At 44.8% G+C, this 121,978-nt stretch overlaps 6 protein-coding genes and 1 long non-coding RNA gene across 13 annotated transcripts; all 7 read left to right on the top strand.

The window, feature by feature from the left end:
• Positions 1 to 472: 472 nt before the first annotated feature.
• Positions 473 to 1,902, top strand: LOC121405489. Its single transcript, XM_041596212.1, has 2 exons — positions 473 to 857; positions 972 to 1,902. The coding sequence occupies exon 2, from the start codon at positions 1,023 to 1,025 to the stop codon at positions 1,839 to 1,841; it is 819 nt and encodes a 272-aa protein (XP_041452146.1). The 5' UTR covers positions 473 to 857; positions 972 to 1,022; the 3' UTR covers positions 1,842 to 1,902.
• Positions 1,903 to 12,617: 10,715 nt separating this feature from the next.
• On the top strand, positions 12,618 to 19,488 carry LOC121405491. Of its 2 annotated transcripts, none has more exons than XM_041596214.1 (2): positions 12,618 to 12,660; positions 18,544 to 19,488. In XM_041596214.1, the coding sequence occupies exon 2, from the start codon at positions 18,613 to 18,615 to the stop codon at positions 19,165 to 19,167; it is 555 nt and encodes a 184-aa protein (XP_041452148.1). In that variant the 5' UTR covers positions 12,618 to 12,660; positions 18,544 to 18,612; the 3' UTR covers positions 19,168 to 19,488. The 2 variants fall into 2 exon arrangements, with proteins under 2 accessions (XP_041452148.1, XP_041452149.1); XM_041596215.1 differs by lacking the exon at positions 12,618 to 12,660 and adding an exon at positions 18,409 to 18,436.
• Positions 12,659 to 25,512, top strand: LOC121405490. The gene is made up of 2 exons (XM_041596213.1): positions 12,659 to 12,718; positions 24,624 to 25,512. The coding sequence occupies exon 2, from the start codon at positions 24,635 to 24,637 to the stop codon at positions 25,193 to 25,195; it is 561 nt and encodes a 186-aa protein (XP_041452147.1). The 5' UTR covers positions 12,659 to 12,718; positions 24,624 to 24,634; the 3' UTR covers positions 25,196 to 25,512.
• Positions 25,513 to 36,715: 11,203 nt separating this feature from the next.
• On the top strand, positions 36,716 to 69,988 carry LOC111071616. Of its 5 annotated transcripts, XM_041596204.1 has the most exons (4): positions 36,716 to 37,193; positions 45,796 to 45,970; positions 51,713 to 51,829; positions 69,101 to 69,988. In XM_041596204.1, exons 1-4 carry the CDS (start codon positions 36,900 to 36,902, stop codon positions 69,925 to 69,927), a joined length of 1,413 nt encoding a protein of 470 aa, XP_041452138.1. In that variant the 5' UTR covers positions 36,716 to 36,899; the 3' UTR covers positions 69,928 to 69,988. The 5 variants fall into 5 exon arrangements, with proteins under 5 accessions (XP_041452138.1, XP_041452139.1, XP_041452142.1 ...); XM_041596205.1 differs by lacking the exon at positions 51,713 to 51,829; XM_041596206.1 differs by lacking the exon at positions 51,713 to 51,829 and having other exon boundaries at positions 36,717 to 37,193; positions 45,796 to 45,853.
• Positions 69,989 to 80,447: 10,459 nt separating this feature from the next.
• On the top strand, positions 80,448 to 81,834 carry LOC121405488. Its single transcript, XM_041596211.1, has 2 exons — positions 80,448 to 80,882; positions 80,968 to 81,834. The coding sequence occupies exons 1-2, from the start codon at positions 80,631 to 80,633 to the stop codon at positions 81,772 to 81,774; spliced, it is 1,059 nt and encodes a 352-aa protein (XP_041452145.1). The 5' UTR covers positions 80,448 to 80,630; the 3' UTR covers positions 81,775 to 81,834.
• Positions 81,835 to 92,407: 10,573 nt separating this feature from the next.
• On the top strand, positions 92,408 to 110,940 carry LOC121405487. 2 transcript variants are annotated; one of them, XM_041596210.1, is made up of 3 exons: positions 92,408 to 92,768; positions 92,886 to 93,494; positions 110,606 to 110,940. In XM_041596210.1, exons 1-3 carry the CDS (start codon positions 92,592 to 92,594, stop codon positions 110,894 to 110,896), a joined length of 1,077 nt encoding a protein of 358 aa, XP_041452144.1. In that variant the 5' UTR covers positions 92,408 to 92,591; the 3' UTR covers positions 110,897 to 110,940. The 2 variants fall into 2 exon arrangements, with proteins under 2 accessions (XP_041452144.1, XP_041452143.1); XM_041596209.1 differs by having other exon boundaries at positions 92,408 to 93,494.
• LOC121405492 lies at positions 97,689 to 104,060 on the top strand. The gene is made up of 2 exons (XR_005968600.1): positions 97,689 to 97,917; positions 103,581 to 104,060. It is a non-coding gene; the product is annotated as an uncharacterized LOC121405492 (long non-coding RNA).
• Positions 110,941 to 121,978: the final 11,038 nt, after the last annotated feature.

The following is a 121,978-nucleotide window of genomic DNA, read 5'->3' as shown; positions in this document are numbered from 1 at the left end:
CCGCCAAGAAGTCGCCAAGAAATGAAATGCAATCCAATAAACCAAAAAAATAAAATAAAAGCCTCCACTGGAACAAGCAAAAAGCAGTTTAATTTTCAGAGGTTTTCCTCCGCTCATCAGATCAGAGCAGAGCAGAGCGGGGAGTGTTCTGAATATATGTATTAAAGGTATTATAGGTAGATAATTGTACACTCTCTATGAGCTGTTTTAGAGCTTTTCTGTGCTGCTTTCTGAGGCATATGCGTGAAATACAGTGAATGGATTACCTTCAGGCGTATCTATTAGAAGTTGCTGAGACTTCGAAGTCAGAAGTGTGGCGTTCTGCTGCATTCAATTTGAAAGAAAATACAAAAAATTCTACCAAAACATAAACCGACAAAAATCAATAGAGTTCGCATGTGTTTTACTTGCTTGGAAAAGTATTTCATCTAGTTAGCATTTACTTTTCTGTTCGTATCGTTTGATTTGAGGCTGGGCAATATTTCATTCTAGCACTGACTTTGGAGCTGTACGCTTGTTTTTATATTTTTGTATTTTTAGTATTAGCGTAAAACAAAATTTCTATCGTTTTACAAATTTTAAGTATCTAAAAGTATCTAATTGTTTCAACAAAATTTCCATCCACGTTCGGACGAAGTCACGCAACTGGGGACAGCTCCGACCATGGCAGCAGCCAGATCTGCTGCGGCTGCGCCCTATCCGGCACCTGCTTCACATCCACCCGCTGGCCAGCCAAAGAGGAATATTCTTCCTCGCGTCGCAGGACTCAGCCGTGGTCAGGCCCCCCTCAAAAAGTGCAGAAATTGACGCCACTGGCTTGGCCAGTACCCAACAAGAAGGCGTCGCCTCATCCTCAGGAATCGCCGAATCCGGCGGACTACACTGATGGCCATGATGGTGATGATGAAATGATGGTGGACTCCAGCGATAACTGGAGCAGAAGAAGCAGAAGAGGCGTCGCCTCATCCTAGGAATCGCCGAATCCGGCGGACTACACTGATGGACATGATGGTGATGATGAAATGATGGTGGACTCCAGCGTTAACTGGAGCAGCTGGACGACTTCATGCGATAGCTTCACCTCTATGCAGCCCTACAGCGATAACTGGAGCAGCTGCAGCTGGAGCAGTACCTCTATGCAGCCCTCTATCGGCCGCTTCTCGAACGCCAACGGGCTGCCAACGATGTTGTCCAGCTTGAGCTCCGATGCTAGCGCAACGCCGTCGATGGGGTCCTGCTTGAGCCTCAATCGCACCGCAACGCCGTCGATGAAGTCCTGCCTGAGTCCCCCTAGCCTCTCGGCCCAGTCGACGCACTCGATGGTGACATGCCTGACCTCCGATGGCCACCCAACAGAAACGAAAATGCCCGAAAACGGAATTCCCGACAATGGATGGACTTCGCCGATGGTGGTGACAGCCATATCCTCGCTGCCCATTCCCCCACAGGTGTCATGCGGCACGCAGACAGAGGAACCGCCATCGACAAGTGCCCGAGGGCCTCGGTTCAAGGCCAAGAAGTGGACGACACGTTTGGCCGGGGGACGGGCAAAGTCTTCCAGAAAGGTCAGAGCGGCACTGAATGAATGGACGCCGATGGTGGAAAAGCTTCTGTTGACAGCCATATCCTCGCTGCCCATTCCCCCACAGGTGCCATGCGGCACCCAGGAAGAGGAACCGCCACCGAAGGTCAGAGCGGCACCGCGAGTGGACGAATCAGAGTGGGGCATGCTCAAGAAAATCCTGGTGGCAACAGTGCAGGTATTCCTGTTCGTCGGGATGAGCATTGCCCTGTGCATTCCGGATGCGGATTGCCCCTCGTTACGTGGCCAAGATCTATAAATTTTATGTGTTGTGAAGGTTGCAGACCAAAAATACAAAATTTAGAATGTCTGGACAAAAATTGTATTAAGAATTTTTTTTGGGAACAGTCTTCTTATTTTATCGCAAAAATATTGAACCTTCCCCACTGTACATGCATTCCATAGAGAGCCCAAATGCAAGATCAGAAGCTTTTATCTTGAAAAGCTCTCTCTTCGAAATTGCACGTGCGAGCGCCGTTCACATGTGAGCTTTTCTCTCCGCAAGCATAGCTTACGGCTAGCCCTTCGAGAACCTTCTTAGCTCTCTCATACCCAGCTTTTGGAGGGGTAAAATAGTTAGGCTAAGTGCATGCTGCACAGAACAAAAGTGCATTCAAAGTTGGAAGACTTAATTAATGTGCGTACAGAACATATAAAAAGAAAAACGTGGTGAAAATTCTGCAAAACCATAAAAGGGAACATAAACCCAATAAAAACCATTTGAAAAGTGTTGTGGCTGCAAAGAACAAAAACTACAAACCAAACCCTGGATAAGGTACGCAAAGAAAATGAAAAAGTGACCTTATTACATAATTTCACGTTCCTGGACAAGGAACTACCGAAGAAAACCGCCGAGAAAACCATCGTCATATGGGATAATCGACCCACCAAGCAGACACCAACTACAAAGCACCCAGAACAGCAGAAAGGCCATGATCACAGCAGCAGTAGAAAATATAACGTTACCGACGCCACGCTAAAGTGACGAGATTAACACCGACGAATCCAAAGACTCGGCAAAAGCCCAAGGACAGGATAACCCGGTAAAAAGGCGATCCTCAGCACCCGCCAAGCGACGCCACTAATCTCTCCATCACCCACCCGCAGAAGGGGGGTGTAACGAACCATGGTTCTAGCCATGGCTCGTCACAAACGGCGAAGGGTCAGCGCATCCACGCTGGCGGGAGACAATAACCAAACTGATATACACCGAGCTAGCGAACCATGGCTCTAGCCACGGTTCTCCACAAATAGCGGTGTGTCAGCACCTCGGAAATAAAATGGTCTTAAGCACACAATTAATTAAGAACTCTCGATCAACAACACCCCACCTCTTGAGACAATTGTGAAATCAGCAGCCTACAATAAGCCAAGCCGACACAATTTCGCAATGAGAGATATCATTGGCGTTATTTCACAATAGGTCAAGCTAGCATAAAATTATCGACCTACCGACCCAAATTCAGATATCACCTTACCCAACTGCAGCCCGCACCTTCCGGGATGCAGCCTCAGCAAAACCACCCTGACCCACTAACAATTGTCAACGAAGCACAAAGCTTCGACCCACTTACCGCGCTCCACAATTATTGTTATCCAATAACCTTAAGTCAGCAAGAATTAATTATTTCCGGGTCTCAGGTGCGATCGCCAGCTGCATAAAAGGGCCAAGATCGGCTGAAAGAGTAGGCAGTCCATCAGCCCAAATACAAGACACTGTGCTACGCAGTCCCCTCAGTCACACACCCAAGACACTGTACTACACAGTCCCTCAGTCACACACCCAAGACACTGCACAAGGCAGTCCCTCAGTCACACACCCAAGACACTGTACTACGCAGTCCATCAGCCCAAACACAAGACACTGCACAAGGCAGTCCCTCAGTCACACACCCAAGACACTGTACTACGCAGTCCCTCAGTCACACACCCAAGACACTGCACCTAGGCAGTCCCTCAGCCAAAACACAAGACACTGCACCCCCAGTCCAACGGCTCCAAGGCAAAGTAACAAGATCCGCAAGTAATCCATCGTACACAAACCCACAAAGAATTAAGTAATAAAAATAATAAACACCAGCAAAACCAAAAACCACGATCTTCTTGAAGTATTTTTGTCAGCAACAAAACGCTCCTCCTGTGTCCTACCTCTCTTTCGGTCAGACAAGGCCGCTCCCAAACCTGAAAGTCACCTGCGATCTACAAATTGTCTTGTAGAGGACCCTGGACAGGCTGATGCTTACCTCAGCCTGAAATAGGACCTCACAATCTTATTATTATTTATTATTTACACAATTATTCATTTTATTTATTTTTGAAATATTCAAAATATTGTTTCGCTCTCACACGGCCCTCTTCCTTCTTGTTGATTCGTTTTTTTAACGGAATTAATGGTGTTCCATGTGCTACATGGATTACATTGTAAATTTTATTTATATTGATTGTAAATTATAACTAATGAACACAAAATTTAATTTGGAGATAAGTCAGCCCCGGTGACTGTGTCGGTTTGGGTTTCACCATCGCAGTTCTCCTGCTCAGCCTCGGGGAGCGAGGCTTACACGATTAGGGGTCCTTCAGTTTGTCCGTTACTGGTTCCGCCAGTTTGTCCGTTACTGGTTCCTTCAATTGGTCCGTCAATGGTGCGTGGGGCTGAACGAGTGCGCACCTTTCCCGTCCCTAGCTTTTTTCCCGAGCGGAGTGGCATGCCCGGGATGAGGGGCTCATCGACGCTGCTGCGAAGATCAGTATATTCGACCTGTACGGCGCGAGGCGGCTGCTCGCTTGAAGGGCTGCTTATGGGCAGCTTGGTGACAAGGCCGTCAATGGTGCGTGCCTCATCATTGTAAGCAAATTAGTGGGCTAGGGAATCGGAAATGGACTACACCCTCTGCCTACTGTAACAAATGCATTCCAACTCATTATTCTCAGGCGCGGTGTTGGGCATGGGAGAGAGAGGAGAACGCTGTATATTCCGGCTCAGGCTCGTCGGCTAGGAGGGTGGTGGTCTTGCTCCACTCCCATGATTGGCCTTTCTTCACTATAATATTCTAAATAAGTTGCCTGCTAGGAACAAGCGAAAACCGGAATAGAGAATCCCACTTACTTCCGACCAACAAACATACTAAAGGGAATGGAACTATTCCGCTGCACCTGCTGGTTCTCCCTACTACGACCTCAGGTGTTGATGAGGCGTAACATGCCCACCCTACCGTTGGCCATTCTGCCCCCTGGCCCACATCCGAATGGCCCCTTCTTAGGGCAATTCTTCTAGGGCATGGGATTAGCCGATGTCAAATACAAATTACTATTATAAAATTAAAATTATAAAATTTATTTACGAACTAAAACATTAATAATACCCAACTACATATTTGAAAATAAAAGAATATAAATATAGGTAAATATAAATAAACGTAAATAAAACAATTGAGATAAAAGTGCAAATAAATATAAATAAAACGAGAAGGAACGTGTGAGTCGCTTCTGGGGACGCGACTCTACTTATACCCGTACTCAGTCAGTATATACATTATTGAGCTTATGATTTTAAAGAATTTTAGAAAAAAAAAAATTTTACATTTTACATTTTTTTGCTACATATGATATCTACATCTACATATACAATGTATATTCTACATCTAACATGTAGATTGTACATGTTCCATTCATATTCTATATTCTATTCTATTCTCCTCCGTTAGGGTTGCTCGCGCACTGAACGCGGCAGAGTGTGCGAGCGAGAAGGAAAATGAGTTGTGTTGTCATGATCGGGAGGGGGAGGGGAAGCAACTGAAAATTTCTTCATTCTGGCTATAATTATGATCCGATCTGATTCAGATTCGGCAATCTAGTAGAGTATGGGCATTCTCTACGATACTGCGTTTTTAGTTTTATCGTATCTTTAAAACTGTGCCTGCCACAGATTTTCGTCCTTTGTGTGGGCGGAAGGGGGCGGGGCGAAATTTTGAAATACACTTGTAGCAGTGTGATATCACAAGAGTTTCCAGACTACCAAATTTGGTTGCCCTAGCTTTTATAGTCTCTGAGATCTAGGCGCTCATCAAGACGGACAGACAGACAGACAGACGGACAGACAGACATGGCTCTATCGACTCGGCTATTGATGCTGATCAGGAATATATATACTTTATGGGGTCGGAAACGTTTCCTTCTCTGCGTTACACACATCCACTTTTACCACGAATCTAATATACCCCTTAACTCTTTTTTAAGTACGGGTATAAAAAAAGCAAAATAGCACAAGAAGAAAATACCAGAAGACCGCCAAGAAGTCGCCAAGAAATGAAATGCAATCCAATAAACCAAAAAAATAAAATAAAAGCCTCCACTGGAACAAGCAAAAAGCAGTTTAATTTTCAGAGGTTTTCCTCCGCTCATCAGATCAGAGCAGAGCAGAGCGGGGAGTGTTCTGAATATATGTATTAAAGGTATTATAGGTAGATAATTGTACACTCTCTATGAGCTGTTTTAGAGCTTTTCTGTGCTGCTTTCTGAGGCATATGCGTGAAATACAGTGAATGGATTACCTTCAGGCGTATCTATTAGAAGTTGCTGAGACTTCGAAGTCAGAAGTGTGGCGTTCTGCTGCATTCAATTTGAAAGAAAATACAAAAAATTCTACCAAAACATAAACCGACAAAAATCAATAGAGTTCGCATGTGTTTTACTTGCTTGGAAAAGTATTTCATCTAGTTAGCATTTACTTTTCTGTTCGTATCGTTTGATTTGAGGCTGGGCAATATTTCATTCTAGCACTGACTTTGGAGCTGTACGCTTGTTTTTATATTTTTGTATTTTTAGTATTAGCGTAAAACAAAATTTCTATCGTTTTACAAATTTTAAGTATCTAAAAGTATCTAATTGTTTCAACAAAATTTCCATCCACGTTCGGACGAAGTCACGCAACTGGGGACAGCTCCGACCATGGCAGCAGCCAGATCTGCTGCGGCTGCGCCCTATCCGGCACCTGCTTCACATCCACCCGCTGGCCAGCCAAAGAGGAATATTCTTCCTCGCGTCGCAGGACTCAGCCGTGGTCAGGCCCCCCTCAAAAAGTGCAGAAATTGACGCCACTGGCTTGGCCAACCCAACAAGAAGGAAGGCGTCGCCTCATCCTTAGGAATCGCCGAATCCGGCGGACTACACTGATGGACATGATGGTGATGATGAAATGATGGTGGACTCCAGCGATAACTGGAGCAGCTGGACGACTTCATGCGATAGCTTCACCTCTATGCAGCCCTACAGCGATAACTGGAGCAGCTGCAGCTGGAGCAGTACCTCTATGCAGCCCTCTATCGGCCGCTACTCGAACGCCAACGAGCTGTCAACGATGTTGTCCTGCTTGAGCTCCGATGCTACCGCAACGCCGTCGATGGGGTCCTGCTTGAGCCTCAATCGCACCGCAACGCCGTCGATGAAGTCCTGCCTGAGTCCCCCTAGCCTCTCGGCCCAGTCGACGCACTCGATGGTGACATGCCTGACCTCCGATGGCCACCCAACAGAAACGAAAATGCCCGAAAACGGAATTCCCGACAATGGATGGACTTCGCCGATGGTTGCAGCCATATCCTCGCTGCCCATTCCCCCACAGGTGTCATGCGGCACGCAGACAGAGGAACCGCCATCGACAAGTGCCCGTGGGCGTCGGTTCAAGGACAAGAAGTGGACGACACGTTTGGCCGGGGACGGGCAAAGTCTTCCAGAAAGGTCAGAGCGGCACTGAATGAATGGACGCCGATGGTGGAAAAGCTACTGTTGGCAGCCATATCCTCGCTGCCCATTCCCCACAGGTGCCATGCGGCACCCAGGAAGAGGAAACGCCACCGAAGGTCAGAGCGGCACCGCGAGTGGACGAATCAGAGTCGGGCATGCTCAAGAAAATCCTGGTGGCAACAGTGCAGGTATTCCTGTTCGTCGGGATGAGCATTGCCCTGTGCATTCCGGATGCGGATTGCCCCTCGTTACGTGGCCAAGATCTATAAATTTTATGTGTTGTGAAGGTTGCAGACCAAAAATACAAAATTTAGAATGTCTGGACAAAAATTGTATTAAGAATTTTTTTTGGGAACAGTCTTCTTATTTTATCGCAAAAATATTGAACCTTCCCCACTGTACATGCATTCCATAGAGAGCCCAAATGCAAGATCAGAAGCTTTTATCTTGAAAAGCTCTCTTTTCGAAATTGCACGTGCGAGCGCCGTTCACATGTGAGCTTTTCTCTCCGCAAGCATAGCTTACGGCTAGCCCTTCGAGAACCTTCTTAGCTCTCTCATACCCAGCTTTTGGAGGGGTAAAATAGTTAGGCTAAGTGCATGCTGCACAGAACAAAAGTGCATTCAAAGTTGGAAGACTTAATTAATGTGCGTACAGAACATATAAAAAGAAAACGTGGTGAAAATTCTGCAAAACCATAAAAGGGAACATAAACCCAATAAAAACCATTTGAAAAGTGTTGTGGCTGCAAAGAACAAAAACTACAAACCAAACCCTGGATAAGGTACGCAAAGAAAATGAAAAAGTGACCTTATTACATAATTTCACGTATGTACTGTACATAGGTTATGATCCACGTGTGGCAGAAAATTGCTGACCTGGCCTGACCACCCCTCAAGGAGGGGGGGTCCGCTTCATGACGATCATCAGTCCTTCTTCTTGGTGCCACCGGACCTTGCCTGCAGGCATAGAAACGGATGGACTTGGCGATCGGAACCGAGCCGTTTATACTCACGCGCAATTAAGCCGCTCAACAACAACGACAATATAAAACCATCTAAAATATTATATCACCGCGCCTTGTGTAAAGAAAATGTTGGTGCTTGCACATGTAGGGTGTGGAAAAATTAGCTCAGCGGTCATTGCCCTTGCGGCTGACCATACACCTATGCGCATTTAACTAGACCCACCTGACCGTATGTCACCTATTCTCCTTCTCTCAGGTTATTAAAATTGTTCGATGCCGACATTCTAAAAGCCACTTAAGGGAAGAAAAATAAATCACAAAATCTAGAAAAGAAAATTTAATGAAAAGTTATGGATCGAAGAAAAAAATAGAAAAGAAAATTGTTTAATAATATTAGATATTCCTAGACGTTAACTTAGAAATAGAAAAAAAAAATGAAATTTATGCCTAGTTAGGAATAGATTTTAAAAGGTGCATCATCGGTCTCATTGTGTCCATGGAAGGGTATTGGTAAAATACCTCTTCATAACGCTTCTTGTTATTTTGCATATTCCTACATTTCTTTAACAGTTTTTATTGCAAACGTGAAATTGGGCCCAACGACACCAGCAGCTGTTTAAAAGTCTGTAAGTAGACACACATATATACACATACACTTCGGGTAGGGAGGCAAGGGAGGCAACCATATATAAAATGAATTATTATTAACTACAATCACTACAATTATGCCATTTAATTCCTTTAATTAATTCATTCTTACTTTATATTTTGATTATATTATTTTTATTCATATTTGATCATTCTCTTGAATTCCTATGTCTTAAATTAGTCCCACATATATATACCCATGCAGTAAAAATAGTTTTAAGGGTTAGGGTAGAAATAATGGGGGTTACAAACAACATGAAGTCATACAAGTCAAAGTAAAATTATAACGATTAACATGAATTTCTAATCTGATTTTTGGGAGGGGTTCCTAAGGCACATAGCGCAGCAGCAGAAGGTTTTGGGGTAGAACCATAATGGCATATTCTTATGTTATTCTACATGGAGGGTGGGTCAAGAGGGGAAGAGCACAACCACCTTGCTCTTCACAGTAGGAGTGGACCTTAAGTTCCGTCCGGGTTTGTAATTCCGATCCCAGTTCCCGTAAATCTGTCTACGATTTTGTTAGGTGACGGAGTTCGTTTTTGCAGCACAACACCCACCCCATTTTCCCTGAGCCTAGCCGGCCAACCTTTAGTAGACAGAGAGTGCTGACGAGACGACACTTCCCGTGTCCGTTACAGTGTATTGATGGCGGTGATGGCCGACACAAAATATATCTATATAAATTGTAATATTATATATTTAAATGTATTAAGTTTATTCAAGCATTTATTTATGTACAGCAAGTGTGTCTATGAGCATATGTACGTGTGTGTGTGTGTTCGAAACCATAACCGTTTATTTTTTATTTCAATAACCATTTGCTTAATATTTAAGAGGACTCGCATTTACCTTTACCCGTTCGTAGTGTGAAGAACACAACTTTTGTATCGGGTAAGCTGTGTAAGCTACGGATAGCGGATAGCGGGTATATGCGGGTAAGCTGTGTATCGGGAAGCATTTAGCGTGTGGTAAGCGGTTCAGCGTGGGCTCGTTTGCGCGCATGCCGCGTGGCATTGCTTAAAACCAAAGCAAGAGTTAGAATTGTACTCTCAAATCATCGAACAACGAAACGGCTAAGAACACCCCCGGTTAACACCCCTGCCCCCGGAATCGCCGGCCGAGACAAAGGCGAAGGGGAGTCCGCACAGGAACACAACGAGTGGGGCGTACCGCATGATGAACTGATAAAAAGGAACTCTGTGTCGGATTGCTGCTGGAAGCCCGACTCCACCGAAACTGATGCTCTATTCCGGCCCAGAACAGCGCTTATATAGCAATTTACTATGGCCCAAAATCCAACCGAGTCAAGCTGCTGCACCCGGAACCTGGTTCAGCATAAGCATCTGAAGCTTCTGGCTCAGCACAAAGCCATAGATGGTGCAGCTGCACCTGCAATCACTGCCAAGGTGCAGCACACGGGGGCAAACCTGGCCATTTGTAAACTGTTGAGCCACTGCCTCTTCATTAATTATGTGCCACAAACGCCCTCGGCCTGGAACTTGTAGCTCTCCGTAGCTCTGTCACTTATCACATAATATTTGCATAGCTCTTGATACCCTCTAGAAGGGGGTAATGGTGGTGTGGAGGTGCGAATGTACTTACTACAAACTACATTATTCTAGTTTTAAATGATTTAAATCCGCAATGCTAGCATTCGCTTTTCTTTCTTCCCGCGTACATTTGGTCAGCAGTCAGTGCTGTGAACTTTTTAGAGGAAAGGAAGTTGTTCTGTGGTCCAACATGGAAAAAAAGCTTTTAAAATTGGAGCTTTAAGTCGAACTTTAAAACTAGCTAGAACTAGCTATAAAATAGCTGTGTTTGATCGATGAGCGTTTTCCTCAATATAGTTGTTCAAGGATGGGGGCTTTCAATCCGAATGGCCCCTTCTTAGGGCAATTCTTCTAGGGCATGGGATTAGCCGATGTCAAATACAAATTACTATTATAAAATTAAAATTATAAAATTTATTTACGAACTAAAACATTAATAATACCCAACTACATATTTGAAAATAAAAGAATATAAATATAGGTAAATATAAATAAACGTAAATAAAACAATTGAGATAAAAGTGCAAATAAATATAAATAAAACGAGAAGGAAGTGTGAGTCGCTTCTGGGGACGCGACTCTACTTATACCCGTACTCAGTCAGATATACATTATTGAGTTATGATTTTAAAGAATTTTAGAAAAAAAAAAAATTTTACATTTTACATTTTTTTTGCTACATATGATATCTACATCTACATATACAATGTATATTCTACATCTAACATATTCTATTCTATTCTCCTCCGTTAGGGTTGCTCGCGCACTGAACGCGGCAGAGTGTGCGAGCGAGAAGGAAATGAGTTGTGTTGTCATGATCGGGAGGGGGAGGGGAAGCAACTGAAAATTTCTTCATTCTGGCTATAATTATGATCCGATCTGATTCAGATTCGGCAATCTAGTAGATATGGGCATTCTCTACGATACTGCGTTTTTAGTTTTATCGTATCTTTAAAACTGTGCCTGCCACAGATTTTCGTCCTTTGTGTGGGCGGAAGGGGGCGGGGCGAAATTTTGAAATACACTTGTAGCAGTGTGATATCACAAGAGTTTCCAGACTACCAAATTTGGTTGCCCTAGCTTTTATAGTCTCTGAGATCTAGGCGCTCATCAAGACGGACAGACAGACAGACAGACGGACAGACAGACATGGCTCTATCGACTCGGCTATTGATGCTGATCAGGAATATATATACTTTATGGGGTCGGAAACGTTTCCTTCTCTGCGTTACACACATCCACTTTTACCACGAATCTAATATACCCCTTAACTCTTTTTTAAGTACGGGTATAAAAAAAGCAAAATAGCACAAGAAGAAAATACCAGAAGACCGCCAAGAAGTCGCCAAGAAATGAAATGCAATCCAATAAACCAAAAAAATAAAATAAAAGCCTCCACTGGAACAAGCAAAAAGCAGTTTAATTTTCAGAGGTTTTCCTCCGCTCATCAGATCAGAGCAGAGCAGAGCGGGGAGTGTTCTGAATATATGTATTAAAGGTATTATAGGTAGATAATTGTACACTCTCTATGAGCTGTTTTAGAGCTTTTCTGTGCTGCTTTCTGAGGCATATGCGTGAAATACAGTGAATGGATTACCTTCAGGCGTATCTATTAGAAGTTGCTGAGACTTCGAAGTCAGAAGTGTGGCGTTCTGCTGCATTCAATTTGAAAGAAAATACAAAAAATTCTACCAAAACATAAACCGACAAAATTCAATAGAGTTCGCATGTGTTTTACTTGCTTGGAAAAGTATTTCATCTAGTTAGCATTTACTTTTCTGTTCGTATCGTTTGATTTGAGGCTGGGCAATATTTCATTCTAGCACTGACTTTGGAGCTGTACGTTGTTTTTATATTTTTGTATTTTTAGTATTAGCGTAAAACAAAATTTCTATCGTTTTACAAATTTTAAGTATCTAAAAGTATCTAATTGTTTCAACAAAATTTCCATCCACGTTCGGACGAAGTCACGCAACTGGGGACAGCTCCGACCATGGCAGCAGCCAGATCTGCTGCGGCTGCGCCCTATCCGGCACCTGCTTCACATCCACCCGCTGGCCAGCCAAAGAGGAATATTCTTCCCTCGCGTCGCAGGACTCAGCCGTGGTCAGGCCCCCCCTCAAAAAGTGCAGAAATTGACGCCACTGGCTTGGCCAGTACCCAACAAGAAGGCGTCGCCTCATCCTCAGGAATCGCCGAATCCGGCGGACTACACTGATGGACATGATGGTGATGATGAAATGATGGTGGACTCCAGCGATAACTGGAGCAGCTGGACGACTTCATGCGATAGCTTCACCTCTATGCAGCCCTACAGCGATAACTGGAGCAGCTGCAGCTGGAGCAGTACCCTACTGCAGCCCTCTATCGGCCGCTACTCGAACGCCAACGAGCTGTCAACGATGTTGTCCTGCTTGAGTTCCTATGTACCGCAACGCCGTCGATGGGGTCCTGCTTGAGCCTCAATCGCACCGCAACGCCGTCGATGAAGTCCTGCCTAGTCCCCCTAGCCTCTCGGCCCAGTCGACGCACTCGATGGTGACATGCCTGACCTCCGATGGCCACCCAACAGAAACGAAAATGCCCGAAAACGGAATTCCCGACAATGGATGGACTTCGCCGATGGTTGCAGCCATATCCTCGCTGCCCATTCCCCCACAGGTGTCATGCGGCACGCAGACAGAGGAACCGCCATCGACAAGTGCCCGTGGGCCTCGGTTCAAGGTAAGAAGTGGACGACACGTTTGGCCGGGGGACGGGCAAAGTCTTCCAGAAAGGTCAGAGCGGCACTGAATGAATGGACGCCGATGGTGGAAAAGCTACTGTTGGCAGCCATATCCTCGCTGCCCATTCCCCACAGGTGCCATGCGGCACCCAGGAAGAGGAACCGCCACCGAAGGTCAGAGCGGCACCGCGAGTGGACGAATCAGAGTGGGGCATGCTCAAGAAAATCCTGGTGGCAACAGTGCAGGTATTCCTGTTCGTCGGGATGAGCATTGCCCTGTGCATTCCGGATGCGGATTGCCCCTCGTTACGTGGCCAAGATCTATAAATTTTATGTGTTGTGAAGGTTGCAGACCAAAAATACAAAATTTAGAATGTCTGGACAAAAATTGTATTAAGAATTTTTTTTGGGAACAGTCTTCTAATTTTATCGCAAAAATATTGAACCTTCCCCACTGTACATGCATTCCATAGAGAGCCCAAATGCAAGATTAGGAAGCTTTTATCTTGAAAAGCTTCTTTCGAAATTGCACGTGCGAGCGCCGTTCACATGTGAGCTTTTCTCTCGCAAGCATAGCTTACGGCTAGCCCTTCGAGAACCTTCTTAGCTCTCTCATACCCAGCTTTTGGAGGGGTAAAATAGTTAGGCTAAGTGCATGCTGCACAGAACAAAAGTGCATTCAAAGTTGGAAGACTTAATTAATGTGCGTACAGAACATATAAAAGAGAAAATGTGGTGAAAATTCTGCAAAACCATAAAAGGGAACATAAACCCAATAAAAACCATTTGAAAAGTGTTGTGGCTGCAAAGAACAAAAACTACAAACCAAACCCTGGATAAGGTACGCAAAGAAAATGAAAAAAGCGACCTTATTACATAATTTCACGTTCCTGGACAAGGAACTACCGAAGAAAACCGCCGAGAAAACCATCGTCATATGGGATAATCGACCCACCAAGCAGACACCAACTAAAAAGCACCAAGACAAGCAGAAAGGCCATGATCACAGCAGCACAGTAGAAAATATAACGTTACCGACGCCACGCTAAAGTGACGAGATTAACACCGACGAATCCAAAGACTCGGCAAAAGCATAAGGACAGGATAACCCGGTAAAAAGGCGATCCTCAGCACCCGCCAAGCGACGCCACTAATCTCTCCATCACCCACCCGGCAGAAAAGGGGGGTAACGAACCATGGTTCTAGCCATGGCTCGTCACAAACGGCGAAGGGTCAGCGCATCCACGCTGGCGGGAGATAATAACCAAACTGATATACACCGAGCTAGCGAACCATGGCTCTAGCCACGGTTCTCCACAAATAGCGGTGTGTCAGCACCTCGGAAATAAAATGGTCTTAAGCACACAATTAATTAAGAACTCTCGATCAACAACACCCCACCTCTTGAGACAATTGTGAAATCAGCAGCCTACAATAAGCCAAGCCGACACAATTTCGCAATGAGAGATATCACTGGCGTTATTTCACAATAGGTCAAGCTAGCATAAAATTATCGACCTACCGACCCAAATTCAGATATCACCTTACCCAACTGCAGCCCGCACCTTCCGGGATGCAGCTCAGCAAAACCACCCTGACCCACTAACAATTGTCAATGAAGCACAAAGCTTCGACCCACTTACCGCGCTCCACAATTATTGTTATCCAATAACCTTAAGTCAGCAAGAATTAATTATTTCCGGGTCTCAGGTGCTATCGCCAGCTGCATAAAAGTGCCAAGATCGGCTGAAAGAGGTAGGCAGTCCATCAGCCCAATAGCAAGACACTGTGCCACGAAGTCCCTCAGTCACACACCCAAGACACTGTACTACACAGTCCTCAGTCACACACCCAAGACACTGCACAAGGCAAGTCCCCTCAGTCACACACCCAAGACACTGTACTACGCAGTCCATCAGCCCAAACACAAGACACTGCACAAGGCAGTCCCTCAGTCACACACCCAAGGCACTGTACTACGCAGTCCCTCAGTCCACACCCCAAGACACTGCACTAGGCATCAGCCCAAAACACAAGACACTGTACCCCCAGTCCAATGGCTCCAAGGGCAAAGGAACAAGACCCCAAGTAATCCATCGTATACAAACCCACAAAGAATTAAGTAATAAAAATAATAAACACCAGCAAAACCAAAAACCACGATCTTCTTGAAGATATTTTTGTCAGCAACAAAACGCTCCTCCTGTGTCCTACCTCTCTTTCGGTCAGACAAGGCCGCTCCGAACCTGAAAGTCACCTGCGATCTACAAATTGTCTTGTAGAGGACCCTAACAGGCTGATGCTTACCTCAGCCTGAAATAGGACCTCACAATCTTATTATTATTTATTATTTACACAATTATTCATTTTATTTATTTTTGAAATATTCAAAATATTGTTTCGCTCTCACACGGCCCTCTTCCTTCTTGTTGATTCGTTTTTCAACGGAATTAATGGTGTTCCATGTGCTACATGGATTACATTGTAAATTTTATTTATATTGATTGTAAATTATAACTAATGAACACAAAATTTAATTTGGAGATAAGTCAGCCCCGGTGACTGTGTTGGTTTGGGTTTCACCATCGCAGTTCTCCTGCTCAGCCTGGGAGCGAGGCTTACACGATTAGGGGTCCTTCAGTTTGTCCGTTACTGGTTCCGCCAGTTTGTCCGTTACTGGTTCCTTCAATTGGTCCGTCAATGGTGCGTGGGCTGAACGAGTGCGCACCTTTCCCGTCCCTAGCTTTTTTCCCGAGCGGAGTGGCATGCCCGGGATGAGGGGCTCATCGACGCTGCTGCGAAGATCAGTATATTCGACCTGTACGGCGCGAGGCGGCTGCTCGCTTGAAGGGCTGCTTATGGGCAGCTTGGTGACAAGGCCGTCAATGGTGCGTGCCTCATCATTGTAAGCAAATTAGTGGGCTAGGGAATCGGAAATGGACTACACCTCTGCCTACTGTAACAAATGCATTCCAACTCACTATTCTCAGGCGCGGTGTTGGGCATGGGAGAGGGAGAACGCTGTATATTCCGGCTCAGGCTCGTCGGCTAGGAGGGTGGTGGTCCTGTCCCACTCCCATGATTGGCCTTTCTTCACTATAATATTCTAAAATAAGTTGCCTGCTAGGAACAAGCGAAAACCGGAATAGAGATCCCACTTACTTCCGACCAACAAACATACTAAAGGGAATGGAACTATTCCGCTGCACCTGCTGGTTCTCCTACTCAACCTCAGGTGTTGATGAGGCGTAACATGCCCACCCTACCGTTGGCCATTCTGCCCCCTGGCCCACATCCGAATGGCCCCTTCTTAGGGCAATTCTTCTAGGGCATGGGATTAGCCAATGTCAAATACAAATTACTATTATAAAATTAAAATTATAAAATTTATTTACGAACTAAAACATTAATAATACCCAACTACATATTTGAAAATAAAAGAATATAAATATAGGTAAATATAAATAAACGTAAATAAAACAATTGAGATAAAAGTGCAAATAAATATAAATAAAACAAGAAGGAACATGTGAGTCGCTTCTGGGGACGCGACTCTACTTATACCCGTACTCAGTCAGTATATACATTATTGAGCTTATGATTTTAAAGAATTTTAGAAAAAAAAAATTTTACATTTTACATTTTTTTGCTACATATGATATCTACATCTACATATACATATGTATATTAAACCTAGACAAGGAAATTGTAAAAGTTCCATTCATATTCTATATTCTATTCTATTCTCCTCTGGAGTTGCTCGCGCACCCTGAACGCGGCAGAGTGTGCGAGCGAGAAGGAAAATGAGTTGTGTTGTCATGATCGGGAGGGGGAGGGGAAGCAACTGAAAATTTCTTCATTCTGGCTATATTATGATCCGATCTGATTCAGATTAGCAATCTAGTAATATGGGCATTCTCTACGATACTGCTTTTAGTAAAAAACTGTGCCTGCCACAGATTTTCGTCTTTTGTGTGGGCGGAAGGGGGCGGGGCAAAATTTTAAAATACACTTGTAGCAGTGTGATATCACATGAGTCTGGAAACCAAATTTGGTTGCCCTAGCTCTTATAGTCTCTGAGATCTAGGCGCTCAACAAGACGGACAGACGGACAGACAGACAGACAGACAGACGGACAGACAGACATGGCTATATCGACTCGGCTATTAATGCTGATCAAGAATATATATACTTTATGGGGTCGGAAACGTTTCCTTCTCTGCGTTAGACACATCCACTTTTACCACAAATCTAATATACCCCTTAACTCTTTTTTGAGTACGGGTATAAAAAAAACAAAATAGCACAAGAAGAAAATACCAGAAGACCGCCAAGAAGTCGCCAAGAAATGAAATGCAATCCAATAAACCAAAAAAATAAAATAAAAGCCTCCACTGGAACAAGCAAAAAGCAGTTTAATTTTCAGAGGTTTTCCTCCGCTCATCAGATCAGAGCAGAGCAGAGCGGGGAGTGTTCTGAATATATGTATTAAAGGTATTATAGGTAGATAATTGTACACTCTCTATGAGCTGTTTTAGAGCTTTTCTGTGCTGCTTTCTGAGGCATATGCGTGAAATACAGTGAATGGATTACCTTCAGGCGTATCTATTAGAAGTTGCTGAGACTTCGAAGTCAGAAGTGTGGCGTTCTGCTGCATTCAATTTGAAAGAAAATACAAAAAATTCTACCAAAACATAAACCGACAAAAATCAATAGAGTTCGCATGTGTTTTACTTGCTTGGAAAAGTATTTCATCTAGTTAGCATTTACTTTTCTGTTCGTATCGTTTGATTTGAGGCTGGGCAATATTTCATTCTAGCACTGACTTTGGAGCTGTACGCTTGTTTTTATATTTTTGTATTTTTAGTATTAGCGTAAAACAAAATTTCTATCGTTTTACAAATTTTAAGTATCTAAAAGTATCTAATTGTTTCAACAAAATTTCCATCCACGTTCGGACGAAGTCACGCAACTGGGGACAGCTCCGACCATGGCAGCAGCCAGATCTGCTGCGGCTGCGCCCTATCCGGCACCTGCTTCACATCCACCCGCTGGCCAGCCAAAGAGGAATATTCTTCCTCGCGTCGCAGGACTCAGCAGTGGTCAGGCCCCCCCTCAAAAAGTGCAGAAATTGACGCCACTGGCTTGGCCAGTACCCAAGAAGGCCCTCTCAGAAAAGGTGGCATTGGACCCAACTGGCTCGACCAGTGCCCAAGAAGAAGGCGTCGCCTCATCCTCAGGAATCGCCGAAGACTAGGCTGATGGACATGATGGTGATGAAATGATGGTGGACTCCAGCGATAACTGTAGCAGAAGAAGCAAGAAGAAGGCGTCGCCTCATCCTCAGGAATCGCCGAATCCGGCGGACTACACTGATGGACATGATGGTGATGATGAAATGATGGTGGACTCCAGCGATAACTGGAGCAGCTGGACGACTTCATGCGATAGCTTCACCTCTATGCAGCCCTACAGCGATAACTGGAGCAGCTGCAGCTGGAGCAGTACCTCTATGCAGCCCTCTATCGGCCGCTACTCGAACGCCAACGAGCTGTCAACGATGTTGTCCTGCTTGAGCTCCGATGCTACCGCAACGCCGTCGATGGGGTCATGCTTGAGCCTCAATCGCACCGCAACGCCGTCGATGAAGTCCTGCCTGAGTCCCCCTAGCCTCTCGGCCCAGTCGACGCACTCGATGGTGACATGCCTGACCTCCGATGGCCACCCAACAGAAACGAAAATGCCCGAAAACGGAATTCCCGACAATGGATGGACTTCGCCGATGGTTGCAGCCATATCCTCGCTGCCCATTCCCCACAGGTGTCATGCGGCACGCAGACAGAGGAACCGCCATCGACAAGTGCCCGTGGGCGTCGGTTCAAGGCCAAGAAGTGGACGACACGTTTGGCCGGGGGACGGGCAAAGTCTTCCAGAAAGGTCAGAGCGGCACTGAATGAATGGACGCCGATGGTGGAAAAGCTACTGTTGGCAGCCATATCCTCGCTGCCCATTCCCCCACAGGTGCCATGCGGCACCCAGGAAGAGGAAACGCCACCGAAGGTCAGAGCGGCACCGCGAGTGGACGAATCAGAGTCGGGCATGCTCAAGAAAATCCTGGTGGCAACAGTGCAGGTATTCCTGTTCGTCGGGATGAGCATTGCCCTGTGCATTCCGGATGCGGATTGCCCCTCGTTACGTGGCCAAGATCTATAAATTTTATGTGTTGTGAAGGTTGCAGACCAAAAATACAAAATTTAGAATGTCTGGACAAAAATTGTATTAAGAATTTTTTTTGGGAACAGTCTTCTTATTTTATCGCAAAAATATTGAACCTTCCCCACTGTACATGCATTCCATAGAGAGCCCAAATGCAAGATCAGAAGCTTTTATCTTGAAAAGCTCTCTCTTTCGAAATTGCACGTGCGAGCGCCGTTCACATGTGAGCTTTTCTCTCCGCAAGCATAGCTTACGGCTAGCCCTTCGAGAACCTTCTTAGCTCTCTCATACCCAGCTTTTGGAGGGGTAAAATAGTTAGGCTAAGTGCATGCTGCACAGAACAAAAGTGCATTCAAAGTTGGAAGACTTAATTAATGTGCGTACAGAACATATAAAAAGAAAAACGTGGTGAAAATTCTGCAAAACCATAAAAGGGAACATAAACCCAATAAAAACCATTTGAAAAGTGTTGTGGCTGCAAAGAACAAAAACTACAAACCAAACCCTGGATAAGGTACGCAAAGAAAATGAAAAAGTGACCTTATTACATAATTTCACGTATGTACTGTACATAGGTTATGATCCACGTGTGGCAGAAAATTGCTGACCTGGCCTGACCACCCCTCAAGGAGGGGGGGTCCGCTTCATGACGATCATCAGTCCTTCTTCTTGGTGCCACCGGACCTTGCCTGCAGGCATAGAAACGGATGGACTTGGCGATCGGAACCGAGCCGTTTATACTCACGCGCAATTAAGCCGCTCAACAACAACGACAATATAAAACCATCTAAAATATTATATCACCGCGCCTTGTGTAAAGAAAATGTTGGTGCTTGCACATGTAGGGTGTGGAAAAATTAGCTCAGCGGTCATTGCCCTTGCGGCTGACCATACACCTATGCGCATTTAACTAGACCCACCTGACCGTATGTCACCTATTCTCTCCTTCTCTCAGGTTATTAAAATTGTTCGATGCCGACATTCTAAAAGCCACTTAAGGGAAGAAAAATAAATCACAAAATCTAGAAAAGAAAATTTAATGAAAAGTTATGGATCGAAGAAAAAAATAGAAAAGAAAATTGTTTAATAATATTAGATATTCCTAGACGTTAACTTAGAAATAGAAGAAAAAAAAATGAAATTTATGCCTAGTTAGGAATAGATTTTAAAAGGTGCATCATCGGTCTCATTGTGTCCATGGAAGGGTATTGGTAAAATACCTCTTCATAACGCTTCTTGTTATTTTGCATATTCCTACATTTCTTTAACAGTTTTTATTGCAAACGTGAAATTGGGCCCAACGACACCAGCAGCTGTTTAAAAGTCTGTAAGTAGACACACATATATACACATACACTCCGGGTCAGGAGAATAGCGTCTACACAGTGAGACATGCATGCTTAACCATATATAAAATGAATTATTATTAACTACAATCACTACAATTATGCCATTTAATTCCTTTAATTAATTCATTCTTACTTTATATTTTGATTATATTATTTTTATTCATATTTGATCATTCTCTTGAATTCCTATGTCTTAAATTAGTCCCACATATATATACCCATGCAGTAAAAATAGTTTTAAGGGTTAGGGTAGAAATAATGGGGGTTACAAACAACATGAAGTCATACAAGTCAAAGTAAAATTATAACGATTAACATGAATTTCTAATCTGATTTTTGGGAGGGGTTCCTAAGGCACATAGCGCAGCAGCAGAAGGTTTTGGGTAGAACCATAATGGCATATTCTTATGTTATTCTACATGGAGGGTGGGTCAAGAGGGAAGAGCACAACCACCTTGCTCTTCACAGTAGGTAGTGGACCTTAAGTTCCGTCCGGGTTTGTAATTCCGATCCCAGTTCCCGTAAATCTGTCTACGATTTTGTTAGGTGACGGAGTTCGTTTTCGCAGCACAACACCCACCCCATTTTCCTGAGCCTAGCCGGCCAACCTTTAGTGGACAGAGAGTGCTGACGAGACGACACTTCCCGTGTCCGTTACAGTGTATTGAATCGGCGGTGATGGCCGACACAAAATATATCTATATAAATTGTAATATTATATATTTGTATGTATTAAGTTTATTCAAGCATTTATTTATGTACAGCAAGTGTGTCTATGAGCATATGTAATATGTACGTGTGTGTGTGTGTGTTCGAAACCATAACCGTTTATTTTTTATTTGAATAACCATTTGCTTAATATTTAAGAGGACTCGCATTTACCTTTACCCGTTCGTAGTGTGAAGAACACAACTTTTGTATCGGGTAAGCTGTGTAAGCTACGGATAGCGGATAGCGGGTATATGCGGGTAAGCTGTGTATCGGGTAGCATTTAGCGTGTGGTAAGCGGTTCAGCGTGGGCTCGTTTGCGCGCATGCCGCGTGGCATTGCTTAAAACCAAAGCAAGAGTTAGAATTGTACTCTCAAATCATCGAACAACGAAACGGTTAAGAACACCCCCGGTTAACACCCCTGCCTCCGGAATCGCCGGCCGAGACAAAGGCGAAGGGGAGTCCGCACAGGAACACAACGAGTAGGGCGTACCGCATGATGAACTGATAAAAAGGAACTCTGTGTCGGATTGCTGCTGGAAGCTTGACTCCACCGAAACTGATGCTCTATTCCGGCCCAGAACAGCGCTTATATAGCATTTACTATGGCCCAAAATCCAACCGAGTCAAGCTGCTGCACCCGGAACCTGGTTCAGCATAAGCATCTGAAGCTCTCGGCTCAGCACAAAGCCATAGATCTTGAGAAGGCAGCTGCACCTGCAATCACTGCCAAGGTGCAGCACACGGGGGCAACACTGGCCATTTGTAAACTGTTGAGCCACTGCCTCTTCATTAATTATGTGCCACAAACGCCCTCGGCCTGGCACTTGTAGCTCTCCGTAGCTCTGTCACTTATCACATAATATTTGCATAGCTCTTGATACCCTCTAGAAGGGGGTAATGGTGGTGTGGAGTAGTGCGAATGTACTTACTACAAACTACATTATTCTAGTTTTAAATGATTTAAATCCGCAATGCTAGCATTCGCTTTTCTTTCTTCCCGCGTACATTTGGTCAGCAGTCAGTGCTGTGAACTTTTTAGAGGAAAGGAAGTTGTTCTGTGGTCCAACATGAAAAAAAAGCTTTTAAAATTGGAGCTTTAAGTCGAACTTTAAAACTAGCCAGAACTAGCTATAAAATAGCTGTGTTTGATCGATGAGCGTTTTCCTCAATATAGTTGTTCAAGGATGGGGGTGTGTCAATCCGAATGGCCCCTTCTTAGGGCAATTCTTCTAGGGCATGGGATTAGCCGATGTCAAATACAAATTACTCTTATAAAATTAAAATTATAAAATTTATTTACGAACTAAAACATTAATAATACCCAACTACATATTTGAAAATAAAAGAATATAAATATAGGTAAATATAAATAAACGTAAATAAAACAATTGAGATAAAAGTGCAAATAAATATAAATAAAACGAGAAGGAACGTATGAGTCGCTTCTGGGGACGCGACTCTATACCCGTACTCAGTCAGTATATACATTATTGAGCTTATGATTTTAAAGAATTTTAGAAAAAAAAAATTTTACATTTTACATTTTTTTGCTACATATGATATCTACATCTACATATACAATGTATATTCTACATCTAACATGTAGATTGTACATGTTCCATTCATATTCTATATTCTATTCTATTCTCCTCCGTAAGGGGTTGCTCGCGCACTGAACGCGGCAGAGTGTGCGAGCGAGAAGGAAAATGAGTTGTGTTGTCATGATCGGGAGGGGGAGGGGAAGCAACTGAAAATTTCTTCATTCTGGCTATAATTATGATCCGATCTGATTCAGATTCGGCAATCTAGTAGATATGGGCATTCTCTACGATACTGCGTTTTTAGTTTTTATCGTATCTTTAAAACTGTGCCTGCCACAGATTTTCGTCCTTTGTGTGGGCGGAAGGGGGCGGGGCGAAATTTTGAAATACACTTGTAGCAGTGTGATATCACAAGAGTTTCCAGACTACCAAATTTGGTTGCCCTAGCTTTTATAGTCTCTGAGATCTAGGCGCTCATCAAGACGGACAGACAGACAGACAGACGGACAGACAGACATGGCTCTATCGACTCGGCTATTGATGCTGATCAGGAATATATATACTTTATGGGGTCGGAAACGTTTCCTTCTCTGCGTTACACACATCCACTTTTACCACGAATCTAATATACCCCTTAACTCTTTTTTAAGTACGGGTATAAAAAAAGCAAAATAGCACAAGAAGAAAATACCAGAAGACCGCCAAGAAGTCGCCAAGAAATGAAATGCAATCCAATAAACCAAAAAAATAAAATAAAAGCCTCCACTGGAACAAGCAAAAAGCAGTTTAATTTTCAGAGGTTTTCCTCCGCTCATCAGATCAGAGCAGAGCAGAGCGGGGAGTGTTCTGAATATATGTATTAAAGGTATTATAGGTAGATAATTGTACACTCTCTATGAGCTGTTTTAGAGCTTTTCTGTGCTGCTTTCTGAGGCATATGCGTGAAATACAGTGAATGGATTACCTTCAGGCGTATCTATTAGAAGTTGCTGAGACTTCGAAGTCAGAAGTGTGGCGTTCTGCTGCATTCAATTTGAAAGAAAATACAAAAAATTCTACCAAAACATAAACCGACAAAAATCAATAGAGTTCGCATGTGTTTTACTTGCTTGGAAAAGTATTTCATCTAGTTAGCATTTACTTTTCTGTTCGTATCGTTTGATTTGAGGCTGGGCAATATTTCATTCTAGCACTGACTTTGGAGCTGTACGCTTGTTTTTATATTTTTGTATTTTTAGTATTAGCGTAAAACAAAATTTCTATCGTTTTACAAATTTTAAGTATCTAAAAGTATCTAATTGTTTCAACAAAATTTCCATCCACGTTCGGACGAAGTCACGCAACTGGGGACAGCTCCGACCATGGCAGCAGCCAGATCTGCTGCGGCTGCGCCCTATCCGGCACCTGCTTCACATCCACCCGCTGGCCAGCCAAAGAGGAATATTCTTCCTCGCGTCGCAGGACTCAGCCGTGGTCAGGCCCCCCCTCAAAAAGTGCAGAAATTGACGCCACTGGCTTGGCCAGTACCCAACAAGAAGGCGTCGCCCTCACAATCGCCGAATCCGGCGGACTACACTGATGGACATGATGGTGATGATGAAATGATGGTGGACTCCAGCGATAACTGGAGCAGCTGGACGACTTCATGCGATAGCTTCACCTCTATGCAGCCCTACAGCGATAACTGGAGCAGCTGCAGCTGGAGCAGTACCTCTATGCAGCCCTCTATCGGCCGCTACTCGAACGCCAACGAGCTGTCAACGATGTTGTCCTGCTTGAGCTCCGATGCTACCGCAACGCCGTCGATGGGGTCCTGCTTGAGCCTCAATCGCACCGCAACGCCGTCGATGAAGTCCTGCCCGAGTCCCCCTAGCCTCTCGGCCCAGTCGACGCACTCGATGGTGACATGCCTGACCTCCGATGGCCACCTAACAGAAACGAAAATGCCCGAAAACGGAATTCCCGACAATGGATGGACTTCGCCGATGGTTGCAGCCATATCCTCGCTGCCCATTCCCCCCACAGGTGTCATGCGGCACGCAGACAGAGGAACCGCCATCGACAAGTGCCCGTGGGCGTCGGTTCAAGGCCAAGAAGTGGACGACACGTTTGGCCGGGGGACGGGCAAAGTCTTCCAGAAAGGTCAGAGCGGCACTGAATGAATGGACGCCGATGGTGGAAAAGCTACTGTTGGCAGCCATATCCTCGCTGCCCATTCCCCCACAGGTGCCATGCGGCACCCAGGAAGAGGAAACGCCACCGAAGGTCAGAGCGGCACCGCGAGTGGACGAATCAGAGTCGGGCATGCTCAAGAAAATCCTGGTGGCAACAGTGCAGGTATTCCTGTTCGTCGGGATGAGCATTGCCCTGTGCATTCCGGATGCGGATTGCCCCTCGTTACGTGGCCAAGATCTATAAATTTTATGTGTTGTGAAGGTTGCAGACCAAAAATACAAAATTTAGAATGTCTGGACAAAAATTGTATTAAGAATTTTTTTTGGGAACAGTCTTCTTATTTTATCGCAAAAATATTGAACCTTCCCCACTGTACATGCATTCCATAGAGAGCCCAAATGCAAGATCAGAAGCTTTTATCTTGAAAAGCTCTCTCTTCGAAATTGCACGTGCGAGCGCCGTTCACATGTGAGCTTTTCTCTCCCGCAAGCATAGCTACGGCTAGCCCTTCGAGAACCTTCTTAGCTCTCTCATACCCAGCTTTTGGAGGGGTAAAATAGTTAGGCTAAGTGCATGCTGCACAGAACAAAAGTGCATTCAAAGTTGGAAGACTTAATTAATGTGCGTACAGAACATATAAAAAGAAAAACGTGGTGAAAATTCTGCAAAACCATAAAAGGGAACATAAACCCAATAAAAACCATTTGAAAAGTGTTGTGGCTGCAAAGAACAAAAACTACAAACCAAACCCTGGATAAGGTACGCAAAGAAAATGAAAAAGTGACCTTATTACATAATTTCACGTTCCTGGACAAGGAACTACCGAAGAAAACCGCCGAGAAAACCATCGTCATATGGGATAATCGACCCACCAAGCAGACACCAACTACAAAGCACCCAGAACAGCAGAAAGGCCATGATCACAGCAGCAGTAGAAAATATAACGTTACCGACGCCACGCTAAAGTGACGAGATTAACACCGACGAATCCAAAGACTCGGCAAAAGCCCAAGGACAGGATAACCCGGTAAAAAGGCGATCCTCAGCACCCGCCAAGCGACGCCACTAATCTCTCCATCACCCACCCGGCAGAAAGGGGGGGGGGGTGTAACGAACCATGGTTCTAGCCATGGCTCGTCACAAACGGCGAAGGGTCAGCGCATCCACGCTGGCGGGAGACAATAACCAAACTGATATACACCGAGCTAGCGAACCATGGCTCTAGCCACGGTTCTCCACAAATAGCGGTGTGTCAGCACCTTGGAAATAAAATGGTCTTAAGCACACAATTAATTAAGAACTCTCGATCAACAACACCCCACCTCTTGAGACAATTGTGAAATCAGCAGCCTACAATAAGCCAAGCCGACACAATTTCGCAATGAGAGATATCATTGGCGTTATTTCACAATAGGTCAAGCTAGCATAAAATTATCGACCTACCGACCCAAATTCAGATATCACCTTACCCAACTGCAGCCCGCACCTTCCGGGATGCAGCCTCAGCAAAACCACCCTGACCCACTAACAATTGTCAACGAAGCACAAAGCTTCGACCCACTTACCGCGCTCCACAATTATTGTTATCCAATAACCTTAAGTCAGCAAGAATTAATTATTTCCGGGTCTCAGGTGCTATCGCCAGCTGCATAAAAGTGCCAAGATCGGCTGAAAGAGTAGGCAGTCCATCAGCCCGAATACAAGACACTGTGCTACGCAGTCCCTCAGTCACACACCCAAGACACTGTACTACACAGTCCCTCAGTCACACACCCAAGACACTGCACAAGGCAGTCCCTCAGTCACACACCCAAGACACTGTACTACGCAGTCCATCAGCCCAAACACAAGACACTGCACAAGGCAGTCCCTCAGTCACACACCCAAGACACTGTACTACGCAGTCCCTCAGTCACACACCCAAGACACTGCACTAGGCAGTCCCTCAGCCAAAACACAAGACACTGCACCCCCAGTCCAACGGCTCCAAGGCAAAGTAACAAGATCCGCAAGTAATCCATCGTACACAAACCCACAAAGAATTAAGTAATAAAAATAATAAACACCAGCAAAACCAAAAACCACGATCTTCTTGAAGTATTTTTGTCAGCAACAAAACGCTCCTCCTGTGTCCTACCTCTCTTTCGGTCAGACAAGGCCGCTCCGAACCTGAAAGTCACCTGCGATCTACAAATTGTCTTGTAGAGGACCCTGGACAGGCTGATGCTTACCTCAGCCTGAAATAGGACCTCACAATCTTATTATTATTTATTATTTACACAATTATTCATTTTATTTATTTTTGAAATATTCAAAATATTGTTTCGCTCTCACACGGCCCTCTTCCTTCTTGTTGATTCGTTTTTTTAACGGAATTAATGGTGTTCCATGTGCTACATGGATTACATTGTAAATTTTATTTATATTGATTGTAAATTATAACTAATGAACACAAAATTTAATTTGGAGATAAGTCAGCCCCGGTGACTGTGTCGGTTTGGGTTTCACCATCGCAGTTCTCCTGCTCAGCCTCGGGGAGCGAGGCTTACACGATTAGGGGTCCTTCAGTTTGTCCGTTACTGGTTCCGCCAGTTTGTCCGTTACTGGTTCCTTCAATTGGTCCGTCAATGGTGCGTGGGGCTGAACGAGTGCGCACCTTTCCCGTCCCTAGCTTTTTTCCCGAGCGGAGTGGCATGCCCGGGATGAGGGGCTCATCGACGCTGCTGCGAAGATCAGTATATTTCGACCTGTACGGCGCGAGGCGGCTGCTCGCTTGAAGGGCTGCTTATGGGCAGCTTGGTGACAAGGCCGTCAATGGTGCGTGCCTCATCATTGTAAGCAAATTAGTGGGCTAGGGAATCGGAAATGGACTACACCCTCTGCCTACTGTAACAAATGCATTCCAACTCATTATTCTCAGGCGCGGTGTTGGGCATGGGAGAGAGAGGAGAACGCTGTATATTCCGGCTCAGGCTCGTCGGCTAGGAGGGTGGTGGTCTTGCTCCACTCCCATGATTGGCCTTTCTTCACTTTAATATTCTAAATAAGTTGCCTGCTAGGAACAAGCGAAAACCGGAATAGAGAATCCCACTTACTTCCGACCAACAAACATACTAAAGGGAATGGAACTATTCCGCTGCACCTGCTGGTTCTCCTACTACGACCTCAGGTGTTGATGAGGCGTAACATGCCCACCCTACCGTTGGCCATTCTGCCCCCTGGCCCACATCCGAATGGCCCCTTTGTTGAGCTACTGAGCTTCTTCAGTAGCGTTGTATTGCGATATTATTAAAAAGGCGATGATTGTTCAATATATATATTCACAGTTATTGTGGTGAAGTAAATAAGCGATACAGAGTCGAAGGATAGTTAGCTGGATTCAAGACGGGGTCAGATTGAAGACGCGGGGGTCGGTTAGACGGTGTCGGATTGAATAGCTCGATTCCAAGACGATGCGCAGTGATTGCAAGATCAGGATTCAAAGGGCAGGCGGGCGAACTGCCCACGCTGGAGGGAGAGAAAGGAGGGAGAGAGAGGGAAGGAAAAAAGAAGTGTGGGATGAAGAGGCGAAAGAAACGGCTCAGGCTGCGTGCCGTGAGGGAGCAGGGTGAATGCGTGCTGGGTTTGTAGGTAAATGACAATTTAGTACAGTGGGCAGTGCAAACAACGAACAATAATAAGGACCTCTGCTGCTCTGGCCCACATTTGGCCACTATTTGGCCACCCTTCTTAGGGCAATTCTTCTAGGGCATGGGATTAGCCGATGTCAAATACAAATTACTATTATAAAATTAAAATTATAAAATTTATTTACGAACTAAAACATTAATAATACCCAACTACATATTTGAAAATAAAAGAATATAAATATAGGTAAATATAAATAAACGTAAATAAAACAATTGAGATAAAAGTGCAAATAAATATAAATAAAACAAGAAGGAACGTGTGAGTCGCTTCTGGGGACGCGACTCTACTTTATACCCGTACTCAGTCAGTATATACATTATTGAGCTTATGATTTTAAAGAATTTTAGAAAAAAAAAAAATTTTACATTTTACATTTTTTTGCTACATATGATATCTACATCTACATATACAATGTATATTCTACATCTAACATGTAGATTGTACATGTTCCATTCATATTCTATATTCTATTCTATCTCCTCCGCTAGGGGTTGCTCGCGCACTGAACGCGGCAGAGTGTGCGAGCGAGAAGGAAAATGAGTTGTGTTGTCATGATCGGGAGGGGGGAGGGGAAGCAACTGAAAATTTCTTCATTCTGGCTATAATTATGATCCGATCTGATTCAGATTCGGCAATCTAGCAGATGGGGGCTTTTTACCACACTGCGCTTTTAGTTTTATCGTATCTTTAAAACTGTGCCTGCCACAGATTTTCGTCCTTTGTGTGGGCGGAAGGGGGCGGGGCGAAATTTTGAAATACACTTGTAGCAGTGTGATATCACAAGAGTTTCCAGACTACCAAATTTGGTTGCCCTAGCTTTTATAGTCTCTGAGATCTAGGCGCTCAACAAGACAGACAGACGGACAGACAGACATGGCTCTATCGACTCGGCTATTTATGCTGATCAGGAATATATATACTTTATGGGGTCGGAAACGTTTCCTTCTCTGCGTTACACATCCACTTTTACCACGAATCTAATATACCCCTTAACTCTTTTTTAAGTACGGGTATAAAAAAAACAAAATAGCACAAGAAGAAAATACCAGAAGACCGCCAAGAAGTCCCAAGAAATGAAATGCAATCCAATAAACCAAAAAAATAAAATAAAAGCCTCCACTGGAACAAGCAAAAAGCAGTTTAATTTTCAGAGGTTTTCCTCCGCTCATCAGATCAGAGCAGAGCAGAGCGGGGAGTGTTCTGAATATATGTATTAAAGGTATTATAGGTAGATAATTGTACACTCTCTATGAGCTGTTTTAGAGCTTTTCTGTGCTGCTTTCTGAGGCATATGCGTGAAATACAGTGAATGGATTACCTTCAGGCGTATCTATTAGAAGTTGCTGAGACTTCGAAGTCAGAAGTGTGGCGTTCTGCTGCATTCAATTTGAAAGAAAATACAAAAAATTCTACCAAAACATAAACCGACAAAAATCAATAGAGTTCGCATGTGTTTTACTTGCTTGGAAAAGTATTTCATCTAGTTAGCATTTACTTTTCTGTTCGTATCGTTTGATTTGAGGCTGGGCAATATTTCATTCTAGCACTGACTTTGGAGCTGTACGCTTGTTTTTATATTTTTGTATTTTTAGTATTAGCGTAAAACAAAATTTCTATCGTTTTACAAATTTTAAGTATCTAAAAGTATCTAATTGTTTCAACAAAATTTCCATCCACGTTCGGACGAAGTCACGCAACTGGGGACAGCTCCGACCATGGCAGCAGCCAGATCTGCTGCGGCTGCGCCCTATCCGGCACCTGCTTCACATCCACCCGCTGGCCAGCCAAAGAGGAATATTCTTCCTCGCGTCGCAGGACTCAGCAGTGGTCAGGCCCCCCCTCAAAAAGTGCAGAAATTGACGCCACTGGCTTGGCCAGTACCCAACAAGAAGGCGTTGCCTCATCTTCAGGAATCAAAGGTGAAGCAATTGAAGACCCAACTGGCTCGACCAGTGCCCAAGAAGAAGGCGTCGCCTCATCCTCAGGAATCGCCGAATCCGGCGGACTACACTGATGGACATGATGGTGATGATGAAATGATGGTGGACTCCAGCGATAACTGGAGCAGCTGGACGACTTCATGCGATAGCTTCACCTCTATGCAGCCCTACAGCGATAACTGGAGCAGCTGCAGCTGGAGCAGTACCTCTATGCAGCCCTCTATCGGCCGCTACTCGAACGCCAACGAGCTGTCAACGATGTTGTCCTGCTTGAGCTCCGATGCTACCGCAACGCCGTCGATGGGGTCATGCTTGAGCCTCAATCGCACCGCAACGCCGTCGATGAAGTCCTGCCTGAGTCCCCCTAGCCTCTCGGCCCAGTCGACGCACTCGATGGTGACATGCCTGACCTCCGATGGCCACCCAACAGAAACGAAAATGCCCGAAAACGGAATTCCCGAAAACGGAATTCCCGACAATGGATGGACTTCGCCGATGGTTGCAGCCATATCCTCGCTGCCCATTCCCCCACAGGTGTCATGCGGCACGCAGACAGAGGAACCGCCATCGACAAGTGCCCGTGGGCGTCGGTTCAAGGCCAAGAAGTGGACGACACGTTTGGCCGGGGGACGGGCAAAGTCTTCCAAAAAGGTCAGAGCGGCACTGAATGAATGGACGCCGATGGTGGAAAAGCTACTGTTGGCAGCCATATCCTCGCTGCCCATTCCCCCACAGGTGCCATGCGGCACCCAGGAAGAGGAAACGCCACCGAAGGTCAGAGCGGCACCGCGAGTGGACGAATCAGAGTCGGGCATGCTCAAGAAAATCCTGGTGGCAACAGTGCAGGTATTCCTGTTCGTCGGGATGAGCATTGCCCTGTGCATTCCGGATGCGGATTGCCCCTCGTTACGTGGCCAAGATCTATAAATTTTATGTGTTGTGAAGGTTGCAGACCAAAAATACAAAATTTAGAATGTCTGGACAAAAATTGTATTAAGAATTTTTTTTGGGAACAGTCTTCTTATTTTATCGCAAAAATATTGAACCTTCCCCACTGTACATGCATTCCATAGAGAGCCCAAATGCAAGATCAGAAGCTTTTATCTTGAAAAGCTCTCTCTTCGAAATTGCACGTGCGAGCGCCGTTCACATGTGAGCTTTTCTCTCCGCAAGCATAGCTTACGGCTAGCCCTTCGAGAACCTTCTTAGCTCTCTCATACCCAGCTTTTGGAGGGGTAAAATAGTTAGGCTAAGTGCATGCTGCACAGAACAAAAGTGCATTCAAAGTTGGAAGACTTAATTAATGTGCGTACAGAACATATAAAAAGAAAAACGTGGTGAAAATTCTGCAAAACCATAAAAGGGAACATAAACCCAATAAAAACCATTTGAAAAGTGTTGTGGCTGCAAAGAACAAAAACTACAAACCAAACCCTGGATAAGGTACGCAAAGAAAATGAAAAAGTGACCTTATTACATAATTTCACGTATGTACTGTACATAGGTTATGATCCACGTGTGGCAGAAAATTGCTGACCTGGCCTGACCACCCCTCAAGGAGGGGGGGTCCGCTTCATGACGATCATCAGTCCTTCTTCTTGGTGCCACCGGACCTTGCCTGCAGGCATAGAAACGGATGGACTTGGCGATCGGAACCGAGCCGTTTATACTCACGCGCAATTAAGCCGCTCAACAACAACGACAATATAAAACCATCTAAAATATTATATCACCGCGCCTTGTGTAAAGAAAATGTTGGTGCTTGCACATGTAGGGTGTGGAAAAATTAGCTCAGCGGTCATTGCCCTTGCGGCTGACCATACACCTATGCGCATTTAACTAGACCCACCTGACCGTATGTCACCTATTCTCTCCTTCTCTCAGGTTATTAAAATTGTTCGATGCCGACATTCTAAAAGCCACTTAAGGGAAGAAAAATAAATCACAAAATCTAGAAAAGAAAATTTAATGAAAAGTTATGGATCGAAGAAAAAAATAGAAAAGAAAATTGTTTAATAATATTAGATATTCCTAGACGTTAACTTAGAAATAGAAGAAAAAAAAAATGAAATTTATGCCTAGTTAGGAATAGATTTTAAAAGGTGCATCATCGGTCTCATTGTGTCCATGGAAGGGTATTGGTAAAATACCTCTTCATAACGCTTCTTGTTATTTTGCATATTCCTACATTTCTTTAACAGTTTTTATTGCAAACGTGAAATTGGGCCCAACGACACCAGCAGCTGTTTAAAAGTCTGTAAGTAGACACACATATATACACATACACTCCGGGTCAGGAGAATAGCGTCTACACAGTGAGACATGCATGCTTAACCATATATAAAATGAATTATTATTAACTACAATCACTACAATTATGCCATTTAATTCCTTTAATTAATTCATTCTTACTTTATATTTTGATTATATTATTTTTATTCATATTTGATCATTCTCTTGAATTCCTATGTCTTAAATTAGTCCCACATATATATACCCATGCAGTAAAAATAGTTTTAAGGGTTAGGGTAGAAATAATGGGGGTTACAAACAACATGAAGTCATACAAGTCAAAGTAAAATTATAACGATTAACATGAATTTCTAATCTGATTTTTGGGAGGGGTTCCTAAGGCACATAGCGCAGCAGCAGAAGGTTTTGGGTAGAACCATAATGGCATATTCTTATGTTATTCTACATGGAGGGTGGGTCAAGAGGGAAGAGCACAACCACCTTGCTCTTCACAGTAGGTAGTGGACCTTAAGTTCCGTCCGGGTTTGTAATTCCGATCCCAGTTCCCGTAAATCTGTCTACGATTTTGTTAGGTGACGGAGTTCGTTTTCGCAGCACAACACCCACCCCATTTTCCCTGAGCCTAGCCGGCCAACCTTTAGTAGACAGAGAGTGCTGACGAGACGACACTTCCCGTGTCCGTTACAGTGTATTGAATCGGCGGTGATGGCCGACACAAAATATATCTATATAAATTGTAATATTATATATTTGTATGTATTAAGTTTATTCAAGCATTTATTTATGTACAGCAAGTGTGTCTATGAGCATATGTAATATGTACGTGTGTGTGTGTGTTCGAAACCATAACCGTTTATTTTTTATTTGAATAACCATTTGCTTAATATTTAAGAGGACTCGCATTTACCTTTACCCGTTCGTAGTGTGAAGAACACAACTTTTGTATCGGGTAAGCTGTGTAAGCTACGGATAGCGGATAGCGGGTATATGCGGGTAAGCTGTGTATCGGGTAGCATTTAGCGTGTGGTAAGCGGTTCAGCGTGGGCTCGTTTGCGCGCATGCCGCGTGGCATTGCTTAAAACCAAAGCAAGAGTTAGAATTGTACTCTCAAATCATCGAACAACGAAACGGTTAAGAACACCCCCGGTTAACACCCCTGCCTCCGGAATCGCCGGCCGAGACAAAGGCGAAGGGGAGTCCGCACAGGAACACAACGAGTAGGGCGTACCGCATGATGAACTGATAAAAAGGAACTCTGTGTCGGATTGCTGCTGGAAGCTTGACTCCACCGAAACTGATGCTCTATTCCGGCCCAGAACAGCGCTTATATAGCATTTACTATGGCCCAAAATCCAACCGAGTCAAGCTGCTGCACCCGGAACCTGGTTCAGCATAAGCATCTGAAGCTCTCGGCTCAGCACAAAGCCATAGATCTTGAGAAGGCAGCTGCACCTGCAATCACTGCCAAGGTGCAGCACACGGGGGCAACACTGGCCATTTGTAAACTGTTGAGCCACTGCCTCTTCATTAATTATGTGCCACAAACGCCCTCGGCCTGGCACTTGTAGCTCTCCGTAGCTCTGTCACTTATCACATAATATTTGCATAGCTCTTGATACCCTCTAGAAGGGGGTAATGGTGGTGTGGAGTAGTGCGAATGTACTTACTACAAACTACATTATTCTAGTTTTAAATGATTTAAATCCGCAATGCTAGCATTCGCTTTTCTTTCTTCCCGCGTACATTTGGTCAGCAGTCAGTGCTGTGAACTTTTTAGAGGAAAGGAAGTTGTTCTGTGGTCCAACATGAAAAAAAGCTTTTAAAATTTGAGCTTTAAGTCGAACTTTAAAACTAGCCAGAACTAGCTATAAAATAGCTGTGTTTGATCGATGAGCGTTTTCCTCAATATAGTTGTTCAAGGATGGGGGTGTGTCAATCTCCAGTGAGCTAATTATACTCGAGCGTAGAAATTTGCTGTAAAAGAGGAGGGGGGGGGGGGGGGGAAATTGGGTTAAGGGGCCGAAGCGGACCCAATTTAAAAAAAAGGGGGGGGTGTTTGGAGGGAGAGCAAAAATTTTTAGTGGGGTTCGAAATGCATGAGCCCTGAACATAAGCGGGCTTCTATTCTAGCTTCTAGGCATCGGATTACGATGTCAAATACAAATTACTATTATAAAATTAAAATTATAAAATTTATTTACGAACTAAAACATTAATAATACCCAACTACATATTTGAAAATAAAAGAATATAAATATAGGTAAATATAAATAAACGTAAATAAAACAATTGAGATAAAAGTGCAAATAAATATAAATAAAACGAGAAGGAACGTGTGAGTCGCTTCTGGGGACGCGACTCTACTTTATACCCGTACTCAGTCAGTATATACATTATTGAGCTTATGATTTTAAAGAATTTTAGAAAAAAAAAAATTTTACATTTTACATTTTTTTGCTACATATGATATCTACATCTACATATACAATGTATATTCTACATCTAACATGTAGATTGTACATGTTCCATTCATATTCTATATTCTATTCTATTCTCCTCCGTTAGGGGTTGCTCGCGCACTGAACGCGGCAGAGTGTGCGAGCGAGAAGGAAAATGAGTTGTGTTGTCATGATCGGGAGGGGGAGGGGAAGCAACTGAAAATTTCTTCATTCTGGCTATAATTATGATCCGATCTGATTCAGATTCGGCAATCTAGTAGATATGGGCATTCTCTACGATACTGCGTTTTTAGTTTTATCGTATCTTTAAAACTGTGCCTGCCACAGATTTTCGTCCTTTGTGTGGGCGGAAGGGGGCGGGGCGAAATTTTGAAATACACTTGTAGCAGTGTGATATCACAAGAGTTTCCAGACTACCAAATTTGGTTGCCCTAGCTTTTATAGTCTCTGAGATCTAGGCGCTCATCAAGACGGACAGACAGACAGACAGACGGACAGACAGACATGGCTCTATCGACTCGGCTATTGATGCTGATCAGGAATATATATACTTTATGGGGTCGGAAACGTTTCCTTCTCTGCGTTACACACATCCACTTTTACCACGAATCTAATATACCCCTTAACTCTTTTTTAAGTACGGGTATAAAAAAAGCAAAATAGCACAAGAAGAAAATACCAGAAGACCGCCAAGAAGTCGCCAAGAAATGAAATGCAATCCAATAAACCAAAAAAATAAAATAAAAGCCTCCACTGGAACAAGCAAAAAGCAGTTTAATTTTCAGAGGTTTTCCTCCGCTCATCAGATCAGAGCAGAGCAGAGCGGGGAGTGTTCTGAATATATGTATTAAATGTATTATAGGTAGATAATTGTACACTCTCTATGAGCTGTTTTAGAGCTTTTCTGTGCTGCTTTCTGAGGCATATGCGTGAAATACAGTGAATGGATTACCTTCAGGCGTATCTATTAGAAGTTGCTGAGACTTCGAAGTCAGAAGTGTGGCGTTCTGCTGCATTCAATTTGAAAGAAAATAAAAAAAATTCTACCAAAACATAAACCGACAAAAATCAATAGAGTTCGCATGTGTTTTACTTGCTTGGAAAAGTATTTCATCTAGTTAGCATTTACTTTTCTGTTCGTATCGTTTGATTTGAGGCTGGGCAATATTTCATTCTAGCACTGACTTTGGAGCTGTACGCTTGTTTTTATATTTTTGTATTTTTAGTATTAGCGTAAAACAAAATTTCTATCGTTTTACAAATTTTAAGTATCTAAAAGTATCTAATTGTTTCAACAAAATTTCCATCCACGTTCGGACGAAGTCACGCAACTGGGGACAGCTCCGACCATGGCAGCAGCCAGATCTGCTGCGGCTGCGCCCTATCCGGCACCTGCTTCACATCCACCCGCTGGCCAGCCAAAGAGGAATATTCTTCCTCGCGTCGCAGGACTCAGCCGTGGTCAGGCCCCCCCTCAAAAAGTGCAGAAATTGACGCCACTGGCTTGGCCAGTACCCAACAAGAAGGCGTCGCCTCATCCTCAGGAATCGCCGAATCCGGCGGACTACACTGATGGACATGATGGTGATGATGAAATGATGGTGGACTCCAGCGATAACTGGAGCAGAAGAAGCAAGAAGAAGGCGTCGCCTCATCCTCAGGAATCGCCGAATCCGGCGGACTACACTGATGGACATGATGGTGATGATGAAATGATGGTGGACTCCAGCGATAACTGGAGCAGCTGGACGACTTCATGCGATAGCTTCACCTCTATGCAGCCCTACAGCGATAACTGGAGCAGCTGCAGCTGGAGCAGTACCTCTATGCAGCCCTCTATCGGCCGCTACTCGAACGCCAACGAGCTGTCAACGATGTTGTCCTGCTTGAGCTCCGATGCTACCGCAACGCCGTCGATGGGGTCCTGCTTGAGCCTCAATCGCACCGCAACGCCGTCGATGAAGTCCTGCCTGAGTCCCCCTAGCCTCTCGGCCCAGTCGACGCACTCGATGGTGACATGCCTGACCTCCGATGGCCACCCAACAGAAACGAAAATGCCCGAAAACGGAATTCCCGACAATGGATGGACTTCGCCGATGGTTGCAGCCATATCCTCGCTGCCCATTCCCCACAGGTGTCATGCGGCACGCAGACAGAGGAACCGCCATCGACAAGTGCCCGTGGGCGTCGGTTCAAGGACAAGAAGTGGACGACACGTTTGGCCGGGGACGGGCAAAGTCTTCCAGAAAGGTCAGAGCGGCACTGAATGAATGGACGCCGATGGTGGAAAAGCTACTGTTGGCAGCCATATCCTCGCTGCCCATTCCCCCACAGGTGCCATGCGGCACCCAGGAAGAGGAAACGCCACCGAAGGTCAGAGCGGCACCGCGAGTGGACGAATCAGAGTCGGGCATGCTCAAGAAAATCCTGGTGGCAACAGTGCAGGTATTCCTGTTCGTCGGGATGAGCATTGCCCTGTGCATTCCGGATGCGGATTGCCCCTCGTTACGTGGCCAAGATCTATAAATTTTATGTGTTGTGAAGGTTGCAGACCAAAAATACAAAATTTAGAATGTCTGGACAAAAATTGTATTAAGAATTTTTTTTGGGAACAGTCTTCTTATTTTATCGCAAAAATATTGAACCTTCCCCTTTGTACATGCATTCCATAGAGAGCCCAAATGCAAGATCAGAAGCTTTTATCTTGAAAAGCTCTCTCTTTCGAAATTGCACGTGCGAGCGCCGTTCACATGTGAGCTTTTCTCTCCGCAAGCATAGCTTACGGCTAGCCCTTCGAGAACCTTCTTAGCTCTCTCATACCCAGCTTTTGGAGGGGTAAAATAGTTAGGCTAAGTGCATGCTGCACAGAACAAAAGTGCATTCAAAGTTGGAAGACTTAATTAATGTGCGTACAGAACATATAAAAAGAAAACGTGGTGAAAATTCTGCAAAACCATAAAAGGGAACATAAACCCAATAAAAACCATTTGAAAAGTGTTGTGGCTGCAAAGAACAAAAACTACAAACCAAACCCTGGATAAGGTACGCAAAGAAAATGAAAAAGTGACCTTATTACATAATTTCACGTTCCTGGACAAGGAACTACCGAAGAAAACCGCCGAGAAAACCATCGTCATATGGGATAATCGACCCACCAAGCAGACACCAACTACAAAGCACCCAGAACAGCAGAAAGGCCATGATCACAGCAGCAGTAGAAAATATAACGTTACCGACGCCACGCTAAAGTGACGAGATTAACACCGACGAATCCAAAGACTCGGCAAAAGCCCAAGGACAGGATAACCCGGTAAAAAGGCGATCCTCAGCACCCGCCAAGCGACGCCACTAATCTCTCCATCACCCACCCGGCAGAAAGGGGGGGTGTAACGAACCATGGTTCTAGCCATGGCTCGTCACAAACGGCGAAGGGTCAGCGCATCCACGCTGGCGGGAGACAATAACCAAACTGATATACACCGAGCTAGCGAACCATGGCTCTAGCCACGGTTCTCCACAAATAGCGGTGTGTCAGCACCTCGGAAATAAAATGGTCTTAAGCACACAATTAATTAAGAACTCTCGATCAACAACACCCCACCTCTTGAGACAATTGTGAAATCAGCAGCCTACAATAAGCCAAGCCGACACAATTTCGCAATGAGAGATATCATTGGCGTTATTTCACAATAGGTCAAGCTAGCATAAAATTATCGACCTACCGACCCAAATTCAGATATCACCTTACCCAACTGCAGCCCGCACCTTCCGGGATGCAGCCTCAGCAAAACCACCCTGACCCACTAACAATTGTCAACGAAGCACAAAGCTTCGAACCCACTTACCGCGCTCCACAATTATTGTTATCCAATAACCTTAAGTCAGCAAGAATTAATTATTTCCGGGTCTCAGGTGCTATCGCCAGCTGCATAAAAGGGCCAAGATCGGCTGAAAGAGTAGGCAGTCCATCAGCCCGAATACAAGACACTGTGCTACGCAGTCCCTCAGTCACACACCCAAGACACTGTACTACACAGTCCCTCAGTCACACACCCAAGACACTATAGCTATATATAGCTATAGCTGTTACGCACCCCCAAGCTGGAGCCTGCACGAGTTCCAGAGTATGGTGGTGGAGATAGCCTCGGACGCTCAGAATCGGTCGCCAACGGTCATAGCAGGAGATTTTAATGCGTGGGCCGTTGAATGGGGCAGCCGCGAGACAAATGCGAGAGGATACTGCCTCCTAGAGGCATTCGGCCCTCTCAACGTAGGTATAGCTAACGATGGCAGGAAGCAGACATTTAGAAAGGCGGGTCGGGGATCGTTTATCGACATCACCCTCCTAAGCGTGTCCCTACTTCGCGAAGCTACATGGACAGTCAGTGAAGAATTCACTTTCAGCGACCACCAGGCGATACTCTTCGACCTCAACAACCGGAAAAACAAGGTCAGGCCGAAAACAACCGGTCCAAAATGGAAGGCGGAAGGTTTGGATGTGGAAGCATTCACGGAAACTTTCAACCAACCATACTGGATGCAGGGATCGGCGGAGGAGAGGACAACCGAGCTACAACGGAGGATTGCAGCGGCGTGTGACGCATCTATGCCACGAAGGAGAGCAAGCAATCGGGTCGCCCCATGTTACTGGTGGAATGACCAGATAAGCGAGCTTAGGAAAGCGTGTCTTCATGCTAGAAGACGTTCCCAAAGAACAAGGGGGCGCCCAGTTTTTCAAGCAAGGCTCGACGAGTTCCGGATGGCCAAGAAGGAACTGAAGATGGGGATCAAGCGCAGTAAAGCCAGCAGCTTCAGCCAAATATGCGAGGAGGCAGATGTCAATCCTCGGGGCACCGCCTATAGAGTGGTCACCAAGAGACTGCGTAGCCAGTTCACGCCAAGGATAACGTGTCCCACGACATTAATCAGGATCATCGAGGCACTGTTCCCGCGGTACCCTACGGATCGGAGGACATACTCGGCAACAACGGGAAACGTACCGCCTGTTACCCTGGTTGAAGTCCAAACAGCGTGCAGAGGAATGGGAGACACAAAGACGCCAGGGCCCGATGGCGTGCCCAATAGAGCCCTCAAACTGGCGATCAACGTCGCTCCCACCCCTTTCATGGAGTTATTTACTCAATGCCTCGTGGAAGGAATCTTTCCAAAGCCTTGGAAGCAGCAGAAGCTCATTCTACTGCCGAAGGGAGACAAGCCGGCAGACGACCCCTCCTGCATATCGACCAATCTGCCTTCTAGATGCAGTGGGCAAAATATTCGAGAAGGTCATATACAATCGCCTATTGGTGTCATCGGAGGAAAGGGGAGCACTCTCGGACGCGCAGTATGGCTTCCGTAATCCCGTTCGACTGTTGACGCAGTGACGCTGGTCACGAGCATAGCAGCGAAGGCAATTGAGGGAAAACGATGGAGATGGGGAGAAAAAGAGTATTGTGCCGTGGTAACTCTGGACGTGAGAAACGCGTTTAACACTGCGCGCTGGAGCACAATCCTGACATCCCTGGAAAAGGCCGATCTCCCGAGCTATCTTGTGCGGATAGTAGCAAGCTACCTATCAGATAGAGTACTCCTGTACGACACGGACGACGGAACGAGGCGGTACCCAGTCACAGCAGGTGTCCCACAGGGGTCAGTACTTGGCCCGCTATTATGGAACCTGATGTACGACGAAGTCCTCCGGATCAGGCTTCCTCCAGGGTGCACGCTTGTAGGCTTCGCTGATGACCTAGCGCTAGTCGTCGTGGCTAAGCACGTACGTGAAGCTGAGGTGGCAGCAAATAGCGCTATCCAGACAATAGGAGAGTGGCTCGAGAGCGCAGGACTGGATCTGGCAGGACATAAAACTGAAGCTGTCCTTATATCCAGCAGGAAGACCATGGAGTTTATGACACTACAGGTAGGAAACGAGTGCATTGTATCAGCTCCATGCCTCAAATACCTTCGAAGTCATCCTTGATAACCGGTTGAGCTTTAGGAGCCACATAGAGCACGCTAGCAGGAAGGCGGCACGATTGCAGATGGCCCTAGCGCGTATGATGCCCAACATTGGCGGACCCAGGGCTGGAAGTCGGCTACTCCTTTCCAGGGTAGTTACCTCTGTCCTTATGTATGCGGCGCCAGTCTGGAGTGCTGCGTTGAGAAATGTGCAGCTCCGGCGCAAGATGGCTTCGGTCTATCGACTTAGCGCACTGCGAGTCATATCAGGATTCCGAAGCAGTCTCAGACGACGCTGCGCTGGTACTGGCAGGTATGATTCCGGTGGATATACTGGCCAAAGAGTTGGAGGCGGCATACATCCGAAGGAAAGCAGGAGAGAGCGGGACTACTGCAGGAGTCAGATCCGAAAGAACGCGATCGATTCAGACATGGCAGGAGAGATGGGACGCCTCGACGAAAGGTAGATGGACCCACAGGCTTATACCTAGCTGGAGTTATGGATAGGACGGAAGAATGGACACACAAACTACTACGTTACGCAATTCCTAACAGGACATGGATGCTCTAGGGTTACCCTTACAGGTTCAAGCACGAACCATCACCTATATGCCCGGAGTGCGACGAGCAACGAGAAAGCTCGGAGCATGCAGTGTACCAATGCCGTAGATACCTGGAAATGTGCAGGACGATTCCGCCTCCCGATGAAGTTATCGGTCATATGCTGGAAAGCGAGGAGGCCTGGAAGCGGACGTGTACACAGATAACAGAGGTAATGATTGACCTGAGAAAATGCGAGAGGTTAAGGAAGGAACAGGAGAGTGCCCTAATGTAGGCAACCCGCCCCCGCGAAGCAATACCTAACGGTGATACCGCGGGGTGCAGTGGTGTAGCTGCGTGTGTGTGGTGAGTTTAGCTGGGAAGCCCCGGAGGGGTAGTCCAGTTCGTTGTTTGGCACGGGCCAGACGCGTCTTACCAAAAGATTCTCACCCACCATGGCGTATCCATGGAAAAAAAAAAAAAACACCCAAGACACTGCACAAGGCAGTCCCTCAGTCACACACCCAAGACACTGTACTACGCAGTCCCTCAGTCACACACCCAAGACACTGCACTAGGCAGTCCCTCAGCCAAAACACAAGACACTGCACCCCCAGTCCAACGGCTCCAAGGCAAAGTAACAAGATCCGCAAGTAATCCATCGTACACAAACCCACAAAGAATTAAGTAATAAAAATAATAAACACCAGCAAAACCAAAAACCACGATCTTCTTGAAGTATTTTTGTCAGCAACAAAACGCTCCTCCTGTGTCCTCCTCCTCTTTCGGTCAGACAAGGCCGCTCCGAACCTGAAAGTCACCTGCGATCTACAAATTGTCTTGTAGAGGACCCTGGACAGGCTGATGCTTACCTCAGCCTGAAATAGGACCTCACAATCTTATTATTCTTTATTATTTACACAATTATTCATTTTATTTATTTTTGAAATATTCAAAATATTGTTTCGCTCTCACCCGGCCCTCTTCCTTCTTGTTGATTCGTTTTTTTAACGGAATTAATGGTGTTCCATGTGCTACATGGATTACATTGTAAATTTTATTTATATTGATTGTAAATTATAACTAATGAACACAAAATTTAATTTGGAGATAAGTCAGCCCCGGTGACTGTGTCGGTTTGGGTTTCACCATCGCAGTTCTCCTGCTCAGCCTCGGGGAGCGAGGCTTACACGATTAGGGGTCCTTCAGTTTGTCCGTTACTGGTTCCGCCAGTTTGTCCGTTACTGGTTCCTTCAATTGGTCCGTCAATGGTGCGTGGGGCTGAACGAGTGCGCACCTTTCCCGTCCCTAGCTTTTTTCCCGAGCGGAGTGGCATGCCCGGGATGAGGGGCTCATCGACGCTGCTGCGAAGATCAGTATATTCGACCTGTACGGCGCGAGGCGGCTGCTCGCTTGAAGGGCTGCTTATGGGCAGCTTGGTGACAAGGCCGTCAATGGTGCGTGCCTCATCATTGTAAGCAAATTAGTGGGCTAGGGAATCGGAAATGGACTACACCCTCTGCCTACTGTAACAAATGCATTCCAACTCATTATTCTCAGGCGCGGTGTTGGGCATGGGAGAGAGAGGAGAACGCTGTATATTCCGGCTCAGGCTCGTCGGCTAGGAGGGTGGTGGTCTTGCTCCACTCCCATGATTGGCCTTTCTTCACTATAATATTCTAAATAAGTTGCCTGCTAGGAACAAGCGAAAACCGGAATAGAGAATCCCACTTACTTCCCAACCAACAAACATACTAAAGGGAATGGAACTATTCCGCTGCACCTGCTGGTTCTCCTACTCGACCTCAGGTGTTGATGAGGCGTAACATGCCCACCCTACCGTTGGCCATTCTGCCCCCTGGCCCACATCCGAATGGCCCCTTCTTAGGGCAATTCTTCTAGGGCATGGGATTAGCCGATGTCAAATACAAATTACTATTATAAAATTAAAATTATAAAATTTATTTACGAACTAAAACATTAATAATACCCAACTACATATTTGAAAATAAAAGAATATAAATATAGGTAAATATAAATAAACGTAAATAAAACAATTGAGATAAAAGTGCAAATAAATATAAATAAAACGAGAAGGAACGTGTAGTCGCTTCTGGGGACGCGACTCTACTTATACCCGTACTCAGTCAGTATATACATTATTGAGCTTATGATTTTAAAGAATTTTAGAAAAAAAAAAATTTTACATTTTACATTTTTATGCTACATATGATATCTACATCTACATATACAATGTATATTCTACATCTAACATGTAGATTGTACATGTTCCATTCATATTCTATATTCTATTCTATTCTCCTCCGTTAGGGGTTGCTCGCGCACTGAACGCGGCAGAGTGTGCGAGCGAGAAGGAAAATGAGTTGTGTTGTCATGATCGGGAGGGGGAGGGGAAGCAACTGAAAATTTCTTCATTCTGGCTATAATTATGATCCGATCTGATTCAGATTCGGCAATCTAGTAGTATGGGCATTCTCTACGATACTGCGTTTTTAGTTTTATCGTATCTTTAATACTGTGCCTGCCACAGATTTTCGTCCTTTGTGTGGGCGGAAGGGGGCGGGGCGAAATTTTGAAATACACTTGTAGCAGTGTGATATCACAAGAGTTTCCAGACTACCAAATTTGGTTGCCCTAGCTTTTATAGTCTCTGAGATCTAGGCGCTCATCAAGACGGACAGACAGACAGACAGACGGACAGACAGACATGGCTCTATCGACTCGGCTATTGATGCTGATCAGGAATATATATACTTTATGGGGTCGGAAACGTTTCCTTCTCTGCGTTACACACATCCACTTTTACCACGAATCTAATATACCCCTTAACTCTTTTTTAAGTACGGGTATAAAAAAAGCAAAATAGCACAAGAAGAAAATACCAGAAGACCGCCAAGAAGTCGCCAAGAAATGAAATGCAATCCAATAAACCAAAAAAATAAAATAAAAGCCTCCACTGGAACAAGCAAAAAGCAGTTTAATTTTCAGAGGTTTTCCTCCGCTCATCAGATCAGAGCAGAGCAGAGCGGGGAGTGTTCTGAATATATGTATTAAAGGTATTATAGGTAGATAATTGTACACTCTCTATGAGCTGTTTTAGAGCTTTTCTGTGCTGCTTTCTGAGGCATATGCGTGAAATACAGTGAATGGATTACCTTCAGGCGTATCTATTAGAAGTTGCTGAGACTTCGAAGTCAGAAGTGTGGCGTTCTGCTGCATTCAATTTGAAAGAAAATACAAAAAATTCTACCAAAACATAAACCGACAAAAATCAATAGAGTTCGCATGTGTTTTACTTGCTTGGAAAAGTATTTCATCTAGTTAGCATTTACTTTTCTGTTCGTATCGTTTGATTTGAGGCTGGGCAATATTTCATTCTAGCACTGACTTTGGAGCTGTACGCTTGTTTTTATATTTTTGTATTTTTAGTATTAGCGTAAAACAAAATTTCTATCGTTTTACAAATTTTAAGTATCTAAAAGTATCTAATTGTTTCAACAAAATTTCCATCCACGTTCGGACGAAGTCACGCAACTGGGGACAGCTCCGACCATGGCAGCAGCCAGATCTGCTGCGGCTGCGCCCTATCCGGCACCTGCTTCACATCCACCCGCTGGCCAGCCAAAGAGGAATATTCTTCCTCGCGTCGCAGGACTCAGCCGTGGTCAGGCCCCCCCTCAAAAAGTGCAGAAATTGACGCCACTGGCTTGGCCAGTACCCAACAAGAAGGCGTCGCCTCATCCTCAGGAATCGCCGAATCCGGCGGACTACACTGATGGACATGATGGTGATGATGAAATGATGGTGGACTCCAGCGATAACTGGAGCAGAAGAAGCAAGAAGAAGGCGTCGCCTCATCCTCAGGAATCGCCGAATCCGGCGGACTACACTGATGGACATGATGGTGATGATGAAATGATGGTGGACTCCAGCGATAACTGGAGCAGCTGGACGACTTCATGCGATAGCTTCACCTCTATGCAGCCCTACAGCGATAACTGGAGCAGCTGCAGCTGGAGCAGTACCTCTATGCAGCCCTCTATCGGCCGCTACTCGAACGCCAACGAGCTGTCAACGATGTTGTCCTGCTTGAGCTCCGATGCTACCGCAACGCCGTCGATGGGGTCCTGCTTGAGCCTCAATCGCACCGCAACGCCGTCGATGAAGTCCTGCCTGAGTCCCCCTAGCCTCTCGGCCCAGTCGACGCACTCGATGGTGACATGCCTGACCTCCGATGGCCACCCAACAGAAACGAAAATGCCCGAAAACGGAATTCCCGACAATGGATGGACTTCGCCGATGGTTGCAGCCATATCCTCGCTGCCCATTCCCCCACAGGTGTCATGCGGCACGCAGACAGAGGAACCGCCATCGACAAGTGCCCGTGGGCGTCGGTTCAAGGCCAAGAAGTGGACGACACGTTTGGCCGGGGGACGGGCAAAGTCTTCCAGAAAGGTCAGAGCGGCACTGAATGAATGGACGCCGATGGTGGAAAAGCTACTGTTGGCAGCCATATCCTCGCTGCCCATTCCCCACAGGTGCCATGCGGCACCCAGGAAGAGGAAACGCCACCGAAGGTCAGAGCGGCACCGCGAGTGGACGAATCAGAGTCGGGCATGCTCAAGAAAATCCTGGTGGCAACAGTGCAGGTATTCCTGTTCGTCGGGATGAGCATTGCCCTGTGCATTCCGGATGCGGATTGCCCCTCGTTACGTGGCCAAGATCTATAAATTTTATGTGTTGTGAAGGTTGCAGACCAAAAATACAAAATTTAGAATGTCTGGACAAAAATTGTATTAAGAATTTTTTTTGGGAACAGTCTTCTTATTTTATCGCAAAAATATTGAACCTTCCCCACTGTACATGCATTCCATAGAGAGCCCAAATGCAAGATCAGAAGCTTTTATCTTGAAAAGCTCTCTCTTTCGAAATTGCACGTGCGAGCGCCGTTCACATGTGAGCTTTTCTCTCCGCAAGCATAGCTTACGGCTAGCCCTTCGAGAACCTTCTTAGCTCTCTCATACCCAGCTTTTGGAGGGGTAAAATAGTTAGGCTAAGTGCATGCTGCACAGAACAAAAGTGCATTCAAAGTTGGAAGACTTAATTAATGTGCGTACAGAACATATAAAAAGAAAAACGTGGTGAAAATTCTGCAAAACCATAAAAGGGAACATAAACCCAATAAAAACCATTTGAAAAGTGTTGTGGCTGCAAAGAACAAAAACTACAAACCAAACCCTGGATAAGGTACGCAAAGAAAATGAAAAAGTGACCTTATTACATAATTTCACGTTCCTGGACAAGGAACTACCGAAGAAAACCGCCGAGAAAACCATCGTCATATGGGATAATCGACCCACCAAGCAGACACCAACTACAAAGCACCCAGAACAGCAGAAAGGCCATGATCACAGCAGCAGTAGAAAATATAACGTTACCGACGCCACGCTAAAGTGACGAGATTAACACCGACGAATCCAAAGACTCGGCAAAAGCCCAAGGACAGGATAACCCGGTAAAAAGGCGATCCTCAGCACCCGCCAAGCGACGCCACTAATCTCTCCATCACCCACCCGGCAGAAAGGGGGGGGGTGTAACGAACCATGGTTCTAGCCATGGCTCGTCACAAACGGCGAAGGGTCAGCGCATCCACGCTGGCGGGAGACAATAACCAAACTGATATACACCGAGCTAGCGAACCATGGCTCTAGCCACGGTTCTCCACAAATAGCGGTGTGTCAGCACCTCGGAAATAAAATGGTCTTAAGCACACAATTAATTAAGAACTCTCGATCAACAACACCCCACCTCTTGAGACAATTGTGAAATCAGCAGCCTACAATAAGCCAAGCCGACACAATTTCGCAATGAGAGATATCATTGGCGTTATTTCACAATAGGTCAAGCTAGCATAAAATTATCGACCTACCGACCCAAATTCAGATATCACCTTACCCAACTGCAGCCCGCACCTTCCGGGATGCAGCCTCAGCAAAACCACCCTGACCCACTAACAATTGTCAACGAAGCACAAAGCTTCGACCCACTTACCGCGCTCCACAATTATTGTTATCCAATAACCTTAAGTCAGCAAGAATTAATTATTTCCGGGTCTCAGGTGCTATCGCCAGCTGCATAAAAGGGCCAAGATCGGCTGAAAGAGTAGGCAGTCCATCAGCCCGAATACAAGACACTGTGCTACGCAGTCCCTCAGTCACACACCCAAGACACTGTACTACACAGTCCCTCAGTCACACACCCAAGACACTGCACAAGGCAGTCCCTCAGTCACACACCCAAGACACTGTACTACGCAGTCCATCAGCCCAAACACAAGACACTGCACAAGGCAGTCCCTCAGTCACACACCCAAGACACTGTACTACGCAGTCCCTCAGTCACACACCCAAGACACTGCACTAGGCAGTCCCTCAGCCAAAACACAAGACACTGCACCCCCAGTCCAACGGCTCCAAGGCAAAGTAACAAGATCCGCAAGTAATCCATCGTACACAAACCCACAAAGAATTAAGTAATAAAAATAATAAACACCAGCAAAACCAAAAACCACGATCTTCTTGAAGTATTTTTGTCAGCAACAAAACGCTCCTCCTGTGTCCTACCTCTCTTTCGGTCAGACAAGGCCGCTCCCAACCTGAAAGTCACCTGCAATCTACAAATTGTCTTGTAGAGGACCCTGGACAGGCTGATGCTTACCTCAGCCTGAAATAGGACCTCACAATCTTATTATTATTTATTATTTACACAATTATTCATTTTATTTATTTTTGAAATATTCAAAATATTGTTTCGCTCTCACACGGCCCTCTTCCTTCTTGTTGATTCGTTTTTTTAACGGAATTAATGGTGTTCCATGTGCTACATGGATTACATTGTAAATTTTATTTATATTGATTGTAAATTATAACTAATGAACACAAAATTTAATTTGGAGATAAGTCAGCCCCGGTGACTGTGTCGGTTTGGGTTTCACCATCGCAGTTCTCCTGCTCAGCCTCGGGGAGCGAGGCTTACACGATTAGGGGTCCTTCAGTTTGTCCGTTACTGGTTCCGCCAGTTTGTCCGTACTGGCCAATTGGTCCGTGGTGGGGGGCTGAACGAGTGCGCACCTTTCCCGTCCCTAGCTTTTTTCCCGAGCGGAGTGGCATGCCCGGGATGAGGGGCTCATCGACGCTGCTGCGAAGATCAGTATATTCGACCTGTACGGCGCGAGGCGGCTGCTCGCTTGAAGGGCTGCTTATGGGCAGCTTGGTGACAAGGCCGTCAATGGTGCGTGCCTCATCATTGTAAGCAAATTAGTGGGCTAGGGAATCGGAAATGGACTACACCCTCTGCCTACTGTAACAAATGCATTCCAACTCATTATTCTCAGGCGCGGTGTTGGGCATGGCAGAGAGAGGAGAACGCTGTATATTCCGGCTCAGGCTCGTCGGCTAGAAGGGTGGTGGTCTTGCTCCACTCCCATGATTGGCCTTTCTTCACTATAATATTCTAAATAAGTTGCCTGCTAGGAACAAGCGAAAACCGGAATAGAGAATCCCACTTACTTCCGACCAACAAACATACTAAAGGGAATGGAACTATTCCGCTGCACCTGCTGGTTCTCCTACTACGACCTCAGGTGTTGATGAGGCGTAACATGCCCACCCTACCGTTGGCCATTCTGCCCCCTGGCCCACATCCGAATGGCCCCTTCTTAGGGCAATTCTTCTAGGGCATGGGATTAGCCGATGTCAAATACAAATTACTATTATAAAATTAAAATTATAAAATTTATTTACGAACTAAAACATTAATAATACCCAACTACATATTTGAAAATAAAAGAATATAAATATAGGTAAATATAAATAAACGTAAATAAAACAATTGAGATAAAAGTGCAAATAAATATAAATAAAACGAGAAGGAACGTGTGAGTCGCTTCTGGGGACGCGACTCTACTTATACCCGTACTCAGTCAGTATATACATTATTGAGCTTATGATTTTAAAGAATTTTAGAAAAAAAAAAATTTTACATTTTACATTTTTTTGCTACATATGATATCTACATCTACATATACAATGTATATTCTACATCTAACATGTAGATTGTACATGTTCCATTCATATTCTATATTCTATTCTATTCTCCTCCGTTAGGGGTTGCTCGCGCACTGAACGCGGCAGAGTGTGCGAGCGAGAAGGAAAATGAGTTGTGTTGTCATGATCGGGAGGGGGAGGGGAAGCAACTGAAAATTTCTTCATTCTGGCTATAATTATGATCCGATCTGATTCAGATTCGGCAATCTAGTAAGTATGGGCATTCTCTACGATACTGCGTTTTTAGTTTTATCGTATCTTTAAAACTGTGCCTGCCACAGATTTTCGTCCTTTGTGTGGGCGGAAGGGGGCGGGGCGAAATTTTGAAATACACTTGTAGCAGTGTGATATCACAAGAGTTTCCAGACTACCAAATTTGGTTGCCCTAGCTTTTATAGTCTCTGAGATTAGGCGCTTCATCAAGACGGACAGACAGACAGACAGACAGACGGACAGACAGACATGGCTCTATCGACTCGGCTATTGATGCTGATCAGGAATATATATACTTTATGGGGTCGGAAACGTTTCCTTCTCTGCGTTACACACATCCACTTTTACCACGAATCTAATATACCCCTTAACTCTTTTTTAAGTACGGGTATAAAAAAAGCAAAATAGCACAAGAAGAAAATACCAGAAGACCGCCAAGAAGTCGCCAAGAAATGAAATGCAATCCAATAAACCAAAAAAATAAAATAAAAGCCTCCACTGGAACAAGCAAAAAGCAGTTTAATTTTCAGAGGTTTTCCTCCGCTCATCAGATCAGAGCAGAGCAGAGCGGGGAGTGTTCTGAATATATGTATTAAAGGTATTATAGGTAGATAATTGTACACTCTCTATGAGCTGTTTTAGAGCTTTTCTGTGCTGCTTTCTGAGGCATATGCGTGAAATACAGTGAATGGATTACCTTCAGGCGTATCTATTAGAAGTTGCTGAGACTTCGAAGTCAGAAGTGTGGCGTTCTGCTGCATTCAATTTGAAAGAAAATACAAAAAATTCTACCAAAACATAAACCGACAAAAATCAATAGAGTTCGCATGTGTTTTACTTGCTTGGAAAAGTATTTCATCTAGTTAGCATTTACTTTTCTGTTCGTATCGTTTGATTTGAGGCTGGGCAATATTTCATTCTAGCACTGACTTTGGAGCTGTACGCTTGTTTTTATATTTTTGTATTTTTAGTATTAGCGTAAAACAAAATTTCTATCGTTTTACAAATTTTAAGTATCTAAAAGTATCTAATTGTTTCAACAAAATTTCCATCCACGTTCGGACGAAGTCACGCAACTGGGGACAGCTCCGACCATGGCAGCAGCCAGATCTGCTGCGGCTGCGCCCTATCCGGCACCTGCTTCACATCCACCCGCTGGCCAGCCAAAGAGGAATATTCTTCCTCGCGTCGCAGGACTCAGCCGTGGTCAGGCCCCCCCTCAAAAAGTGCAGAAATTGACGCCACTGGCTTGGCCAGTACCCAACAAGAAGGCGTCGCCTCATCCTCAGAATCGCCGAATCCGGCGGACTACACTGATGGACATGATGGTGATGATGAAATGATGGTGGACTCCAGCGATAACTGGAGCAGAAGAAGCAAGAAGAAGGCGTCGCCTCATCCTCAGGAATCGCCGAATCCGGCGGACTACACTGATGGACATGATGGTGATGATGAAATGATGGTGGACTCCAGCGATAACTGGAGCAGCTGGACGACTTCATGCGATAGCTTCACCTCTATGCAGCCCTACAGCGATAACTGGAGCAGCTGCAGCTGGAGCAGTACCTCTATGCAGCCCTCTATCGGCCGCTACTCGAACGCCAACGAGCTGTCAACGATGTTGTCCTGCTTGAGCTCCGATGCTACCGCAACGCCGTCGATGGGGTCCTGCTTGAGCCTCAATCGCACCGCAACGCCGTCGATGAAGTCCTGCCTGAGTCCCCCTAGCCTCTCGGCCCAGTCGACGCACTCGATGGTGACATGCCTGACCTCCGATGGCCACCCAACAGAAACGAAAATGCCCGAAAACGGAATTCCCGACAATGGATGGACTTCGCCGATGGTTGCAGCCATATCCTCGCTGCCCATTCCCCCACAGGTGTCATGCGGCACGCAGACAGAGGAACCGCCATCGACAAGTGCCCGTGGGCGTCGGTTCAAGGCCAAGAAGTGGACGACACGTTTGGCCGGGGGACGGGCAAAGTCTTCCAGAAAGGTCAGAGCGGCACTGAATGAATGGACGCCGATGGTGGAAAAGCTACTGTTGGCAGCCATATCCTCGCTGCCCATTTCCCCCACAGGTGCCATGCGGGCACCCAGGAAGAGGAAACGCCACCGAAGGTCAGAGCGGCACCGCGAGTGGACAAATCAGAGTCGGGCATGCTAAAGAAAATCCTGGTGGCAACAGTGCAGGTATTCCTGTTCGTCGGGATGAGCATTGCCCTGTGCATTCCGGATGCGGATTGCCCCTCGTTACGTGGCCAAGATCTATAAATTTTATGTGTTGTGAAGGTTGCAGACCAAAAATACAAAATTTAGAATGTCTGGACAAAAATTGTATTAAGAATTTTTTTTGGGAACAGTCTTCTTATTTTATCGCAAAAATATTGAACCTTCCCCACTGTACATGCATTCCATAGAGAGCCCAAATGCAAGATCAGAAGCTTTTATCTTGAAAAGCTCTCTCTTCGAAATTGCACATGCGAGCGCCGTTCACATGTGAGCTTTTCTCTCCGCAAGCATAGCTTACGGCTAGCCCTTCGAGAACCTTCTTAGCTTTCTCATACCCAGCTTTTGGAGGGGTAAAATAGTTAGGCTAAGTGCATGCTGCACAGAACAAAAGTGCATTCAAAGTTGGAAGACTTAATTAATGTGCGTACAGAACATATAAAAAGAAAAACGTGGTGAAAATTCTGCAAAACCATAAAAGGGAACATAAACCCAATAAAAACCATTTGAAAAGTGTTGTGGCTGCAAAGAACAAAAACTACAAACCAAACCCTGGATAAGGTACGCAAAGAAAATGAAAAAGTGACCTTATTACATAATTTCACGTTCCTGGACAAGGAACTACCGAAGAAAACCGCCGAGAAAACCATCGTCATATGGGATAATCGACCCACCAAGCAGACACCAACTACAAAGCACCCAGAACAGCAGAAAGGCCATGATCACAGCAGCAGTAGAAAATATAACGTTACCGACGCCAATAAAGTGACGAGATTAACACCGACGAATCCGAAGACTCGGCAAAAGCCCAAGGACAGGATAACCCGGTAAAAAGGCGATCCTCAGCACCCGCCAAGCGACGCCACTAATCTCTCCATCACCCACCCGGCAGAAAGGGGGGGGTGTAACGAACCATGGTTCTTAGCCATGGCTCGTCACAAACGGCGAAGGGTCAGCGCATCCACGCTGGCGGGAGACAATAACCAAACTGATATACACCGACTAGCGAACCATGGCTCCCCACGGTTCTCCACAAATAGCGTGTGTCAGACCCAAAATGGTCTTAAGCCACAATTAATTAAGAACTCCCGATCAACAACACCCCACCTCTTGAGACAATTGTGAAATCAGCAGCCTACAATAAGCCAAGCCGACACAATTTCGCAATGAGAGATATCATTGGCGTTATTTCACAATAGGTCAAGCTAGCATAAAATTATCGACCTACCGACCCAAATTCAGATATCACCTTACCCAACTGCAGCCCGCACCTTCCGGGATGCAGCCTCTAGCAAAACCACCCTGACCCACTAACAATTGTCAACGAAGCACAAAGCTCCGACCCACTTACCACGCTCCACAATTATTGTTATCCAATAACCTTAAGTCAGCAAGAATTAATTATTTCCGGGTCTCAGGTGCTATCGCCAGCTGCATAAAAGGGCCAAGATCGGCTGAAAGAGTAGGCAGTCCATCAGCCCGAATACAAGACACTGTGCTACGCAGTCCCTCAGTCACACACCCAAGACACTGCACAAGGCAGTCCCTCAGTCACACACCCAAGACACTGCACAAGGCAGTCCCTCAGTCACACACCCCAAGACACTGTACTAGGCAGTCCATCAGCCCAAACACAGACACTGCACAAGGCAGTCCCTCAGTCACACACCCAAGACACTGTACTACGCAGTCCCTCAGTCACACACCCAAGACACTGCACTAGGCAGTCCCTCAGCCAAAACACAAGACACTGCACCCCCAGTCCAACGGCTCCAAGGCAAAGTAACAATCCAAGTAATCCATCGTACACAAACCCACAAAGAATTAAGTAATAAAAATAATAAACACCAGCAAAACCAAAAACCACGATCTTCTTGAAGTATTTTTGTCAGCAACAAAACGCTCTCCTGTGTCTCCCTCTCTTTCGGTCAGACAAGGCCGCTCCCCCAAACCTGAAAGTCACCTGCGATCTACAAAATTGTTGTAGAGGACCCTACAGGCTGATGCTTACCTCAGCCTGAAATAGGACCTCCACAATCTTATTATTATTTATTATTTACACAATTATTCATTTTATTTATTTTTGAAATATTCAAAATATTGTTTCGCTCTTCACACCCTCTTCCTTCTTGTTGATTCGTTTTTTTAACGGAATTAATGGTGTTCCATGTGCTACATGGATTACATTGTAAATTTTATTTATATTGATTGTAAATTATAACTAATGAACACAAAATTAAATTTGGAGATAAGTCAGCCCCGGTGACTGCGTGGTTCAGTTTCACCATCGCAGTTCTCCTGCTCAGCCTCGGGGAGCGAGGCTTACACGATTAGGGGTCCTTCAGTTTGTCCGTTACTGGTTCCGCCAGTTTGTCCGTTACTGGTTCCTTCAATTGGTCCGTCAATGGTGCGTGGGACTGAACGAGTGCGCACCTTTCCCGTCCCTAGCTTTTTCCCGAGCGGAGTGGCATGCCCGGGAACGAGGGGCTCATCGACGCTGCTGCGAAGATCAGTATATTCGACCTGTACGGCGCGAGGCGGCTGCTCGCTTGAAGGGCTGCTTATGGGCAGCTTGGTGACAAGGCCGTCAATGGTGCGTGCCTCATCATTGTAAGCAAATTAGTGGGCTAGGGAATCGGAAATGGACTACACCCTCTGCCTACTGTAACAAATGCATTCCAACTCATTATTCTCAGGCGCGGTGTTGGGCATGGGAGAGAGGAGAACGCTGTATATTCCGGCTCAGGCTCGTCGGCTAGGAGGGTGGTGGTTTGCTCCACTCCCATGATTGGCCTTTCTTCACTATAATATTCTAAATAAGTTGCCTGCCAGGAACAAGCGAAAACCGGAATAGAGAATCCCACTTACTTCCGACCAACAAACATACTAAAGGGAATGGAACTATTCCGCTGCACCTGCTGGTTCTTCTACCGCTCAGGTGTTGATGAGGCGTAACATGCCCACCCTACCGTTGGCCATTCTGCCCCCTGGCCCACATCCGAATGGCCCCTTCTTAGGCAACTCTCTTCTAGGGATGGGGATTCACCCAATGTCAAATGTTTTTTTTATAAAAAAAAAATTATAAAATTTTTTCCAACTAAAACATTAATAATACCCAACTACATATTTGAAAATAAAAGAATATAAATATAGGTAAATATAAATAAACGTAAATAAAACAATTGAGATAAAAGTGCAAATAAATATAAATAAAACGAGAGAACGTGGAGTCCCCTCTGGGGACGCGACTCTCACTAATACCCGTACTCAGTCAGTATATACATTATTGAGCTTACCATTTTAAAGAATTTTAGAAAAAAAAAATTTTACATTTTACATTTTTTTATATATGATATCTACATCTACATATACAATGTATATTCTTACATCTAACATGTAATATTGTACATGTTCCATTCATATTCTATATTCTATTCTATCTTCTCCTTTTAGGTTGCTCCGCACTGAACGCGGCAGAGTGTGCGAGCGAGAGGGAAAATGAGTTGTGTTGTCATGATTGGGAGGGGAGGGGAAGCAACTGAAAATTTCTTCATTCTGGCTATAATTATGATCCGATCTGATTCAGATTCGGCAATTTAGTAGTATGGGCATTCTCTACGATACGGTTTTTAGTCTAAATTTAACTATGCTGCCTGCCACAGATTTTCCGTCCTTTGTGTGGGCGGAAGGGGCGAGCAAATTTTGGAATACACTTGTAGCAGTGTGATATCACAAGAGTTTCCAGACTACCAAATTGTGTCCCTAGCTTTTATAGTCTCTAGACTAGGGCTCATCAAGACGGACAGACAGACAGACAGACGGACAGACAGACATGGCTCTATCGACTCGGCTATTGATGCTGATCAGGAATATACTTTATGGGTCGAAACGTTTCCTTCTCTGCGTTACACACATCCACTTTTACCACGAATCTAGTTGTCCCTTAACTCTTTTTAAGTACGGGTATAAAAAAAACAAAATAGCACAAGAAGAAAATACCAGAAGACCGCCAAGAAGTCGCCAAGAAATGAAATGCAATCCAATAAACCAAAAAAATAAACCAAAAACTCACGGAACAAGCTAGAACAGCAAAAGCAGTTTAATTTTCAGAGGTTTTCTCCCCTCAGATCAAACCAGAGCAGAGCGGGGGAAAAAAGTGTTCTGAATATATGTATTAAAGGTATTTAGGTAGATAATTGTACACTCTCTATGAGCTGTTTTAGACCTTCCCCTGCTTTTCTTTTGGTGTTTGTACGTATGCGTGAAATACAGTGAATGGATTTCTAGGCGTATCTATTAGAAGTTGCGGGATCGAAGTCAGAAGTGTGGCGTTCTGCTGCATTCAATTCGAAGAAAATACAAATAATTCTACAAAACATAAACCGACAAAAATCAATAGAGTTCGCATGTGTTTTACTTGCTTGGAAAACTATTTCATCTAGTTAGCATTTACTTTTCTGTTCGTATCGTTTGATTTGAGGCTGGGCAGTATTATTTCATTCTAGCACTGACTTTGGAGCTGTACGCTTGTTTATATTTTTTGTATTTTTAGTATTAGTGAAACAAAATTTATATCGTTTTACAAATTTTAAGTATCTAAAAGTATCTAATTGTTTCAACAAAATTTCCATTGCCACGTTCGGGACGAAGTCACGCAACTGGGGACAGCTCCTGACCACGGCAGCATCCAGACCTGCTGCGGTGCGCCCTATCCGGCACCTGCTTCACATCCACCCACTGGCCAGCCAAAGAGGAATATTCTTCCTCGCGTCGCAGAGACTCAGCCGGGTCAGCCCCCCCTCAAAGCGTACAGAATTGACGCCACTGGCTTGGCCAGTACCCAACAAAAGGCGTCGCCTCATCCTCAGGAATCGCCGAATCCGGCGGACTACACTGATGGACATGATGGTGATGATGAAATGATGGTGGACTCCAGCGATAACTGGAGCAGCTGGACGACTTCATGCGTGAGCTTCACTCTATGCAGCCTACAGCGATAACTGGAGCAGCTGCAGCTGGAGCAGTACCTTTATGGCAGCCCTTTATCGGCCGCTACTCGAACGCCAACGAGCTGTCAACGATGTTGTCCTGCTTGAGCTCCGATGCTAGCGCAACGCCGTCGATGGGGTCCTGCTTGAGCCTCAATCGCACCGCAACGCCGTCGATGAAGTCCTGCCTGAGTCCCCTAGCCTCTTCAGCCCAGTCGACGCACTCGAATGGTGACCGCCTGACCTCCGATGGCCACCCAACAGAAACGAAAATGCCCGAAAACGGAATTCCCGACAATGGATGGACTTCGCCGATGGTTGCAGCCATATCCTCGCTGCCCATTCCTCCACAGGTGTCATGTGGGCACGCCAAACAGGGAACCGGCCATCGACAAGTGCCCGTGGGCGTCGGTTCAAGCAAAAAGTGGACGACACGTTTGGCCGGGGGACGGGCAAAGTCTTCCAGAAAGGTCAGAGCGGCACTGAATGAATGGACGCCGATGGTGGAAAAGCTATGTGGCAGCCATATCCTCGCTGCCCATTCCCCACAGGTGCCATGCGGCACCCAGGAAGAGGAAACGCCACCGAAGGTCAGAGCGGCCACGCGAGTGGACGAATCAGAGTCGGGCATGTCTAAGAAAATCCTGGTGGCAACAGTGCAGGTATTCCTGTTCGTCGGGATGAGCATTGCCTGTGCATTCCGATGCGGATTTGCCCCCGTTACGTGGCCAAGATCTATAAATTGTATGTGTTGTGAAGGTTTTGCAGACCGAAAATACAAAATTTAGAATGTCTGGACAAAAATTGTATTAAGAATTTTTTTTGGGAACAGTCTTCTTATTTTATCGCAAAAATATTGAACCTTCCCCACTGTACATGCATTCCAGAGAGAGCCCAAATGCAAGTCAGAAGCTTTTACCTGAAAAGCTTCTCTCCGAAATTGCACGTGCGAGCGCCGTTCACATGTGAGCTTTTCTCTTCGCAAGCATAGTTATGGCTAGCCCTTCGAGAACTTCCTTAGCTCCTCATACCCAGCTTTTGGAGGGGTAAAATAGTTAAGCTAAGTGCATCTGCGCAGAACAATAGTGCATCCAAAGTTGGAAGACTTAATTAATGTGCGTACAGAACGTATAAAAAGAAAAACGTGGTGAAAATTTGCAAAACCATAAAAGGGAACATAAACCCAATAAAACCATTTGAAAAGTGTTGTGGCTGCAAAGAACAAAAACTACAAACCAAACCCTGGATAAGGTACGCAAAGAAAATGAAAAAGTGACCTTATTACATAATTTCACGTATGTACTGTACATAGGTTATGATCCACGTGTGGCAGAAAATTGCTGACCTGGCCTGACCACCCCTCAAGGAGGGGGGGTCCGCTTCATGACGATCATCAGTCCTTCTCTTCTGTGCCACCGGACCTTGCCCTGCAGGCATAGAAACGGATGGACTTGGCAATCGGAACCGATGCCGCTTATACTCCACGCGCAATTAAGCCGCTCAACAACAACGACAATATAAAACCATCTAAAATACTATATCACCGCCCTTGTGTAAAGAAATATTTGGTGCCTGCACATGTAGTGTGGAAAAAATTAGCTCAGCGGTCATTGCCCTTGCGGTGACCGTACACCTTATGCGCATTTAACTAGACCCACCTGACCGTATGTCACCCCTTCTCTCCTCTCTCAGGTTATTAAAATTGTTCGATGCCAACATCTAAAAGCCACTTAAGGGAAGAAAAATAAATCACAAAATCTAGAAAAGAAAATTTAATGAAAAGTTATGGATCGAAGAAAAAATAGAAAAAAAATTGTTTAATAATATTAGATATTCCTAGACGTTTACTTAGAAATAGAAGAAAAAAAATGAAATTGATGTCTAGTTAGGAATAGATTTTAAAGGTCATCATCGGTCTCATTGTGTCCATGGAAGGGTATTGGTAAAATACCTCCTTCATAACGCTTTCGTATTATTTTTGGCATTCCTACATTTCTTTAACAGTTTTTATTGCAAACGTGAAATTGGGCCCGACGACACCAGCACTGTTAAAAGTCTGTAAGTGAGCACACATATATACACATACACTCCGGGTATATATAAAATGAATTATTATTAACTACAATCACTACAATTATGCCATTAATTCCTTTAATTAATTCATTCTTACTTTATATTTTGATTATATTATTTTTATTCATATTTGACCATTCTCTTGAATTCCTATGTCTTAAATTAGTCCCAGATATATATCCCCATGCAGTAAAAATAGTTTTAAGGGTTAGGATAGAAATAATGGGGGTTACAAACAACATGAAGTCATACAAGTCAAAGTAAAATTATAACGATTAACATGAATTTCTAATCTGGTTTTGGGAGGGGTTCCTAAGGCACATAGCGCAGCAGCAGAAGGTTTTGGGTAGAACCATAATGGGCATATTCTTATGTTATTACTACATGGAGGGTGGGTGCAAGAGGGAAGAGCACAACCGACCTTGCTCTTCACAGTAGTAGTGATGGACCTCGATCCTCCGGGTTGGTTCAAGTCCCCATCCCAGTTCCCGTAAATCTATTTTTTTACGATTTTGTTAGGTGACGGAGTTCGTTTTCGCACAACACCACCCATTTTTCCCTGAGCCTAGCCGGCCAACCTTTAGTACAGAAGTGCTGACGAGACGAGCACTTTGTCCGTTACAGTGTGTATTGAATCGGCGGTGATGGCCGACAAAATATATATATAAATTGTAATATTATATATTTGTATGTATTAAGTTTATTCAAGCATTTATTTATGTACAGCAAGTGTGTCTATGAGCATATGTAATATGTACGTGTGTGTGTGTTCGAAACCATAACCGTTTATTTTTTATTTGAATAACCATTTGCTTAATATTTAAGAGGACTCGCATTTACCTTTACCCGTTCGTAGTGTGAAGAACACAACTTTTGTATCGGGTAAGCTGTGTAAGCTACGGATAGCGGATAGCGGGTATATGCGGGTAAGCTGTGTATCGGAAGCATTTCAGCGTGTGGTAAGCGGTTCAGCGTGGGCGTCGTTTGCGCGCATGCCGCGTGGCATTGCTTAAAACCAAAGCAAGAGTTAGTATTGACTTCAATCATCGAACAACGAAACGGCTAAGAACATCTCTGTTTACACCCCTGCTCCGGAATCGCCGCCGAGACAAAGGCGAGAGGGAGTCCCGCAGAGGAACACAACGAGCAGGGCGTACCCGATGATGAACTGATAAAGGGAACTCTGTGTCGGATTGCTGGAAGCTTGAATCCCACCCAAAACTGATGCTCTATTCCGCCCAGAACAGCGCTTATATGCATTTACGATGGCCCAAAATCCAACCGAGTCAAGCTGCTGCACCCGGAACCTGGTTCAGCATAAGCATCTGAAGCTCTCGGCTCAGCACCAAGCCAGACCCTGAAAAGGCAGCTGCACCTGCAATCACTGCCAAGGTGCAGCACACGGGGGCAACACTAGCCATTTGCTAAACTGTTGAGCCCACTGCCCTTCATTAATTATGTGCCACAAACGCCCTGCGCCTGCACTTATAGCTCTCCGTAGCTCTGTCACTTATCACATAATATTTGCATAGCTCTTGACCCTTAGAAGGGGGTACGTGGGTGTGGAGTAGTGCGAATGTACTTACTACAAACTACATTATTCTAGTTTTAAATGATTTAAATCCGCAATGCTAGCATTCGCTTTTCTTTCTTCCCGCGTACATATTGGTCAGCAGTCAGTGCTGTGAACCTTTAGAGAAAAGGAAGTTGTTCTGGTCCAACATGAAAAAAGCTTTTAAATTTGGAGCTTTAAGTCAAACTTTAAAACTAGCCAGAACTAGCTATAAAATAGCTGTGTTTGATCGATGAGCGTTTTCCTCAATATGTTGTTCAATAGGTGGGTGTCCCAACTCAATGGCCCCTTCTTAGGGCAATTCTTCTAGGGCATGGGATTAGCCGATGTCAGAATACAAATTACTATTATAAAATTAAAATTATAAAATTTATTTACGAACTAAAACATTAATAATACCCAACTACATATTTGAAATAAAAGAATATAAATATAGGTAAATAAAATAAACGTAAATAAAACAATTGAGATAAAAGTGCAAATAAATATAAATAAAACAAGAAGGGACGTGTGAGTCGCTTCTGGGGCGCGACTCACCCTATACCCGTACTCAGTCAGTATATACATTATTGAGCTTATGATTTTAAAGAATTTTAGAAAAAAAAAAATTTTACATTTTTACATTTTTTGTGTTACATATGATATCTACATTCTACATATACAATGTATATTCTACATCTAACATTCTATTCTATTTTCTCCTCATTAGGGTTGCTCGCGCACTGAACGCGGCAGAGTGTGCGAGCGAAAGGAAAAATGAGTTGTGTTGTCATGATCGGGGGGGGAGGGGAAGCAACTGAAAATTTCTTCATTCTGGCTATAATTATGATTTGATCTGATTCAGATTCACAATCTAGTAGATATGGGCATTCTCTACAATACTGCGTTTCTAGTTTTATCGTATCTTTAAAACTGTGCCTGCCACAATTTTTCGTTCCTTTGTGTGGGCGGAAGGGGCGGGGCGAAATTTTGAATACACTTATTAGCGTGATATCACAAAGTTTCCAGACTACAAATTTGGTTGCCCTAGCTTTTATAGTCTTTGGAGTCTAGGCGCTCATCAAGACGGACAGACAGACAGACAGACGGACAGCAGCATGGCTCTATCGACTCGGCTATCGATGCTGATCAGGAATATACATACTTTATGGGGTCGGGAAACGTTTCCCTCTCTGCGTACACACATCCACTTTTACCACGAATCTAATATATCCCTTAACTCTTTTTTAAGTACGGGTATAAAAAAAGCAAAATAGCACAAGAAGAAAATACCAGAAGACCGCCAAGAAGTCGCCAAGAAATGAAATGCAATCCAATAAACCAAAAAAATAAAATAAAAGCCTCCACTGGAACAACAAAAGCAGTTTAATTTTCAGAGGTTTTCCTCGCTCATCAAGTCAGAGCAGAGCAGAGCGGGAGTGTTCTGATATAAGTGTACACTCTCTATGAGCTGTTTCAAGACTTTTCTGTGCTGCTTTCTTAGGCATACGTGAAATATAGTGAATGGATTACCTTCAGCGTATACTATTAGAAGTTGCTGAGCCTCGAATCCAGAAGTGTGGCGTCTGCTGCATTTCAATTTGAAAGAAAATACAAAAAATTTCCGACAAAAATCAATAGAGTTCGCATGTGTTTTACTTGCTTGGAAAAGTATTCATCTAGTTAGCATTTACTTTTCTGTTTCGTATCGTTTGATTTGAGGCAATATTTCATTCTAGCACCGACTTTGGAGCTGTACGCTTGTTTTTATATTTTTGTATTTTTAGTATTAGCGTAAAACAAAATTTCTATCGTTTTACAAATTTTAAGTATCTAAAAGTATCTAATTGTTTCAACAAAATTTCCATCCACGTTCGGACGAAGTCACGCAACTGGGGACAGCTCCGACCATGGAAGCAGCCAGATCTGCTGGCGGCTGCGCCCGATCCGGCACCTGCTTCACATCCACCCGCTGGCCAGCCAAAGAGGAATATTCTTCCTCGGGTCCTAGGACTCAGCCGTGGTCAGGCCCCCCCTAAAAAGTGCAGAGACTTGACGCCACTGGCTGCGAGTACCCATAAAGAAGGCGTTGCCTCATTCTCAGGAATCGCCGAATCCGGCGGACTACACTGATGGACATGATGGTGATGATGAAATGATGGTGGACTCCAGCGATAACTGGAGCAGCTGGACGACTTCATGCGATAGCTTCACCTCTATGCAGCCCTACAGCGATAACTGGAGCAGCTGCAGCTGAGCAGTACCTCTATGCAGCCCTCTATCGGCCGCTATCGAACGCCAACGAGCTGTCAACGATGTTGTCTGCTTTGAGCTCCTATGCTACCGCAACGCCGTCGATGGGGTCCTGTTGAACCTAATCCACGGCAACGCCGTCGATGAAGTCCTGCCTGAGTCCCCCTGAGCCTTCGGCCCAGCTCAGCCACTCGATGGTGACATGCCTGACCTCCGATGGCCACCCAACAGAAACGAAAATGCCCGAAAACGGAATTCCCGACAATGGATGGACTTCGCCGATGGTTGCAGCCATATCCTCGCTGCCCATTCCCCCACAGGTGTCATGCGCACGCAGACAGAGGAAACCGCCATCGACAAGTGCCCGTGGGCGCCGGTTCAAGGACAAGAAGTGGACGACACGTTTGGCCGGGGGACGGGCAAAGTCTTCCAGAAAGGTCAGGAGCGGCTGAATGAATGGACGCCGATGGTGGAAAAGCTACTGTTGGCAGCCATATCCTCGCTGCCCATTCCCTAACAGGTGCCATGCGGCACCCAGGAAGAGGAAACGCCACCGAAGGTCAGAGCGGCACCGCGAGTGGACGAATCAGAGTTGGGCATGCTCAAGAAAATCCTGGTGGCACAGTGCAGGTATTCCTGTTCGTCGGCATGAGCATTGCCCTGTGCATTCCGGGATGCGGGATTGCCCTCGTTACGTGGCCAGATCTATAAATTTTATGTGTTGTGAAGGTTGCAGACCAAAAATACAAAATTTAGAATGTCTGGACAAAAATTGTATTAAGAATTTTTTTTGGGAACAGTCTTCTTATTTTATCGCAAAAATATTGAACCTTCCCCACTGTACATGCATTCCACAAGAGCCCGAATGCAAGATCAGAAGCTTTTATCTTGAAAACTCTCTCTTTCGAAATTGCACGTGCGAGCACCGTTCACATGTGAGCTTTTCTCTCCGTAAGCATAGCTTACGGCTAGCCCTTCGAGAACCTTCTTAGCTCTCTCATACCCAGCTTTTGGAGGGGTAAAATAGTTAGGCTAAGTGCAGATGCACAGAACAAAGCTGCATTCAAAAGTAATGTCACAAAGAGTGTACATGGAAAACTGCAAAACCATAAAAGGGAACAAGAACCCAATAAAAACCATTTGAAAAGTGTTGTGGCTGCAAAGAACAAAAACTACAAACCAAACCCTGGAAAGGTATGCAAATGAAAAAGTGACCTTATTACATAATTTCACGTTCCTGGACAAGGAACTACCGAAGAAAACCGCCGAGAAAACCATCGTCATATGGGATAATCGACCCACCAAGCAGACACCAACTACAAAGCACCCAGAACAGCAGAAAGGCCATGATCACAGCAGCAGAGAAAATATAACGTTACCGACGCCACGCTAAAGTGACGAGATTAACACCGACGAATCCAAAGACTCGGCAAAAGCACAAGGACAGGATAACCCGGTAAAAGGCGATCCTCAGCACCCGCCAAGCGACGCCACTAATCTCTCCATCACCCACCCGGCAGAAAGGAGGGTGTAACGAACCATGGTTCTAGCCATGGCTCGTCACAAACGGCGAAGGGTCAGCGCATCCACGCTGGCGGGAGACAATAACCAAACTGATATACACCGAGCTAGCGAACCATGGCTCTAGCCACGGTTCTCCACAAATAGCGGTGTGTCAGCACCTCGGAAATAAAATGGTCTTAAGCACACAATTAATTAAGAACTCTCGATCAACAACACCCCACCTCTGAGACAATTGTGAAATCAGCAGCCTACAATAAGCCAAGCCGACACAATTTCGCAATGAGAGATATCACTGGCGTTATTTCACAATAGGTCAAGCTAGCATAAAATTATCGACCTACCGACCCAAATTCAGATATCACCTTACCCAACTGCAGCCCGCACCTTCCGGGATGCAGCCTCAGCAAAACCACCCCTGACCCACTAACAATCTCAGAAGCACAAAGCTTCGACCCACTTACCGCGCTTCACAATTATTGTTATCCAATAACCTTAAGTCAGCAAGAATTAATTATTTCCGGGTCTCAGGTGCTATCGCCAGCTGCATAAAAGGGCCAAGATCGGCTGAAAGAGTAGGCAGTCCATCAGCCCGAATACAAGACACTGTGCTACGCAGTCCCTCAGTCACACACCCAAGACACTGTACTACGCAGTCCATCAGCCCAAACACAAGACACTGCACAAGGCAGTCCCCTCAGTCACACACCCAAGGCACTGTACTACGCAGTCCCTCAGTCACACACCCAAGACACTGCACTAGGCAGTCCCTCAGCCAAAACACAAGACACTGCACCCCCAGTCCAACGGCTCCAAGGCAAAGTAACAAGATCCGCAAGTAATCCCATCGTACACAAACCCACAAAGAATTAAGTAATAAAAATAATAAACACCAGCAAAACCAAAAACCACGATCTTCTTGAAGCATTTTTGTCAGCAACAAAACGCTCCTCCTGTGTCCTACCTCTCTTTCGGTCAGACAAGGCCGTCCGAACCTGAAAGTCACCTGCGATCTACAAATTGTCTTGTAGAGGACCCCTGACAGGCTGATGCTCACCTCAGCCTGAAATCCCCCCCCAACATATTTATTATTTTTTTCTTCACAAAATTATTCATTTTATTTATTTTTGACCCCAATTTTTTAACACAATATCTTTATTATTTAATATTCAAAATATTGTTTCGCTCTCACACGGCCCTCTTCCTTCTTGTTGATTCGTTTTTTTAACGGAATTAATGGTGTTCCATGTGCTACATGGATTACATTGTAAATTTTATTTATATTGATTGTAAATTATAACTAATGAACACAAAATTAAATTTGGAGATAAGTCAGCCCCGGTGACTGTGTCGGTTTGGGTTTCACCATCGCAGTTCTCCTGCTCAGCCTCGGGAGCGAGGCTTACACGATTAGGGGTCCTTCAGTTTGTCCGTTACTGGTTCCGCCAGTTTGTCCGTTACTGGTTCCTTCAATTGGTCCGTCAATGGTGCGTGGGGCTGAACGAGTGCGCACCTTTCCCGTCCCTAGCTTTTTCCCGAGCGGAGTGGCATGCCCGGGATGAGGGGCTCATCGACGCTGCTGCGAAGATCAGTATATTCGACCTGTACGGCGCGAGGCGGCTGCTCGCTTGAAGGGCTGCTTATGGGCAGCTTGGTGACAAGGCCGTCAATGGTGCGTGCCTCATCATTGTAAGCAAATTAGTGGGCTAGGGAATCGGAAATGGACTACACCCTCTGCCTACTGTAACAAATGCATTCCAACTCATTATTCTCAGGCGCGGTGTTGGGCATGGGAGAGAGAGGAGAACGCTGTATATTCCGGCTCAGGCTCGTCGGCTAGGAGGGTGGTGGTCTTGCTCCACTCCCATGATTGGCCTTTCTTCACTATAATATTCTAAATAAGTTGCCTGCTAGGAACAAGCGAAAACCGGAATAGAGAATCCCACTTACTTCCGACCAACAAACATACTAAAGGGAATGGAACTATTCCGCTGCACCTGCTGGTTCTCCTACTACGACCTCAGGTGTTGATGAGGCGTAACATGCCCACCCTACCGTTGGCCATTCTGCCCCCTGGCCCACATCCGAATGGCCCCTTCTTAGGGCAATTCTTCTAGGGCATGGGATTAGCCGATGTCAAATACAAATTACTATTATAAAATTAAAATTATAAAATTTATTTACGAACTAAAACATTAATAATACCCAACTACATATTTGAAAATAAAAGAATATAAATATAGGTAAATATAAATAAACGTAAATAAAACAATTGAGATAAAAGTGCAAATAAATATAAATAAAACGAGAAGGAACGTGTGAGTCGCTTCTGGGGACGCGACTCACTTATACCCGTACTCAGTCAGTATATACATTATTGAGCTTATGATTTTAAAGAATTTTAGAAAAAAAAAAAATTTTACATTTTACATTTTTTTGCTACATATGATATCTACATCTACATATACAATGTATATTCTACATCTAACATGTAGATTGTACATGTTCCATTCATATTCTATATTCTATTCTATTCTCCTCCGGCTCGCGCACTGAACGCGGCAGAGTGTGCGAGCGAGAAGGAAAATGAGTTGTGTTGTCATGATCGGGAGGGGGGAGGGGAAGCAACTGAAAATTTCTTCATTCTGGCTATAATTATGATCCGATCTGATTCAGATTCGGCAATCTAGTAGATATGGGCATTCTCTACGATACTGCGTTTTTAGTTTTATCGTATCTTTAAAACTGTGCCTGCCACAGATTTTCGTCCTTTGTGTGGGCGGAAGGGGGCGGGGCGAAATTTTGAAATACACTTGTAGCAGTGTGATATCACAAGAGTTTCCAGACTACCAAATTTGGTTGCCCTAGCTTTTATAGTCTCTGAGATCCAGGCGCTCATCAAGACGGACAGACAGACAGACAGACGGACAGACAGACATGGCTCTATCGACTCGGCTATTGATGCTGATCAGGAATATATATACTTTATGGGGTCGGAAACGTTTCCTTCTCTGCGTTACACACATCCACTTTTACCACGAATCTAATATACCCCTTAACTCTTTTTTAAGTACGGGTATAAAAAAAGCAAAATAGCACAAGAAGAAAATACCAGAAGACCGCCAAGAAGTCGCCAAAGAAATGAAATGCAATCCAATAAACCAAAAAAATAAAATAAAAGCCTCCACTGGAACAAGCAAAAAGCAGTTTAATTTTCAGAGGTTTTCCTCGCTCATCAGATCAGAGCAGAGCAGAGCGGGGAGTGTTCTGAATATATGTATTAAAGGTATTATAGGTAGATAATTGTACACTCTCTATGAGCTGTTTTAGAGCTTTTCTGTGCTGCTTTCTGAGGCATATGCGTGAAATACAGTGAATGGATTACCTTCAGGCGTATCTATTAGAAGTTGCTGAGACTTCGAAGTCAGAAGTGTGGCGTTCTGCTGCATTCAATTTGAAAGAAAATACAAAAAATTCTACCAAAACATAAACCGACAAAAATCAATAGAGTTCGCATGTGTTTTACTTGCTTGGAAAAGTATTTCATCTAGTTAGCATTTACTTTTCTGTTCGTATCGTTTGATTTGAGGCTGGGCAATATTTCATTCTAGCACTGACTTTGGAGCTGTACGCTTGTTTTTATATTTTTGTATTTTTAGTATTAGCGTAAAACAAAATTTCTATCGTTTTACAAATTTTAAGTATCTAAAAGTATCTAATTGTTTCAACAAAATTTCCATCCACGTTCGGACGAAGTCACGCAACTGGGGACAGCTCCGACCATGGCAGCAGCCAGATCTGCTGCGGCTGCGCCCTATCCGGCACCTGCTTCACATCCACCCGCTGGCCAGCCAAAGAGGAATATTCTTCCTCGCGTCGCAGGACTCAGCCGTGGTCAGGCCCCCCCTCAAAAAGTGCAGAAATTGACGCCACTGGCTTGGCCAGTACCCAACAAGAAGGCGTCGCCTCATCCTTAGGAATCGCCGAATCGGTACACTGATGGACATGATGGTGATGATGAGTGGGGCCCAGCGATACGAGCGAGAGGGGGCGCGCCCACCAGACGCCGAATCCGGCGGACTACACTGATGGACATGATGGTGATGATGAAATGATGGTGGACTCCAGCGATAACTGGAGCAGCTGGACGACTTCATGCGATAGCTTCACCTCTATGCAGCCCTACAGCGATAACTGGAGCAGCTGCAGCTGGAGCAGTACCTCTATGCAGCCCTCTATCGGCCGCTACTCGAACGCCAACGAGCTGTCAACGATGTTGTCCTGCTTGAGCTCCGATGCTACCGCAACGCCGTCGATGGGGTCCTGCTTGAGCCTCAATCGCACCGCAACGCCGTCGATGAAGTCCTGCCTGAGTCCCCCTAGCCTCTCGGCCCAGTCGACGCACTCGATGGTGACATGCCTGACCTCCGATGGCCACCCAACAGAAACGAAAATGCCCGAAAACGGAATTCCCGACAATGGATGGACTTCGCCGATGGTTGCAGCCATATCCTCGCTGCCCATTCCCCCACAGGTGTCATGCGGCACGCAGACAGAGGAACCGCCATCGACAAGTGCCCGTGGGCGTCGGTTCAAGGCCAAGAAGTGGACGACACGTTTGGCCGGGGGACGGGCAAAGTCTTCCAGAAAGGTCAGAGCGGCACTGAATGAATGGACGCCGATGGTGGAAAAGCTACTGTTGGCAGCCATATCCTCGCTGCCCATTCCCCCACAGGTGCCATGCGGCACCCAGGAAGAGGAAACGCCACCGAAGGTCAGAGCGGCACCGCGAGTGGACGAATCAGAGTCGGGCATGCTCAAGAAAATCCTGGTGGCAACAGTGCAGGTATTCCTGTTCGTCGGGATGAGCATTGCCCTGTGCATTCCGGATGCGGATTGCCCCTCGTTACGTGGCCAAGATCTATAAATTTTATGTGTTGTGAAGGTTGCAGACCAAAAATACAAAATTTAGAATGTCTGGACAAAAATTGTATTAAGAATTTTTTTTGGGAACAGTCTTCTTATTTTATCGCAAAAATATTGAACCTTCCCCACTGTACATGCATTCCATAGAGAGCCCAAATGCAAGATCAGAAGCTTTTATCTTGAAAAGCTCTCTCTTTCGAAATTGCACGTGCGAGCGCCGTTCACATGTGAGCTTTTCTCTCCGCAAGCATAGCTTACGGCTAGCCCTTCGAGAACCTTCTTAGCTCTCTCATACCCAGCTTTTGGAGGGGTAAAATAGTTAGGCTAAGTGCATGCTGCACAGAACAAAAGTGCATTCAAAGTTGGAAGACTTAATTAATGTGCGTACAGAACATATAAAAAGAAAAACGTGGTGAAAATTCTGCAAAACCATAAAAGGGAACATAAACCCAATAAAAACCATTTGAAAAGTGTTGTGGCTGCAAAGAACAAAAACTACAAACCAAACCCTGGATAAGGTACGCAAAGAAAATGAAAAAGTGACCTTATTACATAATTTCACGTATGTACTGTACATAGGTTATGATCCACGTGTGGCAGAAAATTGCTGACCTGGCCTGACCACCCCTCAAGGGGGGGGTCCGCTTCATGACGATCATCAGTCCTTCTTCTTGGTGCCACCGGACCTTGCCTGCAGGCATAGAAACGGATGGACTTGGCGATCGGAACCGAGCCGTTTATACTCACGCGCAATTAAGCCGCTCAACAACAACGACAATATAAAACCATCTAAAATATTATATCACCGCGCCTTGTGTAAAGAAAATGTTGGTGCTTGCACATGTAGGGGTGTGGAAAAATTAGCTCAGCGGTCATTGCCCTTGCGGCTGACCATACACCTATGCGCATTTAACTAGACCCACCTGACCGTATGTCACCTATTCTCCTTCTCTCAGGTTATTAAAATTGTTCGATGCCGACATTCTAAAAGCCACTTAAGGGAAGAAAAATAAATCACAAAATCTAGAAAAGAAAATTTAATGAAAAGTTATGGATCGAAGAAAAAAATAGAAAAGAAAATTGTTTAATAATATTAGATATTCCTAGACGTTAACTTAGAAATAGAAGAAAAAAAAATGAAATTTATGCCTAGTTAGGAATAGATTTTAAAAGGTGCATCATCGGTCTCATTGTGTCCATGGAAGGGTATTGGTAAAATACCTCTTCATAACGCTTCTTGTTATTTTGCATATTCCTACATTTCTTTAACAGTTTTTATTGCAAACGTGAAATTGGGCCCAACGACACCAGCAGCTGTTTAAAAGTCTGTAAGTAGACACACATATATACACATACACTCCGGGTCAGGAGAATAGCGTCTACACAGTGAGACATGCATGCTTAACCATATATAAAATGAATTATTATTAACTACAATCACTACAATTATGCCATTTAATTCCTTTAATTAATTCATTCTTACTTTATATTTTGATTATATTATTTTTATTCATATTTGATCATTCTCTTGAATTCCTATGTCTTAAATTAGTCCCACATATATATACCCATGCAGTAAAAATAGTTTTAAGGGTTAGGGTAGAAATAATGGGGGTTACAAACAACATGAAGTCATACAAGTCAAAGTAAAATTATAACGATTAACATGAATTTCTAATCTGATTTTTGGGAGGGGTTCCTAAGGCACATAGCGCAGCAGCAGAAGGTTTTGGGTAGAACCATAATGGCATATTCTTATGTTATTCTACATGGAGGGTGGGTCAAGAGGGAAGAGCACAACCACCTTGCTCTTCACAGTAGGTAGTGGACCTTAAGTTCCGTCCGGGTTTGTAATTCCGATCCCAGTTCCCGTAAATCTGTCTACGATTTTGTTAGGTGACGGAGTTCGTTTTCGCAGCACAACACCCACCCCATTTTCCCTGAGCCTAGCCGGCCAACCTTTAGTAGACAGAGAGTGCTGACGAGACGACACTTCCCGTGTCCGTTACAGTGTATTGAATCGGCGGTGATGGCCGACACAAAATATATCTATATAAATTGTAATATTATATATTTGTATGTATTAAGTTTATTCAAGCATTTATTTATGTACACGTGTGTCTATGAGCATATGTAATATGTACGTGTGTGTGTGTGTTCGAAACCATAACCGTTTATTTTTTATTTGAATAACCATTTGCTTAATATTTAAGAGGACTCCATTTACCTTTACCCGTTCGTAGTGTGAAGAACACAACTTTTGTATCGGGTAAGCTGTGTAAGCTACGGATAGCGGATAGCGGGTATATGCGGGTAAGCTGTGTATCGGGTAGCATTTAGCGTGTGGTAAGCGGTTCAGCGTGGGCTCGTTTGCGCGCATGCCGCGTGGCATTGCTTAAAACCAAAGCAAGAGTTAGAATTGTACTCTCAAATCATCGAACAACGAAACGGTTAAGAACACCCCCGGTTAACACCCCTGCCTCCGGAATCGCCGGCCGAGACAAAGGCGAAGGGGAGTCCGCACAGGAACACAACGAGTAGGGCGTACCGCATGATGAACTGATAAAAAGGAACTCTGTGTCGGATTGCTGCTGGAAGCTTGACTCCACCGAAACTGATGCTCTATTCCGGCCCAGAACAGCGCTTATATAGCATTTACTATGGCCCAAAATCCAACCCAGTCAAGCTGCTGCACCCGGAACCTGGTTCAGCATAAGCATCTGAAGCTCTCGGCTCAGCACAAAGCCATAGATCTTGAGAAGGCAGCTGCACCTGCAATCACTGCCAAGGTGCAGCACACGGGGGCAACACTGGCCATTTGTAAACTGTTGAGCCACTGCCTCTTCATTAATTATGTGCCACAAACGCCCTCGGCCTGGCACTTGTAGCTCTCTAGCTCTGCACTTATCACATAATATTTGCATCTTGATACCCTCTAGAAGGGGGTAATGGTGGTGTGGAGTAGTGCGAATGTACTTACTACAAACTACATTATTCTAGTTTTAAATGATTTAAATCCGCAATGCTAGCATTCGCTTTTCTTTCTTCCCGCGTACATTTGGTCAGCAGTCAGTGCTGTGAACTTTTTAGAGGAAAGGAAGTTGTTCTGTGGTCCAACATGAAAAAAAAAGCTTTTAAAATTGGAGCTTTAAGTCGAACTTTAAAACTAGCCAGAACTAGCTATAAAATAGCTGTGTTTGATCGATGAGCGTTTTCCTCAATATAGTTGTTCAAGGATGGGGGTGTGTCAATCCGAATGGCCCCTTCTTAGGGCAATTCTTCGGCATGGGATTAGCCGATGTCAAATACAAATTACTATTATAAAATTAAAATTATAAAATTTATTTACGAACTAAAACATTAATAATACCCAACTACATATTTGAAAATAAAAGAATATAAATATAGGTAAATATAAATAAACGTAAATAAAACAATTGAGATAAAAGTGCAAATAAATATAAATAAAACGAGAAGGAACGTGTGAGTCGCTTCTGGGGACGCGACTCTACTTATACCCGTACTCAGTCAGTATATACATTATTGAGCTTATGATTTTTTAGAATTTTAGAAAAAAAAAAATTTTTACATTTTACATTTTTTTGCTACATATGATATCTACATCTACATATACAATGTATATTCTACATCTAACATGTAGATTGTACATGTTCCATTCATATTCTATATTCTATTCTATCCTCCTCCGTAAGGGTTGCTCGCGCACTGAACGCGGCAGAGTGTGCGAGCGAGAAGGAAAATGAGTTGTGTTGTCATGATCGGGAGGGGGGAGGGAAGCAACTGAAAATTTCTTCATTCTGGCTATAATTATGATCCGATCTGATTCAGATTCGGCAATCTAGTAGATATGGGCATTCTCTACGATACTGCGTTTTTAGTTTTTATTGTATCTTTAAAACTGTGCCTGCCACAGATTTTCGTCCTTTGTGTGGGCGGAAGGGGGCGGGGCGAAATTTTGAAATACACTTGTAGCAGTGTGATATCACAAGAGTTTCCAGACTACCAAATTTGGTTGCCCTAGCTTTTGTAGTCTCTGAGATCTAGGCGCTCATCAAGACGGACAGACAGACAGACAGACGGACAGACAGACATGGCTCTATCGACTCGGCTATTGATGCTGATCAGGAATATATATACTTTATGGGGTCGGAAACGTTTCCTTCTCTGCGTTACACACATCCACTTTTACCACGAATCTAATATACCCCTTAACTCTTTTTTAAGTACGGGTATAAAAAAAGCAAAATAGCACAAGAAGAAAATACCAGAAGACCGCCAAGAAGTCGCCAAGAAATGAAATGCAATCCAATAAACCAAAAAAATAAAATAAAAGCCTCCACTGGAACAAGCAAAAAGCAGTTTAATTTTCAGAGGTTTTCTCCCGCTCATCAGATCAGAGCAGAGCAGAGCGGGGAGTGTTCTGAATATATGTATTAAAGGCATTATAGGGGTAGATAATTGTACACTCTCTATGAGCTGTTTTAGAGCTTTTCTGTGCTGCTTTCTGAGGCATATGCGTGAAATACAGTGAATGGATTACCTTCAGGCGTATCTATTAGAAGTTGCTGAGACTTCGAAGTCAGAAGTGTGGCGTTCTGCTGCATTCAATTTGAAAGAAAATACAAAAAATTCTACCAAAACATAAACCGACAAAAATCAATAGAGTTCGCATGTGTTTTACTTGCTTGGAAAAGTATTTCATCTAGTTAGCATTTACTTTTCTGTTCGTATCGTTTGATTTGAGGCTGGGCAATATTTCATTCTAGCACTGACTTTGGAGCTGTACGCTTGTTTTTATATTTTTGTATTTTTAGTATTAGCGTAAAACAAAATTTCTATCGTTTTACAAATTTTAAGTATCTAAAAGTATCTAATTGTTTCAACAAAATTTCCATCCACGTTCGGACGAAGTCACGCAACTGGGGACAGCTCCGACCATGGCAGCAGCCAGATCTGCTGCGGCTGCGCCCTATCCGGCACCTGCTTCACATCCACCCGCTGGCCAGCCAAAGAGGAATATTCTTCCTCGCGTCGCAGGACTCAGCCGTGGTCAGGCCCCCCCCAAAAAGTGCAGAAATTGACGCCACTGGCTTGGCCAGTACCGGCACAGGGGCGTCGCCTCATCCTCAGGAATCGCCGAATCCGGCGGACTACACTGATGGACATGATGGTGATGATGAAATGATGGTGGACTCCAGCGATAACTGGAGCAGCTGGACGACTTCATGCGATAGCTTCACCTCTATGCAGCCCTACAGCGATAACTGGAGCAGCTGCAGCTGGAGCAGTACCTCTATGCAGCCCTCTATCGGCCGGTACTCGAACGCCAACGAGCTGTCAACGATGTTGTCCTGCTTGAGCTCCGATGCTACCGCAACGCCGTCGATGGGGTCCTGCTTGAGCCTCAATCGCACCGCAACGCCGTCGATGAAGTCCTGCCTGAGTCCCCCTAGCCTCTCGGCCCAGTCGACGCACTCGATGGTGACATGCCTGACCTCCGATGGCCACCCAACAGAAACGAAAATGCCCGAAAACGGAATTCCCGACAATGGATGGACTTCGCCGATGGTTGCAGCCATATCCTCGCTGCCCATTCCCCCACAGGTGTCATGCGGCACGCAGACAGAGGAACCGCCATCGACAAGTGCCCGTGGGCGTCGGTTCAAGGACAAGAAGTGGACGACACGTTTGGCTGGGGGACGGGCAAAGTCTTCCAGAAAGGTCAGAGCGGCACTGAATGAATGGACGCCGATGGTGGAAAAGCTACTGTTGGCAGCCATATCCTCGCTGCCCATTCCCCACAGGTGCCATGCGGCACCCAGGAAGAGGAACCGCCACCGAAGGTCAGAGCGGCACCGCGAGTGGACGAATCAGAGTGGGGCATGCTCAAGAAAATCCTGGTGGCAACAGTGCAGGTATTCCTGTTCGTCGGGATGAGCATTGCCTGTGCATTCCGGATGCGGATTGCCCCTCGTTACGTGGCCAAGATCTATAAATTTTATGTGTTGTGAAGGTTGCAGACCAAAAATACAAAATTTAGAATGTCTGGACAAAATTGTATTAAGAATTTTTTTTGGGAACAGTCTTCTTATTTTATCGCAAAAATATTGAACCTTCCCCCACTGTACATGCATTCCATAGAGAGCCCAAATGCAAGATCAGAAGCTTTTATCCTGAAAAGCTTTCTTTCGAAATTGCACGTGCGAGCGCCGTTCACATGTGAGCTTTTCTCTCCGCAAGCATAGCTTACGGCTAGCCCTTCGAGAACCTTCTTAGCTCTCTCCATACCCAGCTTTTGGAGGGGTAAAATAGTTAGGCTAAGTGCATGCTGCACAGAACAAAAGTGCATTCAAAGTTGGAAGACTTAATTAATGTGCGTACAGAACATATAAAAAGAAAAACGTGGTGAAAATTCTGCAAAACCATAAAAGGGAACATAAACCCAATAAAAACCATTTGAAAAGTGTTGTGGCTGCAAGGAACAAAAACTACAAACCAAACCCTGGATAAGGTACGCAAAGAAAATGAAAAAGTGACCTTATTACATAATTTCACGTTCCTGGACAAGGAACTACCGAAGAAAACCGCCGAGAAAACCATCGTCATATGGGATAATCGACCCACCAAGCAGACACCAACTACAAAGCACCCAGAACAGCAGAAAGGCCATGATCACAGCAGCAGTAGAAAATATAACGTTACCAACGCCACGCTAAAGTGACGAGATTAACACCGACGAATCCAAAGACTCGGCAAAAGCCCAAGGACAGGATAACCCGGTAAAAAGGCGATCCTCAGCACCCGCCAAGCGACGCCACTAATCTCTCCATCACCCACCCGGCAGAAAGGGGGGGTGTAACGAACCATGGTTCTTAGCCATGGCTCGTCACAAACGGCGAAGGGTCAGCGCATCCACGCTGGCGGGAGACAATAACCAAACTGATATACACCGAGCTAGCGAACCATGGCTCTAGCCACGGTTCTCCACAAATAGCGGTGTGTCAGCACCTCGGAAATAAAATAGTCTTAAGCACACAATTAATTAAGAACTCTCGATCAACAACACCCCACCTCTTGAGACAATTGTGAAATCAGCAGCCTACAATAAGCCAAGCCGACACAATTTCGCAATGAGAGATATCATTGGCGTTATTTCACAATAGGTCAAGCTAGCATAAAATTATCGACCTACCGACCCAAATTCAGATATCACCTTACCCAACTGCAGCCCGCACCTTCCGGGATGCAGCCTCAGCAAAACCACCCTGACCCACTAACAATTGTCAACGAAGCACAAAGCTTCGACCCACTTACCGCGCTCCACAATTATTGTTATCCAATAACCTTAAGTCAGCAAGAATTAATTATTTCCGGGTCTCAGGTGCTATCGCCAGCTGCATAAAAGGGCCAAGATCGGCTGAAAGAGTAGGCAGTCCATCAGCCCGAATACAAGACACTGTGCTACGCAGTCCCTCAGTCACACACCCAAGACACTGTACTACACAGTCCCTCAGTCACACACCCAAGACACTGCACAAGGCAGTCCCTCAGTCACACACCCAAGACACTGTACTACGCAGTCCATCAGCCCAAACACAAGACACTGCACAAGGCAGTCCCTCAGTCACACACCCAAGACACTGTACTACGCAGTCCCTCAGTCACACACCCAAGACACTGCACTAGGCAGTCCCTCAGCCAAAACACAAGACACTGCACCCCCAGTCCAACGGCTCCAAGGCAAAGTAACAAGATCCGCAAGTAATCCATCGTACACAAACCCACAAAGAATTAAGTAATAAAAATAATAAACACCAGCAAAACCAAAAACCACGATCTTCTTGAAGTATTTTTGTCAGCAACAAAACGCTCCTCCTGTGTCCTACCTCTCTTTCGGTCAGACAAGGCCGCTCCGAACCTGAAAGTCACCTGCGATCTACAAATTGTCTTGTAGAGGACCCTGGACAGGCTGATGCTTACCTCAGCCTGAAATAGGACCTCACAATCTTATTATTATTTATTATTTACACAATTATTCATTTTATTTATTTTTGAAATATTCAAAATATTGTTTCGCTCTCACACGGCCCTCTTCCTTCTTGTTGATTCGTTTTTTTAACGGAATTAATGGTGTTCCATGTGCTACATGGATTACATTGTAAATTTTATTTATATTGATTGTAAATTATAACTAATGAACACAAAATTTAATTTGGAGATAAGTCAGCCCCGGTGACTGTGTCGGTTTGGGTTTCACCATCGCAGTTCTCCTGCTCAGCCTCGGGGAGCGAGGCTTACACGATTAGGGGTCCTTCAGTTTGTCCGTTACTGGTTCCGCCAGTTTGTCCGTTACTGGTTCCTTCAATTGGTCCGTCAATGGTGCGTGGGGCTGAACGAGTGCGCACCTTTCCCGTCCCTAGCTTTTTTCCCGAGCGGAGTGGCATGCCCGGGATGAGGGGCTCATCGACGCTGCTGCGAAGATCAGTATATTCGACCTGTACGGCGCGAGGCGGCTGCTCGCTTGAAGGGCTGCTTATGGGCAGCTTGGTGACAAGGCCGTCAATGGTGCGTGCCTCATCATTGTAAGCAAATTAGTGGGCTAGGGAATCGGAAATGGACTACACCCTCTGCCTACTGTAACAAATGCATTCCAACTCATTATTCTCAGGCGCGGTGTTGGGCATGGGAGAGAGAGGAGAACGCTGTATATTCCGGCTCAGGCTCGTCGGCTAGGAGGGTGGTGGTCTTGCTCCACTCCCATGATTGGCCTTTCTTCACTATAATATTCTAAATAAGTTGCCTGCTAGGAACAAGCGAAAACCGGAATAGAGAATCCCACTTACTTCCGACCAACAAACATACTAAAGGGAATGGAACTATTCCGCTGCACCTGCTGGTTCTCCTACTACGACCTCAGGTGTTGATGAGGCGTAACATGCCCACCCTACCGTTGGCCATTCTGCCCCCTGGCCCACATCCGAATGGCCCCTTCTTAGGGCAATTCTTCTAGGGCATGGGATTAGCCGATGTCAAATACAAATTACTATTATAAAATTAAAATTATAAAATTTATTTACGAACTAAAACATTAATAATACCCAACTACATATTTGAAAATAAAAGAATATAAATATAGGTAAATATAAATAAACGTAAATAAAACAATTGAGATAAAAGTGCAAATAAATATAAATAAAACGAGAAGGAACGTGTGAGTCGCTTCTGGGGACGCGACGCTACCTTATACCCGTACTCAGTCAGTATATACATTATTGAGCTTATGATTTTAAAGAATTTTAGAAAAAAAAAAATTTTACATTTTACATTTTTTTGCTACATATGATATCTACATCTACATATACAATGTATATTCTACATCTAACATGTAGATTGTACATGTTCCATTCATATTCTATATTCTATTCTATTCTCCTCCGCTTAGGGTTGCTCGCGCACTGAACGCGGCAGAGTGTGCGAGCGAGAAGGAAAATGAGTTGTGTTGTCATGATCGGGAGGGGGGGGGAAGCAACTGAAAATTTCTTCATTCTGGCTATAATTATGATCCGATCTGATTCAGATTCGGCAATCTAGTAGATATGGGCATTCTCTACGATACTGCGTTTTTAGTTTTATCGTATCTTTAAAACTGTGCCTGCCACAGATTTTCGTCCTTTGTGTGGGCGGAAGGGGGCGGGGCGAAATTTTGAAATACACTTGTAGCAGTGTGATATCACAAGAGTTTCCAGACTACCAAATTTGGTTGCCCTAGCTTTTATAGTCTCTGAGATCTAGGCGCTCATCAAGACGGACAGACAGACAGACAGACGGACAGACAGACATGGCTCTATCGACTCGGCTATTGATGCTGATCAGGAATATATATACTTTATGGGGTCGGAAACGTTTCCTTCTCTGCGTTACACACATCCACTTTTACCACGAATCTAATATACCCCTTAACTCTTTTTTAAGTACGGGTATAAAAAAAGCAAAATAGCACAAGAAGAAAATACCAGAAGACCGCCAAGAAGTCGCCAAGAAATGAAATGCAATCCAATAAACCAAAAAAATAAAATAAAAGCCTCCACTGGAACAAGCAAAAAGCAGTTTAATTTTCAGAGGTTTTCCTCCGCTCATCAGATCAGAGCAGAGCAGAGCGGGGAGTGTTCTGAATATATGTATTAAAGGTATTATAGGTAGATAATTGTACACTCTCTATGAGCTGTTTTAGAGCTTTTCTGTGCTGCTTTCTGAGGCATATGCGTGAAATACAGTGAATGGATTACCTTCAGGCGTATCTATTAGAAGTTGCTGAGACTTCGAAGTCAGAAGTGTGGCGTTCTGCTGCATTCAATTTGAAAGAAAATACAAAAAATTCTACCAAAACATAAACCGACAAAAATCAATAGAGTTCGCATGTGTTTTACTTGCTTGGAAAAGTATTTCATCTAGTTAGAATTTACTTTTCTGTTCGTATCGTTTGATTTGAGGCTGGGCAATATTTCATTCTAGCACTGACTTTGGAGCTGTACGCTTGTTTTTATATTTTTGTATTTTTAGTATTAGCGTAAAACAAAATTTCTATCGTTTTACAAATTTTAAGTATCTAAAAGTATCTAATTGTTTCAACAAAATTTCCATCCACGTTCGGACGAAGTCACGCAACTGGGGACAGCTCCGACCATGGCAGCAGCCAGATCTGCTGCGGCTGCGCCCTATCCGGCACCTGCTTCACATCCACCCGCTGGCCAGCCAAAGAGGAATATTCTTCCTCGCGTCGCAGGACTCAGCCGTGGTCAGGCCCCCCCTCAAAAAGTGCAGAAATTGACGCCACTGGCTTGGCCAGTACCCAACAAGAAGGCGTCGCCTCATCCTCAGGAATCGCCGAATCCGGCGGACTACACTGATGGACATGATGGTGATGATGAAATGATGGTGGACTCCAGCGTACGGAAGGCGCCACCTAGGATCGCCAATCCGGCGACTACACTGATGGACATGATGGTGATGATGAATGATGGTGGACTCCAGCGATAACTGGAGCAGCTGGACGACTTCATGCGATAGCTTCACCTCTATGCAGCCCTACAGCGATAACTGGAGCAGCTGCAGCTGGAGCAGTACCTCTATGCAGCCCTCTATCGGCCGCTACTCGAACGCCAACGAGCTGTCAACGATGTTGTCCTGCTTGAGCTCCGATGCTACCGCAACGCCGTCGATGGGGTCCTGCTTGAGCCTCAATCGCACCGCAACGCCGTCGATGAAGTCCTGCCTGAGTCCCCCTAGCCTCTCGGCCCAGTCGACGCACTCGATGGTGACATGCCTGACCTCCGATGGCCACCCAACAGAAACGAAAATGCCCGAAAACGGAATTCCCGACAATGGATGGACTTCGCCGATGGTTGCAGCCATATCCTCGCTGCCCATTCCCCCACAGGTGTCATGCGGCACGCAGACAGAGGAACCGCCATCGACAAGTGCCCGTGGGCGTCGGTTCAAGGACAAGAAGAGTGGACGTTTGGCCGGGGGACGGGCAAAGTCTTCCAGAAAGGTCAGAGCGGCACTGAATGAATGGACGCCGATGGTGGAAAAGCTACTGTTGGCAGCCATATCCTCGCTGCCCATTCCCCCACAGGTGCCATGCGGCACCCAGGAAGAGGAAACGCCACCGAAGGTCAGAGCGGCACCGCGAGTGGACGAATCAGAGTCGGGCATGCTCAAGAAAATCCTGGTGGCAACAGTGCAGGTATTCCTGTTCGTCGGGATGAGCATTGCCCTGTGCATTCCGGATGCGGATTGCCCCTCGTTACGTGGCCAAGATCTATAAATTTTATGTGTTGTGAAGGTTGCAGACCAAAAATACAAAATTTAGAATGTCTGGACAAAATTGTATTAAGAATTTTTTTTGGGAACAGTCTTCTTATTTTATCGCAAAAATATTGCACCTTCCCCACTGTACATGCATTCCATAGAGAGCCCAAATGCAAGATCAGAAGCTTTTATCTTGAAAAGCTCTCTCTTTCGAAATTGCACGTGCGAGCGCCGTTCACATGTGAGCTTTTCTCTCCGCAAGCATAGCTTACGGCTAGCCCTTCGAGAACCTTCTTAGCTCTCTCATACCCAGCTTTTGGAGGGGTAAAATAGTTAGGCTAAGTGCATGCTGCACAGAACAAAAGTGCATTCAAAGTTGGAAGACTTAATTAATGTGCGTACAGAACATATAAAAGGAAAAACGTGGTGAAAATTCTGCAAAACCATAAAAGGGAACATAAACCCAATAAAAACCATTTGAAAAGTGTTGTGGCTGCAAAGAACAAAAAACTACAAACCAAACCCTGGATAAGGTACGCAAAGAAAATGAAAAAGTGACCTTATTACATAATTTCACGTATGTACTGTACATAGGTTATGATCCACGTGTGGCAGAAAATTGCTGACCTGGCCTGACCACCCCTCAAGGAGGGGGGGTCCGCTTCATGACGATCATCAGTCCTTCTTCTTGGTGCCACCGGACCTTGCCTGCAGGCATAGAAACGGATGGACTTGGCGATCGGAACCGAGCCGTTTATACTCACGCGCAATTAAGCCGCTCAACAACAACGACAATATAAAACCATCTAAAATATTATATCACCGCGCCTTGTGTAAAGAAAATGTTGGTGCTTGCACATGTAGGGGTGTGGAAAAATTAGCTCAGCGGTCATTGCCCTTGCGGCTGACCATACACCTATGCGCATTTAACTAGACCCACCTGACCGTATGTCACCTATTCTCTCCTCTCTCTAGGTTATTAAAATTGTTCGATGCCGACATTCTAAAAGCCACTTAAGGGAAGAAAAATAAATCACAAAATCTAGAAAAGAAAATTTAATGAAAAGTTATGGATCGAAGAAAAAAATAGAAAAGAAAATTGTTTAATAATATTAGATATTCCTAGACGTTAACTTAGAAATAGAAGAAAAAAAAATGAAATTTATGCCTAGTTAGGAATAGATTTTAAAAGGTGCATCATCGGTCTCATTGTGTCCATGGAAGGGTATTGGTAAAATACCTCTTCATAACGCTTCTTGTTATTTTGCATATTCCTACATTTCTTTAACAGTTTTTATTGCAAACGTGAAATTGGGCCCAACGACACCAGCAGCTGTTTAAAAGTCTGTAAGTAGACACACATATATACACATACACTCCGGGTATATATAAAATGAATTATTATTAACTACAATCACTATAATGCCATTTAATTCCTTTAATTAATTCATTCTTACTTTATATTTTGATTATATTATTTTTATTCATATTTGATCATTCTCTTGAATTCCTATGTCTTAAATTAGTCCCACATATATATACCCATGCAGTAAAAATAGTTTTAAGGGTTAGGGTAGAAATAATGGGGGTTACAAACAACATGAAGTCATACAAGTCAAAGTAAAATTATAACGATTAACATGAATTTCTAATCTGATTTTTGGGAGGGGTTCCTAAGGCACATAGCGCAGCAGCAGAAGGTTTTGGGTAGAACCATAATGGCATATTCTTATGTTATTCTACATGGAGGGTGGGTCAAGAGGGAAGAGCACAACCACCTTGCTCTTCACAGTAGGTAGTGGACCTTAAGTTCCGTCCGGGTTTGTAATTCCGATCCCAGTTCCCGTAAATCTGTCTACGATTTTGTTAGGTGACGGAGTTCGTTTTCGCAGCACAACACCCACCCCATTTTCCCTGAGCCTAGCCGGCCAACCTTTAGTAGACAGAGAGTGCTGACGAGACGACACTTCCCGTGTCCGTTACAGTGTATTGAATCGGCGGTGATAACCTTTTTATTTTTTATTTGAATAACCATTTGCTTAATATTTAAGAGGACTCGCATTTACCTTTACCCGTTCGTAGTGTGAAGAACACAACTTTTGTATCGGGTAAGCTGTGTAAGCTACGGATAGCGGATAGCGGGTATATGCGGGTAAGCTGTGTATCGGGTAGCATTTAGCGTGTGGTAAGCGGTTCAGCGTGGGCTCGTTTGCGCGCATGCCGCGTGGCATTGCTTAAAACCAAAGCAAGAGTTAGAATTGTACTCTCAAATCATCGAACAACGAAACGGTTAAGAACACCCCCGGTTAACACCCCTGCCTCCGGAATCGCCGGCCGAGACAAAGGCGAAGGGGAGTCCGCACAGGAACACAACGAGTAGGGCGTACCGCATGATGAACTGATAAAAAGGAACTCTGTGTCGGATTGCTGCTGGAAGCTTGACTCCACCGAAACTGATGCTCTATTCCGGCCCAGAACAGCGCTTATAGGCATTTACTATGGCCCAAAATCCAACCCAGTCAAGCTGCTGCACCCGGAACCTGGTTCAGCATAAGCATCTGAAGCTCTCGGCTCAGCACAAAGCCATAGATCTTGAGAAGGCAGCTGCACCTGCAATCACTGCCAAGGTGCAGCACACGGGGGCAACACTGGCCATTTGTAAACTGTTGAGCCACTGCCTCTTCATTAATTATGTGCCACAAACGCCCTCGGCCTGGCACTTGTAGCTCTCCGGTAGCTCTGTCACTTATCACATAATATTTGCATAGCTCTTGATACCCTCTAGAAGGGGGTAATGGTGGTGTGGAGTAGTGCGAATGTACTTACTACAAACTACATTATTCTAGTTTTAAATGATTTAAATCCGCAATGCTAGCATTCGCTTTTCTTTCTTCCCGCGTACATTTGGTCAGCAGTCAGTGCTGTGAACTTTTTAGAGGAAAGGAAGTTGTTCTGTGGTCCAACATGAAAAAAAAGCTTTTAAAATTGGAGCTTTAAGTCGAACTTTAAAACTAGCCAGAACTAGCTATAAAATAGCTGTGTTTGATCGATGAGCGTTTTCCTCAATATAGTTGTTCAAGGATGGGGGTGTGTCAATCCGAATGGCCCCTTCTTAGGGCAATTCTTCTAGGGCATGGGATTAGCCGATGTCAAATACAAATTACTATTATAAAATTAAAATTATAAAATTTATTTACGAACTAAAACATTAATAATACCCAACTACATATTTGAAAATAAAAGAATATAAATATAGGTAAATATAAATAAACGTAAATAAAACAATTGAGATAAAAGTGCAAATAAATATAAATAAAACGAGAAGGAACGTGTGAGTCGCTTCTGGGGACGCGACTCTACTTATACCCGTACTCAGTCAGTATATACATTATTGAGCTTATGATTTTAAAGAATTTTAGAAAAAAAAAAAATTTTACATTTTACATTTTTTTGCTACATATGATATCTACATCTACATATACAATGTATATTCTACATCTAACATGTAGATTGTACATGTTCCATTCATATTCTATATTCTATTCTATTCTCCTCCGTTAGGGTTGCTCGCGCACTGAACGCGGCAGAGTGTGCGAGCGAGAAGGAAAATGAGTTGTGTTGTCATGATCGGGAGGGGGAGGGGAAGCAACTGAAAATTTCTTCATTCTGGCTATAATTATGATCCGATCTGATTCAGATTCGGCAATCTAGTAGATATGGGCCTTCTCTACGATACTGCGTTTTTAGTTTTATCGTATCTTTAAAACTGTGCCTGCCACAGATTTTCGTCCTTTGTGTGGGCGGAAGGGGGCGGGGCGAAATTTTGAAATACACTTGTAGCAGTGTGATATCACAAGAGTTTCCAGACTACCAAATTTGGTTGCCCTAGCTTTTATAGTCTCTGAGATCTAGGCGCTCATCAAGACGGACAGACAGACAGACAGACGGACAGACAGACATGGCTCTATCGACTCGGCTATTGATGCTGATCAGGAATATATATACTTTATGGGGTCGGAAACGTTTCCTTCTCTGCGTTACACACATCCACTTTTACCACGAATCTAATATACCCCTTAACTCTTTTTTAAGTACGGGTATAAAAAAAGCAAAATAGCACAAGAAGAAAATACCAGAAGACCGCCAAGAAGTCGCCAAGAAATGAAATGCAATCCAATAAACCAAAAAAATAAAATAAAAGCCTCCACTGGAACAAGCAAAAAGCAGTTTAATTTTCAGAGGTTTTCCTCCGCTCATCAGATCAGAGCAGAGCAGAGCGGGGAGTGTTCTGAATATATGTATTAAAGGTATTATAGGTAGATAATTGTACACTCTCTATGAGCTGTTTTAGAGCTTTTCTGTGCTGCTTTCTGAGGCATATGCGTGAAATACAGTGAATGGATTACCTTCAGGCGTATCTATTAGAAGTTGCTGAGACTTCGAAGTCAGAAGTGTGGCGTTCTGCTGCATTCAATTTGAAAGAAAATACAAAAAATTCTACCAAAACATAAACCGACAAAAATCAATAGAGTTCGCATGTGTTTTACTTGCTTGGAAAAGTATTTCATCTAGTTAGCATTTACTTTTCTGTTCGTATCGTTTGATTTGAGGCTGGGCAATATTTCATTCTAGCACTGACTTTGGAGCTGTACGCTTGTTTTTATATTTTTGTATTTTTAGTATTAGCGTAAAACAAAATTTCTATCGTTTTACAAATTTTAAGTATCTAAAAGTATCTAATTGTTTCAACAAAATTTCCATCCACGTTCGGACGAAGTCACGCAACTGGGGACAGCTCCGACCATGGCAGCAGCCAGATCTGCTGCGGCTGCGCCCTATCCGGCACCTGCTTCACATCCACCCGCTGGCCAGCCAAAGAGGAATATTCTTCCTCGCGTCGCAGGACTCAGCCGTGGTCAGGCCCCCCCTCAAAAAGTGCAGAAATTGACGCCACTGGCTTGGCCAGTACCCAACAAGAAGGCGTCGCCTCATCCTCAGGAATCGCCGAATCCGGCGGACTACACTGATGGACATGATGGTGATGATGAAATGATGGTGGACTCCAGCGATAACTGGAGCAGCTGGACGACTTCATGCGATAGCTTCACCTCTATGCAGCCCTACAGCGATAACTGGAGCAGCTGCAGCTGGAGCAGTACCTCTATGCAGCCCTCTATCGGCCGCTACTCGAACGCCAACGAGCTGTCAACGATGTTGTCCTGCTTGAGCTCCGATGCTACCGCAACGCCGTCGATGGGGTCCTGCTTGAGCCTCAATCGCACCGCAACGCCGTCGATGAAGTCCTGCCTGAGTCCCCCTAGCCTCTCGGCCCAGTCGACGCACTCGATGGTGACATGCCTGACCTCCGATGGCCACCCAACAGAAACGAAAATGCCCGAAAACGGAATTCCCGACAATGGATGGACTTCGCCGATGGTTGCAGCCATATCCTCGCTGCCCATTCCCCCACAGGTGTCATGCGGCACGCAGACAGAGGAACCGCCATCGACAAGTGCCCGTGGGCGTCGGTTCAAGGACAAGAAGTGGACGACACGTTTGGCCGGGGGACGGGCAAAGTCTTCCAGAAAGGTCAGAGCGGCACTGAATGAATGGACGCCGATGGTGGAAAAGCTACTGTTGGCAGCCATATCCTCGCTGCCCATTCCCCCACAGGTGCCATGCGGCACCCAGGAAGAGGAAACGCCACCGAAGGTCAGAGCGGCACCGCGAGTGGACGAATCAGAGTCGGGCATGCTCAAGAAAATCCTGGTGGCAACAGTGCAGGTATTCCTGTTCGTCGGGATGAGCATTGCCCTGTGCATTCCGGATGCGGATTGCCCCTCGTTACGTGGCCAAGATCTATAAATTTTATGTGTTGTGAAGGTTGCAGACCAAAAATACAAAATTTAGAATGTCTGGACAAAAATTGTATTAAGAATTTTTTTTGGGAACAGTCTTCTTATTTTATCGCAAAAATATTGAACCTTCCCCACTGTACATGCATTCCATAGAGAGCCCAAATGCAAGATCAGAAGCTTTTATCTTGAAAAGCTCTCTCTTCGAAATTGCACGTGCGAGCGCCGTTCACATGTGAGCTTTTCTCTCCGCAAGCATAGCTTACGGCTAGCCCTTCGAGAACCTTCTTAGCTCTCTCATACCCAGCTTTTGGAGGGGTAAAATAGTTAGGCTAAGTGCATGCTGCACAGAACAAAAGTGCATTCAAAGTTGGAAGACTTAATTAATGTGCGTACAGAACATATAAAAAGAAAAACGTGGTGAAAATTCTGCAAAACCATAAAAGGGAACATAAACCCAATAAAAACCATTTGAAAAGTGTTGTGGCTGCAAAGAACAAAAACTACAAACCAAACCCTGGATAAGGTACGCAAAGAAAATGAAAAAGTGACCTTATTACATAATTTCACGTATGTACTGTACATAGGTTATGATCCACGTGTGGCAGAAAATTGCTGACCTGGCCTGACCACCCCTCAAGGAGGGGGGGTCCGCTTCATGACGATCATCAGTCCTTCTTCTTGGTGCCACCGGACCTTGCCTGCAGGCATAGAAACGGATGGACTTGGCGATCGGAACCGAGCCGTTTATACTCACGCGCAATTAAGCCGCTCAACAACAACGACAATATAAAACCATCTAAAATATTATATCACCGCGCCTTGTGTAAAGAAAATGTTGGTGCTTGCACATGTAGGGTGTGGAAAAATTAGCTCAGCGGTCATTGCCCTTGCGGCTGACCATACACCTATGCGCATTTAACTAGACCCACCTGACCGTATGTCACCTATTCTCTCCTTCTCTCAGGTTATTAAAATTGTTCGATGCCGACATTCTAAAAGCCACTTAAGGGAAGAAAAATAAATCACAAAATCTAGAAAAGAAAATTTAATGAAAAGTTATGGATCGAAGAAAAAAATAGAAAAGAAAATTGTTTAATAATATTAGATATTCCTAGACGTTAACTTAGAAATAGAAGAAAAAAAAAATGAAATTTATGCCTAGTTAGGAATAGATTTTAAAAGGTGCATCATCGGTCTCATTGTGTCCATGGAAGGGTATTGGTAAAATACCTCTTCATAACGCTTCTTGTTATTTTGCATATTCCTACATTTCTTTAACAGTTTTTATTGAAAACGTGAATTTGGGCCCAACGACACCAGCAGCTGTTTAAAAGTCTGTAAGTAGACACACATATATACACATACACTCCGGGTCAGGAGAATAGCGTCTACACAGTGAGACATGCATGCTTAACCATATATAAAATGAATTATTATTAACTACAATCACTACAATTATGCCATTTAATTCCTTTAATTAATTCATTCTTACTTTATATTTTGATTATATTATTTTTATTCATATTTGATCATTCTCTTGAATTCCTATGTCTTAAATTAGTCCCACATATATATACCCATGCAGTAAAAATAGTTTTAAGGGTTAGGGTAGAAATAATGGGGGTTACAAACAACATGAAGTCATACAAGTCAAAGTAAAATTATAACGATTAACATGAATTTCTAATCTGATTTTTGGGAGGGGTTCCTAAGGCACATAGCGCAGCAGCAGAAGGTTTTGGGTAGAACCATAATGGCATATTCTTATGTTATTCTACATGGAGGGTGGGTCAAGAGGGAAGAGCACAACCACCTTGCTCTTCACAGTAGGTAGTGGACCTTAAGTTCCGTCCGGGTTTGTAATTCCGATCCCAGTTCCCGTAAATCTGTCTACGATTTTGTTAGGTGACGGAGTTCGTTTTCGCAGCACAACACCCACCCCATTTTCCCTGAGCCTAGCCGGCCAACCTTTAGTAGACAGAGAGTGCTGACGAGACGACACTTCCCGTGTCCGTTACAGTGTATTGAATCGGCGGTGATGGCCGACACAAAATATATCTATATAAATTGTAATATTATATATTTGTATGTATTAAGTTTATTCAAGCATTTATTTATGTACAGCAAGTGTGTCTATGAGCATATGTAATATGTACGTGTGTGTGTGTGTTCGAAACCATAACCGTTTATTTTTTATTTGAATAACCATTTGCTTAATATTTAAGAGGACTCGCATTTACCTTTACCCGTTCGTAGTGTGAAGAACACAACTTTTGTATCGGGTAAGCTGTGTAAGCTACGGATAGCGGATAGCGGGTATATGCGGGTAAGCTGTGTATCGGGTAGCATTTAGCGTGTGGTAAGCGGTTCAGCGTGGGCTCGTTTGCGCGCATGCCGCGTGGCATTGCTTAAAACCAAAGCAAGAGTTAGAATTGTACTCTCAAATCATCGAACAACGAAACGGTTAAGAACACCCCCGGTTAACACCCCTGCCTCCGGAATCGCCGGCCGAGACAAAGGCGAAGGGGAGTCCGCACAGGAACACAACGAGTAGGGCGTACCGCATGATGAACTGATAAAAAGGAACTCTGTGTCGGATTGCTGCTGGAAGCTTGACTCCACCGAAACTGATGCTCTATTCCGGCCCAGAACAGCGCTTATATAGCATTTACTATGGCCCAAAATCCAACCGAGTCAAGCTGCTGCACCCGGAACCTGGTTCAGCATAAGCATCTGAAGCTCTCGGCTCAGCACAAAGCCATAGATCTTGAGAAGGCAGCTGCACCTGCAATCACTGCCAAGGTGCAGCACACGGGGGCAACACTGGCCATTTGTAAACTGTTGAGCCACTGCCTCTTCATTAATTATGTGCCACAAACGCCCTCGGCCTGGCACTTGTAGCTCTCCGTAGCTCTGTCACTTATCACATAATATTTGCATAGCTCTTGATACCCTCTAGAAGGGGGTAATGGTGGTGTGGAGTAGTGCGAATGTACTTACTACAAACTACATTATTCTAGTTTTAAATGATTTAAATCCGCAATGCTAGCATTCGCTTTTCTTTCTTCCCGCGTACATTTGGTCAGCAGTCAGTGCTGTGAACTTTTTAGAGGAAAGGAAGTTGTTCTGTGGTCCAACATGAAAAAAAAGCTTTTAAAATTGGAGCTTTAAGTCGAACTTTAAAACTAGCCAGAACTAGCTATAAAATAGCTGTGTTTGATCGATGAGCGTTTTCCTCAATATAGTTGTTCAAGGATGGGGGTGTGTCAATCCGAATGGCCCCTTCTTAGGGCAATTCTTCTCCAGGGCATGGGATTAGCCGATGTCAAATACAAATTACTATTATAAAATTAAAATTATAAAATTTATTTACGAACTAAAACATTAATAATACCCAACTACATATTTGAAAATAAAAGAATATAAATATAGGTAAATATAAATAAACGTAAATAAAACAATTGAGATAAAAGTGCAAATAAATATAAATAAAACGAGAAGGAACGTGTGAGTCGCTTCTGGGGACGCGACTCTACTTATACCCGTACTCAGTCAGTATATACATTATTGAGCTTATGATTTTAAAGAATTTTAGAAAAAAAAAAATTTTACATTTTACATTTTTTTGCTACATATGATATCTACATCTACATATACAATGTATATTCTACATCTAACATGTAGATTGTACATGTTCCATTCATATTCTATATTCTATTCTATTCTCCTTTAGGGTTGCTCGCGCACTGAACGCGGCAGAGTGTGCGAGCGAGAAGGAAAATGAGTTGTGTTGTCATGATCGGGAGGGGGAGGGGAAGCAACTGAAAATTTCTTCATTCTGGCTATAATTATGATCCGATCTGATTCAGATTCGGCAATCTAGTAGATATGGGCATTCTCTACGATACTGCGTTTTTAGTTTTATCGTATCTTTAAAACTGTGCCTGCCACAGATTTTCGTCCTTTGTGTGGGCGGAAGGGGGCGGGGCGAAATTTTGAAATACACTTGTAGCAGTGTGATATCACAAGAGTTTCCAGACTACCAAATTTGGTTGCCCTAGCTTTTATAGTCTCTGAGATCTAGGCGCTCATCAAGACGGACAGACAGACAGACAGACGGACAGACAGACATGGCTCTATCGACTCGGCTATTGATGCTGATCAGGAATATATATACTTTATGGGGTCGGAAACGTTTCCTTCTCTGCGTTACACACATCCACTTTTACCACGAATCTAATATACCCCTTAACTCTTTTTTAAGTACGGGTATAAAAAAAGCAAAATAGCACAAGAAGAAAATACCAGAAGACCGCCAAGAAGTCGCCAAGAAATGAAATGCAATCCAATAAACCAAAAAAATAAAATAAAAGCCTCCACTGGAACAAGCAAAAAGCAGTTTAATTTTCAGAGGTTTTCCTCCGCTCATCAGATCAGAGCAGAGCAGAGCGGGGAGTGTTCTGAATATATGTATTAAAGGTATTATAGGTAGATAATTGTACACTCTCTATGAGCTGTTTTAGAGCTTTTCTGTGCTGCTTTCTGAGGCATATGCGTGAAATACAGTGAATGGATTACCTTCAGGCGTATCTATTAGAAGTTGCTGAGACTTCGAAGTCAGAAGTGTGGCGTTCTGCTGCATTCAATTTGAAAGAAAATACAAAAAATTCTACCAAAACATAAACCGACAAAAATCAATAGAGTTCGCATGTGTTTTACTTGCTTGGAAAAGTATTTCATCTAGTTAGCATTTACTTTTCTGTTCGTATCGTTTGATTTGAGGCTGGGCAATATTTCATTCTAGCACTGACTTTGGAGCTGTACGCTTGTTTTTATATTTTTGTATTTTTAGTATTAGCGTAAAACAAAATTTCTATCGTTTTACAAATTTTAAGTATCTAAAAGTATCTAATTGTTTCAACAAAATTTCCATCCACGTTCGGACGAAGTCACGCAACTGGGGACAGCTCCGACCATGGCAGCAGCCAGATCTGCTGCGGCTGCGCCCTATCCGGCACCTGCTTCACATCCACCCGCTGGCCAGCCAAAGAGGAATATTCTTCCTCGCGTCGCAGGACTCAGCCGTGGTCAGGCCCCCCCTCAAAAAGTGCAGAAATTGACGCCACTGGCTTGGCCAGTACCCAACAAGAAGGCGTCGCCTCATCCTCAGGAATCGCCGAATCCGGCGGACTACACTGATGGACATGATGGTGATGATGAAATGATGGTGGACTCCAGCGATAACTGGAGCAGAAGAAGCAAGAAGAAGGCGTCGCCTCATCCTCAGGAATCGCCGAATCCGGCGGACTACACTGATGGACATGATGGTGATGATGAAATGATGGTGGACTCCAGCGATAACTGGAGCAGCTGGACGACTTCATGCGATAGCTTCACCTCTATGCAGCCCTACAGCGATAACTGGAGCAGCTGCAGCTGGAGCAGTACCTCTATGCAGCCCTCTATCGGCCGCTACTCGAACGCCAACGAGCTGTCAACGATGTTGTCCTGCTTGAGCTCCGATGCTACCGCAACGCCGTCGATGGGGTCCTGCTTGAGCCTCAATCGCACCGCAACGCCGTCGATGAAGTCCTGCCTGAGTCCCCCTAGCCTCTCGGCCCAGTCGACGCACTCGATGGTGACATGCCTGACCTCCGATGGCCACCCAACAGAAACGAAAATGCCCGAAAACGGAATTCCCGACAATGGATGGACTTCGCCGATGGTTGCAGCCATATCCTCGCTGCCCATTCCCCCACAGGTGTCATGCGGCACGCAGACAGAGGAACCGCCATCGACAAGTGCCCGTGGGCGTCGGTTCAAGGACAAGAAGTGGACGACACGTTTGGCCGGGGGACGGGCAAAGTCTTCCAGAAAGGTCAGAGCGGCACTGAATGAATGGACGCCGATGGTGGAAAAGCTACTGTTGGCAGCCATATCCTCGCTGCCCATTCCCCCACAGGTGCCATGCGGCACCCAGGAAGAGGAAACGCCACCGAAGGTCAGAGCGGCACCGCGAGTGGACGAATCAGAGTCGGGCATGCTCAAGAAAATCCTGGTGGCAACAGTGCAGGTATTCCTGTTCGTCGGGATGAGCATTGCCCTGTGCATTCCGGATGCGGATTGCCCCTCGTTACGTGGCCAAGATCTATAAATTTTATGTGTTGTGAAGGTTGCAGACCAAAAATACAAAATTTAGAATGTCTGGACAAAAATTGTATTAAGAATTTTTTTTGGGAACAGTCTTCTTATTTTATCGCAAAAATATTGAACCTTCCCCACTGTACATGCATTCCATAGAGAGCCCAAATGCAAGATCAGAAGCTTTTATCTTGAAAAGCTCTCTCTTTCGAAATTGCACGTGCGAGCGCCGTTCACATGTGAGCTTTTCTCTCCGCAAGCATAGCTTACGGCTAGCCCTTCGAGAACCTTCTTAGCTCTCTCATACCCAGCTTTTGGAGGGGTAAAATAGTTAGGCTAAGTGCATGCTGCACAGAACAAAAGTGCATTCAAAGTTGGAAGACTTAATTAATGTGCGTACAGAACATATAAAAAGAAAAACGTGGTGAAAATTCTGCAAAACCATAAAAGGGAACATAAACCCAATAAAAACCATTTGAAAAGTGTTGTGGCTGCAAAGAACAAAAACTACAAACCAAACCCTGGATAAGGTACGCAAAGAAAATGAAAAAGTGACCTTATTACATAATTTCACGTTCCTGGACAAGGAACTACCGAAGAAAACCGCCGAGAAAACCATCGTCATATGGGATAATCGACCCACCAAGCAGACACCAACTACAAAGCACCCAGAACAGCAGAAAGGCCATGATCACAGCAGCAGTAGAAAATATAACGTTACCGACGCCACGCTAAAGTGACGAGATTAACACCGACGAATCCAAAGACTCGGCAAAAGCCCAAGGACAGGATAACCCGGTAAAAAGGCGATCCTCAGCACCCGCCAAGCGACGCCACTAATCTCTCCATCACCCACCCGGCAGAAAGGGGGGGGTGTAACGAACCATGGTTCTAGCCATGGCTCGTCACAAACGGCGAAGGGTCAGCGCATCCACGCTGGCGGGAGACAATAACCAAACTGATATACACCGAGCTAGCGAACCATGGCTCTAGCCACGGTTCTCCACAAATAGCGGTGTGTCAGCACCTCGGAAATAAAATAGTCTTAAGCACACAATTAATTAAGAACTCTCGATCAACAACACCCCACCTCTTGAGACAATTGTGAAATCAGCAGCCTACAATAAGCCAAGCCGACACAATTTCGCAATGAGAGATATCATTGGCGTTATTTCACAATAGGTCAAGCTAGCATAAAATTATCGACCTACCGACCCAAATTCAGATATCACCTTACCCAACTGCAGCCCGCACCTTCCGGGATGCAGCCTCAGCAAAACCACCCTGACCCACTAACAATTGTCAACGAAGCACAAAGCTTCGACCCACTTACCGCGCTCCACAATTATTGTTATCCAATAACCTTAAGTCAGCAAGAATTAATTATTTCCGGGTCTCAGGTGCTATCGCCAGCTGCATAAAAGGGCCAAGATCGGCTGAAAGAGTAGGCAGTCCATCAGCCCGAATACAAGACACTGTGCTACGCAGTCCCTCAGTCACACACCCAAGACACTGTACTACACAGTCCCTCAGTCACACACCCAAGACACTGCACAAGGCAGTCCCTCAGTCACACACCCAAGACACTGTACTACGCAGTCCATCAGCCCAAACACAAGACACTGCACAAGGCAGTCCCTCAGTCACACACCCAAGACACTGTACTACGCAGTCCCTCAGTCACACACCCAAGACACTGCACTAGGCAGTCCCTCAGCCAAAACACAAGACACTGCACCCCCAGTCCAACGGCTCCAAGGCAAAGTAACAAGATCCGCAAGTAATCCATCGTACACAAACCCACAAAGAATTAAGTAATAAAAATAATAAACACCAGCAAAACCAAAAACCACGATCTTCTTGAAGTATTTTTGTCAGCAACAAAACGCTCCTCCTGTGTCCTACCTCTCTTTCGGTCAGACAAGGCCGCTCCGAACCTGAAAGTCACCTGCGATCTACAAATTGTCTTGTAGAGGACCCTGGACAGGCTGATGCTTACCTCAGCCTGAAATAGGACCTCACAATCTTATTATTATTTATTATTTACACAATTATTCATTTTATTTATTTTTGAAATATTCAAAATATTGTTTCGCTCTCACACGGCCCTCTTCCTTCTTGTTGATTCGTTTTTTTAACGGAATTAATGGTGTTCCATGTGCTACATGGATTACATTGTAAATTTTATTTATATTGATTGTAAATTATAACTAATGAACACAAAATTTAATTTGGAGATAAGTCAGCCCCGGTGACTGTGTCGGTTTGGGTTTCACCATCGCAGTTCTCCTGCTCAGCCTCGGGGAGCGAGGCTTACACGATTAGGGGTCCTTCAGTTTGTCCGTTACTGGTTCCGCCAGTTTGTCCGTTACTGGTTCCTTCAATTGGTCCGTCAATGGTGCGTGGGGCTGAACGAGTGCGCACCTTTCCCGTCCCTAGCTTTTTTCCCGAGCGGAGTGGCATGCCCGGGATGAGGGGCTCATCGACGCTGCTGCGAAGATCAGTATATTCGACCTGTACGGCGCGAGGCGGCTGCTCGCTTGAAGGGCTGCTTATGGGCAGCTTGGTGACAAGGCCGTCAATGGTGCGTGCCTCATCATTGTAAGCAAATTAGTGGGCTAGGGAATCGGAAATGGACTACACCCTCTGCCTACTGTAACAAATGCATTCCAACTCATTATTCTCAGGCGCGGTGTTGGGCATGGGAGAGAGAGGAGAACGCTGTATATTCCGGCTCAGGCTCGTCGGCTAGGAGGGTGGTGGTCTTGCTCCACTCCCATGATTGGCCTTTCTTCACTATAATATTCTAAATAAGTTGCCTGCTAGGAACAAGCGAAAACCGGAATAGAGAATCCCACTTACTTCCGACCAACAAACATACTAAAGGGAATGGAACTATTCCGCTGCACCTGCTGGTTGGCCATTCTGCCCCCTGGCCCACATCCGAATGGCCCCTTCTTAGGGCAATTCTTCTAGGGCATGGGATTAGCCGATGTCAAATACAAATTACTATTATAAAATTAAAATTATAAAATTTATTTACGAACTAAAACATTAATAATACCCAACTACATATTTGAAAATAAAAGAATATAAATATAGGTAAATATAAATAAACGTAAATAAAACAATTGAGATAAAAGTGCAAATAAATATAAATAAAACGAGAAGGAACGTGTGAGTCGCTTCTGGGGACGCGACTCTACTTATACCCGTACTCAGTCAGTATATACATTATTGAGCTTATGATTTTAAAGAATTTTAGAAAAAAAAAAATTTTACATTTTACATTTTTTTGCTACATATGATATCTACATCTACATATACAATGTATATTCTACATCTAACATGTAGATTGTACATGTTCCATTCATATTCTATATTCTATTCTATTCTCCTCGTTAGGGGTTGCTCGCGCACTGAACGCGGCAGAGTGTGCGAGCGAGAAGGAAAATGAGTTGTGTTGTCATGATCGGGAGGGGGAGGGGAAGCAACTGAAAATTTCTTCATTCTGGCTATAATTATGATCCGATCTGATTCAGATTCGGCAATCTAGTAGATATGGGCATTCTCTACGATACTGCGTTTTTAGTTTTATCGTATCTTTAAAACTGTGCCTGCCACAGATTTTCGTCCTTTGTGTGGGCGGAAGGGGGCGGGGCGAAATTTTGAAATACACTTGTAGCAGTGTGATATCACAAGAGTTTCCAGACTACCAAATTTGGTTGCCCTAGCTTTTATAGTCTCTGAGATCTAGGCGCTCATCAAGACGGACAGACAGACAGACAGACAGACAGACGGACAGACAGACATGGCTCTATCGACTCGGCTATTGATGCTGATCAGGAATATATATACTTTATGGGGTCGGAAACGTTTCCTTCTCTGCGTTACACACATCCACTTTTACCACGAATCTAATATACCCCTTAACTCTTTTTTAAGTACGGGTATAAAAAAAGCAAAATAGCACAAGAAGAAAATACCAGAAGACCGCCAAGAAGTCGCCAAGAAATGAAATGCAATCCAATAAACCAAAAAAATAAAATAAAAGCCTCCACTGGAACAAGCAAAAAGCAGTTTAATTTTCAGAGGTTTTCCTCCGCTCATCAGATCAGAGCAGAGCAGAGCGGGGAGTGTTCTGAATATATGTATTAAAGGTATTATAGGTAGATAATTGTACACTCTCTATGAGCTGTTTTAGAGCTTTTCTGTGCTGCTTTCTGAGGCATATGCGTGAAATACAGTAAATGGATTACCTTCAGGCGTATCTATTAGAAGTTGCTGAGACTTCGAAGTCAGAAGTGTGGCGTTCTGCTGCATTCAATTTGAAAGAAAATACAAAAAATTCTACCAAAACATAAACCGACAAAAATCAATAGAGTTCGCATGTGTTTTACTTGCTTGGAAAAGTATTTCATCTAGTTAGCATTTACTTTTCTGTTCGTATCGTTTGATTTGAGGCTGGGCAATATTTTCATTCTAGCACTGACTTTGGAGCTGTACGCTTGTTTTTATATTTTTGTATTTTTAGTATTAGCGTAAAACAAAATTTCTATCGTTTTACAAATTTTAAGTATCTAAAAGTATCTAATTGTTTCAACAAAATTTCCATCCACGTTCGGACGAAGTCACGCAACTGGGGACAGCTCCGACCATGGCAGCAGCCAGATCTGCTGCGGCTGCGCCCTATCCGGCACCTGCTTCACATCCACCCGCTGGCCAGCCAAAGAGGAATATTCTTCCTCGCGTCGCAGGACTCAGCCGTGGTCAGGCCCCCCCTCAAAAAGTGCAGAAATTGACGCCACTGGCTTGGCCAGTACCCAACAAGAAGGCGTCGCCTCATCCTCAGGAATCGCCGAATCCGGCGGACTACACTGATGGACATGATGGTGATGATGAAATGATGGTGGACTCCAGCGATAGGGGCGGGTGGACTGGAGCAGCTGGACGACTTCATGCGATAGCTTCACCTCTATGCAGCCCTACAGCGATAACTGGAGCAGCTGCAGCTGGAGCAGTACCTCTATGCAGCCCTCTATCGGCCGCTACTCGAACGCCAACGAGCTGTCAACGATGTTGTCCTGCTTGAGCTCCGATGCTACCGCAACGCCGTCGATGGGGTCCTGCTTGAGCCTCAATCGCACCGCAACGCCGTCGATGAAGTCCTGCCTGAGTCCCCCTAGCCTCTCGGCCCAGTCGACGCACTCGATGGTGACATGCCTGACCTCCGATGGCCACCCAACAGAAACGAAAATGCCCGAAAACGGAATTCCCGACAATGGATGGACTTCGCCGATGGTTGCAGCCATATCCTCGCTGCCCATTCCCCCACAGGTGTCATGCGGCACGCAGAACAAAAGAACCGCCATCGACAAGTGCCCGTGGGCGTCGGTTCAAGGACAAGAAGTGGACGACACGTTTGGCCGGGGACGGGCAAAGTCTTCCAGAAAGGTCAGAGCGGCACTGAATGAATGGACGCCGATGGTGGAAAAGCTACTGTTGGCAGCCATATCCTCGCTGCCCATTCCCCCACAGGTGCCATGCGGCACCCAGGAAGAGGAAACGCCACCGAAGGTCAGAGCGGCACCGCGAGTGGACGAATCAGAGTCGGGCATGCTCAAGAAAATCCTGGTGGCAACAGTGCAGGTATTCCTGTTCGTCGGGATGAGCATTGCCCTGTGCATTCCGGATGCGGATTGCCCCTCGTTACGTGGCCAAGATCTATAAATTTTATGTGTTGTGAAGGTTGCAGACCAAAAATACAAAATTTAGAATGTCTGGACAAAAATTGTATTAAGAATTTTTTTGGGAACAGTCTTCTTATTTTATCGCAAAAATATTGAACCTTCCCCACTGTACACGCATTCCATAGAGAGCCCAAATGCAAGATCAGAAGCTTTTATCTTGAAAAGCTCTCTCTTCGAAATTGCACGTGCGAGCGCCGTTCACATGTGAGCTTTTCTCTCCGCAAGCATAGCTTACGGCTAGCCCTTCGAGACCTTCTTAGCTCTCTCATACCCAGCTTTTGGAGGGGTAAAATAGTTAGGCTAAGTGCATGCTGCACAGAACAAAAGTGCATTCAAAGTTGGAAGACTTAATTAATGTGCGTACAGAACATATAAAAAGAAAAACGTGGTGAAAATTCTGCAAAACCATAAAAGGGAACATAAACCCAATAAAAACCATTTGAAAAGTGTTGTGGCTGCAAAGAACAAAAACTACAAACCAAACCCTGGATAAGGTACGCAAAGAAAATGAAAAAGTGACCTTATTACATAATTTCACGTTCCTGGACAAGGAACTACCGAAGAAAACCGCCGAGAAAACCATCGTCATATGGGATAATCGACCCACCAAGCAGACACCAACTACAAAGCACCCAGAACAGCAGAAAGGCCATGATCACAGCAGCAGTAGAAAATATAACGTTACCGACGCCACGCTAAAGTGACGAGATTAACACCGACGAATCCAAAGACTCGGCAAAAGCCCAAGGACAGGATAACCCGGTAAAAAGGCGATCCTCAGCACCCGCCAAGCGACGCCACTAATCTCTCCATCACCCACCCGGCAGAAAGGGGGGAGTAACGAACCATGGTTCTAGCCATGGCTCGTCACAAACGGCGAAGGGTCAGCGCATCCACGCTGGCGGGAGACAATAACCAAACTGATATACACCGAGCTAGCGAACCATGGCTCCCCACCCCAAACACTCCACCTCTTGAGACAATTGTGAAATCAGCAGCCTACAATAAGCCAAGCCGACACAATTTCGCAATGAGAGATATCATTGGCGTTATTTCACAATAGGTCAAGCTAGCATAAAATTATCGACCCTACCGACCCAAATTCAGATATCACCTTACCCCACTGCAGCCCGCACCTTCCGGGATGCAGCCTCAGCAAAACCACCCTGACCCACTAACAATCGTCAACGAAGCACAAAGCTTCGACCCACTTACCGCGCTCCACAATTATTGTTATCCAATAACCTTAAGTCAGCAAGAATTAATTATTTCCGGGTCTCAGGTGCTATCGCCAGCTGCATAAAAGGGCCAAGATCGGCTGAAAGAGTAGGCAGTCCATCAGCCCGAATACAAGACTGTGCTACGCAGTCCCTCAGTCACACACCCAAGACACTGTACTTACACAGTCCCTCAGTCACACACCCCAAGACACTGCACAAGGCAGTCCCTCAGTCACACACCCAAGACACTGTACTACGCAGTCCATCAGCCCAAACACAAGACACTGCACAAGGCAGTCCCTCAGTCACACACCCAAGACACTGTACTACGCAGTCCCTCAGTCACACACCCAAGACACTGCACTAGGCAGTCCCTCAGCCAAAACACAAGACACTGCACCCCCAGTCCAACGGCTCCAAGGCAAAGTAACAGATCCGCAAGTAATCCATCGTACACAAACCCACAAAGAATTAAGTAATAAAAATAATAAACACCAGAAAACCAAAAACCACGATCTTCTTGAAGTATTTTTGTCAGCAACAAAATGCTCCTCCTGTGTCCTACCTCTCTTTCGGTCAGACAAGGCCGCTCCGACCTGAAAGTCACCTGCGATCTACAAATTGTCTGTAGAGGACCCTGGACAGGCTGATGCTTACCTCAGCCTGAAATAGGACCTCACAATCTTATTATTATTTATTATTTACACAATTATTCATTTTATTTATTTTTGAAATATTCAAAATATTGTTTCGCTCTCACACGGCCCCTTCTTCCTTCTTGTTGATTCGTTTTTTTAACGGAATTAATGGTGTTCCATGTGCTACATGGATTACATTGTAAATTTTATTTATATTGATTGTAAATTATAACTAATGAACACAAAATTTAATTTGGAGATAAGTCAGCCCCGGTGACTGTGTCGGTTTGGGTTTCACCATCGCAGTCTTCCTGCTCAGCCTTGGGGAGCGAGGCTTACACGATTAGGGGTCCTTCAGTTTGTCCGTTACTGGTTCCGCCAGTTTGTCCGTTACTGGTTCCTTCAATTGGTCCGTCAATGGTGCGTGGGGCTGAACGAGTGCGCACCTTTCCCGTCCCTAGCTTTTTCCCCGAGCGGAGTGGCATGCCCGGGATGAGGGGCTCATCGACGCTGCTGCGAAGATCAGTATATTCGACCTGTACGGCGCGAGGCGGCTGCTCGCGAGGCGGCTGCTTATGGGCAGCTTGGTGACAAGGCCGTCAATGGTGCGTGCCTCATCATTGTAAGCAAATTAGTGGGCTAGGGAATCGGAAATGGACTACACCCTCTGCCTACTGTAACAAATGCATTCCAACTCATTATTCTCAGGCGCGGTGTTGGGCATGGGAGAGGAGAACGCTGTACATTCCGGCTCAGGCTCGTCGGCTAGGAGGGTGGTGGTCTTGCTCCACTCCCATGATTGGCCTTTCTTCACTATAATATTCTAAATAAGTTGCCTGCTAGGAACAAGCGAAAACCGGAATAGAGAATCCCACTTACTTCCGACCAACAAACATACTAAAGGGAATGGAACTATTCCGCTGCACCTGCTGGTTTCTCCTACTACGACCTCAGGTGTTGATGAGGCGTACATGCCCACCCCTACCGTTGGCCATTCTGCCCCCTGCCCACATCCGAATGGCCCCTTCTTAGGCAATTCTTCTAGGGCAGGGATTAGCCGATGTCAAATACAAATTACTATTATAAAATTAAAATTATAAAATTTATTTACGAACTAAAACATTAATAATACCCAACTACATATTTGAAAATAAAAGAATATAAATATAGGTAAATATAAATAAACGTAAATAAAACAATTGAGATAAAAGTGCAAATAAATATAAATAAAACGAGAAGGAACGTGTGAGTCGCTTCTGGGGACGCGACTCTTACTTATACCCGTACTCAGTCAGTATATACATTATTGAGCTTATGATTTTAAAGAATTTTAGAAAAAAAAAATTTTACATTTTACATTTTTTTGCTACATATGATATCTACATCTACATATACAATGTATATTCTACATCTAACATGTAGATTGTACATGTTCCATTCATATTCTATATTCTATTCTATTCTCCCTTTAGGGGTGCTCGCGCACTGAACGCGGCAGAGTGTGCGAGCGAGAAGGAAAATGAGTTGTGTTGTCATGATCGGGAGGGGGGGGGGGAGCAACTGAAAATTTCTTCATTCTGGCTATAATTATGATCCGATCTGATTCAGATTCGCAATCTAGTAGATATGGGCATTCTCTACGATACTGCGTTTTTAGTTTTATCGTATCTTTAAAACTGTGCCTGCCACAGATTTTCGTCCTTTGTGTGGGCGGAAGGGGGCGGGGCGAAATTTTGAAAACCACTTGTAGCAGTGTGATATCACAAGAGTTTCCAGACTACCAAATTTGGTTGCCCTAGCTTTTATAGTCTCTGAGATCTAGGCGCTCATCAAGACGGACAGACAGACAGACAGACGGACAGACAGACATGGCTCTATCGACTCGGCTATTGATGCTGATCAGGAATATATATACTTTATGGGGTCGGAAACGTTTCCTTCTCTGCGTTACACACATCCACTTTTACCACGAATCTAATATACCCCTTAACTCTTTTTTAAGTACGGGTATAAAAAAAGCAAATTAGCACAAGAAGAAAATACCAGAAGACTGCCAAGAAGTCGCCAAGAAATGAAATGCAATCCAATAAACCAAAAAAATAAAATAAAAGCCTCCACTGGAACAAGCAAAAGCAGTTTAATTTTCAGAGGTTTTCCTCCGCTCATCAGATCAGAGCAGAGCAGAGCGGGGAGTGTCCCTGAAGATGTATTAAAGGTATTATAGGTAGATAATTGTACACTCTCTATGAGCTGTTTTAGAGCTTTTCTGTGCTGCTTTCTGAGGCATATGCGTGAAATACAGTGAATGGATTACCTTCAGGCGTATCTATTAGAAGTTGCTGAGACTTCGAAGTCAGAAGTGTGGCGTTCTGCTGCATTCAATTTGAAAGAAAATACAAAAAATTCTACCAAAACATAAACCGACAAAAATCAATAGAGTTCGCATGTGTTTTACTTGCTTGGAAAAGTATTTCATCTAGTTAGCATTTACTTTTCTGTTCGTATCGTTTGATTTGAGGCTGGGCAATATTTCATTCTAGCACTGACTTTGGAGCTGTACGCTTGTTTTTATATTTTTGTATTTTTAGTATTAGCGTAAAACAAAATTTCTATCGTTTTACAAATTTTAAGTATCTAAAAGTATCTAATTGTTTCAACAAAATTTCCATCCACGTTCGGACGAAGTCACGCAACTGGGGGACAGCTCCGACCATGGCAGCAGCCAGATCTGCTGCGGCTGCGCCCTATCCGGCACCTGCTTCACATCCACCCGCTGGCCAGCCAAAGAGGAATATTCTTCCTCGCGTCGCAGGACTCAGCCGTGGTCAGGCCCCCCCTCAAAAAGTGCAGAAATTGACGCCACTGGCTTGGCCAGTACCCAACAAGAAGGCGTCGCCTCATCCTCAGGAATCGCCGAATCCGGCGGACTACACTGATGGACATGATGGTGATGATGAAATGATGGTGGACTCCAGCGATAACTGGAGCAGCTGGACGACTTCATGCGATAGCTTCACCTCTATGCAGCCCTACAGCGATAACTGGAGCAGCTGCAGCTGGAGCACACCTCTTATGCAGCCCTCTATCGGCCGCTACTCGAACGCCAACGAGCTGTCAACGATGTTGTCCTGCTTGAGCTCCGATGCTACCGCAACGCCGTCGATGGGGTCCTGCCTTAGCCTCAATCGCACCGCAACGCCGTCGATGAAGTCCTGCCTGAGTCCCCCTAGCCTCTCGGCCCAGTCGACGCACTCGATGGTGACATGCCTGACCTCCGATGGCCACCCAACAGAAAACGGAATTCCCGACAATGGATGGACTTCGCCGATGGTGGTGACAGCCATATCCTCGCTGCCCATTCCCCCACAGGTGTCTTCCAGAAAGGTCAGAGCGGCACTGAATGAATGGACGCCGATGGTGGAAAAGCTTCTGTTGACAGCCATATCCTCGCTGCCCATTCCCCCACAGGTGCCATGCGGCACCCAGGAAGAGGAAACGCCACCGAAGGTCAGAGCGGCCCACGAGTGGACGAATCAGAGTCGGGCATGCTCAAGAAAATCCTGGTGGCAACAGTGCAGGTATTCCTGTTCGTCGGGATGAGCATTGCCCTGTGCATTCCGGATGCGGATTGCCCCTCGTTACGTGGCCAAGATCTATAAATTTTATGTGTTGTGAAGGTTGCAGACCAAAAATACAAAATTTAGAATGTCTGGACAAAATTGTATTAAGAATTTTTTTTGGGAACAGTCTTCTTATTTTATCGCAAAAATATTGAACCTTCCCCACTGTACATGCATTCCATAGAGAGCCCAAATGCAAGATCAGAAGCTTTTATCTTGAAAAGCTCTCTCTTCGAAATTGCACGTGCGAGCGCCGTTCACATGTGAGCTTTCTCTCCTCGCAAGCACAGCTTACGGCTAGCCCTTCGAGAACCTTCTTAGCTCTCTCATACCCAGCTTTTGGAGGGGTAAAATAGTCTAGGCTAAGTGCATGCTGCACAGAACAAAAGTGCATTCAAAGTTGGAGGACTTAATTAATGTGCGTACAGAACATATAAAAAGAAAACGTGGTGAAGATCTCTGGAAACCATAAAAGGGAACATAAACCCAATAAAAACCATTTGAAAAGTGTTGTGGCTGCAAAGAACAAAAACTACAAACCAAACCTGGACAAGGTACGCAAAGAAAATGAAAAAGTGACCTTATTACATAATTTCACGTATGTACTGTACATAGGTTATGATCCACGTGTGGCAGAAATTGCTGACCTGGCCTGACCCCCGGGCCGCTTCATGACGATCATCAGTCCTTCTTTCTTGGTGCCACCGGACCTTGCCTGGGCATAGAAACGGATGGACTTGGCGATCGGAACCGGGCCGTTTATACTCACGCGCAATTAAGCCGCTCAACAACACCAACAATATAAAACTCATCTAAAATATTATATCACCGCGCCTTGTGCAACAAACGTCGGGCTCCTTACATGTAGGGGCGGAAAAATTAGTTCAGCGGTCATTGCCCTTGCGGCTGACCATACACCTTATGCATTTAACTCAAGACCCACCTGACCGTTCTCTCTCCTTCTCATCATTTAAAATTGTTCGATGCCAACATTTTAAAAGCCACTTAAGGGAAGAAAAAATTTACAAAATCTAGAAAAGAAAATTTAATGAAAAGTTACTGATCGAAGAAAAAAATAGAAAAGAAAATTGTTTAATAATATTAGATATTCCTAGACGTTAACTTAGAAATAGAAGAAAAAAATGAAATTTATGCCTAGTTAGGTAATAATTAAAAGGTGCATCATTGGTCTCATTGTGTCCATGGAAGGGTATTGGTTAAACTTATAACGCTTCTTGTTATTTTGCATATTCCCTTTCTTTAACAGTTTTGTATTGCAAACGTGAAATTGGGCCAACAACGGCAGCTGTTTAAAAGTCTGTAAGTGACACACATATACACATACACTCCGGGTCAGGAGAATAGTGTCTATCACAGTGAGACATGCATGCTTAACCATATATAAAATGAATTATTATTAACTACAATCACTACAATTATGCCATTTAATTCCTTTAATTAATTCATTCTTACTTTATATTTTGATTATATTATTTTTATTCATATTTGATCATTCTCTTAATTCCTATGTCTTAAATTAGTCCCACATATATATACCCATGCAGTAAAAATAGTTTTAAGGGTTAGGGTAGAAATAATGGGGGTTACAAACATATGAAGTCATACAAGTCAAAGTAAAACTATAACGATTAACATGAATTTCTAATCTGATTTTTGGGGAGGGGTTCCTAAGGCACATAGCGCAGCAGCAGAAGGTTTTGGGGAGAACCATAATGGCATATCTTATGTTATTCTACATGGAGGGTGGGTCAAGAGGGGAAGCACAACCACCTTGCTCTTCACAGTAGAGTGGACTTTAAGTTCCGTCCGGGTTTGTAATTCCGATCCCAGTTCCCGTAAATCTGTCTACGATTTTGTTAGGTGACGGAGTTCGTTTTCCAGCACAACACCCACCCCATTTCCCTGAGCCTAGCCGGCCAACCTTTAGTAGGCTGACGAGACGACACTTCCCGTGTCCGTTACAGTGTATTGAATCGGCGGTGATGGCCGACACAAAATATATCTATATAAATTGTAATATTATATATTTGTATGTATTAAGTTTATTCAAGCATTTATTTATGTACATAAGCGTGTCTATGAGCATATGTAATATGTACGTGTGTGTGTGTGTTCGAAACCATAACCGTTTATTTTTTATTTGAATAACCATTTGCTTAATATTTGCCCTTTACCCGTTCGTAGTGAAGAACACAACTTTTGTATCGGGTAAGCTGTGTAAGCTACGGATAGCGGATAGCGGGTATATGCGGGTAAGCTGTGTATCGGGTAGCATTTAGCGTGTGGTAAGCGGTTCAGCGTGGGCTCGTTTGCGCGCATGCCGCGTGGCATTGCTTAAAACCAAAGCAAGAGTTAGAATTGTACTCTCAAATCATCGAACAACGAAACGGTTAAGAACACCCCCGGTTAACACCCCTGCCTCCGGAATCGCCGGCCGAGACAAAGGCGAAGGGGAGTCCGCACAGGAACACAACGAGTAGGGCGTACCGCATGATGAACTGATAAAAAGGAACTCTGTGTCGGATTGCTGCTGGAAGCTTGACTCCACCGAAACTGATGCTCTATTCCGGCCCAGAACAGCGCTTATATAGCATTTACTATGGCCCGAAATCCAACCGAGTCAATGCTGCTGCCCCGGAACCTGGTTCAGCATAAGCATCTGAAGCTCTCGGCTCAGCACAAAGCCATAGATCTTGAGAAGGCAGCTGCACCTGCAATCACTGCCAAGGTGCAGCACACGGGGGCAACACTGGCCATTTGTAAACTGTTGAGCCACTGCCTCTTCATTAATTATGTGCCACAAACGCCCTCGGCCTGGCACTTGTAGCTCTCCGTAGCTCTGTCACTTATCACATAATATTTGCATAGCTCTTGATACCCTCTAGAAGGGGGTAATGGGGGTGGAGAATACGAATGTACTTACTACAAACTACATTATTCTAGTTTTAAATGATTTAAATCCGCAATGCTAGCATTCGCTTTTCTTTTCTTCCCGCGTACATTTGGTCAGCAGTCAGTGCTGTGAACTTTTTAGAGGAAAAGGAAGTTGTTCTGTGGTCCAACATGAAAAAAAGCTTTTAAAATTGGAGCTTTAAGTCGAACTTTAAAACTAGCCAGAACTAGCTATAAAATAGCTGTGTTTGATCGATGAGCGTTTTCCCCAATATAGTTGTTCAAGGATGGGGGTGTGTCAATCTCGAATGGCCCCTTCTTACGGGGCAATCTTCTCTAGGGCATGGGATTAGCCGATGTCAAATACAAATTACTATTATAAAATTAAAATTATAAAATTTATTTACGAACTAAAACATTAATAATACCCAACTACATATTTGAAAATAAAAGAATATAAATATAGGTAAATATAAATAAACGTAAATAAAACAATTGAGATAAAAGTGCAAATAAATATAAATAAAACGAGAAGGAACATGTGAGTCGCTTCTGGGGACGCGACTCTACTTACCCCATACTCAGTCAGTATATACATTATTGAGCTTATGATTTTAAAGAATTTTAGAAAAAAAAAATTTTACATTTTACATTTTTTTGCTACATATGATATCTACATCTACATATACAATGTATATTCTACATCTAACATGTAGATTGTACATGTTCCATTCATATTCTATATTCTATTCTATTCTCCTCCGTTAGGGGTTGTTCGCGCACTGAACGCGGCAGAGTGTGCGAGCGAGAAGGAAAATGAGTTGTGTTGTCATGATCGGGAGGGGGAGGGGAAGCAACTGAAAATTTCTTCATTCTGGCTATAATTATGATCCCATCTGATTCAGATTCGGCAATCTAGTAGATATGGGCATTCTCTACGATACTGCGTTTTTAGTTTTATCGTATCTTTAAAACTGTGCCTGCCACAGATTTTCGTCCTTTGTGTGGGCGGAAGGGGGCGGGGCGAAATTTTGAAATACACTTGTAGCAGTGTGATATCACAAGAGTTTCCAGACTACCAAATTTGGTTGCCCTAGCTTTTATAGTCTCTGAGATCTAGGCGCTCATCAAGACGGACAGACAGACAGACCTTCTCTGCGTTACACACATCCACTTTTACCACGAATCTAATATACCCCTTAACTCTTTTTTAAGTACGGGTATAAAAAAAGCAAAATAGCACAAGAAGAAAATACCAGAAGACCGCCAAGAAGTCGCCAAGAAATGAAATGCAATCCAATAAACCAAAAAAATAAAATAAAAGCCTCCACTGGAACAAGCAAAAAGCAGTTTAATTTGAGAGGTTTTCCTCCGCTCATCAGATCAGAGCAGAGCAGAGCGGGGAGTGTTCTGAATATATGTATTAAAGGTATTATAGGTAGATAATTGTACACTCTCTATGAGCTGTTTTAGAGCTTTTCTGTGCTGCTTTCTGAGGCATATGCGTGAAATACAGTGAATGGATTACCTTCAGGCGTATCTATTAGAAGTTGCTGAGACTTCGAAGTCAGAAGTGTGGCGTTCTGCTGCATTTCAATTTGAAAGAAAATACAAAAAATTCTACCAAAACATAAACCGACAAAAATCAATAGAGTTCGCATGTGTTTTACTTGCTTGGAAAAGTATTTCATCTAGTTAGCATTTACTTTTCTGTTCGTATCGTTTGATTTGAGGCTGGGCAATATTTCATTCTAGCACTGACTTTGGAGCTGTACGCTTGTTTTTATATTTTTGTATTTTTAGTATTAGCGTAAAACAAAATTTCTATCGTTTTACAAATTTTAAGTATCTAAAAGTATCTAATTGTTTCAACAAAATTTCCATCCACGTTCGGACGAAGTCACGCAACTGGGGACAGCTCCGACCATGGCAGCAGCCAGATCTGCTGCGGCTGCGCCCTATCCGGCACCTGCTTCACATCCACCCCGCTGGCCAGCCAAAGAGGAATATTCTTCCTCGCGTCGCAGGACTCAGCCGTGGTCAGGCCCCCCTCAAAAAGTGCAGAAATTGACGCCACTGGCTTGGCCAGTACCCAACAAGAAGGCGTCGCCTCATCCTCAGAATCGCCGAATCCGGCGGACTACACTGATGGACATGATGGTGATGATGAAATGATGGTGGACTCCAGCGATAACTGGAGCAGCTGGACGACTTCATGCGATAGCTTCACCTCTATGCAGCCCTACAGCGATAACTGGAGCAGCTGCAGCTGAGCAGTACCCTCTATGCAGCCCTCTATCGGCCGCTACTCGAACGCCAACGAGCTGTCAACGATGTTGTCCTGCTTGAGCTCCAGTACCGCAACGCCGTCGATGGGGTCCTGCTTGAGCCTCAATCGCACCGCAACGCCGTCGATGAAGTCCTGCCTGAGTCCCCTAGCCTCTCGCCCAGTCGACGCACTCGATGGTGACATGCCTGACCTCCGATGGCCACCCAACAGAAACGAAAATGCCCGAAAACGGAATTCCCGACAATGGATGGACTTCGCCGATGGTTGCAGCCATATCCTCGCTGGCCATCTTCCCCCACAGGTGTCATGGGCACCGCAGACAGAGGAACCGCCATCGACAAGTGCCCGTGGGCGTCGGTTCAAGGACAAGAAGTGGACGACACGTTTGCGACAAAGAGGGCAAAGTCTTCCAGAAAGGTCAGAGCGGCACTGAATGAATGGACGCCGATGGTGGAAAAGCTTCTGTTGACAGCCATATCCTCGCTGCCCATTCCCCCACAGGTGCCATGCGGCACCCAGGAAGAGGAACCGCCACCGAAGGTCAGAGCGGCACCGCGAGTGGACGAATCAGAGTGGGGCATGCTCAAGAAAATCCTGGTGGCAACAGTGCAGGTATTCCTGTTCGTCGGGATGAGCATTGCCTGTGCATTCCGGATGCGGATTGCCCCTCGTTACGTGGCCAAGATCTATAAATTTTATGTGTTGTGAAGGTTGCAGACCAAAAATACAAAATTTAGAATGTCTGGACAAAATTGTATTAAGAATTTTTTTTGGGACAGTCTTCTTATTTTATCGCAAAAATATTGAACCTTCCCCACTGTACATGCATTCCATAGAGAGCCCAAATGCAAGATCAGAAGCTTTTATCTTGAAAAGCTCTCTCTTTCGAAATTGCACGTGCGAGCGCCGTTCACATGTGAGCTTTTCTCTCCGGCTAGCCCTTCGAGAACCTTCTTAGCTCTCTCATACCCAGCTTTTGGAGGGGTAAAATAGTTAGGCTAAGTGCATGCTGCACAGAACAAAAGTGCATTCAAAGTTGGAAGACTTAATTAATGTGCGTACAGAACATATAAAAAGAAAAACGTGGTGAAAATTCTGCAAAACCATAAAAGGGAAACATAAACCCAATAAAAACCATTTGAAAAGTGTTGTGGCTGCAAAGAACAAAAACTACAAACCAAACCCTGGATAAGGTACGCAAAGAAAATGAAAAAGTGACCTTATTACATAATTTCACGTATGTACTGTACATAGGTTATGATCCACGTGTGGCAGAAAATTGCTGACCTGGCCTGACCACCCTCAAGGAGGGGGGTCCGCTTCATGACGATCATCAGTCCTTCTTCTTGGTGCCACCGGACCTTGCCTGCAGGCATAGAAACGGATGGACTTGGCGATCGGAACCGAGCCGTTTATACTCACGCGCAATTAAGCCGCTCAACAACAACGACAATATAAAACCATCTAAAATATTATATCACCGCGCCTTGTGTAAAGAAAATGTTGGTGCTTGCACATGTAGGGTGTGGAAAAATTAGCTCAGCGGTCATTGCCCTCTGCGGCTGACCATACACCTATGCGCATTTAACTAAGACCCACCTGACCGTATGTCACCTATTCTCTCCTTCTCTCAGGTTATTAAAATTGCTTCGATGCCAACATTCTAAAAGCCACTTAAGGGAAGAAAAATAAATCACAAAATCTAGAAAAGAAAATTTAATGAAAAGTTATGGATCGAAGAAAAAAAATAGAAAAGAAAATTGTTTAATAATATTAGATATTCCTAGACGTTAACTTAGAAATAGAAGAAAAAAAATGAAATTTATGCCTAGTTAGGAATAGATTTTAAAAGGTGCATCATCGGTCTCATTGTGTCCATGGAAGGGTATTGGTAAAATACCTCTTCATAACGCTTCTTGTTATTTTGCATATTCCTACATTTCTTTAACAGTTTTTATTGCAAACGTGAAATTGGGCCCAACGACACCAGCAGCTGTTTAAAAGTCTGTAAGTAGACACACATATATACACATACACTCCGGGTCAGGAGAATAGCGTCTACACAGTGAGACATGCATGCTTAACCATATATAAAATGAATTATTATTAACTACAATCACTACAATTATGCCATTTAATTCCTTTAATTAATTCATTCTTACTTTATATTTTGATTATATTATTTTTATTCATATTTGATCATTCTCTTGAATTCCTATGTCTTAAATTAGTCCCACATATATATACCCATGCAGTAAAAATAGTTTTAAGGGTTAGGGTAGAAATAATGGGGGTTACAAACAACATGAAGTCATACAAGTCAAAGTAAAATTATAACGATTAACATGAATTTCTAATCTGATTTTTGGGAGGGGTTCCTAAGGCACATAGCGCAGCAGCAGAAGGTTTTGGGTAGAACCATAATGGCATATTCTTATGTTATTCTACATGGAGGGTGGGTCAAGAGGGAAGAGCACAACCACCTTGCTCTTCACAGTAGGTAGTGGACCTTAGGTTAGGTTAGGTTGAAGCGGCTGTCGGGATTGTCAGAGACCCGACACACCTAGGCCGGTTTCGGCCCGTTGTGATACCGCATATTACGTTCCCTTCTCCCTCGTGAGACCCTATGTTATCCATTATCCCATCCGGATGCCCTTATGAAGCCTGCGATCCGTCTGGGACTGATTGTAGACATGTCCGAAATGTCAGTTAGAAAAGGAGCGCCCAAGTATTTCAGTCTCCTTCTACTGAGAGCCGGACAGGAGCAGAACAGGTGTTCCACAGTCTCCTCCTCGTCCTCATCTCTACAGCTTCGACAGAAGTCGTTATATGGGGCGCCCAGCCTGCTTGCATGTGTGCCTATTAGCCAGTGTCCCGTGAGAGAGCGTATGACTGAGCTGCACCTACTCCTACTGAGTTTGCAAAGCTCATCGGTGCGCTTCTTATTGATATTAGGCCATGTTTGCCGAGTTATGCGACATAGTGACACGGTTTGCCATCTGTCATTTATTAATCGCTTAAAGTGTTCTTTTATTTTGAGCTTGCAGGTGGCCATTGGCATACGAATATCCTCCTTATCATGGAGAAAGGGGATTGTTGTGCCAGCTCTGGCCAGCTCGTCCGCTATGCAGTTGCCTTCAATGTCCTGATGACCCGGGACCCATATTAGGCTGATGACGAACTGATAAGCCATCTCATGAAGAGATTTGCGACAGTTTGCCACGGTGGCCGAGCTTGATGTTATCGCATTCAGCGATTTGATCGCCGCTTGGCTATCACTATAGATATTTATATGAGTTGCCGCAGGGGCTATTTCCTGAAGACAGCTCAAAGCCTCCTTGATCGCTATGACTTCTGCTTGGAAGACACTGCAGTGATCCGGGAGCCTGAAGGACTGTCTTATGTTCAGCTGTTCGGAGTAGATTCCTCCTCCGACCTTGTTGTCCAGCTTTGAGCCATCAGTAAAGATTCGAATGGCTCCCTTTGGACCAGGTGGTCCCTCAAGCCAGATGTTTCTGTGAGGGATGATTGTCTCGAAGGGGGTATCTGTATACTCCTCGGAACGCAGTAGTCCGTTTTTGTGGGGACGATTTTGTTTCCATTTAGGATGGACGCATGACCGGTGTGATGTGACACCCATTGGTCAGAGTCTCTAAGACGGATTGCTGCCATTTCTGCCTGCTCCTTACCTGCAAGGTCAAGGCTCTGCAAGCATAGGATAGCATTTAGCGCATCCGTTGGTGTTGTGCTGAGAGCTCCACTGATGCATAGGGCTGCAGTGCGCTGCACCTTTGCCCAGTTGTTTAGTGATGGTCCCCTTCGATAGGGCTGGCCACCACACTGCGACTCCGTAGAGTAGTATTGGTCTGACTATTGCCAGGTAAATCCATTGGACTATTCTTGGGTTCATGCCCCATTTGAGCCCAATGGCTTTCTTGCAAGTGTAGAGGGCTATCGTAGCCTTCTTCACTCTGTCTTTGATGCTCAGGTTCCAGCTAAGTTTTTTATCAATTACCAACCCTAAGTAACTGGCACTGTCACTGAATGAGAGCCTACATCCGTTTATATTGGGGGGTTGAGGGACAGGATTTTGTATTTGGTTGTAAACAATACAAGTTCCGTTTTAGAGGGATTGATTCCTAGTCCACGCGACTCTGTCCATTCTGAGAGTCGCGCGAGCTTTGCGGTCATTAGATCACAGAGTGTTTGAGGGAATTTTCCCCAGAAAATAATGGCAACGTCGTCCGCCGTATGCTACCACCTTGCAGCCCCCCCCTTCCAGGTCACACAGTATCTTATTGACTGCTATGTTCCATAGAAGGGAGACAGGACACCACCTTGCGGGGTGCCTCTTTTGACATACCTAGACTGAGTGGACGATCCCATTGATGATGTCACTGTCCTGCATGTGAGCAATTGATCTATGAGCATCATCAAGTGACGATCCACTTCCAGGCTAGTCAGGGCCTCTGTGATGGCTCCCGGTATGCCGTTGTTAAAAGCTCCCTCAATGTCTAGGAAAGCGATTAAGGAGTATTCGTTGACTTGTAGAGATTTCTCTACCGCCGAGATTACTGATATGCCGTTTTTCCGTGGATTTTCCTTTTCGGTAGGCATGTTGAGCGCCTGACAGCCACTGAGGATTTATAGTTGTCCTCAGCTGCAGCCCTACTAGTCTCTCAAAGGTTTTGAGAGAAAGGACGATAGACTTATTGGTCTGAAGTCTTTTGGGGTTGTGTGTGAGGGGTTTCCTGCTTTGGGGATAAAGACTATTTTAGCCTTTAACCAGCTCGGGGGATTTTTCCCACTGTCAGTACTCTCCTGAAGATACTTTGCAGCCAGTTGATGGCCATATCCCGGCTTTTTGCAACTGAGCCGGAATGACTTGGTCCGGGCCAGGCGATTTGTAGGATTTGAAGCTGTTTACTGCCCAGCTAATGTTCCGTTTTGTGAGGATGTGCCCGGGCCTTCACTTGGGGTGTCTGCCAGCTCGATGGTCGTACACCCAGGAAAATGAGTATCGAGTAGAATGTGTAGGGTCCTCACGAGAGTTAGTCCACGTACCATCCGTTCTCTTAAGGTATCCCACCGAGGGGGATGTTTTTGACAGGATCTTGTGAGCCTTGAGGCTTCTGACGTGTCCTCAATTTCGGAGCAAAATTTGTGCCAAGAGGCCCTTTTTGCTCTCCTTGTTTCTTTTTTGTATAGGGTTAGCTTACTTTTGTAATTTTCCCAGTGCGCTTCCTCGCTGCTGCTTTTGGCTCTGTTAAGGGGAGTCCTGCAGTCTTTCCGGAGGATACCATATGTTTAGACCACCAGGGGGGTTTCTTTTTCCCTCTTGGTTTGGTTGGGGTGCAAGCTGCCATGAAGGCCTTGTTGCAAGCTTCCGTGAAATTGTCCACAAGATGATTGAGATCGTCTTGAGTGTCAGGGCATTTTGGGGCTAGGGGAGGATTCCTTCCATTTTTGGCACTATACATATCCCAGTTGGCTTTCCTTGGGTTAGTATAGCTAGTGGGTATGGTGCTTTCGAGCGATAGGATTGTCTCGATGTACCTGTGGTCGGAGAAGGAGTGGTCCTCTAACTCTCCGAACTTTTCATTATGTCTGACAGTTTGTGAGACAATAGAATGAGGTCAATAACCTCTTGACGGTTTTTATATAAAAGTGGGGTCATTACCCCGATTACCGATAATTAGGTTGGAGTTCAGGATGAAGCTGAAAAGTGACTCACCCCTTGCATTTGTATCCGAGCTCCCCCATTGGGTGTGATGAGCGTTGGCATCGCAGCCTATTGTAGGCTTGTATCCGACCTCTCGCTGTCTCTGGAACTTGCGAACGAGGTCACTGGGAGGATCGCTTTCCTCGTGAGCCATGTAGGACGACACCAGGTTTAGGCGTGTCCCTTGTAGCTCTAGGCTAGCTGCCGATCTTGTGCCATTGCTAAAATTGTGGAGCAGAAAGATATTTAGGTGCTTCCTTGCTAATATGCAGGTTCTAATTTTACCTTCAGTTTGGGCTACAATCAGCTTGTAGTCCTTCGTCGCTAATCCACAGACCCTGCCTCCTACCACCCAGGGCTCTCGGATCAGGACTATGTCCCCTCCGCTTGCGACCAGCGGATATTAGGGCAGCAGATACTGCTTTCAGTGGTGGAGATTTATCTGCAGAAGCCTCACAGACTTCATTAGAAACGTTCTCCACCACTGTTATGTCGGCGTCAGAGTCGTCGAGTCTCCTTGTCCCGACACAACGCCTCAAAATCGAGCATCAGCTCCGTCTCTGAGGAGTAGCTCTCCAGGGCCGGCTCCGGCTCCGGGTCTACTTCGGGTGCCTCGATCTCCAAGGCAACGTCCTGCTCAACTGGGTTGTTGACAGAACGCGCCCTCGGTCGCTGCGTCCGACTTGTAGACCTTCATGGTCACCGAGCTGAACCCGAAGTTAAGCTCTCCTCTGGCTGCCTCGATCGGGGCTAGCGATTCCTTATTTAGGACTACCACTGCCTGATTTGGGGGCCCTTTGATGCCTCCACTTTGACCACCCTCCAGTCTGAGGTTGGCAGTGTGGGGTTGCATCTTTGCAGCATCGTGAGGATCCGCTCGGGCTCCTTGAAAGTGGCCGGTACCCATATACGGGCCCTTGGCCTACTGGGCACCTCGCTCCAGTCCACAGCGACGAGCTTTGCCCCGGCATAGACCTCACCGATTTGCGCCACCGCAGCTTTGTATAGCTTTACGGAGCGCTCATCCTCGCAGGCTACTACCTTGATGCTCCCCTGGAACCATCCCATGTCTTTGCAGACTGGGGTGGCCCGGGATCCTTTTCAAGAAGCTCGAAGCAGCGGTCGGCCAGTGCCGCTTCCACCCACTTCCACTGGCTTCTGGGTATTCTCCCCTCCGCGCTGCCTTTCGAGAACGCCTATCAGCGTCCTCTCCTCGGCAATCTGCGCGAAGGATACATTTGGTGCGACCCTGGATCGCTTCGCGACAGGTCCGGGCGTCTCTTGAGAGCGCTGCCTCTTCGGTTGGGCGGCCACCTTCTGTGGCTCCATACTGAAGTTGGGCAACACCACCGAGGCCCATTCCACTTTCTTCAGCCAGTCTGCTGTTGGACTGACTTCTTGGCTTGTGTTCTGCCGACGGAGTATGTGCCCAGCACTCCTCTTTTCGGCATAACTAAATCTTTTGGTTTGGACGCTGGTTGATGGCAAGCCATCACCCGCCGCTTCACCAGAAGGTTGAGCAGCCGCAATATTGCTTAGCTGCCCTACCATGGTATCAGTTTTGGGTGTTTCTTTCCACCCATCCCAGGTTTGGGATGGGACCCATCCGGATTCATACCCGCGTCCTTCACCGTGCAGGTCTTTCCTGCGTCTGGTGGATCGGGCCAGGCCTTTGGGCCGCTGCCTTCTCCCGCTTGGGATTTCTCCCTGCAGGCATTTGGGGAGTGCCTCTCTCGTTTTTGTTTTTGTTGTTGTTTATATTTTCGTTTTTATCCATATAGTTCCCACGAGCTGCAGAGAAGGGGAACGGTCCACCCCGGCAAGGTCTGCGTTACCCGGTAAGGCATAATTAGAACAGGGGGCTGCCAAGTCCCTGAGCTCTCCGTTCACGACTGGGCTAGTTTTTATACCGGGCCCCCAGCCAGGCTGACTCTTGGCACGGGTCGAGTGACACCCTAGTCCGGCCCGGTGTGAGGTGAGTGTTGGGGCTGGGATGTGGGGTAGGTGTTTGTGTAGGGATGGGATTGTGTGAGCTACTTAATGAGAGGCGGCACCACAAGCGCATCGTCAGTGTTGCTGCGTCGCGAACACCCGCTGGCTGTCCGGGACTGCTTATTTCGGTACTCTCCCTCAGAGCCAACTTAGTTGATACTCTTTAGGATGCCCGCTTATTCGCAGCTGACCTACCCACTAGGGTAGGCCGTTCGCTATCCGCAACCTGCGACCCGTCCGGTGGCCTCAGCTAGGCCCCCTCTGAGCCACCTCAAAGCCCAATAGGATCATCGGATAGTGGACCTTAAGTTCCGTCCGGGTTTGTAATTCCGATCCCAGTTCCCGTAAATCTGTCTACGATTTTGTTAGGTGACGGAGTTCGTTTTCGCAGCACAACACCCACCCCATTTTCCCTGAGCCTAGCCGGCCAACCTTTAGTAGACAGAGAGTGCTGACGAGACGACACTTCCCGTGTCCGTTACAGTGTATTGAATCGGCGGTGATGGCCGACACAAAATATATCTATATAAATTGTAATATTATATATTTGTATGTATTAAGTTTATTCAAGCATTTATTTATGTACAGCAAGTGTGTCTATGAGCATATGTAATATGTACGTGTGTGTGTGTGTTTGAAACCATAACCGTTTATTTTTTATTTGAATAACCATTTGCTTAATATTTAAGAGGACTCGCATTTACCTTTACCCGTTCGTAGTGTGAAGAACACAACTTTTGTATCGGGTAAGCTGTGTAAGCTACGGATAGCGGATAGCGGGTATGTGCGGGTAAGCTGTGTATCGGGTAGCATTTAGCGTGTGGTAAGCGGTTCAGCGTGGGCTCGTTTGCGCGCATGCCGCGTGGCATTGCTTAAAACCAAAGCAAGAGTTGAGAATTGTACTCTCAAATCATCGAACAACGAAACGGTTAAGAACACCCCCGGTTAACACCCCTGCCTCCGGAATCGCCGGCCGAGACAAAGGCGAAGGGGAGTCCGCACAGGAACACAACGAGTAGGGCGTACCGCATGATGAACTGATAAAAAGGAACTCTGTGTCGGATTGCTGCTGGAAGCTTGACTCCACCGAAACTGATGCTCTATTCCGGCCCAGAACAGCGCTTATATAGCATTTACTATGGCCCAAAATCCAACCAAGTCAAGCTGCTGCACCCGGAACCTGGTTCAGCATAAGCATCTGAAGCTCTCGGCTCAGCACAAAGCCATAGATCTTGAGAAGGCAGCTGCACCTGCAATCACTGCCAAGGTGCAGCACACGGGGGCAACACTGGCCATTTGTAAACTGTTGAGCCACTGCCTCTTCATTAATTATGTGCCACAAACGCCCTCGGCCTGGCACTTGTAGCTCTCCCTAGCTCTGTCACTTATCACATAATATTTGCATAGCTCTTGATACCCTCTCAGAAGGGGGTAATGGTGGTGTGGAGTAGTGCGAATGTACTTACTACAAACTACATTATTCTAGTTTTAAATGATTTAAATCCGCAATGCTAGCATTCGCTTTTCTTTCTTCCCGCGTACATTTGGTCAGCAGTCAGTGCTGTGAACTTTTTAGAGGAAAGGAAGTTGTTCTGTGGTCCAACATGAAAAAAAAGCTTTTAAAATTGGAGCTTTAAGTCGAACTTTAAAACTAGCCAGAACTAGCTATAAAATAGCTGTGTTTGATCGATGAGCGTTTTCCTCAATATAGTTGTTCAAGGATGGGGGGTGTCAATCCGAATGGCCCCTTCTTAGGCAATTCTTCTAGGGCATGGGATTAGCCGATGTCAAATACAAATTACTATTATAAAATTAAAATTATAAAATTTATTTACGAACTAAAACATTAATAATACCCAACTACATATTTGAAAATAAAAGAATATAAATATAGGTAAATATAAATAAACGTAAATAAAACAATTGAGATAAAAGTGCAAATAAATATAAATAAAACGAGAAGGAACGTGTGAGTCGCTTCTGGGGACGCGACTCTCCTTATACCCGTACTCAGTCAGTATATACATTATTGAGCTTATGATTTTAAAGAATTTTAGAAAAAAAAAATTTTACATTTTACATTTTTTTGCTACATATGATATCTACATCTACATATACAATGTATATTCTACATCTAACATGTAGATTGTACATGTTCCATTCATATTCTATATTCTATTCTATTCTCTCCTCGTTAGGGGTTGCTCGCGCACTGAACGCGGCAGAGTGTGCGAGCGAGAAGGAAAATGAGTTGTGTTGTCATGATCGGGAGGGGAGGGGAAGCAACTGAAAATTTCTTCATTCTGGCTATAATTATGATCCGATCTGATTCAGATTCGGCAATCTAGTGAGTATGGGCATTCTCTACGATACTGCGTTTTTAGTTTTATCGTATCTTTAAAACTGTGCCTGCCACAGATTTTCGTCCTTTGTGTGGGCGGAAGGGGGCGGGGCGAAATTTTGAAATACACTTTAGCAGTGTGATATCACAAGAGTTTCCAGACTACCAAATTTGGTTGCCCTAGCTTTTATAGTCTCTGAATCTAGGCCTCATCAAGACGGACAGACAGACAGACAAAGACAGACGGACAGACAGACATGGCTCTATCGACTCGGCTATTGATGCTGATCAGGAATATATATACTTTATGGGGTCGGAAACGTTTCCTTCTCTGCGTTACACACATCCACTTTTTACCACGAATCTAATATACCCTTAACTCTTTTTTAGTACGGGTATAAAAAAAGCAAAATAGCACAAGAAGAAAATACCAGAAGACCGCCAAGAAGTCGCAAATGAAACCAATCCAATAAACCAAAAAAATAAAATAAAAGCCTCCACTGGAACAAGCAAAAAGCAGTTTAATTTTCAGAGGTTTTCCCTCCGCTCATCAGATCAGAGCAGAGCAGAGCGGGGAGTGTTCTGAATATATGTATTAAAGGTATTATAGGTAGATGTTTTAGCTGTTTTAGAGCTTTTCTGTGCTGCTTTCTGAGGCATATGCGTGAAATACAGTGAATGGATTACCTTCAGGCGTATCTATTAGAAGTTGCTGAGACTTCGAAGTCAGAAGTGTGGCGTTCTGCTGCATTCAATTTGAAAGAAAATACAAAAAATTCTACCAAAACATAAACCGACAAAAATCAATAGAGTTCGCATGTGTTTTACTTGCTTGGAAAAGTATTTCATCTAGTTAGCATTTACTTTTCTGTTCGTATCGTTTGATTTGAGGCTGGGCAATATTTCATTCTAGCACTGACTTTGGAGCTGTACGCTTGTTTTTATATTTTTGTATTTTTAGTATTAGCGTAAAACAAAATTTCTATCGTTTTACAAATTTTAAGTATCTAAAAGTATCTAATTGTTTCAACAAAATTTCCATGCCACGTTCGGACGAAGTCACGCAACTGGGGACAGCTCCGACCATGGCAGCAGCCAGATCTGCTGCGGCTGCGCCCTATCCGGCACCTGCTTCACATCCACCCGCTGGCCAGCCAAAGAGGAATATTCTTCCTCGCGTCGCAGGACTCAGCCGTGGTCAGGCCCCCCTCAAAAAGTGCAGAAATTGACGCCACTGGCTTGGCCGGTACCCAACAAGAAGGCGTCGCCTCATCCTCAGAATCGCCGAATCCGGCGGACTACACTGATGGACATGATGGTGATGATGAAATGATGGTGGACTCCAGCGATAACTGGAGCAGAAGAAGCAAGAAGAAGGCGTCGCCTCATCCTCAGGAATCGCCGAATCCGGCAGACTACACTGATGGACATGATGGTGATGATGAAATGATGGTGGACTCCAGCGATAACTGGAGCAGCTGGACGACTTCATGCGATAGCTTCACCTCTATGCAGCCCTACAGCGATAACTGGAGCAGCTGCAGCTGGAGCAGTACCTCTATGCAGCCCTCTATCGGCCACTACTCGAACGCCAACGAGCTGTCAACGATGTTGTCCTGCTTTGAGCTCCAATGCCTACCGCAACGCCGTCGATGGGGTCCTGCTTGAGCCTCAATCGCACCGCAACGCCGTCGATGAAGTCCTGCCTGAGTCCCCCTCAGCCTGTCGGCCCAGT

This window comes from Drosophila obscura, unplaced genomic scaffold (assembly GCF_018151105.1).
Source record: "Drosophila obscura isolate BZ-5 IFL unplaced genomic scaffold, ASM1815110v1 contig_97, whole genome shotgun sequence".
In the NCBI taxonomy this organism is placed as follows: domain Eukaryota; kingdom Metazoa; phylum Arthropoda; class Insecta; order Diptera; family Drosophilidae; genus Drosophila; species Drosophila obscura.
Note: the sequence above shows the minus strand (reverse complement) of the source record. Positions and strands in the feature narration are given on the sequence as shown.

Excerpts from the sequence above, each read along its gene's own strand:
- LOC121405489 (XM_041596212.1), top strand. The coding sequence starts at position 1,023 with ATGATGGTGGACTCCAGCGTTAACTGGAGCAGCTGGACGACTTCATGC.
- LOC121405491 (XM_041596214.1), top strand. The coding sequence starts at position 18,613 with ATGATGGTGGACTCCAGCGATAACTGGAGCAGCTGGACGACTTCATGC.
- LOC121405490 (XM_041596213.1), top strand. The coding sequence starts at position 24,635 with ATGATGGTGGACTCCAGCGATAACTGGAGCAGCTGGACGACTTCATGC.
- LOC111071616 (XM_041596204.1), top strand. The coding sequence starts at position 36,900 with ATGGCAGCAGCCAGATCTGCTGCGGCTGCGCCCTATCCGGCACCTGCT. Across the intron at positions 37,194-45,795 it reads GCAGAAGAAGCAAGAAGAAG|GCGTCGCCTCATCCTCAGGA; the intron begins GCGTCGCCTCAT and ends CCCAACAAGAAG. Across the intron at positions 45,971-51,712 it reads CTACACTGATGGACATGATG|GTGATGATGAAATGATGGTG; the intron begins GTGATGATGAAA and ends ATGGACATGATG.
- LOC121405488 (XM_041596211.1), top strand. The coding sequence starts at position 80,631 with ATGGCAGCAGCCAGATCTGCTGCGGCTGCGCCCTATCCGGCACCTGCT. Across the intron at positions 80,883-80,967 it reads ATGGTGATGATGAAATGATG|GTGGACTCCAGCGATAACTG; the intron begins GTGGACTCCAGC and ends TGATGAATGATG.
- LOC121405487 (XM_041596209.1), top strand. The coding sequence starts at position 92,592 with ATGGCAGCAGCCAGATCTGCTGCGGCTGCGCCCTATCCGGCACCTGCT. Across the intron at positions 93,495-110,605 it reads GGGCAAAGTCTTCCAGAAAG|GTCAGAGCGGCACTGAATGA; the intron begins GTCAGAGCGGCA and ends TCTTCCAGAAAG.